Source organism: Sciurus carolinensis, chromosome 8, assembly GCF_902686445.1.
Source record: "Sciurus carolinensis chromosome 8, mSciCar1.2, whole genome shotgun sequence".
Classification (NCBI taxonomy): Eukaryota; Metazoa; Chordata; class Mammalia; order Rodentia; family Sciuridae; genus Sciurus; species Sciurus carolinensis.
This window is the reverse complement of record NC_062220.1, coordinates 25,243,641-25,386,660: the sequence shown is the minus strand read 5'-3', so window position 1 is coordinate 25,386,660 and position 143,020 is coordinate 25,243,641. Positions and strand designations below refer to the sequence as shown.

Genomic DNA, 143,020 nt, shown 5'->3' with positions numbered 1-143,020 from the left:
ATGATACCATAAATCAACACCAAAAACACCCTATAGAACTACATAAAAACTAGAGATTGAACAATACACATTTGAATGGTGAATGGGTGACAGAAGAAATCAGAAGAGAAACTAAAAATTCTTAGAATCAAATGAGACTAGTGATACAACATGCAAAAACCTCTGGGACACTATGAAGGCAGTTCTAAGAGGAAAGTTTATAGTTATTACTACCTACTTAAGGAAATCAGAAGGATCCCAAATAAGCAACCTAATGATGCAGCCCAAGACCCTTGAAAAAGAAGAACAACCCAATTCCAAACCAACAGAGAGAAGGAAATAATTAAGATCAGAGCCAAAATCAATGAAATTGAGAATAAAAAATGCAAAGAATGAATGAAATGAAGAGTTGGTTCTTTGAAAATATAAACAAGATGGTGATAACCCTTAGTCAAACTACTCAAAAGAAAAAGAAAAAAAAGACCCAAATTAATAAAATTAGAGATGAGGAAGGAAAAATCACTACAGACATCACAGAAATCCATAGAAATATTAAGGACCATTTTGAAAACTACAGTCCAATAAATTGAAAAACCTAGAAGAAATGGACACATTTATAGACACAGACAACCTGCCAAAATTGAATCAAGAGGACATAGAAAACTTAAACAGACCAACAGCTAGCCATGAGATAGAAGCAGTAATAAAAAGGCCTTCCACTGGGCGTAGTGGTGCATACCTGTAATACCAGTGGCTAGGGAGGCTGAGACAGGAGGTTCAAAGCCAGCCTCAGCAAAAGTGAGGCACTAAGCAACTCAGTGAGACCCTGTCTCTAAATAAAAATACAAAAAAAAAAAAAAAAAAAAAATAGGACTGGGCATGTGGCTCAGTTGACCGAGTGCCCTAGAGCTCAATCCCTGGTACCAAAAAAAAAAAAAAAAAAAAAAAAAAATCCCAGAACCAGATGAATTCTTAACTGAATTCTACTAGACCTTTAAAAAAGAACTAATACCAATGCTCCCCAAATTGTTTCATGAAATAGAAAAGGATGGAACCCTTCAAAATTCATTCTATGAAGCCAGTATCGCCCTCATACCAAAAGCAGAGAAGAACACATTAAGGAAAGAAAACTATAGATTAATATCCCTGATGAACTTAGATGCAAAAATCCTTAATAAAATATAAGCAAATCATATTCAACAAAATATTAAGATTTACATTATGACCAAGTTGGTTGTATCTCAAGGACACAAGAATGGTTTAACATATGCATATCAATAAATGTAGTCCATTACATAAATAGAATTAAGGACACAAATGACTTAGTCATCTCAATGGATGAAGAGAAAGCCTTTGACAAAATTCAGCACCCATTCATGATAAAAACACTGAAAAATCTAGGGATAAAAGGGACATACCTCAACATCATAAAGACTATATGATAAACCCCAAAGCCAACCTCATAGTGAATGGGGAAAAGCTGAATGCATTTCCTTTAAAATTTGAAAGAAGACAAGGATGTCCACTCTTACCACTCCTATTTAATATAGGCCTAGAAATTCTAGCCTGACTAATTAGGCCAGAGAAGGAGATAAAAGGGATAAAAATAGGAAAGAGAGAAGTTAAATCATCACTGTTTGCAGATGATATCCTACACTTAGAAGATCCAAAAATCTCCCTGCAAAGACTAATGAACAAACTAGAGCTAATGAACAAACTCAACAAAGGAGCAAGTTAAAAAACAAAAGCAATATATAGATTCAGTGCAATCTCCATCCAAATCCCAATGACATTCTTCCCAGAACTAGGGAAAAAAAGTCCAAAAACTCATTTGGAAGAATAAAAGACCCAGGATAGTCAAAGTAATTCTAAGCCACAAAAGCAATACTGAAGGCAAAATAATACCTGACTTCGAATTGTACTACAGAGTTGTAGTAACAAAAAATTGCATGGTACTGGCACAAAAACAAATACATAGACCAATGGTACAGAATAGAAGAGACAGAGACAAAGCCATATATCTTTGACAAATGTGCCAAAAACACATTGAAGAAAGGATAACTTTTTAACAAATGGAGCTAGAAAAACTGGTTATCCATATTTAGAAGAATGAAACTAGACCTTTATCTCTCACCCTGCACAAAAATCAACTCAAAATGGATCAAAGACCCAGGAATTAAAACAAAAACTATGCAACTCCTAGAAGAAAATGTAGGGTCAACACTACAGCATATAAGCACAGGCAACGACTTTCTCAACAGAACCTCTCAAACTCAGGAAATAGTGCCAAGAGTTAATAAATGGGAAGTTATCAAATTAAAAAGCTTCTGCACAGCAAAGAAAACAAGAATGTAAAGACAGAACCTACAGAATGTGAGAAAATCTTTGCTAACTACTTTTCTGACAGAGGAATACTATCCAGAACACATAAAACACTCAAAAAAACTTAACATAAAAAACTCAATTAATAAATGGGCAAATTAATTTAAAAGATACTGCTCAAAAGAAGAAATGCCAATAGCTAACAAATAAATGAAAATGATGTTCAGCATCATTAGCAATTAGGTAAATGGCAAGTCAAAATTACACCGAGACTTCATCTCACTACCAGTAAGAAGGTAGTCATGAAGAATATAAGCAATAATAAATGAACAATAATAAATGCTGGAGAGGATGTGGAGAAAAAGAAACACTTTAACACTGTTGTAAAAGTGGGATTGTAAATTAGTACAACCACTATGGAAACCAGTATAGAGTTTCCTCAAAATACTAGTAATAGAACGTCTACACAACCCATCTATACCACTCTTCTGTATTTATACTAAAGAATTAAAGTCAGCACACTCTAGTAATATATGCATACCCATGTTTATAGCTCCACAATTCACAATAGCCAAACTATGGCCTGCATGTCCATCAATGGATGAATGAATAAAGAATTAGGAAAATGTGATATATATAAATTAAAAAACAATCATACAAAAATCAATAGCTAAGACTGGGGTTGTAGCTCAGTGGGAGAGCACTTGCCTAACACATGTGAGGTCCTGGGTTCAATCCTCAGCACCACATAAAAATAAATAAATAAAATAAAGGTACAAAAGATCAGTAGTTTTCCTATATACCAATAATGAATCTGCTGAGAAAGAAATTAGGAAAAGAAATTGGGCATGGTGGTATATGCTTGTAATGCCAGTGACTTGGGAGGATGAGACAGGAGAATTTGCAAGTTCAAGATCAACCTCAGCATTGTGATGTGTGTGTGTGTGTGTGTGTGTGTGTGTGCACGCACAATGGAGTTTTATTCAATCATAAATAATGAAATTATGTTATTTGCAGGAAAATGGATAGAAATTGAGAACATTATGTCAAGTGAAATAAGTCAAACTCAGAAGGTCAAGGGTCATGTATTTTCTTTCCTATGTGAAAGCTAGAAAAAGGGGGAAAAAAAAGGGTGGGGGATCTCATGAAAATCGAACAGAGATCAGTAGAGAAGAGGGACCAGGGGGAGACAGGAGGGGAAGGAAAGGGGAAATACTGGGGAATGATATTGGTCAAATTATATTGCTGTATTATGTGCTTATACAAATATATAACAACAAATATCATCATTAGGTATAAATATAATGCACCAATTTAAAAAAGGGAGAAAAATTTAAAGTAAAAGTAGAATCTTGACAGCAGAAAAATAAAATAAAACACTCTGAGGGGAAAAATAATATGGTGTAAATATGATTGCAATTTCACAAAAGATGATAGAAACTTTTTTAAAGTTCATAAGTTTTGATGCAGTTATTCCTCTTTTAGATGTTGATTGCATGTCAAAAATCAGCTATGCAGCCAGTCATGGTAGCACATGCCAGCAATCTCAGCAACTTGGGAGGCTGAGACAAAAGATTGCAAGTTTGAGGTCAGTCTCAGCAACTTTGTGAGATCCTCAGCAACTTAGCAAGATCTTGTCTCAAAAGAGTAAATAAATAAAAACATAGGACTGGGGACGTAACTCAGTGATAAAACACCTCTGGGTTCAATCCCCAGTACAAAAAAAAAAAAAAAAAAAACTATGCAGGAAAAATGTATGTATAAGGATATTAATGACAGCATTATCTATAGCAATAGAATCTGGACACTATTGTGGGTCTAACAAAAGGGAAATAACTAAATAAATTATGGTAGATCCCTTATGCAACTGTTACAAGTATAGTATTAAAGATTGTAATGAAATGGGAAAAAAATTGTTGTGTTACATTGTTACTTTTTCAGACCAAGTGGAACTGAAACACCAACCAGAAAGAGAGAGAGAGAAAATGAAAGCAGGACATAAAAGCATTTATGCAATAGCACCACAATTATATTATATTACATACTTATACATATGCCTAAAAATAGGACAAAAAGGAAATACATCAAAATTTTAATGGTAGTTACCTTAGGTTGCTATGACCATGGATGGTTTTTATCTTCTTTACATTTTGTGTTGCTTATTCCTAATTTTCTGACTTGAACATAGATTACTTTTTTTTCCACCATGAAATGCTGTTTGATCCGCATTTGTGCTTTTAATTTACATGAATGTCTTTGGAAAATTGGCTTCATTCAGTTTCTCTCCTTTTTCACTCCCTACTTTAAAAAAATTTAGTAGACTTTGTTTTTACAATAGTTCTGCATTCACTTCAAAACTGAGTGGAAAGTATAGAGATTTCCCATAAGCCTCCTGACCCCACATACACACAGCCACCCCCATTATGAATATCCTCCATGAGAGTGGTCCATTTGTTAGCAATCAATGAAACTACACTGATACATTATCACCCGAAGTTCATTTAAATTAGGGTTCACTCTTGGGGCTGTATAACCTATGGGTTTGGACAAATATATAATGACATTTCCACCATTGAAGTATCGTACAGAGGAGTCTCACTTCCCTAAAAGTCCTCTGTATACTTCTTCATCTTCCTTTCTTCCACAATTTCTTTTTTTTTTTTTTTTTTTTTTTGGGTGCTGGGGATCGAACCCAGGGCCTTGTGCTTACAAAGCAAGCACTCTACCGACTGAGCTATCTCCCCAGCCCCCCACAATTTCTGACAACCACTGATCCTTTTCTTGTTTACAGAGTTTTTCCTTTCCAGAATATCATAAAGTTGAAATCACATAGTTGTAGTATTTTCAGATTGACTTCTTTCATTTCATAATATTCACTTCCATGTCTTTTCACGTCTTGATAGCTCATTTCTTTTGAGCACTGAATAATACTCCATGGTCTAGATGTGCCACGCTTTATCCTCTCACCAATGAGGGACATCTTGTCATTTCCACATTTTGACAATTATGAACAAAGTCACTATTAACATTCATGTGCAAGTGTTTGGACGTGAGTTTTCAAATCATTTTGGTAAATGCTATAGAGTGAAATTGCTGGATTGTGTGGCAATAGTGTGTTTCACTTTATAAGAAACTGCTAAATCGTCTCTCAGAGTGGCCTTACCAGTTTGCATTGCTGCTCTCAACGAAAGTTACTGTGGCTCCACATCCCTGTATGTATTTGGTGCTTGTGGCTTTGCCATTCTAATAGATGTGTATCTCATTGTTTTAATTTGCATTTCCCTAATAACATATGGTGGTGTGCATCTTTCATCTGCTTATCAACTTTGTATATCTTCTTTGTTGAACTGTCCTTTTAAGTCTTTTGCTTTTTTTTTTTTTTTTGTGTACCAGGGATTGAACCCAGAGGTGCTTAACCACTGAGCCACATCCCCAGCCTTTTTGTATATTTTGTTTAGAGAGCAGGGTTTCACTGAGGTCCTCACCAAGTTGCTGAGGCTGGCTTTGAATTCACAATCCTGCTTCAGCCTCCCGAGTCTCTGGGTTTACAGGCATGCGCCAGCATACCAAGTATCTTTTGCCCATTTTTAAATTGGTTTTTCATTCTCTTATTACTGAGTTTTAATAATTCTTTGTATATTTCGGGTAGCAATCCTTTATTAGCTATGTCTTTTGCCATTATTTTCTCAGTTTTGACGTATCCATGGTTTACTTTTTAATCAGGAAAAAAGTGCTATTCAGATTCAATATAAAACAAATCACTCGGTCGTATGTCTCAACAACTTAAACACCTCCATCATCCAAGAATCCTGTGATCTTCCTAGTTCTGAGATGAGGATCCCCTCCCCCGCTACTCCCCATGGCCCTGGTTTACATCTTCCTAAATGTCACTTCCCTGTCTAGCCTTCCTGAGCTCAGCTGTTCTCTTACCCCGGCTCTACCCACCCTCAAGGCTTTCCACCCTTTCCACAGGGCAGAGTGAAGTCTCCTTCCAGGGATGCTCCAGGGCCAAGTGCCCCCTGGGAGAGGACAGTGGTTCAGGAACTGGGTAGGACTCATGCACAGAGTCCCCTGAGAGTGGAGTTTGGCCTGGTCCTGGAAGGCAGAGAAGCGGGTGAGAAGGTAGAAGTGTCACTGGCAGGAATATCAAGAGGCAGGTCTGGACAGGGTTTCCACAGCCCAGCTCTGTGGGGCTGCCTCCCCTAGGCAGTTCGGACCACCTCCACTGCACTTGTGGGCCACCACCCGCAGGTGGCTGCCCATTCTCCACAAAAGAGATGGAGAAAATGGGGGATGGATGAGAAACAAAGTGAGGTTGGGAATGGGATTGAGGGTCTGGGACTAAGGACCCCTATCCCACCCTGGTGCCTCCTCCTTCCCTTCCAGGGAGTTCCTGCTTTGCATCTGTTTAACTTTTGGGGACTTGGGATGGCAAAGGTCAGGAGGCCTGCTATATCCATTACTTTGTAATTTAAAAAACAGAAGTCCCTTAATCTTTTGACAAGGACAGCTGCTCCTAAATACCTGCTTTGGGGGGTTAATATCTCTTGTCTTCAGTCCTTAGATTTAACCTTACTGTTTTTAGTGCATCAGAGGCCCCATTTGCAGGAGACAACAACAGTCCTTCTCTTATAGAATTACTGTGACCATTAATTAGTCAATATGTACAGAGGCCTTTGAACAGTGCTGACACCTGGAAATGTTGTGTGGGTGTCTGTTACTATCACTACTCTAGTGTTAGGACAAAGCCCTTAGCTGGAAGTGAAGCTCAGGGGTACAGAGCATGCTCAGCATCTGTGAGGCCCTGGGTTCAATCTCCAGAACCGAAAAAAAGAAAGAAGGAAAGAACCGAAGAAAGAAAGAAAGAAAGAAAGAAAGAAAGAAAGAAAGAAAGAAAGAAAGAAAGAAAGAAAAAGAAAGAAAGAAAGAAAGAAAGAAAGAAAGAAAGAAAGAAAGAAAGAAAGAAGAAAATGGGGGAGAAGAGGGGAGGGGTGGGAAAATTTGGGCCAGTGAACAGAAGAGAGTGGCAGGGGATGCCAGGAGTGGATGGGGTCAAGTAAGAGATGGACATGGTGGGGGAGGAAGGTTCCTACCAGGGGAAGGGTTATAAGTTTCAGGAGGCACAGAAGCTAGTGGCTGGTAGGAGCTGTGCTTCCATCTGCAACACTGAATTGTTTAGGTTTTGTAGGGCAGAATAGGCCCCAGGGGGAATGGCCCTGGTTCTCGTGTCACTGAAAAAGTAAATGATTTGCCCATGTGAAGCAGAGGTGTCCTACTCCTTCCTACCTTCCCACCCTGCCACAGACCCATGGATCACACAGGCAGAGAATAAGCAGGGATAAGGGAGCTCTGGGGGCTCTACTGTGAGCCCCTCCCTCCCAAGAAGCCCTGGCAGGCCGACAGGGGGAGAAAACCTCACCCAAGCCTTGACACCTGACAGCCTGAAGGCTTTTCACAGGTGCCCAGTCAACTCAGCTGTTTCCCACAGCAGGTGAGTGCAGACGTGCCGCCTGTGACCTCGTCCCCTCCTGGGTATGACCCTCAGGTCCTCAGAAGAACAGAGAGAGGAGGAGTGGAGGAGCTTGCATCCAAGAGAGAAAGAATGAACAACAGCAGAATCATCAGGTCAGCACTCACAGGAGGCCTAGTCAGGGTATCCATGGGTGGGGGATGGTACCCTCCTCTCCCCTGGAGCCATAGACCCCACACCCCCGCCAGCTCACTTCTATAGACCTCCCTCCTCCCTACTGCCCAGAGCTGAGGAAGAGCCTCATGAAAATCTCTGGTCCCTCATCTCAGCCCTCCTTCCTGTTCCCCTTGAGAACTGAGGCCTTCATTATGTAAACAGCAGGGTTCCTAAGCAGCAACATGGATGCCTGACCAACCTGGCTACTTCCCTAGAGGTAGACTGAGGCAGAGGGTGGAGTGGGGTCATGCTCTGTGCCTGGGACCACGGGGGGTGAACATCGGGGCCCTCAGCTCCTCTTCTCTCCCTCTCACCCCCTGACCCTCTCCTGGGTTGTGGGGTGGGGGCAGCTTGCTATCTGCAGTGCAGGCTATGGTACAAACAGCTTGTGTTCTATTTCTTCACTGGCTTCCTACCCCCTCCACAGGTATAGCCCTCCACTGGGTGGCCTGAAGGGTGTGCTGAGGGAGCCCTTTGTAAAACCTAGACTTGAGGATTGGGGAAGAGGTCAAACCAGAAGCAACAGTGTCTCTAGATGGCTCGAAACAGACCTCTGTTATTTTACAAGGTGAAATAAACTGTTCACTACACTCCATCCCAAATTCTGAAATTGGAATCAGCCTTCCCTGGGAACTGGAAGAGCTGTGTTCCAGTCCTGCCTTGGCAATGCCAGGCAAACTACTCCACACTTCTTTCTGGCCAGCCATAGCTGATAGGAGGATGAAGTCACGTCTGGAAGTTCAAGGACAGGAAAAGCTTGCAGGGTGGGGCCACTGTGGAGATTCAGGGCAGGGAGGAGTGTGAGAAGTTACGGAGGTGAGGAAGAGTCTGCTTTTGTCCCCAGGGTCCAGGCTCTGCCAGGAAAGGAGTAGCTGCTGCCACCCAGGCCCTCCCAGCCAGTATCAGAGGGTGAAGGCAGCAGGGGAGGGTGGAGAGCAACATACTGTACTGTGAGAGTGACAGAAATATTGAATCACTGAATGAATGTTGAAAGGCAGGAGAGGACAACGATGGGCCCAGTTCCTCTAGGCCCTTGAATTCCAAGCGTGGTCCTTGGACCAACAGTGTTCTTAGGATCACCCGAATGCTTATTAGAAAAGCACCGCAGGCCCACCCCAATCTGCACCCCAGCAAGTAAGCCCAGTCTGCTGCACAGCTACATGTGAGGGGGCAGAGTGGCACTTCTGGACCCAACTGTGTCTTCTTATAGACATCTAGTTGCCTTGATTATCCCTGGCTTGAGTCAGGCCCAGGAAGCTCCCCTGCTCTGTGGCCAGGCAGGTCTGGTGAATCTTTCCAGAATGCACAACAGGTGGGCAGCAGGAAGCAGCAGGAACAGCCCTCATCCCACCTCTCTCCACCGCCTTCCCTGGCCTTTGCCCCTGCACTGAGCAAACTTGGTAATGGGCTGGTTCAGAGGAGGAAGCCCAGAAGCAGGGGTGGGGCTTTTGGAGAGTTGGAGGTGGAGCTCCTACTGGTGGAAGTTTAATTCGCTATGCCCAGAAAAATGGACAGCCATGTAATATTGCATTTGCAGCAGGGGAAAGGGGGCATAGGCCCTCCAGAGCCCACAAAACCCTATCTCCTTCAAATTTGCTGTTGCCCAAGTGCCACCCCTTTGTGCCCCATACCAGGGCCTCCAGGACTAAGATACCAACTCTGCCTCTGCATGACAGACCGAGATGCAAACCCAAGGGATAAGAAGCCAATGGGGCCTTGGGGGAGTTTCCAGAAGGAAAGATTTATTTCCAATCTGGGGAGGCAGCCTTGGGGGTGGGGCAAGCCCACAGGCTTTGGAGTTGCCAGGCTCTCCATTTGTACAGTGGAGGCCAATGCCCATCTCGTAAGGATGACATGATGTTGATAGTGGCCTATGGTAAGCATGCCATAAACACTCCCTCTAGTTATGGAGGAGGTGAGCATCCTAGGTAGGTGTGGTAAGCTGAATAATGGCCTTTCAAAAATGTCTGTGTCCTGTCCTCTGGAACCTCTAAATATGGTATATATGTAGCATAAAGGCCTTTACAGATGGGATTTTACAGTGGGTTAACCAGTGGGCCCTATGTCATCACAAGAACACTTATAAGGGAGGCAGGAGAGTAAAATCCAAGCACATGTGAACATGGAAGCAGATCAGAAAGACAAGGAGATTTGAAGATACTACACCCTGGTTTTGAAGATAGAGGAAGAGGACATGGGCCAAAGAATTCAGGCAGCCTCTAGAAGATTTCAAAGACAAGGGTATGGATTCTCCTCTGGAGCTTTCAGAAGGAATGCAACCTGGAGGACCCATTCTAGACTTCTGACTTCCAGAACAATAAGATAATAAATTTATGTCATTTTAAGCTATGGGTTTATTTTAATTTGTTATAGCAGCAACAGGAAACTAATACTCTTGGGCTTGCCAAATAGACGCCAGAGTCAGCTGGACCAAAGCTGTGGGGAGAGAGGAGTCAAAAAGGAATTTTGCAGCCAGGCTGGGTAAGGACTGAGACTGTGATGAGAGAGAGGAGGGCTGGGCATGGAGTGCTCAGCCTGTGACCTCACCCTTGGCCAGCCACAGCTGCCCTGGCACCCGGATGCCTGTCAGCCCGTGGTTACATGCCTGACTGGGCCAGAAAGGGATCCCTGTGTAGCCAGTCCTGAGGCAAGGGTGGGGGTGTGGCAAAGCAGGCCTGTGCCAGAGGAGGGAGTTCAATCAGCCCTGAGGCTGCAGAGGACATATGAGCAGAGGGAAGAGACTGGCAGGGGCTGCAGAGGTACCTTGTTGTCCAGGGCCCATTGACAGCTTGGTCCTTCTCCCCCACCCCAATGGACATGAGGCACCCCATGACCCTTGTCTTTTCCTCTTCTCCATCCTAACCTTCCCTGGGAGAACAGGGACTTTGGGGCTAGAGGAGGATGGGATTACACCCTCAACTCAGTGACTGAGCAGATTTGGCAAATTACTTTGCCTTTCTGAGCCTGTTTTCTCCTCTGGAAATGAGAATGGTAATAGTCCCTGCATTACAAACCTGTATTAAATGACATAATGCATGTAAAGTGTCTGGCATACAGTTAACCCTCCAAGTGCAACAGAGGACTGACATGATCTAAGTTACATTTCAGAATAATTACCCTGGCTGTTGCACTGAGAAGACCCTAGAGAGAAGCAGCAGAGAGGGCTGGAGAATCAGGCCCATTGCCATAATGCAGGCCAGAGATGGTGATGGCCTGAGTGACATTGTGACAGAGAGAAGAGGTAGTCAGACAGGCTGTGTTGTGAAGGCAATGCCAACGGGTTTGCTGATGGGTTAAACATCTATGTGAGAGAAAGAAGAGTCAAGGATGTCTCCAAGCTTTTGGTTTCATTTTGTCTTATCTGAGCAACTGGAGGAAAGGAATTGCTATTTTTTGCGATGGAGTAGATTTAAGGAGGACAGGTCTAGGATGGTGGTGGGGGAGTGTGATGGTTAATTACATATGTCACCCTGACTGGGCCACAGGGTGCCCATATATAGGGTGAAAGTATTTCTGGGTGTGTTCGTGAGGGTGTCTCTGGATGAGATTAACATTTGAATTCATTTAGTGAATAAAGGCAGATTGCTCTCAATAGAGTGGGTGGGCCTCATCTGATCCCTCAGAGGCCTGAATGGAACAAAAAAGGCTGAAAGACAATTTTCTCTGCCTGACTTGGACCTGGGACATCATCTTATCCTGACTTTGGACTTTGAATTTACATCATCATCTCCTAGCTCTCAGACTTCAGACTCAAAGTCAGATTGGCTCTGCTGGTTTTCAGATTGCTGACTGCTGATCTTAGGACTTCTAGTCTCCATAATCACATGAGCCAATCCCTAAAATAAGTCTCTGTCTCTACAGATTGATAAATAGAAATATAGATGATAAGTAGATAGGTATATAGGTAGGTAGGTAGATAGGTAGGTAGAGAAATGGATGGATAGATAGATATAAATGATTGATTCTGCTTCTCTAGAGAACCCAGACTAATAATTCAGGGAGTCATAAGTTCAGTACTGGTTACCATCAGTGTGAGATGTGGAGTAGGCAAGGAGATGAGATCTTGAGGGAGTGTATATTAGAAAATTGAACTGAATTTTAATCCTCCAAAATTACCCCTGGGCCCATTTGAGTTTGTTCTTCTCCTCTGCACCATCGCTGAGACTGAAACTTTCTGCCTCTCTTCTCTCTAAAACAGTCATGGCTCCAGTTTTGTGTCCTTCTTGGAGACCTCTCCTGTTTGGGAGAGGTCACATAACCTCTGGAATTCCTATGTCCCTTTCCCTCCACCTCTGTGATCCTTGGATAGAAGGAAGTCCCACTGGAAGGTAGCAGAGACCCTGGCCAGAGGGGCCCCCACCCAGCTGATAAGGAGAGAATTTGGCTGGAAGGGGATGGATACATCTCACCTCTCCTCTCCTTACCCACTGCTTTGCTCCTGGTTTCCCAGCAAACCTCACTGCCAGCTCCCTCATAGGACATTACACACACACCACAAGGCAGAATGGAACAGACAAGAGAACATCTGGGAAGACCCAGGTTCCTACCAGCTGGTGAAGAATGGAATAGACTCAGGAAAGTCACTTTCTGTGAGACTCATCTAACTCCATGATTAATAAAGGAATATGTAGCCAGGTTTAGTGGCACACGCCTGTAACACCAGCTACTTGGGAGGTTGAGGCAGGAGGGTGGCAAGTTTGAAACCAACCTGGGCAACTTAGTGAGATCCCATCTCTAAATAAAAGATAAAAGGATGGGGTATGTAACCCAGTGGTAGAGCAACCTTGAATTCAACCCAGTCCCCGGGGCAAGTGTGGGGAATAGCACCAAGGCTGGGGTGTAGCTCAGTGGCAGAGTGCTTGCCTAGCATGTGCAAGCTCCTGGGTTCAATCCCAGTGCTGAAAAAATAAAGGAAGGGATGATTATGCATTACTTGCTTATAGGGTTGCTGAGGATAAGATGCACCTAGCAGGTTACTGTGCAATGTAATAAATGGCAGCAGAAAACAGGTCTTAAACTCCTCTCTGCACCTTGGTCAGCCTCTTTCTGCGAGATTATTTTACCCCCATGCCCCTCCTGTCCTTCAGAAGGCAAATTTACTTCGGACGCGAGCAACCAGGGAATGGTTGCCACTGGCAGGTCTTTCCGAAACTGCAGCCTGTTGCCTAGGAAACTGCCCCGCTCCGGGTTCCCTGGGGTTCCAGCGGTTGACACATCCGGGCGCCATCTGCTGGATGCAGAGCCACACTGCTTCTGAGCACCCAGAACCAGTAATCCTGGGGCCTGGGAGCAGGGAATACCCCTTTGCCTGCACCCATCTCTCCCAGACATCTCCATAGAAAAGCTGTTTGCTCCTTTGCCACTATATTTTCCCAGAGACTGGAGGCATGAAAAGGACTTGGACACCATAGACAACAGGGAGGGTGGGAGCCATGTCCTTCCCCATAGAAGAAGAGGATGGGGGAGTGGGGTCTGGAGGAAGTCCCTCCCCTTAACTGATTTCCTGAAGTTCAGAATCCATAGGCAGACATGCATTTTGCTTCCCACCAGCCACTCCCACAAGAAGGGAGCAATGGAGATGAAGAGGTTAGAGTTAGGGGTGCAAGAGTGACAAATGGGGTCACAGTAAGGTCCTTACTAATGTCCTCTCCTATTCCCCCTCCTTCCCAGTCACTCAGCTCTTGATGCCCTAGTCCCAACTTCCTTTTTCTGTCTGGGGAGAACCTTCCTTACCCACCATGACAGTTGTCAGATAACCTACTAGGAGCCTCAGATCATCGTGCCCCTGCAGAAGAAAGAGAAGCAGACAGATGACTGCTTGGGAAACCAGGGCTTCTGTGGTGATGCCCGCCTGAGGCAGCCCCTGCCTTGAAGTCGTAGGGGGAAGTGGAATATCTGAGGCATGGGGTCAAGAGACAGAAAGCATGGGGGTGCCTCGGCTGGAAGCAAAGCTGAAGAGGGAGCTAGACATCTTGGCTCTCAGCCCAGAAGGCAATGGGGCCAAGGGCATGGAACAAGAGGCTGGGGACCAAGGTCTCCGGTCCTTGACCCCACTCCTCTTCCCTCCTGAGCTGAGCCAGAAAGAAGGTAATTGAGGAGGAAGCTGGCAGTGGTGACTCATGAGTCCCACACGTGCAGTGAGGGGTGCTGCCCCGAGGACAATGGGTGTGAAGCTGGTGCTGGCTTTCCAGCAGGAGGCAGAAGGACTGCTGTGGACATGAGAAAATGGGTAGAACTGGTCCCCCAACCCCTGTTAAGGGGCATGTGTGTGTGTGAAAGGCTGGGTTTTGGAGTGTGTCCCTTACAAGTCAAAGAGGACCCTGAAACAATAAAAATCTCAGGGTAAGGGCAGAGGGAGGATCTGCCTCTCCATAGCCCCCATTCTCCAATGGCTGGGACCCTCTTCTCTAACAGGGACAGGAATGGGAGAGGCATTGAGGGTAACGGATCAGGCACAACAGAGGTACTGACCCCCTCCTCCCCTCTGGGATGGCTGCCACTCCCTGATTGACAGTAGAGCCACAGAAGTTGAAAGGGGCCTCAGAGGGTTAGTTTAGCCCCTTCTGGACTCTCAGGTCATGCCATCTGAAAGTCCCTGTCCTCAACACTCCTGTGTGGCAGAAAAGGTGGGTCCAGAGGTGAGGACTGCAAACTGCTTCTCCTCCATCTGTCCCCAGCTTGCACCAGAGGGCCCCACTGTTCTTCACTGCAGTGGTGGTGACATAACTCTCACTCCATCTACCTGTACTACACACCAGGCCTCCCGGGGCCCCCTGCCCTGCCCACTGCTCCTGCTCCTGTCCTTGCCCAGGCCAAGTACCTGCAGCTCTACCTGACCTGTCCCTTTCTGTGCCCACACTGGGGCCTGTTCAGTATGCTCAGTTGCTGGTTTTGCTGCAGAGACCTGGTACCCGCTGACTACCCACTGATAATGCACACCCTTCTCCCTGGGTGGTTACACCCTCACACTGATGCTGTTGTCCATGAACTGGACCTGGGATGCCATAGCAGAATGGCGTGGCACTTGGAGTGCCACATCTTCAATGGCCTGGTAGTGAGCAGCCTGGACCATGTGACAATGGGTGGGTATGCAGGGAGAGGGTGAGGGGGCCATACAATCCAGGCTGAATCTCAGGTGGCATGAAGTTGCACTGACCAAGTTCTGTACCAAAAGTGGTTCTGGGCTATTTCAGCATATCTACCTGATGTGGCTTTCCCATCCAGGTTATCTGTCCCTTTGTCCCACCTGGACCTTGCCCACTGTGCCTGAACTTGCAGCCCAGAACATGCTATGTTGCCTGGACTGTCCCCAGTTCATCTGGGGGCATGGAAGGGAAAATAGGGAATAAGACTAATTTGCGGCACCAATAATCTTCTATGGGTTCTCTCATATAATCCTTAGGTAATGACATCATGAGGTAGGTGCTATGCCATCTGAAATTGTTTTTCAGAACACATGCTTGGGAAAGCCCTAAAAATTGTGAAACTGGATGCATGGATTTCCTCTGCAACGTGATTCTCAAACTTTGGTATGTATCAGAATCTTGGGGCCAATTTGTCATTCAGAGGCCTATATTCCAGCTCTCTGCAGAGAACTTTGGGGTTCCTCATTGGCCCTCCAGATTATTCTAATACACACCAAAATGTAAGAAGCATTGTGCTAGAAATTCCTCTAGAAGAATGAAACTAATACTAAGATACCCACAGTAAAGAGGAGGTGCTGACTTACAAGGTAACCCATTCTACTTAGCTCTACTGACCAATCAGGTCTAGATCAAAGAAACCTCTCCCTTTGATTCACTCACATTTGATTCAGAGTGACTTGGCATTTATCTAAAAACCTGAGAACTTTCCCATTTCAATTGCTGGTCACATTGCTTCCTACATTTTTTTTTTTTTTTCTTTTTGGCAGAACTGGGGTTCGAACCAGGGCCTTGCACATGCCAGGAAGCCCTCTACCACGAAGTTATACCCATAGCTCGTTTTATATTGAGACAGGGTCTTGCTAAGGTGGCCAGGCTGGCCTCAAACTTGTGATCTTCCTGCCTCAGCTCCCTGAGTTGCAGGGATTACCACGCCCAGCTCCTGTACAGTTTTTGTAAACCACGGTGTAAGACAGGTCATTTTGGTCCATATCCTGTCCTCCTCCACACAGCCAGCTGGGTCACTTTTCTCAGGTGCTTACCAAGGCCACAGACTTCAGGGCGCGAGGCCTCCAGGGACTCTTGATGACTCATTCCCTTTGTGACTAGTCCTGGAGCAGCTATTAAGCTAGCTCTGAAACCACCCAGTTCTTCCCTTCGCATCACCCCTAGCCAAAAGGCTTTCTGTTAACAGGGGCCTGAGAGAACAGCACGGTGCCAACAGGGTGCTGTGGAGTCTCCCTTAGTCACGGGAGTGTTTCCAGATTGTCATTACAAACAATCCCTACCTTCTGCCACCAGGGCACTCCTGGGCCGACTTCTGTGTTCCGTGCTGTGGTGGGACAGCTTTGCAATCAGAGCTACAGGAAAGCAAAATGAATATCCCAAGACCCCTCACCTCTAGAAGATGACAGCTGCCTGTGGGGCAGTGTGTCTGCCTAGCCGGGGGCTGGGGGAGGTGGTGACTGGGGACAGTCCCTGAGGCGCATGTGACTAGTTGGAATTCACCCATGCTGCCTTGTGCCCATAGGTGTGCCTCAGCTGATGAGACCACAGGCCCTGAGCCACGTGGTCAGGGCCACACCACCCAGTCAGTACTTCCACCTGGGCCCATTCTGCACTGCTCTGCATTACCAGTTTGCAATGGTGTTTGCTGGCAGCAACCCATAAGGCCCAGTGCTGGTCTTCTACAGCTAGGATGACCTTCTCTGCAATACTGCCCAGCTGCCACAGCTGCTGGTCACCTGGCACACGCCTGCCACAAAAACAGCCTTGCCAGTATCCCCTTGAGTACCACAACACCCTCCTCTCCTTCCTGGAGGATCATCATAGACGAGGCTCCAGTTCACCATCAGGACAGGAGCTAGTCACCCAGTGGATAAGGGACAGAGAAAGGATTTCAGAGGCATTAAGACCTGCTTGATTTATTCAGATTATTTAATATATAATTACGCAACTGTGACCCCAAAGTGTGCAAAGTTAAAGCCTTCAACTGCAGCTGAGAGGAGAGGGCAGGAATGGTACACCTGGGGACAGTGGAGAGTCAGGAATGTCCAGCAGGTCTCTTCCCCAGGTTCAGGGAGCGGGGAGTGGCCTGAGGAGCAGGGCCTAGGGTAGCCTCAGGCCAGGGGAAGGGGGCAGAGACCTCCCCCTGGCCTTGGTCAGGAGCCCAGAGTGCCACATGGCTGAGAGGGCAGCAGCCCGGGAAGGGGCCAGAGGCAAGGCCAGGAGAGCACCATTTCTGGGGGGAGGGGGGAGGAGGGAGATGCCCTACAGGAGAAGCCAGGAGGGGCCACCTGCCCCATGGGTGGGAGCCGAGCCAGAGCAGACTGCAGCAAGAGAGACCTGAGGCAGGCACAGGGCCTGAGAGTCCAGACTGGCTGGGCTCAGAGGGCTGAAGAAGGGAAACCAGGGAAGCTCCCAGGGCAGCCTGGTCCAGGGAGCATCCTGACTCTGCGGGGGGTGCCCAGGGAAGGCCACAGTCCCCTCAGGGCCCCCCCACCTCTCTCCCTGGAAAGGAGCTGGGAACCCGTAGTGCAAATCCATGGACCACTCAGTTATGGAGGGAGGCTGTGCCTGAAGGGAGACCCTGGGATGTGCCCCCTCCGCCACCTCGGCCTCCACTGCTGTCCTCAGTACAGCCGCTTCTCGTAACTGTGGGAATAAAGCAAGAGGGGACAAAGAGTGGGTGTGTGGACCCTGTTCCTTTCCTAAAATCCCCTCACCCAGGAAGCCCCAGATTTGGGAAAGGACAGGTTGCTGCAGAGTCCATGCCTCTCAGCCATGAGGGTGGGAGGAGGCAGAAGCCAGCCCTGGGCCTCTGTTCTCCCTAGGCCAGGGCTCCCCAAAGAACTCTGCCAGGTCCAGAGAGAGCCGCGCTCCTTCAAGCCACTGCCACATCTGAGTGACCTGTCCTCAGTGCTTGGGTTGGAGAAGCAGCTCAGCCATCCTTACAGAGTAGGTTCAGGACGGAAGCTGATCTCTGCTTCCTTGTCTGCAACCCCCTCTTGCACACACAGTGGCTCAGGCTCTTTTTAATCACTGGGTCCAGTCTAAGATGCGACTAGATCCAGCAGCCTCAGACCTGGGGTCACAGGTATCTCTCTATACCCCCAAAAGGGATTTGTATTTCTGCTGCTGGATTAGGGGCCATGGCTGGCCTCCTCTACCATGGTGCTGGGGCCAGGGGCCAGGAGGGCCCAATCCCCGAGTCCATGTCCCATGGTTCTATCCCAGCACCACCCTCAGCCCAATGCCCATCCTCCCAGCCCAGGTCCCACCCAGACTGCCCCTGCTCTACTCTACTCTTGGCCCGGGCAGCGCAGTTACTTACACGGCAGAAAGGTATAGCTATGGGAGGGTGGGGCAGAAAGAGACACAGATTAGATGCCCGCCTATGCCTGGGGAGGTGGGCCCTCTTGACCAGGGCGGGCCGCATGCCTGCAACTACTGCTGCCAACCAGCTCTACCTCCACCCGCAGTTGCCCCAGCGCCAGCCCTAGCACCTGTCTCTCTGCCCCTTTGCCCCTGCCTACCTGGGGCCACCACCAGCAAGAGCCCAGCACCACCAGCCCCCTGCCACCAGCCACCAAGCTTCCTGAGCAAGCAAGGGCTGGGGAGCCCAGGTGGGGCTAGCAGCCATACCTCCCGTGCCCTGCTCGGGGAGATGCCCGAGGGGAGGGGAGGGGCCTGGCTGCACAGGGGCTACAGGATAAGGTTCCAGGGTGGGCTGGGTCCTGTAGGACAGGGCGATGGGTCATCCTCAGTATGGGTGGTCCATGGGGCCCCTGGAACCTCAACTTGGTCTTTGAACCCTGGCCCCATGTGCCCAACCCAGAGCCAGCCAGCGAGGGCAAGAAGGCCGCCCACTTACGAGTGCAGGCCGTGCACACCACCCTCGATCTGAGCTGACATGGTCCGCTTCTCGAACTTGAGCTCTCCTGAGTACATCATGGACCTGGCAGGCGGGCAGGTAAGCAGGTCAGGGGTGCCAGGTAAAGAGAAAGAAAGCAACAAGAGGAGGGAAGCCTCCCGGCCTCTAGCTACAATGCTCACCGCAGCACGGACAGGCTCCGGGCCCCGATGTCCTGGCAGCCATGCTGGATCCCTGCTATGAGGTAGGGCACGAACTTCTGGATGGAGCCTTTGTCCTGGATGGAGCCGGAGACGCCCTGTGCGATCTTCACCTTATCCCCCTCACTGCAGGGAGGGTGCAGAGGTTAAGCCCAGCAGGCTGCTGCCCAGAGGACCCCACCCTAACTCTCCAGAGCACAGGCAGAGGGGATGTCACCCAGAAGGGTCCCACAGCACCCCCTCACTGGGCTACAGCAGGGACAAACAAGCCCTCCAGGTTGGGTGGCCCAGGTCCTGCTCCTGCATCTGCCACGTATGCCTGTGTCTCTGTTTTCCAAAACTACAATACAGAGACAGGTGGCATCTGGGGAGGTCAGGGGCATGTGTGGGCCCAAGGACTGCCGGTTGACCTCCATGGCCGGGGCTGGGGGCACATACCTGAAGTATCGTTTCTGGCTGCTGCTGCTCTTCTCCATGGCGTCCAGAGAGCCCATGCCCCGGTACTTCTTGAGCCTCACCCCATCTGAGAAGAAGTACTCGCCGGGGGCCTCAGTGGTGGCAGCCAGCAGAGAGCCCATCATCACTGTGGAAGTGAAAGGATCCGTGCCGCCTGCGCCCACAGCCCTCCTACTGCCCACTCCCAGCCCTACCTGCCCGGTCCCAAGCCTCTTCTCTCACCTGTGGAGGCCCCAAGGGCTAGGGCCTTGACCACATGTCCCACAGTCTGGATGCCACCATCTGCTATGACTGGCACACCAAAGCGCCGGGCATACTCAGCCACCTTGTACACAGCAGTGCCCTGGGGCCGGCCACAGGCCATCACTGGGAAAGGGTGGGTGCACAGGACAGAGAGGAGTCAGCAGCAGCACAGGGCTGGACCAGCCCTTTCTCCTTGTGCCTCCCTCCACTCTGGGGAAAGGGACGGGAGCAGAGGGTATTTCTGAGCATAAGATAGGTGCCAGGAGACAACATCAGGGTGAACGCCACTTCCACCCACCCACAAGAGCACTATAGAGGATTCAGGTGGGGGGATCAGTACTGGTCTTCAGAGTATAAGCACCTCAGACTAGTGGTCCCCAGCATCACCTGCTCTGGAGGCACCAGGTCCCCTCTGAAGCTTTCATTTGCAAAAGCTGTTATTAGAGTTAGATTCTTATGGACAATGGTTCACATTCATTCCTTTACTTGTCTGAGGTCCTTTAGGTTTTAAGTGGGAATTCTAAAGAACCAGCACTTTGCAAGGCATAGGTGAAAGGCTAGATAAACTAGAAAAGGGGACTTACATTTATTTTGTCCCTACTCTACCCCAGGGCTTGGCACAGTGTCTGGCACATAGTAGGTGCTCAATCAATATTTGTCAAGTGAGAAAGGGTTCATGTTTCACCATGGTGGTCAACAAAGGTGAAGGATAAAAACTTAAAAGGAAAAGGCTCTGAAGACCAAAACAGGGAGATATGGCAGGGAAGACAGAGTGGGTCATGCAGTGTTTTGGAGAAATGACCCTCACAAGAGGGGCCAGATTCATTCTCTCTGACCAAGCCAGACCCAACACCTGCAGGTAGCCATCCCACAAGTCAGACACCAGCCTCCAGGCAGGACTCTGTCAACCACAAGGGCAACACATGTCAGGGTCTCCTCTTCCCCGTCCATGTTCTGGAACCTACCCTGCAAAAAGGCTTTTTCCACAAGCGCCTATGGAGCAGAACTCCCCAGCCTGCTACCATCACCGCATGGTTATGTGGTTTATACTATCCCTGTTGTTGAGGGACGTGTTGTCTCCATGCCTCTAAGCATCTACCTTGTCCAGTCTGAACCCTCAGATGGCTTCCAACAAGCACCTTATAAAAGAAGGCACACCAGTTCTGGGTCACAGACTGAGTCTCCTTGACCAGGGTCCAAGTAACAGGTTGGTAGACACTCAAAATTCAAGGTCCCCTCACCTACTTGGTCCTGCATGAATCATCCTAAGCCCACCATCCCAGGAACAGCCTGGCAGGGTGGGCACTCCACAGGAACTTGTGGAGCAAGAACTAGCAAGGCCCTGGCTGTAACTCCTCCCACTATGGACACCCACCTTCTTGGGTGATGCAGATGGAGCCACAGCCCATGCCCACACGTAGCCCATCCACACCAGCATCAATCAGGTTCTTGGCCTGGGCTGCTGTCACCACTGGGAGCGGAGAGGAGACAGACAGAGGAACAGCATGAGGATGGGATGCTCCTGCCCTGCCCAGGGGCTCCCCAGATCCTCAGTCTATCCATCCCCCCAACCTGACCACCTGACCAAAGCCCATCCTGATCCCTGGGGGTGGCAAAGGACAGAGAAGTGTTATAGAGTGAGGGAGGTGGAGCAGGGTGGTGAGAGGGGACCCTGCACTCACCATTCCCCCCAATCACCTGGAGATGGGGGTACTTCTGCTTGACGTAGTGCACCATGGCAATCTGATACACTGAGTTCCCTTGGGATGAGTCCTGTGAAAAAGGGGACAGAAAGCTTGGGCTAGAGAGCTGAGGCTCCTTGCTGGCGAGACTGAGTGGATGAAACCCTGAAATCATAAAAACTGTTTCAACTGTGCTTATTCTAACTTTTTCTCCTGAAAAGTCACTTGAAAACTTTTGGCTGATCCTTAAAGGGACCTGCTTCGCCAGAAGGTTAAACACTGACGTTAGTCTTAAAAGAGTAGACACGGCCTTTTCCTGTGCCCCCCGGCCCCTGTACGAGTCCACGCTCATGGCAAGGAGATACCCTCTGGGCCTGCTGTAGTTGGGATCTTGAATTCCCAAAAGGCCCCTATGTTGAAGCCTTAAACTCCAGTCCACGGCACTATTGGGAGGTGGTAGAACTGTTAAGAGGTGGGGCATAGTGAGGGAAATTAGGCCACCAGGGGCATGCCCTTGAAAGGATATTGACACCTGGCCCATGACCCTTAGAATTCTGACACCAGAGAGTGTGCAGAGAAGCCAAGAGGAAGAACAGTGAGGGAGGGTCAAGGCTAAATGACAGGTGGGGACACATAAGCCTCAACTCTGGGGAGCCACTAGCCTCCTTACTAGTACTATGACATCCGCGCCCGCCTGGGTGAGCAGGTCCAGGCGGTATTTGTCGTCTTCACGGGTGCCCACAGCTGCCCCACACAGCAGCTGCTTGTGGGAGTCTTTAGAGGCCAGAGGATAGTCCCGGTTCTTCTTCAGGTCGGTGCGGGCAATAATGGCCACCAGCTCATCACGATCATTAACAATGGGCAGCTTCCCTGGCAAGGAAGGCAGAGGCAAGTCAAGAAGCAGGCTTTGGAGTGGACAGAGGGACTGGGGTGAAGATAAAAATGGACGGTGCCAAAGACTCTGCTGAAGTACTCAAACCAGCCACTAGGTGACAGCACCCACCCAGGAAGTGGTCCTAAGAACCTGAATTTCTTCCCAAGGAACAGAAAGCAAAGAAAGCTAGACAGGCAGGTTCCTAGGGCTCTTTTCTGTCCTGTGGTCTGACAAGGGTGGAAGGGACAACCCCTAAGCAGTGGTCACAGGCCAGGGCATTAATATGAGGCTGTTTTGGAGGGGGCATGTGCCCTGCTCAATAGAAACTCCAAAGAACTCTCCAGCATGGACCAACTAAAGAATAGCCTATTGGAATCTAGTGAACATTATATAAACAGCTTCAATATCAAATTTAACTGCAGGACTTCTCAGAGCCTTTAATGAGCCAATGTGCAATTCTTTATGCAAGAAGAGGGATATGGAAAGCAGTATTTCTCAGACTTCTGAGGTCACAGAGTCCTTTTCATGTGATGAGCAACTCACAGGACTAGTTTTGAGAAACATACTGTGAAGATGCTGAATTCAGAACAGGTTTCCCTAAGCCAGGAGGATATCAGGTTTCATGTTCCGGCCTGCCTGGGGCTATTCGAAACTTCCCCAAGGCCCAGTGTGGTTGCTGCGAGGTTATAAAGGAACAGGGGATCTAGGGCACAGGCAGGCAGGCTGGGTGTGGAGTTTCCTGCCCACTCCCCAGTACCTTTCTTGCTGCGCTGCAGGATCTCATTTGCCTCTTTCAGTGTCACACCTGCTGGAGCTACCACCAGCTCAATCCGTGGTGTCATCACCTGTGGGGCCAGGAACATTTGCCTGCAGGTTGGCAGGTGAGAGAGAAGGAGCCAGACCTCCCTCTGGTCCCTGGTCACAGGCTCTAGCCTGGGGCCCCGGGGGTGTGGGATCCTGTCTGCACTCCAGCCCCGCCTGCCCTGCCCTGCTGGCACCTCACTGAGCAGGGTGGTGTGGTCCTTCTCAGCCAGGAAGTCAATGTCTCTGGAGGTGACGATGCCCACCAGCTTGCTGCCCATGGTGCCTGTTGCAGTGATGGGGATGCCAGAGAAGCCATGCCGGACCTTGGCCTCCAGCACATCGCCCACAGTGTGTGAGGGGCTCAGTACCACAGGGTCTGTGATGAAGCCCTGCTCAAACTTCTGTGGGCAGAAGGGGAAGGAAAAGGCTGAACAAAATCCAGGAGTGGTGTGCAGCCTAGCCATGGGGGAGTGAGGCAGCCTTGACTGTGCCCAGAGAAGCCATGGCCCTCAATGGGTTGGGGGACTAGTGGCAGAATGAGGACTCGTACCTGTACCCACTGTGAGGAAGGAAAGCCAGGAACCCAAAGTAATCAATCAGGGAATACAGCAGCCTGCAGGGCTGCAAGGGAGGGTGGGAAGGCCTGCAGGGTGGGACCTAGCCAAGTGGCATCTCTCTGGGGAGAGGTCTGGTACTTGCCTTGACCTTCCGCACCTCATTGGCCTGGAACTCTGGGGTACAGTTGTGGTGAATGAAACCAATTCCTCCCATCAGCTGGGATGGAAGAAAAGCGTGGTCAGAGCCAGGGCTAACCCTCCTCAGCCTGCTCATCAGCACCGCCCACCTGTTCAGTCCCCTCTGCCTCGGCATCCCCATTCAGGCATGGGACTCACAGCCATTGCAATGGCCATGTCGGCCTCTGTCACAGTATCCATGGGAGAGGATATCAGTGGAGTCTTCAGTGTGATCTTCCTGGTCAGGGCTGATGTTAAGTCCTGAGGATGGAGGCACAGTCCATTGAAGGGTTTTATCAGCCAATGGACACTCACCAGCACCTACATGTATCCTGTGTCAGGACAGGCGCTGGGGACACTGCAGCGAGCAAAGCAGCTCTCATGGAACTGACATTCTACTTGGAAAGAAAGATAACGGACATGAGACACATGGATGAGAAGACTGCAATCAGGAAGAAGGCTATGAAGAAAAGCAATGGAGCCAAGTGACCATTGGAAGCATGTGGTAAGTAGACTCTAGGTGACAAGGGTTGAGGCAGAGGGAAGCACAGGAGGGTATCTATTAGCATCAGGAAGCGGATGGTTGAGGGTCTAGAGCTCAAGAAAGAAGTCAGGATTGCAAATATCATCGCTGATCCAAATCCCAAATCCTCCAAAATCTAAAACTTTCTGAGCACCAAAATGACACCACGCGCAGAAAATTCCACACCTGACATCATGGATCAAGTCACAGTCAAAATGCAGGCATGGTAAAACATCATATAAAATTACCTTTCAGGCTATAGTGTATGAGGTGTATATGAAACATGAATTTCTGATTTGGATTTGGGCCCACCCCAAGATATCTTGTTACATATATGCAAATATTATAAAAAATTTTTTTAAAAATCTGAAATCTGAAACACTTCCGGTCCCAATCATTTTGGAGGGGACACTCAACTTGTGCAGATTTGGGAATCTGTCTGCCTGTGAAGGATGTTTAAGGCCAGATTATAGACCACTCTGAGATTCAGGTCGACAACTGCCAGTCTCAGCTCCCCAGGCCTCCAGACACAGATAGTCATTTATGAGATTCACAGACCCCTGAAGACCCCATCACAGAACCTGGGCCCACAGCCTAGAAAATGCCACCTTCCCCTTTCCTATCATGCCACAGGAGAAAAGCCACAACCTTCCTGACAAAGGCCAAAGGAAAGGGAGACCCTCGATAGCCAGGCAAGGGGATCTTTTTGGTCTTTCTTTTCCTAACAGCCAGCTCAGTGTCTGCAGTACTGGGGATTGAACCCGGAAGTACTCTATCACTGGGCTACGCCCCCAGTCCTTTTTTTATTTATTTTTAAAATCTGAGACAGAGTCTCCCTAAAAGCCCTGTCCGGCCTTAAACTTAAAATCCTCCTGCTCCAAGTTGCTAGGATTACAGGCACGTACCAGCACACCCAGCAGTAAACTCTGTTGAACTGAACAGCTGGACCAAGAAGGCTTCCTGGTTGCTGTCATAAGGGAAATATCCAAAATAACCCACATGTCCCCCTAATAATCTGTCTGGGTCAGGTCTGGCTACCCACAGGCTTGATATTAGCTTCCCCAACACATAAATGATCTAGGCTCAGGTGCTCTGGCCTTTTATGAGAATCAGACCTGAATAAATAGCAATAATAACATCAATAAAAATGGCTTTTTTATTGGTACCTTATAATTATATATAACACTGGAATTCATTTTGCCATATTCATACATGTATGTGACATAATTTAATCAATCTCATTCCCAGTACCTTCCCTTTCCTGCCCCTCCTCTTCCCCCAGAAATGATTCTTTTAAAAGGTGCATGAGGGCTGGGGTTGTGGCTCAGTGGTAGAGTGCTTGTCTGGCATGCATCAGGTATTGGGTTCCATCCTCAGCACCACATAAAAATGAATAAAATAAAGGTATTATGTCCATCTACAACTAAAAAAAATTTTTAATATATAACAAAAAATAAATTAATTAATTTTTAAAAAGTGCATAAATCCATCATAGAATCATCAAACTTTTTCATGAACTAACTTATAATCATCCTCACTACCCCTCTTGGTGTCTATGAGTTTATCATATACTAATTGTTCATGGTTTTGGCTCATTGCTGATCCCCTTGTGCAAAGCAAGTCACTATATTTCCTCATATTTGCCTCAAATCCCCTTCAAACCCTCTTGGCAGTTCTTGTTCAATGTAGGGTCGGTGAATGATCACTGAACACCATATTCTTAAGTGCCCATAATTTTACTGGCTTCCGCCCTGTCCTTGCTCAGCATTTTAGACAACATGCAGTCCTTATGGTCTATAGAATAAAGCTGCCACACCTAAGCCCTTCCCTCCCAGGGCCTTTTCTGAACCTTTCCCCAAACTCTGTCAGTGATAGAGCATCCTCTGGACCCATGCAAGGCCCCCACTCAGCATTCCCCAGAACCCCCAAGCTGCTTCTGCCCCACCAGGCAAAACACTTTACCCTGTGCCAGTTCCTCTGGCAACAACAAAAGCTATACCCACCACATTCTCAAGAATCGTCTCTCCCACACCTTCCCTTGAGGAAGGAGTCAGCATCCTCCATCACACAGCCAGTCCCTCCCCAACCAAATGAAGAGGGACTCACCACCTCATCAGCTATGAAGTCTATGAATCCTGGGAGGATCAAGAAGTCGCTGCAAAGACAGAAAATGAGTGTTACTGGTGGGCAGGGTACCTGAATGTGGTAGAGCCTGACATGCCAGGGGAGACATTATGGGGATGGAGAAAAGGTCAGAGAAGTTGAGGCTGGAGCCCTCTGATCCTGCTGTCCCACTGCTATAAACCCTCCTTAATCCCCTCACTAGTGTCTTGCTGACTCCAAGAGGTAGAGCCAAAGATGACAGGTCTATGGAGCTGGGTGCCACCAAAATGGATGGCCCCCAATATCCACTGCCTTCCTGAAGGCAGTGTATGTCAAGGAACAGAGAAGTTCCCATATGGCCACACAAAGCAGTTACAGTGCCTGCCCTTGAAAACCTCTCAGTCTTGATGGGGCAGATAATAAGTCAACAAAAGAAAACAACCTAAGAACAATTTTGTAGTGCAACATGACTTGAACATAACCCAGCACAGGACAAGTCACACACCCCAGTGCCAGGGCTGCTGAGTCACACAAGGTTCAAAGCAGCATGGAGGGACCCCAGGGGATTGAGTTCAGGGCATGTTCTAACACAGCAGGTGCTGGACTAGGAGCGACCAACAGACATGATTGTGGTTGGGAAGCGGAGCCATGACTGGAGCAACCAAAGTTGGGAGCTGTCAACTCTAGGGTAGGCCATGGTCACAGAGAAGTCCAGAGGGGGATTGCAGGCTGGCTGGGTATGTCTAGGTGCAGTGCCACAGCCCCAGGTCCCAACAGGCTCAACCTGCCTGAAATCACAGCAGGCCTTGACAGACATATCCAAAAACAAATGTCCCACACTTCAGACTCTGAACCCTGCTAAGCAAAGCAGCAGATGCCCCCACTGCAGGAAGGAAAAGTTCCAGGGCTGATGGGAGTGGGGTGGTTAGTGTGCCCCAAGGCCTAAAGAAACTCCTAGAAGTTCCCCCAGGGAGCTCCCCTAGGAGACTCCAGTGAAAAACATATCAAGGATATACCCCCTCTCCTATCACCAACCACACCACAAAAACAGAATTTTTGCTGCCCCCTGCCCCTTCTTTTGTACAATGAGCCCTTTAAGTGAGAAACAACCTGGGCCTTTTGGCATTATATACATCCTCTCACCTATGGCCAGGCAAGAGGGGACCCTCCCCAGGAGTGACAAGGTATCCTGGTTTTTGGAAAAACTGCCTACCAAGTAGGAATGCTTACAATCCAGGTTAGGGATGGCAGGAGGCAGTCCAAAGATGCTGTTGGGTCACCAGCATCCCCGCTCTGCCCCAGTCCTGGATTCTGATGCTCCTTCCTGGCAGGGACATAATCCTGCAGCCAGGAGACATGGTTAGTGCCAGGCCTGCAGTTGGCAGGACAACTGGCCCAGAGCCACAGAGTAGATCTCCATCCTCCTCCAAAATCCCATGTGTGGTGGGTTTGGGGTGGTAGTCACTGGATACTCATGCAAGGGGACACCAGTGCCAACCTGTGGACAGGCAGGGGCACAAGTGGAAGGAGGGCTGGACTAGATGGTGGAAAAAAGGAATCATCCCCCAGCCCACCGGGGCCTCTGCTGGGGGCAACACTCGAAGCAGCTGCCCAAGCAGGAGAGAGTAGGAGGGAAAGGGCGTCCTGGACCAAGGTCTGGTTGAAGTCTCCCCAAAACTCCCACACCCAGCTTTCCAACACATCCCAAGGCCCTTCCAAGCTGCCACGATACCCAGGAGAGGAGGAAGAGGGCCCGGATTCACCCGCATCTGGCCAGAAACGGGTCAAGGCACAGAGGGCCGTGATGTCGCTGTGCCACGTCCGTCTGCTCTCGGCGCGGGCCTCCTTCCTTCCCAAGCCCAGCCCCCACAGCTGGCACCAAGTCGCTCTTATTGGGTCGGGGCACGCGGGCGTCAGCAAGGGGCAGCCATGCACGTGTGGGGCCGGGGACCACTGTGCTGCGGTGCGTGCTCCCAGGTGGGGCCGAGCCCCGCGCTTACTTGTAGGTGAGGCCATCTGCGTTGGCGAAGAGCTGCTGCGCGGTGAGCCCATCCTCCGGCACGTAGCCGGTGCCGCCGCTGATCAGGTAGTCCGCCATGCTGCCGGGAGACACCGCGACCCGACATAAACACCCGCGCGGGCCGCCCCGCCGCTGCCGCCACCGCCGCTGCCGCCGCTACTGCTGTTACTGCTGACGCGCGCCGCGGCCACGCTGCCGCCGCGAGCCGGGGAGCCGGGGGCGGGGGCTGCGGCTGCGGCGGGCGGCCCGGGGCGCCGCCCTCTCCTCCCGCCCCTCCCTCGGGGACCGCTGCCTCCGCCCCGCGCCGCACAAAGGCCAAGCCCAGTCGGGCCCATCCGCCGCCACCTCCACGCGCACGGCCCGGCCGCCTGCAGTGGTATAGCGATCCTGGCTGCAGAGGCAGGGCCGAGGGATGGCAGAGGGATGTGGGACCAGCCAGGAAAGGGACCGTGGCAGGCCAGGACACGCCCCCTTTGCCGCCCTTTCGTGCTCCTCCCAGGACCCCAGCAGCATGCCGGGCCTGGATCCCCCGGGCCACTGGGCCCTGGCCCGCTTGTCTCCACTTGCCAGCCTCAGGGAAACCTCTAACATGGTTTTCCTTTTCCCTAATACTAATCCCCGCACCCTGATCAAGGCCTGGATTCCTGAGTAACTGTCTGGGCTCACCTCTCCCTAAGGAGGTATTGGTTGGACCACTACCCCAAGCCCTACATCATTCCTAGGGGACAAGCATTTAATGACACACTATGACCTTCGGCGGCCTCAGAGCCCTCTGCAGTCTACAAAGGATTTTTCATAAACCATCACGTTTACTCCATAATCTATTAATTGCCAATTATTAGACCCCCATTTATAGACGCAAACCCTACAGTTTGGAAAGAGGAGAGTGGAAGAGTACAGCTTCTGAATCCTGCTCCAAGGCTTCAGTTTGGCTGTCTTACCTCGGCTCAGGAAATGGTGTATCAACCAGGGCGTTTGGCCCCAGAGAAGACAGTTTGTATTTTGGGGGGAAGGTAGTGTGGTGGGAAGATGGGGGAGGTTCACAGGCCTGTCTTGGACAAGTAAGTATACATACAAATCAGGACAGAGGCTGGGGAACTTTTGAAAACATCCCAGAGCAGAAGTTTGGTGGGCCTGAGTGCCCAGGAAGATAAAGATTTCTACCAGTAAGATTAGGTAGCAAATTGACTAGGGCAGGAGGTGGGGGCAGGTGACCAGAACTGCTAATGCTACTTCCTGACATAGAGCTACTGTCCACTCCACCGTCTCCTCCCTTTGCTCTCCTGTGGTTCCCACACCTCACTTCTGATGAGATGAGAGAATGAGTTAGACTGGACTCAATCCTTTCCCCAGCATGGGAGCTGTCTATGGCATCAGCTCCCTATCTCCTCAGCCCTGGAGACTGGGTTTGTTTACCTCTCAGCTGTGTGGTGGCAGCCAGGCCCAGGGGAGTTTTGACTTCCAAGCCATGAGGCTCCCTGGGTGCCCAGCCTCTGCAGTGATGCCCCCCTCCCAACCCTGCCAGAAAAACAAACTGTTCCATCCATGCACAGAGGGGAGGGGAGGCTTCCTGTGGAATTCAGAGCACTGGAGGAGACTCACAGATGTCCTTTGACTCCTGTGGGGGGTAGGGACACCACAGACCTCAAGTTTCCCTCCCTCACTGGGGCTCCAGATGGGGGCCTCTGGCATTAGAAAGGAGGAAGGGACTGCTGGGGTTCTTGCTGAGTGGGAGCTGGGGCCAGCTTGCCAGAGATGGCTAGAAGACACCTCACTGAGATCTTCACCAGAGATCAACTGGGCGGTGTGTGTGTGTCGGGGGAAGTTTGACCATATAGAGGAGATCTTGTGGGGTCTAGCACTAGGCCTCTCACTGGCTATCTGCGGCAGAAGCAGTGAGACCAGCCAGAGAGAGCACCCTGGCCATTCAGAGCAGTCCTTTCTGGCCACAGAACTGGGCCATCATGCCAACTGTAGTTCAGAGCACAGGGGTCTCTAAGGGACCTGCTGTGGCTCACTGTCCCCTAGGAATAGCTAGGGTACTATTCAGGGTTTGACCAGGGATGGGGTCCAGGAAAGCAGCTGGGTTATGCTATCTCAGGCAACCTTAATGTGACATCTACCCCAGTCTAAGACTCAGGGTCCTGGGGGAGGAGGTTGCCAGGCTGGGTTGTGTGTGTGGGGTCACCTTCCCAGTGATTACAGACTTCATGGACCCTTACCCCTCCTGCTCTGACCTGTGTGAGGGCTCCTCATTACTCTAAGCTGCTGGGCTCAGCCCTGGGTTAGGCTGTCCTTTTCCAGAGACTTAATCCATTGCCCCCCCTCCTTTACTCCTCCCTCTTCCTGATCTTCCCCAGCTGCTTCCTCCATGGGGAGGAGACACCAAGGCAACCAGTGGGCCTCCTTAGCCTGAAGAAGGGCTGCTGGTCCCCTGAGACTTCCCATGTACAGCTTCAAGGTCAAGGGGGCAGATCTGAACCCCTTCCTCAGGGGTAGGGAATTAGTACCCAGCAGGGTACTGAGGTTCAGGCAGGGAGCCCAGAGATCTCTATCTGATTTGGGGCTATTTGAAGGAACAAGATTTCAAAACACTTTTAGGGGAGAAAAGGTGACAACAACATTAGTACTGTTGAGCTGGGACAGGGGGCATGGCTTGCCCAAGTTCCAGCCAGGGAGCAGTAACACTGGATTCAAGCCCAGGACTTCTCACGGAACCCTGACCTCTTCTCACAGCTCCAGGTGGGTGAAGGCAGATGTCGGTCTAAGACACCAGCAGGTTTTGAATCTCATTAAACCACATGGCTGGGGCTCAGGTTTTATATCAGCTCTTCTGAGCCTAAGGGGTGGGGAGGGCAGGCTTGCCCACTCCATGCAGCAGTACAATCCGGAGAAGGGATGCTCCTGAGTGGCTCCAAGCTTGAGCTTTTTTCAATATCTGCTCTAACCAAGATACTGCCTTCATCAAGCCCCCAATCATCCTAGCCTGCTCCCTCCCCAACTGTGGTCCCTCCCTGTCACCCTGAGTCCTGAGCACCAAGCAGCTGGATTTCTAGCATAGGAGGAAGGACAGGGTTTGCCTAAGCCTGAGTCAATTCTAGAGAGGCAGCCGGCAGGGACAGGTGGGATTGGGCTTCACAGCCCCTTAAGCCGTTAAAAGTTCTTACATAAGCGGCCAGCCCCTGGGCAGAGCTACCGGGCTAATTCCCCAGACCACCCCCTCCTCTCCAAACCCAGTTGCCAGGTCACCTCCCCAAGCTGCTGAACACCAGCAGATGGGGCAGAGAAAGAAGTCCAAATCCTCTGGACCGGAAGGACAGTGGGATTGCATTTCAAGCTGCGATACAATCTAGAGATTAGCCGCTGTCTCCTTTCCAGCCAGTTCCACTGGGACCAGGCTCATTGCCCCCCCTCTTCCTCCAGTCACCCTCATTCCCTTCCAGATCCCAGCATGGGGTCCTGAGTCTTAGGAGATGAACTGCACCGGCAGCCTCAAAGGACGTGGCGAGGAGGGGCCAGTGTCTTCATCTAACCCTGGGGAGGCGCTCCATGCGGACACGCACACCTGTCAGTAAGACTACTGAAGAGAGTTCTAGGAACAAACAGCTGAGGTGGAGGAAGCAAAGTTGGACAGGGACTCCAACAAACCACGGTTTGAACCCCAGGAGTTGGAACCACTTGGACCGGTTGTCGTCGGGTGTGTAGTTGAGGTCTGATCCAGGGCTAAGATTTCAGGGAACATTTTTACGACCTGCTCCCTCTCTCCTATTTCTTCGAACAACTCAGCACCGAACCCGTTGCACAGTGCCTTCCTGCATCCCCCAGTCTGAGCCGGGTGCTGCCGAACCGCGTCGCGGGAAGTTAGGGGTGGAGGCGGTGGAGCGAAGGGTGTGTGGGCCTGCCCCTCCCCTCCCCCGCAGCGCGCGGGGTTCCCGGAGCCACCGCGCCCTCCTAGGCCGCCCGCCCCGGATGCGCCCCGCGCGCCCTGCCCTGGGCGTCACCTCTCGGGCTCGTAGCCGGCCTGCAGCAGGCGGGCGCTGTACCGCTGCGCTGCTGTCTCGTGTCCCGGGTGTTGCCGGGCTCCAGGCTCCAGAACAGCGGTGGCTCCGCCTCCCTGCAGCGGCTGAGGGAGCGGCCCCGACTCCGGTGGTAGACCAAGCGGCCCCTCCATGCGGAGGCCACGGCTCAGGGCGGCGGGAGCCTCTCCGCCTGGAGGCTCCCCGGCCCCGGCTGGGCTGTGAGCGCACCAGTCGGGTCCCGGGGAGGGGGCGGGGCCGCCGGGGCGGGGTCTGTGTGCTCGGGGCGGGCCCTGAGCGCCGGGGGCGGGGTTCCGCCCCTCCAGGCGGCTGCTCAAACTCAGCCTGTTTCCCATCACCAAGTAGGTGAGGGTAGATCGGGAGATGGAGGTGGGCGGCTGTCCTCCAAGGGCGGAACTGAAAGGAACCCCGCATTTTCCCGGCGGTCTGGGTCCCTCAGCTTCTCTTGACCCATTCTGAAGGAAATCAGTAGGGGAAAGAAGCGCCTAGGCAGGGGTCCTCAGCAGTCTTTTGCGGGTTCTTTGGCCTTCTAAGGACGATGTTCTCTGGAGCGCCTTCTACCGGCCGGCCGCAGACGTCCCACACTAAGGCAGAAGTAGGGACAATACCCTTTTCCCTTAGCTTACTCAACAGACCCCACCTTAGATGGGAAGAAAAGAGATTTTCCACAAAAGAGGTTTACCACTGCTTGAGGAAGGAACACACAGGCTGCAAACTCCTTAACGGATAAACCTTAATCTTGTGCTCGAGGTACCCCATAATAAGGGAGTGGGGCTGAGAGCATAAGGTGCTCAGATTTGTTCGTCTCCTGAGTGGGATACACACATTTTCCCATTTCTCTTTGTTACCATTGTCAACAATGATTGAGCACCTCTCAGAGAGGTGAAAAGCAAGAAAAGTAAGAGTGTCTGCACTCAAGCAGTTAGAGATAGAATAGATAGAAAATATAGCAGTTGATTTTTTTGTGTGTGCACCAGGAGCACCTAACCACTGAGCTACATCCCCAACCCTTTTATATTTGTATTTTTATTTTTAGATAGGGTCTCGCTAAGCTGCTGAGTCTGGTTTTGAATTTGTGATCCTCCTGCCTCAGCCTCCCTAGCCACTGGGGTTATAGGTGTGCAACTAACTTGACAAGTCTTATACTGTATACTTTCTAAAGATCTGACAATCAGGGAGTGGGGTTGTGGCTCAGTGGTAGAGCACTTGCCTGGCATGCGTGGGGGCACTGGGTTCAGTCCTCAGCACCACATAAATAAACAAAATAAAAGTATTGTGTCCATCTACAACTAAAAAGAAAAGAAAAAAATTTTTAAAAAGATTTGACAATCAGAGAGGAAAGAAATGTTAAACACTGGGGAAATGATAAGATACATTTCAAGAAAGCAGAATTGTGACTCACTTTTCAGCACTTTCACAAAGAAAAGTGAATTTATACAACTATTAAATTTTGGACTTTATCCTTCTTAGTACCTTTTCCTACACATTCACACCCCCCAAATCAGTATTAAAACAGTTTCTGTGATTCACAGTCACATGTGAAATCTTGTCCCCATTTATGCCATTATAGACAAGATTTTGTATAACAAGGTCATTTCCAAGTCCTTGCAGATCTCTCAAGGAGGCAAAGGTGAACTGATTGATCTAAATTGTACAGAATAATAAAGTCATTTTTCTGGTCCCAATTAATGAAACAATCATTCTGTATGCAAAACAAGCCAATACACAGATTCATGACCATACACAGGAGACTACTAAGCAGACTCTGCAGTTAGGTGGATATAGGTTCAAATCTGGACTTCTTACTAAATAAACACCCAAGTCACAAACTCTGAGCTTCAATTTCCCCTTCTTTCAAATTCTGTTAACACTCTCTCATAAGGTTGCTTTGTGATCAGTGGGCTAAGCACATGTAAAGTTACTTGTTGTATAAATGACTCAAAATAAATGGACAATCAGGCAATGATTGTCGTAAATGAAGTAAGCTGTACCTAAATTCTCTCCTTTTGAAGAGAAAGTTTAAATACAATATGTTACCTTTTCTATTATATATTCATTCAACAGTGTGTATTGAGCACCTTGCATATGCCAACTAGAGACTGGGAGTATGATGGTGAACAAGATGGTCATTGTCTCTGCGGTCTTGGCCCTTCAAGTTCAGTGGGGCAGAGATGAAAAGGCAATTAGAATACAATATAGAAAGGGTCTGACAGGAAAGGCAACCCTCCACACAGCCCATGTGCCTGGGCAATGCACAGTACCAGATATTCTGAGAAAGAGATGAATTGACACCACTTCTAAGTCTCCTGCAAGTAGGCAGACTATACTAAATAAATGAATGAATGACATGCACATGAAAAGTGAGCAGGCAGGTGTAGTGGCTAAGACTGGCACTCACTGCAGAATGGCTTTGTCTTATCTCCAGAGCTTGTTGGCTACAAATGAGATTTGCTAGCAAACTATTCATTAAAATAATAGCATTAAATAGAATAGCCTAAGGGCCTCAACATTTCATAGGAAGGAGTTTTACTTACAATAATGTCTAGACAAGTGATTCTTTGCAGGACATTCAGCAATTCTGAAGAAATTTTGGTACTGAGGACTGAACCCAGGATCTCCCACACTGAGCTACACATATGGTCCTATTTATTTGATTTAGACACAGGGTCTCACTAAGTTGTCTTGAACTTGCAATCCTCCTGCCTCAGGCTCCCGAGTAGCTGGGATTACAGATATGTGTCACTGCACCCAGCTCAGCAGTTGCTGTTTGACATTAAAAGTCAAGTGCTTTTTTTCAGTTTGGGGTTATCCTCATTTCCCTTGCTAACCACAAAGTTTTTGTTTGTTTTTGCAGTACTAGGGATCAAATCCAGGGTCCAGTGCCTGCTAGGCATGCACTCTACCACTGAGCTCCATCCCTAGCCTATCTGTTGGCCATGATCAAGAAGGAAGAGGATATGTTATTATCTAGTGGGTAGAGGCCAGGGATGCTGCTAGACATCTACAAGTCTCACAGGGCCCTTCAAAACCAAAAAGTACCAGCCCAAATGTCACCAATGCTGAGGTTGAGAGATCCTGCTCTGGAGGAACTATTGGAAGAAACTAGAATCAAAGCTATACTGCTTAATATTCCTAAAGATGTCTGGACAATTGACTGTTTCAATCTTTCATCCAAGAAAGAGCTATGGAGACCAGGCATGGTGATGCATCCCCATTATCCCAATAACTCAAGAGGCTGAGGCAGGATTGCAAGTTTGAGGCCAGCCTCAGCAATTTAGGGAGATCCTCAGCAACTTAGCAAGACTATCTCAAAATAAAAATAAATAAATAAATAAAAGGAGCTAGTGGGGTAAATCAGTGGCAAAGTGCCCCTGGGTTCAATCCCTAGTGCAAAGAAAGGAAGGAAGGAAAGAAGGAAGGAAGGAAGGAAGAAAGAAAGAACGAGCTATGGTATCTTCACTAAGTCTCAGTTTTCTTATCTGAGAAATTAAAGTATGTGATTAAATGGTATAAAAAGCACTTTCTACCTTGAAAAAAGCATGTGAATCAAATATAGGAATAGGATGTGATTACATAGAATGTAAGATTCAGGAGTGGTGATCGGTCCTGTCTGAATGGGCTCCCTCACCTATCAGACTTCCTGGAGTTGCTGAGTTCATTTTTCAAAAATATGTGGAACACTTTCCTTCTGCTACCACAGGTAAGGAACTGGGCTAGGTGTCCTGGGGGTACCAAGAGGAATTAGATACAATTCTGAGTAGATACAATTAGATACAATTCAAGCAGAATTAGATTCAAAATATCTTGAAGTAACCACAGTGTAGGAGAGCAGAAAAAAAGCCAGAAACGAATGGAAGGGTAAAGACCAACATTAAATTGAGCATTAAATTAAATGTTTCAGACACAAGGATAAGTCCTTCATGTACTTTCATCATTAATCCTTGTTGTCTATATGCCTATTTCTCTGGAAAACAGAGGTTCAGGAAGGTTCAGCAGATCATTCACAGAATGATGAATGGTGGAACCCAGGCAAGTCATGTGACCATTTTATTCCAACTCTAGAGACTTTTCTAACAACTCATGGCTGCTTGGGCATTGCCAAGGCAGGGAGATGAGCAAAGGAGGGAGATAGTCCATTCTGGAGGGCAAGCAAGAGAGGTTTCTGAAGGGAGACACTGATCATTCTTTGAAATGTCTTCCTAGTAACCCCCCTCCTCCCTTCCCTCCTATAGAACCTGACACCATCAGCAGAGGGCCTGATTCAAGTCACAGCCATGGCCTTCAAAACATTATTAAGATTATTTTGTGATTCATTTGATTTTTTTTTTTTTTTTTTTTTTTTTTACACCAGGGATTGAATCTGGAGCACTTAACCACTGAGCCACATCCACAACACTTTTCGTTTTTTATTTTGAAACCAGGTCTCATAAGTTGCTGAGGATGGCTTTGAACTTCTGATCCTCCTTCCTCATCCTCCTGAGCCTCAGCCTCCTGAGCTGCTGGGATTACAGGTGTGCACCACTATGCTGGGCTGTGATTCAGATTTTGATCTGAGTAAATATCCCTTGAATGAGTGATTTTAGAGTTGGGTGTAGATTACATTTATTGTCACAAAATTTCTGTTGTAGACATAGCAAAGTCCCTGACTAACAATTATTGCTCATCATTTAATTGTGGAAAAAGAGAATTGACCTTTTAGGAGCAAATTTGAATATCTCTACTGTATAAATGTGTAACTTAGGCCTAAAGGTAGCTATAATAACTTCTGTCTGCTCTTTTAATGCTTGAAAAGAGTGCATTGATTGTCCAACAGATAATTATGGAGCACATGACATGTATTATAGTGTGCTAGGCACAGGAGGGCACCAAAGGAATTTGCCAGGAAATGAAACACTAAAAGCTAACTAACAAGCTGGTCACAGTGGTGCATGCTTATAATCCTAGTAACTCAGGAAGCTCAGACAGTAAGTTCACAAGTTCAAGACCAGCCTAGGCAATTTAGCAATGCCCTGTCTCAAAATAAAATAAAAAGGGCACACCTGTAATCCCAGAGACTTGGGAGGCAGTGACAGGAGGATTACAAATTTGAGGTTAGCTCAGCAACTTGGTGAGGCCCCAAGCAACTTAGCAAGACCCTGTCTCAAAATGAAAAATAAGAAAGGGTTGGGGGTGTGGCCTATTGGTTAAGCACCTCTGGATTCAATCCCCAGTACCCCACTACCAAAAGAAAAAAGAAAAAAAAAAAAAAAAAAAAAAAAAAGAGCTGGGAGTGTAGTTCGGTGATAGAACATTTGTGTAGCATTCGTTAAGTCCTGGACTCAATCTCCAGGACAAAGAAAAGAAAAGCTGAATAATCATGTCAAGTAGTCATCCTCAACTGGGGGCAACTTTGCCTCCAAGGTTTGTTTGGCCTGAATGAAGACATTTTTGTTGCCACAGCTGCAGGGTGCTGCTGGCATCTAGTGAGCAGAGGTCCAGGACACGGCAGAGCATTCTGAACTGCAGAGGGTAACCCCCCCACACTGCAAAGAATGATCTGGCTCAAGGTGTCACTAGTGCTAGGGTTTGGAAATCCTAATCAAAGAATTACATGTTCCCTGGGTAATGCAAACTTGGGCATTATAGAACCTACGAAAAGGGACCCAACCATGGGCTGGGGTTGTGGCTCAGTGGCACTGCGCTTGCCTAGCACGCGTCAGGCCCTGGGTTCAATCCTCAGCATTACATGAAAACAAAATAAAGGTATTGTGTCCCCCCCAAAACTAAAAAAAAAAAACCGATATTTTTTTTAAAAAATTTAAGAAAGGAGACCTAACACTATCAGTTGGAATAATCAATCTGAGGAGTTTTCATAAAGAAATAAGGACTAGACTGAGTCTTAGAAGGAGAGTTAGGATTCCAAAGAGAGGGGGCCCAGGAGGACTGTGGGGAGCGTGCCATGTGGAGTAATCCAGCAAGTTTCTGGGAGCAATGAGCAGGTCATCCCCGGTGGAGCACTGTGTCTACTCCAAAGCAGGTGGGTTGGGTCAGGAAGTTAGTGTTGTCACCATGTCACAAATGAGGTAACCACAGCACAGAAAGCTTGAGAGAGGATCCTGTGGTCAATCCTGAGCTGAGACTAGAAGCTAGTCTACCTGCTGCCTAGGCCCTGGCCTTGGTCCAATGTCATCTACCTCCCCCCGAGCCATGGCCTTGCCTATGCTGCTGTCACCAATTGCCAAATGAAACCTTCAGGGCCATACCCAAACAAAGCTTCTTTCTGCCCTGAGTGCAGTCATACTCTGGAACATCAGTATCTCTTTATGGGAAGGGAGAATCTGTAGAAACACCGCCTCCCTCACCACAAACACACACACACACACACACACACACACACACACACACACACACACCTCTCAAGTAAGAAATGGAGAGACTGTAGAAAATGGAATGACTTTTCTTTCTTTCTTTCTTTCTTTTTTTTTTTTTTTTTTTTTTTAGGTACTAGAAATTGAACCCAGGGACACTTTATCCCTGAGTCACACCCCTGCACCCCTGGCCCTTTTAATTTTGAGACAGGGTCTCACTAAGTTGCCAGGACAGACCTCTAACTTGTGATCCTCCTGCCTCAGTCTTCCAAGTTACTGGGATTACAGGCATGTAACACCCATGCTCATCTGGAATTGTGTTCTGAAGAGCACAGATGCACAATTAATATGGAACATCAGTTGAGAAGAGAATCTGCTGGGGCAATAGGAACAGAGGAGCTTCTGGCTGGCTGAGCCAGCATGAATGAGGAAACCAGCCAGCATGGGAAGTGGTATTCAGTATTGTAGCAACTGGGGAGGGGGCAAAGGCTGATGCAGATCAGAGAAGCAGGGGGCAGTCGTGGTCCCTGGAGAATCATACACAAGTTCAGTTCATGAAGGTCTGTTTGACTGACTAGTATTACTCTGTTCCATCCTACTCTTAGGGTCCCTGAAGTGAGGCAATATCAGAAAAGAGTGGACTTAAGAAAGAATAACTGGAGGAGTTTGGGCCAGAGGATATGGTGTCAGGATGGAACTGAGGGAAAGAAGCAAATGGATTGCAGGGACTGTCCCCTGACAGCTCAGAGGCCAGATCTGCCTGTGCCAGATTTTTTTTTTTTTTTTTTTCTGTGTTGGGGACTGAACTCAGGACACTTCACCACTAACAACACCCCAGACATTTAAATTTTTTTTTTTTTTATATTTTGAGATAGGGTCTCACTAAGTTGCTGAGGCTGGCTTTGAACTTGTGATCCTTCTGCTTCAGCTTCCCAAGTTGCTGGATTACAGGCATGTGTCACCATGCCCAGCATCTAGTGCCAGATCTGGAGTAGGTGGGAGAAGCCAGGTAAGAAGCAGCAGCAGATCAAGAAGATCTATCTGTACAGGATGCAGAGCCCCACACCTGGGTCTTCCTCTCCCCTCTGCCTGCCACCCATGTCCGAGTGACAGGGTTGATGGGAGTAATGGGAACCCAGGCATTAGGAGCCTGTTTTACTCAGCTTTTCACCAAAAGACCTGACAAGAACAATTTTAGAGGAGGAAAATTTATTTGGGGAATCACAGTTTCAGAGGTCTCAGTCCATTGCTCTGGGCCCAAGATGAGGCCGAACATCATGGCAGAAGGGCGTGACAGAAGAGAGCAGCTCAGAACATGGCAACAGGGAAGCAGGGAGAGCTCTCACTTACCAGGGATAAAATATAAACCCCAAGGTACACCCCCAGTGACATAAACCCCCAGGCAACACCTTCAGTCACATCCTGTGGGCCTCCAGTTACCACCCAGTTAATCCCTACCAGAGAATTAATCCACTGATTAGGTTAAGGCTCTCGAACCCAATCATCTCACATCTAAACTTCCTTGCATTGTCTCACACATGAGCTTTTGGGGGACACCTCATATCTGAACCATAACACAGCCCCATGACTCTTCTCCCTGGCCCCACCTTGTCCCAACCTTCAGTGCTTAAATCATTACAAAGCTCTGCCATGCTTTGCCCAGCTGTGCCTACTTTTCTAGCTCTAGTGATAATGCGGTTGGGATTGTGCAGAGTTGGTGCAATGTCAGGGGCCTCTGGTCCAGGAATCATCTAGGCCAAGACTACAATTGCTTCCACCTCTGGCTACAGCATCCACTGCACTGGATCCCCATGAGGCACCCTTTCCTTTACCCCAAGGGCATAAGGGACCAAGATCCTTTCTTTGAGGACAATCTGCTCAGTCTCCCTTGCTTTTATTTCCAACCATTCCCCAGCCTGACCTCATAAGAAAAATGTAAGCAATGTGCAAACTGCACTTTTCTCTTGCCTGGGAGGCCCTGGCATTATCAGAGCCACAACAAACCCTGGCCTTCACTCCAACCCACTCCTGCCTTTTGCCCAGGGCTTGAAAGCGGAGGGACACAGAGTGCTGGTGCTGTGGTGTGGGCCCTGGACGCCAGGGCAGGCTCCACCCTAGTCACTGCAGGGAAGCCTGGATGTTGCTGCTGTGGCAGTCTCCAGGCCCCAGGGTGCCAGAGGGCAGGAAACGGAAGAGGTTCTGGTCCAGGTTTGGAAGTGCAATTGGGCCCCAAGTTCAAAAAGAGCCGCACCCTTCCTCTGGCCTGCATAAGCTCCTGACTTCCCTGCCTCCTGTCAGGCATTGGGGGCAAGTTGACTGCTGTTTTTGAACAAACCACAGGGACAGAGAGCTAAACTGGGGCTGAGGCCTGGACTTTGGCATGGAGGCAGGGAGGGAAAGAGTAGGTTGCAGTCACAGGAGACCCACCTGGGCCCACTCAAATCCCCAAGCCTCCTTCTAGCTGGGGTATTGCCCTTCCTCATCTCTCTCTCTCTCTCTCTCTCTCTCTCTCTCTCTCTAATATTTTTAGTTATAGATGGACAAAATACCTTTGTATTTATTTGTTTATTTTTATGTGGTGCTGAGGATCTGAACCCAGTGCCTCACATGTGCTAGGCAAGTGCTCTACCACTGAGCCGCAACCCCAGCCCCATGGGGCATTGCCCCTTACTTGCCTGGTCAGTCCAAGGGCACCTCTGGACATCTGGCAGGGGCAACCCCACCCCTGCTGCCAGGCCTTGAGAGCTCCTTGGTTCTTGCTTCTCACAGCTGTTGTACCTTCCTCCTGCCCCATCCACTCACTCCCCAAAGGGGCAACTGGAGAGGAATTACCTGTGCTTTTATTTCCAGCCCTTCCCCCAAGTAGTCTAGCTCAGACCCCAGCTCATCCTCATGGTGAGTATGAGTGGGCACCCAGGGTTTCCTGCCTGGGGATGGGAGGGCCTCAGCTGGTTACCTGCACCCCAGAGCTGTATCCAGGTCAGAGCCTTCCCTGCCTTGGGTGTGGCTGCAGCTCAGTCTAGACCCTCCAGGGAGGACTATGCTATAGCACCAAAGTTCCTAAAACATCAGCCTGGGGATGGGGATTGGCATCCTGAGAAGTGTTTTGTCTTGTTTTTCCTTTTTTCCCATCCCGCGGTGCTGGGGATTGGAACACCGGTCTTTCCGCCTGCGGGTCAAGCGCCCTACACGACGGGCTATATCGTCAGCACTGGGGATGGGGATTGGCAACACTTCTGCTCCCTTGAAAGTATGGTTGGGGGATTGATGACCCCACCTGGAGCCTTTGACAATCCCCCCTTTCCTTCCAGGTAGGCCTAAGAGTGTGTGCGTGGTGAGTGGTGGAATATGCTCCAGGGCTCCCTCTCCCTACCACACTGGAAAAAAGAACTTTGTATCCACAGCGTAGAAATGCTGTGAGATGCTGCCCTGTTTAGTTTCCAGCCAATTAAATCAAGAAGAATTCTCCCAAGACTGAGAGCAAAGTCAGGAAGTAGTTGGGAAAGCTTCCATCACCCCTCACCTGCAATGGGGTGTCCTGTGGTCCTTAGAATCTGGAGCCAGCTAGACCAGGGATCTGGAGTAGGATCTCTGTGATAAACCCACTGAGAACTTGGTGACCTTGCCATGGCCTGTCTGAACACAGGCAAGGGGGCAAGGACCTGACTAGTCCTGACTTAGGGCACAGGGCTCATGAGCAAACAGGGGCTTCTGCAGCATCTGGCTACTCTGGGTCCCTCTGCACAGTTGTGTCAGCTCCATGTCACACCTTGACCTTGTCTCCTTGATAGCTTATCATCTGTTATTCTGAAGACTGATTATCACTGTGATGAAACTTATTAAATGCTAGATGAGACAACAAATGAGGGAAATGATTTGAAAGGGCTATGAAAAATGTCAAGAACTGCATACGTGCAAGTGAGTATTCTCAGGAATTGATGGGAGGGATCTGAGAATTCATCTAACCTGACGCTTCACTTTGCAGGTGAGAAATACAAGGTTTAGTGAGTAAAGGAGTTTCCCAGGGCCTCACAGAGTGTTGAGGCCTGAAATGGAGTCCCGAGAGGCAGTTAGCCAGTCACTGAGCGTCCACTTTAGACACAGTGTTCTGCTTTTCCCATCAATCCATTCCACACAGCAATCCTAGGAAGCAGGAGTATTAATCTTATAAATGAGGAAACTTGACTGAGAAAGGTTTTTAATTAAAAAAAAATTTTTGGCACGGTGCTGGGCATTGAACCCAGCAGGGTCTTGCACATGCTAAGTGTATACTATGCCTCTGAACTATACCTCCAGCCCTAATCCACTTTTTAAATTGAGATAATTCATCTACCACAAAATTCATCATTTTAAAGTGTGCAATTCAGTGGGTTTTAGTATATTCACAAAGTTATATAACTATTACCACTAAGTCTAAAACGTTCTCATCAACCCCAAAGGAACCTCACATCCACCAGCAGTCACTTCTCATTCTTCCCTCCCCCATCCCCTGGCAACCACTAATCTACTTTCTGTCTCTGTGGATTTGTCTATTCTGGATTTTTCATATGCATGGAATCAAATAAAATGTGGCCTTTATGTCTGGCTTTTAATTCACTCCAAATTCTTTATTTACATACAGTAAAATTCACTCCTTTTGATATACAGTTCTGTATTTTAACAGTGTACAGACCAATGTACCCATCAATACAATCTAGATACAGAACACTTTCCATTACTCCATCCTGTCCCCTTGCTGTCCACTGCCCCCCACCCCAACCCTCTACTCACCATCATTAATCCCTAGGTGTAATTTAATTTTTTCCAGGTATTCTTATAAATGTGTAGGTTTTCTCTTTCTTTCTTTCTTTCTTTCTTTCTTTCTTTCTTTCTTTCTTTCTTCCTTTCTTTCTTTCTTTCTACTGGGGATTGAACTCAGGGGCACTTAACCACTTAACCAGCCCTTTTTAAAATATTTTGTTTAGACATAGGTTCTCACTGAGTTGCTTAGGGCCTCACTATGTTGCTGAGGCTGGCTTTGAACACATGATCCTCTTGCCTCAGCCTCCTGAGCTGCTGAGATTACAGGCATGCACCACAATGGCCAGGCCAATGTGCAGGTTTTCAAGCCTTCCTTCGTTCATGTTTTCAGCCAAACTTCTTTCACTTAGCATACTGCACTTTCAATGCACCCATATGGCTTTCCATAGAGCCTCTTTTTCATTACTAAGTAGGGGTCCTTTAGATGAATGTGCACATGTTGTTTAATCCCTTACCCAAGGACATTTGGGGTGATTTCCATTTTGAAGAGTTGTGAATAAAATCACTATAAACATCTATATATTATTTGATGCATACGTGAAAGTGAAATCTTATCTTGGGTAAAACCCACTGGCATTAATGGGACTTATGGTAAGTGTATGCTTAATTTTACAATAAATCAAAATTATTTCCAAAGTAGCCATATCATTTTTCATCCCCAGTACCAGTTGTTCTGCATTTTGGATGGTTAGTTTTCTTTTTTGTTTTTAGCATTCTGATAGTTGTATATGAAGGTTTTAAATATTAATAAAACTCAAACATACAGTAAATGGCAGAACTGATATTTAATTGTAAGTTATCTTTCTCCAAAAACCATTCTCTTTCTACTGGTCCTTAAACACTTCCTTTACTCCATCTTAACTCAGAGCACAGTGCTGGGAGCTGATAAATATATTCTACCAGTTGGATAGCCTGGGTTTTGTTGCCATAAGAACAACAAAAACATCCACCTCTCAGTGGCTTACCATAACAAAGGTTTATTTCTCATTTATTCCACATGTCCGTTGTGGGTCAGACGGGACCACTCCAAAACTCAGGCTGATCAGGCAGTCTCTATCTGGAACATTACCACTTGCTGTGACAGAGGGGATGAGTGCCCTGAAGGTCTCACAAAGGAGAGAAAATGGTATCACTTCCACTTACTTCTCATTAGTCATAACAGTTCATGGTCACACTCCGTCACAAGGGACTGGAAACCAGGGAGAGCAATCCTATCACGGACCAGAAGGCAGAGGGGTGGAAAACTGGTGAATAGTTTAAATGTCTACCATGCACATTATATAAGTTGTCATTGATTATTTAGAAGGTGAAGGGCACTGCTCAGTGAAAAAGTGTTCATGTAAGGATTGCATTATTCCCCAAATTTATCCTGTTTGGGATTTATTTATTTGGAACTGGGGATGGAATGCAGGGGTGTCTAATCACTGAGCAACACCCCTGGCCCTGTTTTATATTTTATTTAGAGGCAGCGTCTACCTGAGTTACTTAAGACCTCACTAAATTGCTGAGGCTGGCTTTGAACTCCAGATTCTCCTGCCTCAGCCTCCTGAACCACTGGGATGACAGGAGGGTGCCACCGTGCCTGCCTCTGTGCAGGATTTTCAACTCCCTCTTGGCAGTCGCCACAGAAAACCTTGGCTGGGTGCAGAGGCCCAGCAACTACCCAGTCAGGCCCTCTAGCTGCCCTTTTTCTTAGATTCTGCAGAGCCCATGTGGCTTGTAAATGTGGTTCTCATTAATCCGGCAATAGTCTGAAAATACAACCTTTCTGCCCCTTGCTCCATTCCTTGGACTCAAGCTCTTATTCCATTCTAATTCTGATTCTGGAAGTAGGTGAAAGGCACAGGCACGCTGTCAACCTCGGGGTCATGAAGCTACAGGCAGATCATGTGGGATGGAGAGGGGCACCACAGGAAAAAGCACTTCTGCACTGGACTAGACCTCAGAGAGTTCCCAAGTCAACAGCTGAGTAGCACAGCAAATGCCCATGAACCTGGGAGGCAGAAACCTGGCTAAAGCCCTTGGTTCCCCACCCCCTGTCAGCTGTGTGACTGTGGGCAGGAATTCTGACTTGTTTCTTCTGGAAAGTGAGGATGATGGCAACCTCTCCAACACGCTGTGAGGGGTGGTGACTTCTAAATGATGCACCTGGCACATAGTAGTTGCTTAATAAGTGGTAGCAATTATCATGACACCTGGAGCTACACAGAAGTTCTGTGCATTTTATATAGACTCTGCAGAGTGAGTTCTGGAGGCCCACTTGATTTTGGTTATGTTCAAAAAGAAAGGCAATGTATTATTGCTAATTGATTAAAACTAGTGCTTGTCTCCTAGCTATTGAAGCAATGACTTAATTGTATTGTTTTCATTACACATATACAACTAATTTGCACGGATGAAATGTAAGCCTATTATGAATATAGATGTAATAATCAAAGTCAAAATGGTGATTAAAAAGAAATCTAGAGAAAAACTTGCTCAGATCTACTGCCAAAATCCTTATGCTAATTAAAAATGACTTTCAACTTTTCACAGTTTTTGTATTGGAGTTCTGGTTTTAATTCCTGTGTTTATAATTACTTTATGCATTATGGTTAATAGACTAATCAAAATAAATTAAATCTGTACACATTCACTTAAACTCTTTCAAAACAAATTTGGGAAGCTTTAGGATAGAGAAGGGCTGGTTAACAGATAAAAAAATACAGTAAGGGGGCTAGGGCTGGGGCTCGGTGGTACAGCACTTGCCTTGCATGTGTGGGGCACTGGGTTCGGTCCTCAGCACCACATTTAAAAAAAAAATAAAGATATTGTATCCATCTACAACTAAAAATATATTTTAAAAAATACAGTTAGATATGATGATTAAGTCCTAGCACAATAGAGTGATAATGGTAAACAATTTATTGTATATTTCACAATAACTAAAAGAGAGGGTTTTGAATTTTTCTAATACAAGGAAATGATAAATGTTCGAGGTGATGAACATGCTAATTACCCTGATTTGGAAATTGTATACCTCTGTCCAAATATTACACTATACCCATGAATATGTGTCAATTAAAATTTTTAATAACATAAATCACAAATGTCAATGGGGTAATCAGTAGTAGAGTGCTGGGTTCAATTCCCAGTACCATATAAAAACGTAAATAGAAAAATAAGTTTTAAAATAAAATTGTCCATGTTTTAGCTTTCAAAAAGAAAACCAGACTGACTTTGATGGTTACAGTTGAACCGGTGCCTGGGACTGAGACAAGGTTGCCCCCTTCTGGGATCGTTCAGTACTACAGGGACTTCAGCCTTCATCTATCCTCTGGAAAGGTGCCCTGGGTGAAGCCAGACCGTCCTCTAATCCCTCTTTACAACTGAGTGAGCCAGTATCTCCATGGCACACAGATTAGCAGAGGGCAGTGGTCCTCAAATGTGCTAGGTTTTTGGAAGCCTTTCCAGATTATTCTTTTTAAAAAAATTTTAATTATAAACACAATACTTTTATTTTTTATTTATGTATTTTTATGTTGTGCTGAGGATTGAACTCATACATGGAGGCAAGAGCTCCACCACTGAGCTACAACCTCAGCCCTTCCAGATGATTCTTTGAGGACAGAGACCACATCTTCTACTTCCCACCAATGCCTCACAACGATACAATGCTATAAGTTTAAAGAATTTTTGTCTAACACAATGACACATGTCTATAATCCCAGCTACTCAAAAGACTGACTTAAGTTCAAACCAGCCTGGCAACTGCTGAGACCCTGTCTCAAAATAAACTGAATAGGGTTGGGGACATAGCTTAGTGGTAGAACACTTGCCTAACATGTACAAGGCCCTGGGCTTCACACTCAGTAGTCACATTCCATGATAATACTATTGAGATAGGGTAGGAGAAAAATATTTTAAAAATAGGTAGAAAGGAGACAAAAGGAAGGACAAAGATATAACTTTAATATGATTTTAATCTGAAAACTTTATGCTAAATGAAGTTCCGCATACCTTTTCTTCCCAAGCCACTTTTCTCTCAGGCACAATCTTAAAGTTACTAGAAATTCACCCACTATGAATTGTTAATGACGTCTTTATTATATGTATTTTTAAAATAAATTAAGCAAAGGAAGATAAGAAACCTACAACATAGGGTACTTTCCCAGAAAGTGTTTCCCAATGAGAGTGTTTCCCAATGTTATCTATTGATCAGATAATGGAAAGACATCGACCTAAAGATACTGAGAATTGCCAAATCACTATAAACCATCTTGTAATCACCAGACTGATGTCATCCTCACATACCTTCCTATGCCCACCCTCACCAAGTTTCCTTTATTTATTTTATTATTATTATTATTGAACCCAGGGCACCTTACCACTGAGCTACAACCCCAGTCCTTTTCATTTTTTATCTGAGACAGGGTCTTGCTAAGCATTGAGGCTGGCCTGACACCAAATTTCCTTTAAAAGAAGAACCTGAGAACCCCACAAGTTCTTGAGGTTGCCCACAAGGAATGTGCATTCCTTCATTTCCTAAATAAATCTCTGTCCCTCAGTATCTGCCACAGGTAGAAATTCTTTTCTATGGCATTTGTCAAGGACCCACCGTCCTGAGTTGAGGTTTTCTTCTCCAGGACCTCCTTGGAACATCCCTTCCCCTGGTGACAATATGAATGAAGCTGGAACACAAATTACTATCCTCATTTTACATGGAAGAATGTAGGTTTAGAGATATTAAAAAATTTGCCCCAAATCACACAGCCAATAAATGGGAAAGAAATTTAGAACCTAGGCCTTCAGATACCTGATTTATTATAGGTATAATAATAATTTTTTTAGAAATATACAGGGACTGGGGACGTAGCTCAGTGGTAGAGACCTGACCAATCAAATGGGAGGACCTGGGTTCAATCCCCAACACAGGAAAAAAAAAATCCTACTTACTATGTGCCAGGTCAGTGATTCTCAACTCTGCACAATAAAATCTCCTAGGATACTTAAAAAGGTAACTTCCTACCTGGGCTCAGCCCCAGCCAATTAGGTCAGAATAGATGGGTGGGGTTCCTACACCAGCCAAGGTGCTTGAGCTGTGTTTTCATCCCCCAACCCTCCACCAGTGATTCTGGTGTTTTATAAGCACCTTTTAAAATAAACCTTGCTGGGAACTGGGGTTGTGGCTCAGTGGTAGAGGGCTTGCCTAGCACGTGTGAGGCACTGGGTCCGATTCTCAGCACCACACATAAAAAAAAATGAGTAAAAAAATAAAGGCCTATCAACATCTAAAAAAATATTTTTAAATAAATTAATAAATAAAATAAAATAAACCTCATCACAATCCTGCCAGCTAGGTATTGTGATCCATGAGTTACAGCTGAGGAAACCAAGGCACAGAAAGGATAAGTGGCCCCTAATATCATGATTTTCAAACTGTTCGCTAAGGTGCTCCAGGCGTCTGCAATGAATTAAAAGGGATTCTGCAGAATATTTGAAAAATTTCAATGAAATGCAGTTAATACTTGGCATCCGTCAGACTTGTGTAATCTAGTTTAGTTCAACATTTGTACAGTAGATGGCGCGACGTTTCTTCCAATGACCGCCTTATCTTTGCAAAACTAGACTTTTCTGCATGAAAAGGAGGATGAGATAGGAAATGAGTGCGGTCGTGTTTCATTTGATCCCCAAACTGGAAAAGTAATACAGTAACCAAAAGGCATAGATATCTCCTTAATAAGTCATTGTGAGCCAGGAGTGGTGGCTCACTCATGTAATCCCAGAAACTCAGGAGGCTGAGGCAGGAGGATCTCAAATTCAAGGTCAGCTTCAGCAACTTAGGGAGGTCTTCAGCAATTTACCGAGACCCTGTCTCAAAGTTAAAAAAATAAAAAGGACTGGGGATGTAGCTCAGTGGCAAAGCACTCTGTTTTAAAAAATATTTATTTTAGATGCTGATAGACCTTTATTTTATTCATTTATTTTTATACGTGGTGCTGAGGATCAAACCCAGTGCCTCACACATGCTAGGCAAGCACTCTACCACTGAACCACAACTCCAGCACTGGCAAAGCACTCTTGGGTTCAATCCCAAGTACAAAATAAATAAATAGATAAGCCACTGTGGTGAGTTAAGAATTAATTAAATTTTTCCAAGTAGACCCAAATCTCCATCACGTTGGCTTAGGACCAGACTTCCTTAACAAGACCCCCACAGCACAAGAAATAAAAGCAATAATCAATAAGTGGGATAGATTCAAACTAAGAAGCTTTTTATCAGCAAAGGAAACAATCAATAATGTGAAAGGAGAATCTACGAGTAGGAGAAAATCTTTTCCACACACACTTCGGTCAAAGCATTAATCTCCAAAGTCTAAAAAGAACTTAAAAAACTTTACACCAAAAATACAAAGAACCCAATCAATAAATGGGCTAAGGAACTGGGCAGACACTTCACAAAAGAAGTTATACAGGTGATCAACAAATATATGAAAAAGTGCTCATCATCCCTAGTAATTAGAGAAATGCAAATTAAAACCACCCTAGGATTTCATCTAACTCCAATTAAATGTGTTTGAAGTTGATAGGGCATAAGACGGTTAGATGGTGTGTGTTTCACAACTCTGTGGACAATGGTGTGTCTTTGGGTGTCTGTCATGGAAGTGAGGAGGAAGAAACCCAAAATAATACTTTGATTTTTATCTCATTTGAGCTCCACAACAGCCCCATAGTGTCGATTTTTGTTTTATGGGCTCAGGGACTTGGCCATGGTAATGGCCTGGTTTTAGAGTTTAAGTCTTAAAGTTCTGTCTTCTGTCTGCTCCATCATTTCCACATCCAGGTTGACCCCTTGTTTGGGATCCAGCAGTAGGACACTGAAGAAAAGCACAGATCAAACCAAGTTCAGAGGGGTGGTTAAGAGTTCAGGCTTCCTTAGGGTCAGACTGATCAACTTTAGATCCTGCCTCTACTCTTTTATGTTTTATTTATTTTTGACGATATTGGGAAATCAAACCCAGGGTCTCACACTTGCTAGGCAAGTGCACTAGTGCTGAGCTATATCCCCAGCCCTACGTCTGCCTTTTTATTGTGTAAACTTGGTATTTGAAAAGTGCCCTTAGTTGGCAATGCCTTTTTTCAAAAATACCATAAACAATTTTATTAAGTAATTAGGTCCAAATAACTTAGTAAATATTTATATACTAACAACCTAGCTGTTTGAAAAAAATGCACATAAAAATGGCCTGGAGATGTAGTTCAGTGGGAAAGTGTCTCTGGGTTCAACCCACAGACGCTCCCACCAAAACAAAGAGGTACTCTGGTTCAACCTGGCAGGTAGTTGAAGCCCAGGTCAGCTACGAAGGAGGAAGTGAAAGAAGAGGCAATGTCCCTAACACATTCATCCCAGAAATATCTAGTGAGCATCTACTATGTGCTAGGCACGGGGGCGTGGGCATGAACAAGAGCTGATCCCTGCACTGGAGGCTCAAATCCTTCATTAACGAAGGACTAAGGAAGGACTCAGGCTAGGAAATGTCAGTTACAAGTCCCATGTGAGGTATGCCAAGGAAGGCTGGGTGTTACGGGAGCACACCGGAGGGACACTGAAGCCAGACTCAGAGGGACAGGAAAGACTTTCTGGAAGAAGTGACATCTAGACTGAAACTTAGAGGAGGAGAGTTAGGCCTGCGAGGAGGTCGACAGCATTCTTTGAAAAAAGGACAGCACAGGAAATGTCCAGGGAGGAAATCACGTGGTAGATGAGTCTTGGATGCCCCTCACATCTGCGAAGGGTCGGGCATGGTCACCATTGCTATTTTCAAGTCCAAGTTTAGTCAATTTTTAAATTTAACAACTATTTACTGAACTCCCCCAATGTGTAAAGATCCTTTGCTGTTATATGGTGGGTGTGCGTAAGGACACCTGCCCTCCAAGACAGCCTAATCTTCTCTGATCTTGACACATCCAGGACACACCTTCGTAACACACTAGTGATCCCAGGCTAGTGTCCTATGTACGTGGAAGCACTGGTTTGAATCCTGGTTGTCAAATATCCTGACTATGGACATGCTTTGGATTCCTGCAGCCCCGATGAGAAAGTTCATGCCTTAGGTGGGGCTTGTATCAGCCCTTCAGCCACCAAGGGCAGTGGGTCAGAGGTGAGGCCACTTAGCAAGGTGGTGTTATTCTGAGTCTGAGAGGCCTGGGGACATCTATATCACTGATCTCATCAGAAATTTAAGCATAGGAAAAGGTGGGAATTGACATTTGCTTTTTAGCAGAGGGTGGGTCACCTGAATTCTGACCACATCAAAAGACATGATGTGGTTTCTTCTATTTAAATCTTTGGAGTCCCCAGATTGTGCAAGACAGGAGGTTGGAGTAGGTGGTGTTAGAAAGCCAATCTCGACATGCTTGCTTATCTAATGTACATGTGGTGGCATAACATCAGGGCATAATGTCCCAGGCCAGTCCTTGCACATACCCCTCTCCCCACCCCAATCCTGGAACCCTGAATTGCCTAATACAAAACAGCAATCTTACCACCTTTTAAAACCTTGATTTAAAGCAAAATTGGTCAAGAGAGAAATTGCCACCAGAGACATAACTTCAGAGAAGCCTTCAGACTGGCTACTCAGTTCCTGATCTGCTTGTGACTAGGGCAAGAACTCTGTCCTTCCCAGCTTTTGGGGAAAGACTCCATCCCCATTGCCTTCCTGCCTAGCCCAGGTTTGCTGACCTCATGGGTGTGGCAAAGGCTGAGCTGGAGGGACCTTTCACCTCCTTCCTGTCCACTCATGTCCTGTTGCTGCCACTCATCCCCGGAGAGAGCAGGTAGGCACATGCACCAGCCGGCAGACGAGACTGGCCGCTAGGCTGACTCAGAGGAATCAAACTGGGCTCTACCACCGTAGGGAGTTTACAATTCTGTTCAGTTTGGGGGCTCCCAGGGATTTCCTGGGGCTTTCAGCAGCAACCACAGATTGCCCGATGTGGCCATTCTCTGGAAGGCAGAGCAGCTGCCTCCCTGAGTTTTCCACACCTAGGACTACATAAACAGGAACTTACAGGCTCTGTCTCTTAAATAAGACCTGAGAAGAGGGCAGGTCTCTAATCCCAGTGATTAAGGAGGCTAAGACAGGAGGATTGAAAGTTTGAGGCCAGTCTCAGGAACTTAGTGGAGACCCTGTCTCAAAAGCAAACAAAAAGTGGCTGGGAGTGTAGCTCAGTTATAGGGCACCCATGGATTCAATTGTCAGTACCACAAAACAAGCAAACAACAAAACAAAACAAAAAACTTGAGAAGAAGCTACCTTCCGAGGTACCTGGGAGACTGTACCTATCTAAGGGATGGGAAAACCAGAGAGACCCAACACCTACAGATACAAGCAAGATTCTGGTTCCTAAAGTGGTCTGCCCTCTCCCTGCCTTGATGTCTCATTTTCCAGATAAAGAGGACAGACCACCTTCACACTATGGGCGGCCCAGTTGGCCCCAGGGAAGAGCCCGACTCTGGGCCCTGGCGTCAGGGAACCCGCAGGTCCGTTTCCTCCCTGGCACTAGACAGCCCCTCGGCAAGAGTGAGTGCAGCCCCAGGAGTCAGGGCACCTGCTTCTATCTCCCTCCTTCCTGGGACATACCTGTGTACAATGTGCCTAAATGCATTCTACTGTCACGTGTAACCAATTAGAACAAAATTTTAAAAAACAAATTTTTTTTAAAAAAAGTATTGCCCCCAGCAGCTCAGGAGGCTGAGGCAGGAGGATGGCGAGTTCAAAGCCTCCCTCAAGCAACTTAGTGAGGCCCTAAGCAACTCAGCGAGACCATTTCTAAATAAAAAATATTTTAAAAGGGCTGGGGATCTCAGTGGTTAAGCACCTCTGGGTTTGGTCTCCAGAAAACAAAACAAAACAAAACAAAAAACAAAACACCAGACTTTCCTAGTTAAGCAATGACTTACCACTTTGAATCCTCTCCAGTGAGGGCTTGCACTCTCAAGAATCCCTGGGAGGACTGGGGCTGGGGCTCAGGGTAGAGCGCTTGCCTAGCTTGCGTGAGGCCCTGGGTTCGAGCCTCAGCACCACATAAAATAAAGATACTGTGTCCATCTTCAACAAAAAGGCTTTAAAAAAAAATCTGCTGGAAAAAAGCGTACACAGAATAAACCAAACTACCGAAGAAAAGAGGAGAAATAAGTAGAGGTTCCAGAACTCTAACTGTGGAGCCCCGATTTTGCCCAATTTTTTGGACTTGTGTTGCCAGAGGCGACTTTTCTCGGAGGCCAGCTTCCTCATGTACAAAATATATAATGATTGTTATTGCACCTGTTTCTCAGAATTACTGTGAAGTAAATGAAACCAAAGAAAGTGCGCTTTGACAGTGCCTGGCATACAGCAAGAGCTCAGGTCCTTGTTTTAAGACATGCTTTTGCAGGCACAGTGGGTCACGCCTGTAATCCTAGCAACTTGGGAGGCTGAGGCAGAAGGATCGCAAGCTTGAGGCTATCCTGGGAAATTAATGAGACCCTGTCTCAAAATAAAAAAATTAAAAGGGCTGCGGGTGTAGTTCAGTGATAAAATACCCTGGGTTTAATCCCCAATAGCGATGGGGTGGGAGGATGTGCCTTTCATGGAACAGCACTTAATTCCAAAGGGTGGGGATGTCACACGAAGAGGAAGATATGTCTGGGCAGGCAGGTTTTACATTGCCACCAAATTGAATAAAGTACGGCACAATTCTGACCCACCATTTCTGCTTCCTTTCTGGATAAAAGCTTCCTAATTAAAGGCAAACTGGCAACTAGGATGCAGATAGTCTTCTGAAAACTCCTCAGTATGAGAACTTTCTGATCCCTCTCCCCCCAGATCCCCCAAAGCCACAGTCCACGAGACCACCCAGATGTCTCCTGTTCCCCCCACACCATCAAGGCCTATGGATTTCTTTAAAATCATAGAACATAGTTTCTTCTCTGCCTCTGTCCTTGTCCTTTTCCAAACTAGAGTCAACTTCTGGAGTCACTAAAAAATCTCAGCAGAGTCTGAAAAGATGAATAAGAGTTTACAAGATAAAGAAAGAAGAATCACTTCAAGTCTCCAGAGAAGTACAAGCAAGGCCGGCACATGGCACAGTGGGACATGCAGCTCTATGTATGGGATGGAGGTCCAAGCTGTGCCCACACTCAAGTTATTTCTCTGTTCCTCAGCGGAATCATAGTGCCCCACCCCTAAGGTTATTGGGAAGATTAAATGAATCAATATATGGAGAAAATTTAAACATTACTGATACACAACAAGTGCCCAGAGGTGTTGGATATTACTCTTCCCAATTCACACGTTAGCTCTGGAACAGCCTCCATCCACGCCCCCCCCCCTTTTTTTTCTTTTTCCTTTCTTTTTTTTTTTTCCTTTAGGTGCTGGGGATTGAACCCAGGGGTGCTTCACCACTGAGAGAAATCCCAGTTCTTTTTATTTTTTATTTTTAGACAGGTCTCACTACGTTGCTGCAAATCTCCCTGAATTGCTGAGGCTCACCTCGTACTTGTGATCCTCCTGTCTCAGCCTCCCAATTAACTGTAATGAAAGACATGGCAAGGGAGCTTTGTTTGATTAATCTGAAATGGCTCTCTGTTCCACATCACCCCAATGTACTCACCTATTTTAACTTTTCTATATCAATGATTTTATGAACTTATTCCTTAATATGTGGACATTTGGGTTGTTTCTACTCTTTCACTATTGTGAAAGGTACTGATATGAATATTGTGTGCAAATTTTTGTGTAGACATGTATTTTCAATTGTCTTGGGAATACGACTAAGTGTTGAATTGATGGGTTATATGGTAAATATGTTTTTTCCCCCAGTTCTGGGAATTGCTGGAGTTCTATCACACCAACATAGAGGGAAGTTTACTATATAAAATCAAGGAGCTGTCTTGTGACACAGTGACTCATTATGCATTCAACATTCACTCAGCAAATGTTTATTGAACACTTACTATGTGACAGGCATCATGTTCCACGGGACTTCCCCATGTAGGAGAATTAGGAAAAGGGAGATTGATTGATTGATCGATTGAAGGTCTCTAATATTTCTCTAACTTATTGAAAAATTAAACACTGATTTCCCATATTTAAAAGACTCTGAAGGATGATACATTCTGCTTGGATCAAGGTTCTAAATTACCCAAAGAAGTTATAATCAGATATCTAGCAGTATAGGAATTCCACAATTCTCATCTTCTGAAGTACATAAAATCATAAAGTGTGTTAGCAGGGCTGTGAACAGTGGAAACAACCTGTGAGTGTGTGTGTGTGTGTGTGTGTGTGTGTGTTTGCAGTTCTGGGGCATGAACCCAGAACCTCATTCATGCTAGGCAAGTACTCTACCACTGAGTCACCTTGAGATGCTTCTTTGTTTTCTATGGGAGTTTCATTTCAGGCAATATAGGATAATCTTCCCAGTACCAAACACCTAAACCGTGCCAAACATTCCTCTAAAAGCACAGCAGAAGCCAGGCCTAGTGACACATGCCTATGGTCCCAGCTACTCAGGAGGCTGAGGCAGGAGGATTGAAGGTTTGAGGTCAACCTGAACAATTTAGTATGACCATGTCTCAAAATAAAAAGTAAAAAGGGCTGGAGATATACAGTTCAGTGGTAGAGCACCCCTGGTTTCAATCTCCAGTACTGCAAAACAGAAAAAATATTAAACACAGCTGCCATATAATCCAGCAATTCAACTCCTAGCTGTACACCCAAGACAACTGAAAATACGTGTCTACACAAAAATATGTCCATGATATTCATATCAATAGTATACATACTAGCCAAAGAGTGGAAACAACCCAAATGTCCATCCGCTGATGAATGAATAAGTAAAATGTGGTATGTCCATATAATGGGATATTATTTCAACATGAAAAGAAATGAAGTCCATATGTTAATAATTCATTCTTGTGGCATTTCTAGAATATTCTTTCCTATGGAAATTAAAAATTGTAAAAAAAAAAAAAAAAGTAACAAGCAAGAGAGACAGACAGGCATGGTGGTACATGCCTGTAATCTCAATAAAATTTTAAGGCTGACGCAGGAGGATTGCAAGTTTAAGGCCAGTCTGGGCAACTAAGCAAGACCCTATCTCAAAAATAAAATCTAAAGCAGGGCTGAGGATGTAACTAAGTGGTAGAGTGCTTGCCTAGCATGTGCAAGGCACTGAGTTTGCTCCCCAATATCACACACACACACACACACACACACACAGAGTACAGAAAAGGGATATGTGCATTAGTTTGAGATGTGAGTATGTTTGTACACCTCTGTTCCCAGGATGCCTCAGAACTGTTAAAAGTGGTTACTCCAGCTAGTAGGGCGTGCAGGTCAGTGGTAGAGCATTTGCCTAGCATGCCCAGGGCCCTGTTCATCCCAGGCACCGAAAAAAAAAAAAAAAAAAAAAAAGAAAGAAAGAAAGAAAGGAAGGAAGAAAGAAAGAAAGAAAGAAAGAAAGAAAGAAAGAAAGAAAGAAAAGAGCAGTTTCCTTTGGGAAGAACTTGCCTAGAACACAAAAATGGCTATTATTAAGCTTCAATTCACAGACAATATAATTTACCCTTTTAATGTATATGATTGCTGGGTCATATGGTCGCTCTGTGTTTAACCTTTTAAGGAACTGGCAAACTTTTTTCCAAAGTAATTGAGTCATTTACATCTCCACCAGCAATTTAGGAAGTTTCCAGTTTCTTAACATCCTGAATAACACTTGTTATCCTGTTTTTAAAATTGCCTCTGGGTCTGAAGATCAATGGGATGTGATATTTACTCTTGCTTTGGTTCTGCTTGCATCTATTGTGATCTGATCTTTGTATGGGGCTCACAGTGTTGGAAAACAAGAGCCACTGCTCTCTTCCTCCTTCAGAATTAGGAAATCAGCCTGTGCAGAATCAAAATATTCCCAGAGCTATTTTCAGTATTCCAAAAAGCCTAATAACCTACATGCTCCCTCTCAATAGGGATTCTAGACTAACCAAAAAGTGAAATAATATATTTTTTTAGATGGGTCTGGCTATGTTACTCAGGTTGGTCTTAAACTCCCAGGCTGAAAAGATCCTGCTGCTTCAGCCTCCTGAGTAGCTAAGGCCACAGATGTGCACTACTGCATCAGGTTTCAGTGATTTAATTTTTAAAAAAAATTTTTTTGAACCTTTATTTATATGTGGTGCTGAGAATTGAACCAGTGCTTCACACATGCCAGGCAAGCACTCTGCCACTGGGTCACAACCCCTGTCCTCAGTGATTTAATTTTGACTGGAGTTATTTAAATTAAGTTTAGGTTGCTTAAGAACAGAAAAGGCATTTTTCAGGTTTTATCACCACCTAGTAGTGCAGACCCAGGATATGGTAAATGCTGAAATGAGTGAATGAACATATACTAGTACTCATTAATCTGAATCTGGGATACCAGAGATTGCCAGAGAAAATTTCAGGCAAGACTATGTGTTGCTGAAAGCTGGGTCCTTGTCCCTGATGCCAATCTGACAATGAGGACACAGTTCTGAGAAAAAGGAAAAAGGAAGGTTTATTGCTTTGCTAGCAAGGAGAAACATAGGGGACTCCTGTCCCAAAGGTTATGATTCTGGGGCTGGGGATATAGCTCAGTTGATAGAGTGCCTGCTTCGGAAGCACAAGGCCCTGGGTTCAATCCCCAGCACCGCAAAAAAAAAAAAAAGAAAAAAAAAAAGTTTCCCAAAGGTTATGATTCTGCCCATCAGCAGGAACAGCGGAGTTTTTAAAGAGGTGATTCAGAGAAAACAAGATTAGGGAGAAGAGATCAGGAAGGAGAGGATCAGGGAAAAGACTATCAGGGAGGAGAAGGTTAGGGAAAAGAAGATCAGGGAGAGGGTCAGGGGGAAGTTTGGGAAAAGAAAAAAACATGTAAATTTCAAAGCCACAGGGATATAGTCAAAGCATCACGTGAACCCCTGTTACAAGAGACTTAATGAAAGTACAGCAATGTTTATTGGAAGGGAAAAAAGAATGGGAAAAAGATTCTCAAGCGATAAAGTGGGTCCTCTCAGAGAGGAGAGTGACAACACACTTCTTTGTGTCCCAGCTTTTTTTGGGGTGGGAGGGGTACTGTTAGAAGTATCCCGTTTTGGCTCTGGTTTGACAGACTACATTAGCTCTTAGGGCAACATGGCCATTTTGGCCCCTACTGCTGGGCCCTAATTGGAACTGGTTTTATGGAATTTGTGGTGGTCTCTGGTCTTGATCAGCCTGCTTTCCTAGGTCTGGGAATCTCTGGGCTGTGTTGTTTGTGCAGGGTCTTGCTTAAGATGTTCTAGCAATTAGGCCCCGCAGAGCTAACATTCTTGCCCTTGGTTCTTGCCCCCTGAATTTATCTATCTTCCTTCTGTTACAAGAGGAATAATTCATAGGGCGGAGATCAGGCAAGGGTCCTGAAATAGCTGTCTTTTCAGACCTTGCAGTGCCACTGTGGCAGGGCTGTCGATGAACTAATTTGCTCTGTATTACGTTTTATTTCTGTTTTTGTTTTTGAGAAAAAGGAAGAAAGAAGTTTTATTGCTTTACTAGCAAAGGAGAAACACAGGGGTTTCCTGTTCCAGAGACTGTGATTCTGCCCATCATCAGAAACAGGGGGCTTTTTAAAGAGATGGTTCCACAAGTTCTCCATTGGAGTTGTAATTCACTTGTTAATTTGGAAGGTGGTCATTTCTTTTTTGGGGGGTGTGGTGCTGGGGGTTGAACCAAGGGGTACTTAACCACTGAGTCACATCCCCAGCCTTTTTTTTTTATATATATATTTTATTAGACACAGGGTCTTGCTGAGTTGCTATGCCTCACTAAATTGCTGAAACTGGCTTTAAACTCACAATCCTCCTGCCTCAGCCTCCAGGAGCCGCTGGGATTACGCCCAGCCAATGTGTAGGTTTTCAAGTCTTCCTTCTTTCACTTTTTGCACCAGACCACTGTTATATTTCCCCACTGTCAATGTCTGCATTCCATTTCTATGGGCGACAACATCTCCAAGCTATTTTCTGCTGAAGTAATCCAAAATCCTTGTTCTCTGTCAGGTGGAACACGGACAGTTAAGGGTATTCAGCATCAGTTCGGAGGTCCACAGTGGCAGATGGCAGGTGACTGGGCAAGGTATACAAAGGGAAGGGATCATGCAGATCATCAAGGGTCTCTGATTTTACTGAGCTCAGTTTCCTTTTTCTCAATGTGGACCAGGATGGAGCGACCTGTACCATTCAGAGAAGGAGGGTGGAAGTTCCCCAGCTTAGGCAGCTGCTGGGATGGGCCCGCAGTCCCTCCCTTTGTACCAGTGGTCCACTTTATGCTTTGAATGTAGCCCTTGCTGCTCTGCCACTGCAACTGATTTTTAAAGTGAACATGTTTCTTTCCCTTCCCCTCTCCCTGCTCCTCCCTAATCTCTCCCCCTCCCTAATCTCAGGAGAAAGAGGATCACCTTCCTCCCTGATCCTAGGCAGAGTTATCAGTCCTTGAGCACTCACCCATCACAAGAATGAAGTAATTCAGATTATGGTGATGGTACCAGAAGACCTCAGAGAGAACTATCTCCCAAATTAACAAGTGAATGACAACTCCAACAGAGAAATTTGGAATGTAGCCTTTGAAACACCTCTTTAAAATCCCCCTCTTCCTACTGATGGGCAGAACCACAGTCTTTGGGACAGGAGTTTCTCCTTTGCTGGCAAAGCAATTAGCCTTCCTTTTTCCTTTTTCTCAGAACTGTGTCCTTGTTATTGGATTGGCATCAGGGACAAGGACCTAGTTTTCAGCAACACTGAGGCCTTGTTCCCCTCCTTACCTTGGTCTGACCCCAGATGGCTTCAGCTCCTAGAAGCCGGAGAACCCCTGCCCAATGACAGTTAATATCATCAGTTTCTCTAACTTACCGGATTGTTGTCCAGGATAAAATGACTATGAACGTGCTTTGATGACAGACATCCTCTACCTAGACATGTAAGGGATTATTATGATTCATTAATCATGTATTACATTATGTATCACATTATATTCTTTAGTGGAACAAGAATTAAAGTTTTGCCCTGAAAGAGTTCATAGTCAGATTTCCATTGATGTCAAATGACTTATGAAAGATAGGGAAAGAAGGGATACAACAATGGCCATGTGTGCAATTGGGACTCTTGGAGTTTGGTGCTGGAAAACTCAGTCTTATTTGATCAAGTGTGGATGTGTGGAGTTAATTGGGTCATTAGAACCCTGGGGGTGGGTAGGGACTCTGGCTGTCTCCTTCACTTTTGTATCCCCAACACCCAGTACAGTCATTGGCACATAACATAAGGATAATAATAATAACAGTGATGATAATAATATTAACAAAATATAATTAACACTTGTTGAAACCTCATGCTAAGTACTGTGCTAAATACCTTGCCAAATAACCTCATTTCATCTTCAAAACCATCTTATGGGGTGACTCTCATCACCCATTCTGAGAGAAAGCTAATGAGAAAGTTGAGCCTCAAGAAAGATGAATATAGTTTGGATTTGGAATGTCCCCCAGAGGCTCATGTGTTGAGGGCTTGATCCCTAATGTGACCATGTTCAGAGGTGGGGCATTTGGGAGGTAATTGGATCATGAGGGTTCATGGTGGATTAATACATTCATTCATAATTCTATGGCATTATTGGGAGATGGTGAATCCTATTTTTGCAGGGTACCAGGAATTGAACTCAGGGGCACTCAACCACTGAGCCACATCCCCAGCCCTAGTTCATATTTTATTAGAGACAAGGTCTCACTGAGTTGTTTAGCGCCTCACTGTTGCTGAAGTTGGCTTTGAACTTGTGATCCTCCTGCCTCAGCCTCCTGAGCTGTTGAGATTATAGACGAGCATCACTGTGCCCAGCTGATGGTGGATTCTTTCTTTTACTGGGGGCATGTCTTGTGCCTGGTCCCTTCCACTCTCTCTCTCCCTCTGCTTCCTGGCCACCATGAGGTGAGCAGCTCGGCTCCTCACCCACTCTCCACCACGACCTTCTGCTTCACCACAGGCCCATAGCAATGTAGCCAGTCAATCATGGACTGAAACCTCTGAAAACACCAGCCAAAGTAAATCTTTCCTCCTTTAAGTTGTTATTCTTAAGTATTTTGTCACAGCAATGAAAAGCTGTGGTAACATACATAACGCAACACAATGAGGTAACTTATCCAAGGTCACCCAGTAAGTATTGACATCAGATCTGCTATTTTGCTATGACCATTATTCTGCCTCCTCCACACCACTTTACAACCCAGATTGTTAGCCCTCCACCTTCCTAGTCAGTCACTGGTCCTTTGTAATTAGCCCATGAAATTCCACTACTTAAGAATAGCTCCACTGCCTCTCTTTCTCCCTCGCTCTCCCTCTCTCACTCGCTGTCTCTCTCCTCCTCCAGTCTCTCTCTTCACTCTTCCCCTCTCTCTCTCTCTCTCTCTCTCTCTCTCTCTCTCTCTCTCTCTCTCTCTCTCTCTCTCTCTCACCCTGAGGAAGCCACTTCTCTTAACTAGTATGCCCTGAAATGCCATTGTGAGAAATTTGGTTCCCTTGATGTCTCTTTTCTTGTGAAAACAGCAGGCTAACTCACATTACATTCTGTCCTCTTTTGGGTCCTTAAGTGGACTTTCTTTTTTTGTTTGTTTTTTACAGTGTTGGGAATCAAACCCAGAGCCTTAGGAGTGTTAGGTAAATGCTCTACACAGAGTCACACTCCCAGGCAAGCTGGATTTTTTGCATTGAGGAAAGAAAATATTCACTAACCAATCAGCACAGGACCTGAAAGTTTTATTTTTCCATATGTCAATTTTATGTGAGTTTTACTAATATTGAGTTATTATAATGACTATATACTATATAATTTATTTTTAAATTTTAATATGAGTCATTTATAAATTTAAATGATGGCTAAGACCAGAGTCTTATCATCTGAGGGTATGACAATACTATCAAGTTTCTTGACCTGTGGGTTAAGTAATTGAGGGGTAGGAGGCATTAATTCAGTCTCCAAAATCTTTGTCCAGTTATAGGAATCCACCTTGACATGACTGCAGCCCTCTTGGTCATAATACCATTCTGATTACCCACTGGCTTTGGCACACATCTCAAATCCTATAAAACAAACCTAGTTGTTAAGATAATCATTCCAGTGTGTTGTGCCAGTCACTGATGCTCGGACTATTTCTTAACTGCTGTTGGACATTTTAGTAGTATGTGAGAAAGGCCAGGAGCATTCCAGTTTAAATTGGGCTAAACTTTGTCTCATTTAGCATGTAAACTCCTTCCTCCTGTGTTGGGGTGTGAGGATCCTCCTGTCTTGCTGCCACCCAAAACACCGTTCTGTCCTTAAGTCCCCATTAAATAGTACTTTATGCAAATGTGGATCTACCTTTTTCTTTGAACCCCAGTACTTTCTGCCTTTGGTGGTCAATTCTCATGCACCAGGACAAGGTTTTTCAAATACCAGCTCTTTCATAGTTAGCATATAATATATAGTTGTTGAATAAATGACTGCCATAAGAAGAAAATAATCACAAACAAAATGAAAAACAATAGGCAAGGAAATGTTTTCATAAATACAATAGGAAAGGGCTGAACTCTTTACTGTATCAAGAACTTGTAAAACTAATAAGAAAAGTCTGATTTATTTAATAAAAATGACAGAGTTAAATAAATGCAGAATGAATGGTTGAAGGGCAACTATTGGAGAGATACCTCTCCTAAGACCTCAGTGCATTGATTTTACACAAGAGCACTGGGGATCATGACAGTGGAACTTGGGTACAGGAAGGGGTACCTAGAAAGTGGAAGAGCTCAGCTTCAGAACTGAGCGAAACCTTTTTCTAGTGAGCAGGAATGCAGGAGAGGGATTGATGCATGGCCTGACAGGGTGACCAGATGTCCCAAATTGGGAAAAGTAAACAGAAAAGTCAAGAAGCACACACAGATGAGCTGACCCCTGCATTGAAAGTAGGATTGTGGCTTCACTGTGAAGGGATTGGAGGGCAAGCCCACCCTCTGGGGAGGAAATCCAACTTTGCAGGTAGACAGCAGTACTGGGGAGAGAGAGGGGAGAGAAGATTAACATCCTCCTCTGGCAGGACCATCTCTCTGCCCTGCTCTGACAGGTCAAAGTGGCTGGCATCAAGAGCAGAGTAAGTGTCAACCTGGGATCTGATGACAGCAGAATTGCTCAATCCTGTGTGGTACATAAAAAATGCCTTTTCCTGCTGGGTGTGGTGGTATATACCTATAATCCCAGCAACAGGAGGGCAAGGTAGGAGGATCACAAGTTTGAGGCCAGCCTCTGCAACTTATGAGGCCCTAAGAAACTTAGACCATATCTCAAAATAAAAAATAAAAAGGGCTAGGGATGTAACTCAGTGATAAAGTGCACTTGGGTTTAATACCTACTATACCCCCCCAACACCCAAATATCTTTTCCTAGCTCATTCTGGGCAACTTAGAGAGATTATTCTCAAAATAAAATAATAAGGGGGGCTTGGGATGTAGCTCAGTAGTATAGTAGCCTAGCAAGTGTGAGGCCCTGGGTTCAATCCCCAGAACCTTGGTCAGCTGGGTGATGTGACTGTAGTGGTTGGCCACTGCAGGACTGGTTATCCCATTTGGTTTCTGACCCTTGATCTCCTCCAGATGTTGGAATGACTTTGATTTTATGCCTTTCCTTCCTCATCAATAAAGCCTCATCAGAAAAAGAGTGATTTTTCAGAGTGCCCTCCCTTTGTGGGAAGGTATGCTGGCCTTTAAGACTGAGGAGAGTGGGGAGTTCCTTCCTCTTCTGACTTAGAAAAAGTAGGGGAGCTCAGGCAGTCCCTGCCACTGTTTCACGGATGACTCACTAAATCCAACCAAAGAATCTGAACTTCCTGCTGGGATGAGGCCACATGTTCTCAGGTACACAAAACCACCAACAATCACATGACTCTTGATACCAAGAGGTTGTGAAGGTCACATTTGCTGACCCAAGCACTTCAGGGTGCCAGGAGTCACCAGAAAGTGAGAACATCAACAACTCAGAGCCACTGACAGATGCAAAGGTTCCTAGCCCACACACCACCGCACACCTGTCCTGATATATATACCCAGAGCCTCCTGGGCTGTACACATTCCATTACACCCTGAGCTCATTATTTTGGGTACAGTCCTCATTTTAAGGAGATCCCAAAGCTGCTTGTTTTCTTTGCCATGTGAGGAGAATCTACACATCCCTCTACTCTCCTTCCTCTTGGCTTCTCTCTGTTTTTCAGAGAAAGAGGAGGCAGGGAACAATGATATTCCAGAAGCCAGAGGAAGGGAGGCTGCAAGGACGCCATAAAAGCACTTAATTATAGAATCTTATCAGTTAGGAAGAATGTTAAAGCCTATGGAGCTCAGTCAACTTATTTTCATGATGGGGTCTTGAGACTAGAGATTTGCCCAGTACCCCAGGCTGGGGTGTGGTTGACATTTGGTGATATAAGTGGGATGGGCAGGTTCACTAGAAGTAAGGGTTTGGTTAGCTTTGGGTGGGTTTACTCATCTTTAGTGTTTGTTAGTGATAAGAGTTTGAGCAACAGAAACTCTGAGTACCTGGTTTTTGCAAAACACAAACTAAAAGGAGATCTTGTGTTTTATTTTATTTCATTTCATTTTCTGTGGTCCTGAGGGGTACTTTACCACTGAGTTACATCCCCATTGCTTTTTATTTTTTATTTTGAGACTGTGTCTCACTAAATTGCCAAGACTGGCCTCAAACTTGTGATCCTCCTGAGACTCCTGAGGACAGAGGTAATGTAGAGTTGGAGATGTACCTCAGTGGTAGAGTGTTTGCCTAGCATGTGTGAGGCCTGGGTTTGATCCCCAGCACTGGAAAAAGAAAATCTTAAACCTTTTGCTGGGGGAGGTGGTACACACCTGTTAATCCCAGCTTCTCAGGAGAATGAGGCAGGTAGATCTCAAGTTCAAGGCTAGCCTGTGCAGTTTAGCAACCTTGTCACGAGCATGCTATGCCATTAACAGAGATCAAACACATTTGTATCTTTCCATAGTGTCAGAATTTATTGAATAACAATAAATTTACAAGTTACATGGTTGCTAGTCACTGAGTTCTTGTGGATCACCTGGTAGTCATGTCAGGCAATCACAGGTTCTTTTATTCCACTCTTTTTTTTTTTTTCAAATTTATTTATTTATATGTGGTGCTGAGGATCAAACCCAGTGCCTCACACATGCTAGGCAAGCACTCAACCACTGAGCTACAACCTCCACCCTCCAGTCTTAATTGCTATCTATAACACTCAAGTCACACATCACACTGATCTATATATTTTACAGGGTTTTTTTTTTTTTTTTTTTTTTTTTGCGGTGCTGGGGAATCGAACCCAGGGCCTCATGCTTGACAGGCAAGCACTCTGCCAACTGAGCTATCTCCCCAGCCCTATTTTACAGATTTTTAAAAGGTTAAGGCCGTCATGGGGGTTCAGGTGGCTGAACTGAACAAAGGCAGAGAGCAGATACCAATGCAAGAGTTACTGCCATGGTCAGATAAGATTCCAACAAGCCAACCATAGAACTTGTTCAGGGCACAGAACTGTCAAAATGAGGAATTTATTCTAGACCAGGGTCCAGACAGACATCAGGCAGTTTTGAAGTGGGCTACGTTAAGTAGGGAGATCAACCTGAACTGAAGCCAGAGGAAAGAGGGTTGAAGATTTGTAACCTGTCTTGTGACTAGATTATCTGAAGGTCTGATGACTCAGGTCAGCGTGTGCTGCTGCAACCAATCTTGGGGTACTCCTGTTTTTGTGGACCTAAGGTGAGGGAATTGTTTCATTTGGTAGTCCTGTGTGTGTTTGATAAGTCCTTGGGTCTGGTTTTTCTGATACAGGGTTGATAAGTTCATGCATCCATGTGCTTCCAATTTAATTCAACAGGTTTACTGGTGGCCATTTTTTATTAGCAAATGAATGTATCAGTTTGTGCCTTATAGTGGTGCTGGGCAGATGGTGGCTGTTTACTTGTACAAACAAGGTGTAGAGTCATTCTAACTTAACACTTATACTCAAAATGAGCAACTTATGGCAAAGTTCTGCTTTATAAAATGGAGTAAATTGGGATAAGGCACAATCTGAAAACTATTGTTCTATTCATCATGGAGTAGCTTGGAGCAGGACATAGCCTACTATCCATAGACAACCTGTCTCAAATAAAATGAATTTCTAAATTGGCTGGGGATGTAGAGCATCCCTGGGTTCAATCCCCACTACCACAAAACCCTACCACCATGGAGGTACATATCTGTAATCCCAGTAGTTTGGTAGGCTGAGGTAGAATAATGGCAAATTCAAGGCCTGCCTCAACAACTTAACAAGACCATGTCTCAAAAATTAAAAAAAAAAAACTGAGGATGTACAACTCAGTGGTCAAGTGTCCCTGCATTCAATCCCCAAACAAAACAATACAACAAACTCCAACCCCGACCAAAAAACTCCAAATAAAAATCCCCAAATCCTCTCTAAGTAAATCTAATGGAGATAAGTGACTAAGATGTTTGTAATTATTATTATTATTATTGTTTTTCACCGTGTTGTGTCCCGACCCGAGGGACATCAACGCGGAACGGCAAACCTAAGAGAGAAGGAATGAAGGGACAAGAGACGCAGGGAGAGGCAGCAAGACAGGAATTCTGATCAAGCTGCAAATTTTTATTGTTCACACAAGGGTATTTATATGCTCAGGGAATGAGGGGTATGATGAGGTGCAGCCTGGTTGGTTGTATTCTTCTGCTGGGTTCCTGATAGGGTGCAAATTCGCGCTGGCGGGAAGGTGAAGTTCGCGCCGGTGGGAAAGTGTAGTCCCGGAAGAGAAGCCGTGGGCGCCATAGGCGCCATACTGTCAGAATTATCAGCCAGGAGGGGGGAGGGGCGCTGCTGCTTATTGTAAAGGTCAGAATGTTCTCAGAATGAGAACTTCTTGGTCCCTGACAGTGTTGGGGATGGGACTCAGGGCCATAAGCACTTTATCACTGAGCTGCACCCTAAACACCCATTAGAATTTTTCAGAGCAAAAAAGAGGTCCATTATTATCAATTGAGAACATGCTTATCAATTGGGAGGCATACACATTGAATGACACCTGCAAGTGATAGCCCAGCATGCAAAAGAACCAGGGATGGGGATGGGTGAGATTTCCAGAACCAAATGGGAGAGTTGGGAGTGTGAGACACCAGGCAGTTTAGGTTACCTTTCAGAATGGTGTTGGGGAAAGTGGTGTGTTTAGGAGGGACAGGCCCATCTTCATTGAGGCTGTCCATTGAGGCCTTCTGGTTCTCTAGTTATAGCCAGGACTAGGAAGAATCAGTCAGGAGAAGGACAAAAGGGTGGGGGTCCCCTCCAAGGCCTGTGTACTTTTTCCCTCTTCATCCTCTTCCAGCAGCAGCATCTGTCCTTGTTGGCTGGAACAAGAGGCAGCAGGACAGCCACCCAGTCTCCGCTAGCCAACTTGGGGAAGAGAGATGGAGTTATCCAGCTGGCAGCAGAAATGTCTAGGCATCTGTCTGGGGGAGAGGTGCCAGCCAGCTAGGAAGAGGGAGGATGTGCCCATGCGCACACATGTGTAAATATAGGGCATGTGTGTGAGGGGGAAGTCAATGTTGTAATGATGGATGAAAACAGCACAGAAACCAGGAGAACCCTGTTGGTTTCCAACACCTGATCCCCAGACTTCCACCCCGCTGTCAGGACAGCAAATCCCTGCCTTCTCTAGCACTTTGGCCACCATTTGTCAAGCACCAGGAAGCTCCAGGGCTGGTCTTGAGGTTGCCCCAGGGCTTCCACATTCAGAACCCAGTGACAACCCAAGAGGAAGGTTCTTTCTAGATTTCATTTTATTTTATGGTACTGGGGATTGAACCCAGGGACACTTTACCACTGAGCTACCTTCCCAGCCCTTTTTATTTTTTGAGATAGAGTCTTTCTAAATTGCCCAGGCTTACCTCGAATTTGTGAGATCACAGGCATGTGCCACAGTGCCTGGCAAATACTACCACATTTATATAACGAACTTGAGCAGATTTTGATATCTACAGTGTTTGTATGTCTGTATGTGTGTGTATAGAGGGGGTCCTGGAACCAATTTCCCACAGATACCAAGGGACAACTGAACATGCTCATATTTGAAAATTTAAAATTTAGGAAACTACGAAACTTCCATAATCCACCCATTCTCACTTTAAAAACTTCCACAGACCATAGGCATACTACTATAGGTTGTTCCCATCACATTAAGAGGCACAAAGCCCACATTAGAAGTTACTGTGCTAAGCCAGGTGTGATGGCGCATACATAATCTCAGCAACTCCGGAGGCTAAGGCAGGAGGATCACAAGTTTGAGTCCTCCCTCAGCAATTTAGCGAGGCCCTCAGCAATTTAGTGAGGCCCTGTCTCAAAAAATAAAAAGGACTGGGGATGTGGCTCAGTGGAAATGCATCTCTGGGTTCAACCCCCAGTACCAAAAAAAAGTTATTCTGTTGAAGTTGGGCACACCTGTACTCTCAGCAACTTGGGAGGCTGAGGCAGGAGGATCGCAAGTTCAAAGCTAGCCTCAGCAAAAGTGAGGCACTAAGCAACTCAGTGAGACCCTATCTCTAAATAAAATATTAAAAAGGGCTGGGAATGTGGCTCAGTAGTGGAGTGCCCCTGAATTCAATCCCTGGTACAAAAAAAAAAAAAAAAAAAAAAAAAAAGTAAATAAATAAACAAATAAATAGGACTGTGCTGTGAATGTAGCTCAGTGATAAAGCATCCCTGGGTTCAACTTCCAGTACCAAAAAAAAAAAAAAAGACTGCACTGAGTTGCAACTGTCTAATTGACATGCATGAAAGTTTGCAGACCACTGATGAACCAACCAGTTGTCTTTGTGTTTGAGTTTGGTGCTGGGAATTGAACCCAGGGTGCCCTCTGCCATCTTCCAGGGCCGACCACTGACCACGGGGCTCTTCCCCTGGTGCTCTACACTGTCATAGCCCTCCCACTTACTCTCACCTCCCATCAGCTGCCCCACTGCTCTTCATTTATTTATTTTGCCATGCTAGGGATTGAACCCAGGGCCTTGGACATGCTAGGCAAGTGCTCAACTGTTGACTGAGCTACACGCCCACCCCTGCTCCAAGCTCTTGACCTAATTTCCCCATCCAATTCACATGATTGTTTGTCCTTCATTGCATACATGTTGCCACAATGTTGCTCAAGTGGTGAATTTACAAAGTGTGAGTAAATTTTAGTTTTTTTTTTTTTTCTCTGATTCTAACAGTAACAGTTGCCCTTGGGAGAAAAATGAATTTATCATAATATAACCCAGAGATGATCAATGTGAACTGCTATTTCACAATAAATACCAATAGTCATTGAGCAGTTGTTCTGTTCTTTTTTTTTTTCCCAAAAACTTGTGAAATAGCTATTCAAAAATGATTGATTCATCAAATAAATATTTGTTGATCACCTACTATATGCCAGGCACTGTTCTGGGTTTACGGATATAGTAATTTCAAAAACTGTCCAATCCTCACTTTCAAGGAGCTATCTTCTAGTGAGGGAAAATAATAAAAAATAAATACAGGATTAGTATTTTGAACTCAAAATGAAGCTTATGAGTAAGGAAGACGGAGGTGTGCAGTATGAGAAGTCCTGAGAAATTACATTTGATCAGAGTCCAGAAGGAAGTGAGTGAGCCATTCATTCATTCATTCATTAAATATTTATCAAACATGTTTCTAGACACTAAGGATACAGCAGTGAACAGGAGACATTCCATTCTAGGTCACAAATCCTTCTCTTCACTGCAGAAACCTTGTTCTGTTTTACCTAATGGTTTGAAGACTAAAATGTTCTGGAAGGGAAAGAAGAAAAAAAACTTACCCTTAATTTTTTATTCTTTGGTGTAGTGCCAGGAATCAAACGCAGGGCCTTATGTGTACTGGGCAAACACTCTACCACTGAGCCCCATTCCCATTCCTACCCTTAACATTCTGATAGACTCGAAGTCTAAAATTAATCAGTATCTATTTTCTCCCCAAATAAAGGGAATTGTTCAACTTTATCTCTGCTTCCAGAGATAAAGTTTGTTTAGAAAGACACGTTTTCCAAAAATATATTCACCATTTCTTCTTACGTCTCATTATTTCTTTTGGGTTTGTTTTTCTACTTTATACTTTTTTCTTAAGTACATACTTCAGAAATTTTCTTAATAAGGGTCTATGATGGCTAACTCTGTTTTTATTTGTCATCTGAAGAAAGTTTTTCTTTTGTTTTGTTTTGGGTTTTTTTGTTTTGTTTTGTTTTGTTTTTTGTTTTTTTGGTACTAAGGATTGAAGTCAGGGGCACTTGGCCACTGGGCCACATCCCCAGCCCCTTTTTTATATTTTATTTAGAGACAGGGCCTCACTAAGTTGCTGAGGCTGCCTTTGAACTCACTGTCCTCCTGCCTCAGCCTCCTGAATCGCTGGGATTACAGGGTGTACCACTGCACCTGGCTTGAAGAGGTTTTTAATTTGCTTTCATTTAAAAACAGTAATGACTTGGCTGATGTGGCTCAGTGGTAGAGTTTTTGCCTAGCACATACATTCAGCACCTGAAAAAAGAAAAAAAAAATGACTTTATGGGCTCAGTGACTCAGTAGTAGAGCGAGTGCCTAGCATGTATGAGGCACTGGTTTCAATCCTCAGCACCACATATAAGTAGATAAAGTAAAGGTTCATTAACAACTAAAAATTTTTTTTAAAAAATGACTTTATTCAGACATAATTTATAGTGTACAAACCCCCCCCCCGCACACACACACACTTTTTGAAATAGGGATTAAAGCCAGGGGTGCTCTGTCACTGAGCAATATTCCTAGGCCTTTTTATCTTTTTATTTTGAGACAGGATCTTGCTAAATTGCCCAGGTTGGCCTCGAACCGTCAATCCCCTGCTTCATTCTCCTGAGTTGGGATTATAGGCGTGCAACACTGTGCCAGGCATCCACACATTTTAAATATGTTCACCAACTTGTACGATTATCACCACTAATTTTATAACATTTCATCACTCCCAAAAGAAACCCCATACCTATTAGCAATCATTTCCCATTCCCCTGACAACTATTAACCTATTTTCTGCCTCTAAATTTGCCTATTCTGATATGTCACATAAATGAAACCAAACAATACGTGCCCTTTTGTGTCTTATTTCTTTCAATTAGCATAATGTTTCAAGGCTCATCCATGTTGCAGCATGTATCAGTACTTCATTTTTTTATGGTTGAACAATACTCCATTGTTCCACCTTTCAAATATCCTTTCCCAAGGTGATAGAATTTTGGGTTGTTTCCACTCATTTGGCTATTGTGAATAATTCTACTATGAACATTTGTGAACATGTTTTTGTGAATCAGTCAATTATTTTGAATATACTTAGTGGAATTGTTGAATCATATGGTAAAACTCTGTTTAACTTTTCCGGGGAATGTCAAGCTGTTTTCAAAAGCAGCTACACCATTTTACACTTCCAACAGCAACACACAAGAAAAACATCTATTTTCTCCACATTCTCACCAACACACTTCCTCTTTCCTGGTTTTGTGATTATTATAGTCATCCTAGTGGGTATGAGAAGGGATCTCACTTCATACAAACAAACATACTATACTTGCACTATATGCTTATCATAACAACATACTGTGGAGATGTCAGTATTTACAGAACTGCTTATTCTTTTTTGCAAAATTTAACCAGTTCCTTATGGATGCTCTTTTTCCCAGTCTTTTGCTATTACTAACAGTTGCTGCAATGACTACCTCTACGTACTCCATTCTCCACATGTAGAAAGTTGTCCATAAGGATAATTCCTAGGAGTGGAATTCTGGGCTAAAGGATACAGACATTCTGATATAATGAAGGACCACAAAATTGCTGTGGGTTGAGGAGGGAAGTTGGTTTTCAAGTGCCTGTCAGCACGTCCGTCTTCATCCCCAACTTTCTCCTTTCCCAGCCTCCCCACCCTCCCTTTCCTCACAGACCATAAACAGTCTGAAAAGTAGGGGAAAGGTTGAGGCAGGAATTTGGCTCCTCCCTTCCCATCAGTTCAGCGCCTTTTGGGCAGAGCCTACCAAGTTGGGGGAGTTCCCCGTCCTCTCTGACCAGCCAGAGCACTTGGTTTGGACACAAAAACTCATTGCATCCTACCTTGAATCTGCCCTGCTCGCGAGCTTTGACCCACTCCTCTCCTCCTCCCCGAGAGGAAGACCCTGAAGCTACCCACAGCCTTCCCTTCCACGGAGTGGATGTTCATTCCAAGTGGCCTCTTCATTCCCAGGGTCTCCCCAGGACTCTTTTTTCTGAGATCTTTGGCGCACTCAGGACAGAACGTCCGTATTGTTTTGATTGAGCCGGTGGTGCCCCCAAATTTGGGCATAAAGTTGAATTGCGACCTCCTTAGCTCTTTAGTTCAAGTTAAAAGCACCCTAAACAATTATCAAGGGGCGGGGGGCTGTGGCTCACGCCTGTAACCCCCGCCAATCGGCTGAAGATTTACATTCGAGGGTAACCTGGGCAATTTGGTGAGACCCTGCCTTAAAATAAAAAAACACGGGTGAGGGCCTGGGGTGGGAGCTCAGTGGTACAGTGCTTGCCTAGCACGTGTGAGGCACTGGGTTCGATCCTCGGCACCGCATTAAAAGTAAATAAAAGATATTGTGTCCATAAAAAGTGTTTAAAAAAAAAACCGGTATTAAAAAAACACTTAGCGGTCAGTACTGTAGATGAGACTGAGGCCCTTAAAGACAAAGCGGCTTGCCCATACGCAGTTAAGGAGCCACATCGGGGACGGGAGTACCTCACAGTCTCTTAAACAACATGGCAAACTTTTATGGAAAGCAAAGTTAACGTGATGCACAGGGCCGCATCATTCCAGAGAGATCCGTGACAAATTAAACCTCATTCTCTGGAATGGGGGCTGGGGGATGGAGTCTCAATCTTGGCTACTCTTCAGTCCCTCAAATGGAGAAAACAAGGGGTGCCATGGGGGTCTGATGCCCTCTGGCGAGTCCTCCTTTGGGGAGGTCTCCGATTAAGAACCCCTCCGCCGCCACCGGGACTTCATCGCTAACGAAGGCCCTCGAGGGGGTCACCTGAGGTGTGCCTTCCCGCCGAGGTGGGTTAATGTGTTTTCTGACTCCCTGCGGCAATGACTCAGAAGCAAGCATATACATTTAAGAAAGGATCTGCCCGTAACATCCCCGCAGCCTCCAACCCCAGACCACTTCTCGCGGGGGCGGGGCCGCGGACGTGCGTGCAGGCGTGTGCGTACGGGCCCCAGTGCGCGTGCGCCGGCTGCCGGGGGCGGGGCCGCGGCTATAAGAGGCGGGGTCCGGGCACGCTGGCTGTTGGTATCGCCGCGGGATGGCCTCTTCCTAGAGTTTAGTGCGTGGAGCGCTCGAGCTGCTGCCGGTTGGCGGACTTGCCTTCGGGTTCCTGCGTGGCCTGCTGCGACAGATTGCGGGGACTCCCGGCTCTTCCCTCTCGAGGTGAGTGGCTTTCCCGGTTCCCCGCCCCCATCCCCCGAGCTGCGTACGGGACTGGCCGCCTCGTGGGCTGAGACTGGGCCGCCAGGAGCTTTGGCTCCTTGTCCCCACCCGTCAGTCACTCCATTCCGTTTTCCTCTAGAATGGACTGGGATTCCCGTGGCCCCCCTCTTGCTCGCAGGTGCTGGGTTGGGCGTCCTTGCCACACCCCCCAAAAGCACCCTCAGTATCTTTTTTTCTTTCATAGCTTGTAGCTTGTTGTGTGGTAAGCGTCCCTTGAGGGCAGGTTTTGAGTCTGTGGGGTTATCTTATGATCCTCGTACCTTCCAGGGTGCGTAACACTAGGCATTCAGGGTATATTTGTTGAGTAAATGAACTAATAGATTTGACTCTCAAAGTTATTTTAACTTTCAAAAAATTATGGTTAACTGGAATTTAACAATAAGATGGGAGAGACTTCTTGGTAAGTTGCTTTGTCTAGCTCATGTTCTTATATTTTCCCTTCTGCAAAAAGGCTCTGCCTCTGCTATAATAACTGCACTATAGCAGAAGGTCTTTGCATTGCCACTGCCAAGAACAGTCTTCAAGAGAGGTAAAAGTTTTAAGCTCTTGAATTAGAGAAGCAAGTGAAGGCTCCACAGTGGTGGAGTTTGCAGTGTAAATGTACTTGGAGATTCTGTTGTGGGAGTACAGCTGGCCATTGACTCCCTGACTGGCCAAGTCTCTCACTTCCTGGGAGGACAGAAGTGTTGGGGCATGATGCATTCATATCCCCAAAGACTGAAGATTAACCTCTTCCTATTTTTCCTCAGGATCCGGAGACCCTCCAGAAGCAGAAGGCAGCGCTGCTACTCTGCACGGGAGAGGAGTGCTTTCAGCCATGAAGTATATGTTGAACCTTTACCTGCTAGGTGTGGTGTTGACCCTGCTCTCCATCTTTGTTAGACTGATGGAGACACTGGGGGCCTTAGTGGAGAGCCCATTGCCTGAGAGCACATGGACCATGAGAGGTCAACTAACCAACACAGAGTCCCCCAAGGGCCTTCCAGACCATCAATCCAGAGTGCAGTAAAACCTTCTGCTGCACCAGCCATACCTTGGAACATGGACCTCAGCAACTCCAGCCAAGTTTCCCATTTACTAGCAGGCAAGCTCACAGCACCAGTGTTTCCAGAGAACTGTTACTAGGCACGAACAGACCTGTTTGACTGGATGCTCCTTGCCCTGAAGGGAACAAAAAAAAAAAAAAAAAAAAAAAACCAGAAAAAAAAAAAGCCTGTTTGATGCACAGATGTGAGTGGGTTGCCTGTGGCTGTGGGATGGAGTGATCTTGCTCTTCTTCCCAGGATCTGCTGTATGCTTTGCTGTTTTTGACAGTGTGAGTCTTGACACCTGAGATGGGGACCTGTCCTGCACTTTTAGCTGTTGGGAGATGGTGGTGTTTTCAACCCAGCATCCTAAACTTCTGCCAAAGGTTCCTTTGGACAGGACTGTCTTATGGTCAGTTTATTTGGTATTTGTATGGGCTGTAAGGAAGGAGATGATAGAATATCCAGTGCCTAATTCTCATTGTCTTATATTTTTAAGTTCTTCCAACATAGTGTGTACGTGTTTGTGTATGTTGGTCTGAAGGGGGCAATGGGATGACAAAGCCTGCTTAGGATGTGGGCGTTCTGACCACTACGTGGTTTAAATGGATTTTTTGATGCAATAAAGTTGAATATTTCCAACAGAATATGTGTTATTCTGACTTCTGACCTTGACTTAGTGATAGGGAAGAGTCTTAATTCCTAGTCCAAGGATTAACATAAAACTGTGAAACAGGAAGTGCTTAAAGCACTTTGTTTAATCATAAACATCTGAATATGGGGGCATGGGCAGTTTACAGTAACCAGTTATTTGAGCCTAGGCCATGATTGTTAGAGTTGATTCTCCGTATTCACAGGTTCTATATTCATGGATTCAGCCAGGTGTGGATTGAGATTTTTTATTTTTTCAGTGCTAGTAATTGAACCCATTCTGTTGAGTTGTATCTCAGCCCCTGAAAATATTTTCAATTAAAATATTGCATCTGAACCAAGCACAGTAGTACGCTCCTGTAATCTTAGTTACTTGGGAAGCTGAGACAGGAGGATTGCAAGTTTGAGGTTAGATGGGGAATGTAGACCCTCTCAAAAAAAGGATGGAGATGTGGCTAGGTGGTAGAACACCCCTGGGTTCATTCCCCAGTACTACCAATAAAAGTCTGTACTGAACACTTAACAGACTTGTCATTCCTAAACAATATGGGATAACTACATCATATATGGCATTGTAAATCACCTAGAGAAAATTTAAAATTACATGGGAGAATGTGCAGAGGTTATATGCAAATACCGTGCCATTAAATAAAACAGACTTAAGCATCTAAATGAAGGGGGGGGGCAGTCCTGGAACCAGTCACCAAAAGATAAAGGACAACCACAGTCCTTTTGTGACTATCCATTTCTTCCTTTTTTTCTTACTGTGCTACTGGAGAATGAACCCAGGGCCTTGGCCATGCTAGGCAAGAACTCTGTTATAAAGTTATATCCTCAACCCATTTTATTTTTTATTTTGAGGCAATGTCTCACTAAGGTACTGAGGCTGGCCTGGAACTTTTGATCCTTCTGCCTCAGTCTCCCAAGTTACTAGGATTATAGGAATGTGCCACCATGCCTAGCCTCTATTTCTAAAACAGAAAAGTGATCCCTTCTTCCAGTCCCTCACCTTTAGTCTCTGCGGGAAAGAGAATTACCAATCCAGAAGGCTTTTTTCTTCTGTGTTCTTCATTGTCTTTTTTTTTTTTTTTGCCCCCCACCCTAGTGCTAGGGATTGAACCCCGGGCCTTGTGCTTGTAAGGCAAGCACCCTACCAACTGAGCTATATCCCCAACCCTTCAATATCTTTTATCAAACAAAGTGACTGCTTTATTCTGATTAGGTCATCTGATAGTGTCCACAGTCTCACAGATGATTGTTTCTGTTCTGTCTCCCAGATCCAAGTGGCTAGACCTTTACTCACAAGTGGAAACTTTTGATTTTTTTGTTGTTGTTTTTGTTTTGTTTTTCCCCCTTGTATCCACCATTGCTCCTCCATAACCTGTCCCATGTATAAGTCTATTCATTCTGCCTGTCGTAATACACCTATTTACACTCCCATCTGGGTGTATGCATCGTTTTATGAATTTAATTTTGCCAAAGAACAGAATGGAACATGATGTCCTCTGTTAAACCAGTTTTTCTTCCTGAGTTTTCTTAAATTTAAATGCCACTACCTGAGACGCCGGTGGTTTAGGCATCAGTTTTATTTATCACACTATGATAGTCAATATGGAACTAGTACACTAGTACCTATGAGGTTGGCTGGGCTTATGTGACATGTATTTTGTTATGTAATACTGTAAAAAAATGTAGTTGGCCTTTTATCTTAATTTCAGGACAGTTTCATGTACTAATACCTACCCTTCTAGAATTGTGTGTGTGTGTGTGTGTGTGTGTGTGTGTGTGAGAGAGAGAGAGAGAGAGAGAGAGAGAGAGAGAGAGATACTGCTAATGGAATCCAGTGGCATTCTACCACTAAGCTACATCCCCAACCCTTTTTATTTATTTATTTTGAGACAAGGTTTCACCAAGTTGCCTAGGCTGACCTTGAACTTGTGATCATCCTGCCTCAGCTTCCCAAGGTGCTGGGTTTACAGGTATGCGCCACCACACCTGGTCTATAGTCTGTTGGTATCTTACATTTGCTGACAAACAGCTCTTCTGTCTAGCAGTTTGTTGTCAATGGCAACAAACAGTAACCAGTATTCATGCTGCTCAAATTCTGTTCTTTCTCTCCTAGATCTACAAACTTGTTAGATAAAGTCACTGCAGCCAACAGTTCTACCACATATTTTATTATTGCAAAACAGAGTTTGCCATCCTTCTAGCCTCCAGTAAGATCTCTGGTGTCCTCTGTGTAAGTTAATGTCATACATATTAGGGTTTTGTTCTTGTTGTTGTTTTGTTTTTTGTTTTTTTTTTTTTTCTGACTCTGGGAGTAGAACCCAGGGCCTCATGCATACTAGGCAAACTCTCTACCACTGAGCTCTGTCCCCTCCCCCTTTTTAATTTTGAGACAAGAGTTTCACTAAGTTACTGAAGTTGCCCTGAACTTGTGATGGTTCTGCCTCAACCTCTTGAGTACCCAGTATTACAGGCATGTGCCACCCCACCTGTTTTATTTTTTAAATATCAATACCCCTCTCTAGATTCCTGTTTCTGTATCAGCCAAGGACACATTAAGTTAGATTATGCTGTAGCAAGAACACTAAAATCTCAATGGCTTAAAACAGAAAAAAATCACCTAAGGGATCCCCTTCTAGGAGGCACAATTGGAGCCTAAGCAAAGCTATTCCCTCCCGCCAAGGGCAAGGGGTGCCACCACATCTGTCTAGTGGGATACCGTCACCACACTGTGGTGCCTCTCATTCTTCCTCTTCCTCCTTAACTGCTTTAGTGTGTCTTTATTCTATTACTGTGCATTAGATGCGGGGGGGGGGGCACATAGCTTGTCTTTTTAGTTTATAAATCTCCACCTCAAGCCACACCTGAAACTGGTAGAGAAACTTTTGTGCATCACCCGGAGATTGTTAAATTTAAATCTAATGTTATAGCTAAACAGACGTCTCAAGTTGTTTTCTTTGGGGGAAGGATAGAAAGTGTATGCCACCTGCAGGAGAGAGAGCGAGCTGCATGATTATCAACAAGAATCCTTAGTGGTAGTCCTTGGTATTCAAATATGTCTATTCCAAGCACGAGGTAGATTGTACTTCCTGACCCTTTTCTGGTTGGATGGGGCCATGTAATTAGTTCCTGACAGTGAGTGGAAGTGACTATGTCAGTTCTAGGTTAGAGCATTTTAAGGGCTGATTCCCAAACTGGCAAGGCCCTCTTCCTTTGCCTCAGTGACCAGAATTGCTCCACCTGGAACTGCTCCATTAGGGTAGGTCCTGGAGTGGGGATGCCACAGAAAAGAACCCTCAGTGGATCCTTGAATAGGATTACTTTTTTTGTGTTAAGTCACCGAGGCTTGGGGGTTTGGTTGCTGCAGTATAACAGTCTCTCTGGGCTGATACACTGCTTACAGAACATAATCAGATGCCAGGCATCAACTAAGATTTCACCTCTATCTTCCTCAGATAATGTACACAAGAGAGTAAGTAAAAGGTGCTGGTGATGTAGCACATGCCTGTCATCTCAGCGTCATGGGGCGGGGGCCGAGGCAGGAGGGTCTTAAGACCAGCCTTGGCAACTTAGTGAAACCCTGTCTCAAAAAATAAAAAGGGCTAGGGATGTAGCTTCGTGGTAGAGTACTTTTCTAGCATGTGTGAGGCCCTGGCTCAATTCCCAGTTAGCCACCCTCCCCCATAAAAAAGGTAGTAGAGGGAAATTCAGGTAAAAAAGCTGATGTGTCATAGTTCTGTGATATATATATATATATGAGTATGACAAAGGGTACAATTAAGTCATTTGCAGGCAGGAGTAGGATGTTAAGGAAGGGCTTCTTCAAGAAGCTGAAAATTTTAAAATGAGTAAGCTTGTGGGCCTGCTGCCCAGGTGAGGAAACAGTTTTCCAGTAGAGGGAATAATGTGAGCAAAGCCAAGCAGAGGAGACTATGCAGAGTACATTTTAGAAAAGTGCAAGTACAGATTTAAAATTTCTCAATTATTAGCTGGAGGTTGGAACTCTAGTGCCACCTAGTGGACACTGAGAAAGAAGGAACTACTTCAAACACATGCTGCAGATGCTTTCTGGATTTGAGAGGCGGTTCCTCTACAGAGTTTGAGGCCAGAATATGAAGGCTGAAAGATATGATCAAGCCCAGTGTCATTCAATTAAAAAATAATGCAAACCACATGGATAATTTAAATTTTTGTAGTGACCACATTAGAAAGCAAAAACAGGAAAAGATGTATTTTTTTTAAGATTTAACCTAATATATTCCACATATTATCATTTCAACATATAGTCAATGTAAAAAATCATTAATGAAATATTTTAAATTATTTTTAGTGTACTAAGCATGTACTGTGTTGATGTGCATTTTATTCCCCCAACATCTCCTTTTGGACTACCCTTATTACAAGTGCTCAGTAGTCACAGATGTGGCTACTGTATTGGACAGTGCAGGACTAACCAATCTTCTCATTTTACTGTTGAGGAAACAACCAGAAGAGATCAGGTGAATCAGATGGTATTACTGAGCTAATTGGTGGTAGATTCTCAGTATGAAGCTCTATTCTCTTCATCATGCTTTGCTTCTTTTTCTAGGACTCTTTAAAATACATTATAGGAAAACATATTAATAATAATGAGGGCTGGGGTTGTGGCTCAGTGGTAGAGTTCTTGCCTAGCATGTGTGAAGCATTGGGTTCAATTCTCAGTAGCACATATAAATAAGTGAATAAAATAAAGGTCTATCAACATCTAAAAATATTTCTTAAATATAATAATGAGCTTTTTCACTCTTGAGGCAATTCTTATGTGAGAATGTGTGGGATTTTTAAAAATAAAATCTAAGCCAGGTGAGGTGGCACACACTGTAATCCCAGCAACTCTGGAAGCTGAGGCAGGAAGATTGCAAGATCAACTTTTTATTTTTTATTTTTATTTTTTTTGAAACTTTGTCTAGTGCCATCTAGTGAATACTGAGGATACTTTGTCTCAAAATAAAAAACTAGGGGCTGGGGTTGTGGCTCAATGGTAAAGCACTTGCCTCATGTGTGAGGCACTGGGTTCAATTCTCAGCACCGCATATAAAGAAATTAACAAAGGTTTATCAACAACTAAAAAAAAAGTTAAGAAATAATTTAAAGGGTTAAGAATGTAGCTCAAAAAAAAAAAAAAAAAAAAAAACCTAAAAAAAAAAAAAAAGAATGTAGCTCTCAGTGGTAAAGCACCCCTGGTTTCAATCCCCAGTACTGCAATCAATCAATCAATCAAATAATTTTATTGTAAATAAATTCAAAATTATAAACAGGTATAACTTAGAATGTTTGTGTGCTGCTTTGCCCATCAACAATCAATAATGCCTGTACACTTGATTAGTTTTGTGTAGTAAAAGCTTGCCAAATTGTAAATCATAACTCATCACTTTGATACTATTTTTTTAATGTTCATATATTGCTGTAGTAGTATGAGTGCAATTTGGACATTTTCCTTTTTTCTTTTATTTAACATTATAAAATGCAGAACTAAATAATTGATTAAAGGTAGTTTATTTTATGTAGTCTGAATCCTAAACTGAAGAGCATTACATTCCTAAAACTTATTAGCAAAATGTAATGTTAAATAAATTAATACCATGTAAAGGTTTTTAGATTTTATGTGCCCAGAGGCAAAGGAGATTAACAATCAGATGGAAGAATGCAGAGAAGACAAGACATTACCTATCAGAAATATGCTAAAAGTGCTTCAGAGGAAAACTAAAATTATTATCCAGTAACCAAGAAGAAGTCAGAGTCTCTCTCCCTTCTTATGTAAAGCTTTTTCTTCTCTTTAGGGCTTTTCTTTTCCTTCTTCTTGTTGGTTGATTCCATTTGTTTCCATTAGTATTTCGGTTTTGTGTTGCCATGTAACAAATTACCCCTAAGCTTAGCAACTTCAAACATTTGTTTCCTTACACAGTTGCAGAGGGTCGGGAATCTGGCTTAGCTGGGTGGTTCTGGCTCAGCATATCTCATGACATTGTAGTAGACTGTTGGTCAGGATGGCTGTCATCTGAAGTCTCATTGGTCCCTAAAAGATTCCTTTCCAAGGCTATTCATGTGGCTCTTGGTAGGCCTTAGGTCCTGGATGGCTATTGCCTGAAGGCCTTAGTTCTTCATTATGTGGGCTTCTCTGTAGGGCTGCTCAAGACATGGCAGATGGTCTCCAAGGTGAATGATGAGAAAGGAGAGAGAAAGTGCGAGAAAACCACCTCATGGAAGCTTCAGTGTCTTTTATTACCTAATCTTGGAAGAAACATCCTACCACTTCTGTCTTAGTGTTTCAGTCACACAGACCAACCCTGTAAGTGGGATCTTGGGGACCACTCAAAAGTTGGGTACCAGGAGGTGACACCATTGAGCCCCTCTGGGAGAATGGCCATCACAGTCGTCTTTTCCTTTTCAGATCACTTACAAAAACTTTGTTACCACAGAAGTAGCTGTGAGGGCTGGGGATGTAGCTCAGTTGGTAGAGTGCTTGCCTCGTAAGCATAAGACCCTGGGTTCAATCCCCAGCACCGCCAAAAAAAAAAAAAAAAAAAAAAGAAGAAGAAGTAGCTGTGGGTATTATCAAAGGGTACATGTTGTACAGGCCTTTATTGTATAAGACTCTGCATTGAAACAATAAATAGATCATTGCCGAGACAGTTATAAAGTGTAGACTTGAGGGAGGGGAAAACTAAACTGTCATATGATAGGACACTCAAAAGTCCACCTGTATACACACATGAATGTGCATTAGGGACAGCAAAGAAGTGACCTGAAAATATTCCTAAAGTAATATTGTCTAGACAGATTGAGAGATCTAACAGCATCCTGAAACAGAGTATTTCTGGGGCCTTAATAGTTAGAACTTGACAAACCAAGTTGGCAAATAAATGAGTCTAAAATTTACCAATTTTTGCAGATTATTTTCAGTATACCAATTATAATTTTAAAAGAAAATGGAGAAAGGATTGATTTTTTTTTTTTACCAACTATATTCCCATTTGGGTTTTTACTTTTTTGAATGGGTATGGTACTATGGGACAAATCTGCAAATGATGAATCAGTAGCTATATTTTTCTGTTATACAGGATATTCGTGTAATATTGTATAGTTAGATTCTACTGAAGCTAAATGTTACTCATTTCCTTTTTACCTTAAATATTTCCATATATAGGTTTTTAATAATAAATGTTATTACTTTTATACCATTTTAAGATATAGATATTATTTTTCTTTGTTTTATTTTGTTCTAGGCATTTAACCCAGGGGCACCCTCCCACTGAGCTACAACCCCATCCCTTTTCATTTTTTATTTTGATACAGGGTCTTGCTAAGGTGCTGAGGTTGGCCTTGAACTTGCAATCTTCCTACCTCAGCCTCCAAAGGCACTGGGATTACAAGGTGTGCACTGCTGGCAAGATACAAATATTCTTAAATCATTTCAGTCATGTTAAATTTTTCTGATTTCAAAAACAAAGACAAAATTGATAATGCATTTGGAAATTGTAGAAATTTGGGAAAGTCCTAATGTTGAAAATGAGGACTCTGATTCAGATCAGTTGCACATAATATTATTAAGACTGTTACCAACTTTGTATCACCTTCACATTTGAGAATTATAGTTAGGTTCTTCTTTTTTTCATAATGGGGATTGAACACAAGTGCACTTCACCACTGAGCTATATACCCATTCCTTTTTATTTTTAATTTTGAAACAGAGTCACACTGAGTTGCTGAGAATTTCGTTAAGTTGCTGAGGCTGGCCTCAAACTTGTGATACTCCTGTCTTAGCCTCACAAGTCTCTGAGATTACAGGCATGCACCACTGTGCCTGACTTTGAGTGCTTCTTTTATGAATCTAGCATTAGTAATTTATTTTATGACCAACTTTCCTTGAGCTGTTATTATGAAGGTCTTTTCTCTGCTGTAAATTTTATCCAGGCAGAGACAATTGCTTGTCATACTGAAATTTTTAAAAACCTGCCAAATATGAAATGCCTTACTATTCAATATTTTTCTTTCAAATTTCATGTGCTAGAAATATCCCATTTAGGGCTGGAGGGGTATAGGGATAGGTCAGCGGCAGAGCACTTATCCAGCATACCAGGGACCTTGAATTCAAACCCCAGCAAAAGAAAGGAGGGAGGGAAGAGGAGAAGGGGGGAATTATTTCCTTCAAACTGACCTGATCAGATTAAGAAATACTATAAATCCTCAATATTTAAGCTATCCTATCAATAGACAGATCAATGGAATATAAAATAAAGTCTGAAATTGGGCCAATAATAGTACTTTTGATTATGACAAAAGTGACATTGTTCTCATAAATCTCAGTGAGATTTAAACCACAATCTGCTCACTCCGTCCTCCACCAACCTTTCTGGTCCCCCTTATCCTCTTTTCATTCCCCAGCCCATCTCCACCCTTTTTTACCAGTTTCATTTCCTACCTTCTAACATACTATGTAATTATTTGTTTTGTTTATTTTTTATTGTCTGAATCTCCTTGCAAAAATATAAACTTTTTGTTTTCTTTTCTTTTGTTCAAGCACTCAGGATGGTGCCTAGCATATAGTAGTTACTCAGTAAACTCAATGAATGAATGAATCTCAAATCAGTGACAAAAATATGTAACTTACTATACAATAAGTGGTGGTGGCCAATTGGCAGCCATTCAGAGAAACAGAAGAAAAATTCATTGGTTATAAATTTCACATGACACAACAGGAAAAGACATACAGAAAGGTAATGAACATAAAAGTAACACAAAAAAGCATGGGGAAATTATTGTATAACCTTGGAGTGGGAAAACTTCTTCGAAATATAATAGCAAAAATGAAAATACTGATACATTTAATTACCAAAATAATTCCACTGGACAAAAACCACTGTAAACTAATTCAAAGACAAATCACAAATTTTAAAAAATGCAATTCAGTTTACACACACAAAAGACTAATATTTCCAATATAAAAAGGATACCTGTAAACAGAGAAGAAAAAGACCAGTACTATAATAGAAAAATTGGCAAATGTCATGAAAAAAAAATTCATGGAAGAAAAAAAAGCAAGTGAAAAGATGCTCAATTAAAATCACACCAAGAAGACATTTCTTTTACCTTTCAGCCTGGTCTGAGTTTGAAAGTTTGATGATCCACAGAGATGACGGATCTGTAAGTATGAACTGTCAAACATTATTGGAGGAAATGTGAATTGGTGTACATGTTATAAACGTTTTCCAAAAGGATGAGCAAGAAAATGACAAGTGTGGCTTTATTTGGGGGAAGGGTAGTGGAACTTAGGTCAAGTACAGGGGTGGGAGGGAGATAGACTCTTTCTATCTTCTCTTTCACGCTGTTGTTGGATGTTTATACCTTGTGAATGTGTTATCTGTTTAAATTTTTATTTTAAAAATAATTATAATCAATCTTTTCCAATTTCTATTTTCTGACATTTTTATTGGGATTTTATTAAATCTATAGATCAACTTAGGGGAGAAATGACATTTTAATATTGAATCTTCCAATTCATGCATAGAGTATATCTCTCTTTTGGTTGTCGGTCAGTAATTACATTCCTGAGTAGTAGTGGTCTGTTGATTTTTTTTCTTGCATTGTATTTATTTGGATTTGGTAATGCTGGGTTCATAAAATAACTGCTACTCCATTTCTTGAGTTTGTGTAAAATTGATATTATTCATTTCTCAAATGTTTGATGGATTCCTACCAGTGGGACCATATGGACCTGGAGTTTCATTTGTGGAGAGATATTAAATTACAAGTATTGTATGAATACACATATTTATTTGATTTTTTTCCTAAGCTAGTTAAAAAATTCAGTTAAATATATATAATTTTGATACTGGAGATTGAACCCAGAGGTGCTTTACCCTTGAGCCACATCCCCAGCCCTTTTATTTTTTGAGACAGGGTTTCCCTAGGTTGCTTAGACCCTCACTAAGTTGCTGAGGCTGGCTTTGAACTTGCCATCCTCTTGCCTCGGCCTCCTGAATTGCTGGAATTATGGGTGTCCACCATTGCACCTGGCTTAGAATGCTTTCCTTAAGTCAGTTTTAATCATTTCTATGTCATGGCATCTGTATAGAAATTCTAAGTAGTCAACTTTTTTTGGCATAAAGTTGCCAGAACTATTTCCTTTTTATACTGTTAAAATTCATAATATCCATAGTGATATTCCCTCTGTCTTTAAAATTGGTAATTTGTATTTTCTCTCTTTTCTAGATCACACTAGCAATAAGTTTTTCAATTTTTTTTTTTTTTTTTGAGAAAAAGGAAAAAGAAAGTTTATTGCTTTGCTAGCAAAGGAGAAACACAGGGAACTCCTGTCCCAAAGGCTGTGATTCTGCCCATCAGGAAGAACAGGGGGCTTTTCATTTTTTTTGGTTTTTGTTTTCTGGTGCTGGGGATTGAACCCAGTGCCTTGTGCTTGTGAGGCAAGCCCTCTACCAACTGAGCTATCTCCCCAACCCTAAGGGGCTTTTAAAGAGGTGATTCAAAGACTACATTCCACATGTTCTCTGTTGGAGTTGTAATTCATATCTATACACTCATATATATATTTAATTTCCCTAGTGATTTCTGATTTCTTCTTTGATGATGGATTATTTAGAATGTGTTATTTTATTTGCAAATATTTTGAAATTTAAAAAAGAACAAAAGTTTTTTTGACATGGGGGTCTTGCTGTGTTGTCTAGGTTGGCCTCAAACTCTGGCTTAAGTGATCCTCCCGCCTCAGCCTCTCATGTGGCTAGGACCACAGGCACTTGCCACTGTACCTAGCTTCCTTCATGACCCGTTTTGAGTTGGCTCCAGCATAACACTGTGCCAAATACTTCTTCCTTTGTCCACTGTTTCTAAATAAATATGCCTCATTGTTAGTAGCCTGGTGATTAAAAAATAATTCTCATTTTATACCATGAGGTGGGGTAGGAAACATGAATTCCATCTCCCACCCTTAGACTCTTCTGGGCAGGTCAGAGCCTGATCTGAAGGGAGCAGTCAGAGTTTTTGTGAGCAGTTTCACTGTGAGGAGAGAGGCTTAAAGCCTGTGGGTTTCCCCAGCACCTTCCTGGCTGTCCTGGCACCTCACTCCTCTCTTGATATAATCTTGGGAGGGTCGTTTTCCTCCTGCTTAGAGTAAGATCAAATGTTGGAAAAGTGGAAGAGGCTCCGTTACTGGTGGTTTGTAGCCAGTAGAGAGAGGGACAGGGGAGTCCTGCACATCCCTTATGCTTCCTGCACTCTTCTTTTTCCCTTTCCTGTTGTTGCCCATCACATTCCCTGATGTCATTCCTGCCATTGTGAGCTGACAGGCCCTCCCAGCCCTGGAGGACAGCCATAAGTAGGGAGGGAGGTAGAGCTGCGGAGGTGGGGGAAGCAGTGGTCACAACGACAACACCTCGGAGTTGGGCTGGGTCTGCAAGGAGCCCCAGAGATGTTCCCCAGCCCATTCTTCCCAAGAACCAATGAGTAAAATTAGGGGCCTCCCTCCTAAGGTCAGGGAACCAGGCCCTGGAGTAGCACTTGGGGTGGAAAATGGCCTTCTTTGTCGACTGATTCGTTCTCCAGAATTCAACTTGTTCTCCAACTCAGTGGTGTTTGAAAGCAACTTTATCCAGGTATCCCCATGCCTGTCAGGGCCACCTGTCTTCCCCTTCCTGAAACTGTTCCTATGGGTTGGTCACAAGATGCTGTGGACTTTGAAAGCCCTGGGGTGGAGAAAGAAACCACCAAAGCCAGAACAAAGCAGAGGATCTGGGTCCCAAGTTCAACTTCAGTTTGTGCCTACAGCATGAGAGAGCTCCCTGCAGGCCATGTGCTTTAAGGAACTAGACTCTCCTTACAAGGAAGCCAGAGCTGTCTTCAGGTAGGACCACAGGTACCTTCTCTGGGCCATTTGTCTGAAGTGGATGGTTTCAGGGACCAAAGGCCACTATTGGAAACCCTGCTCTGAGATGCAATCTTCTCTCTCTAGGATAGTTTAGAAACAACTATTTGAAAGCAAGGCCACTTGGCAGATTGGTCTTGCTCAGATTCTGCCAAGTCCCCACAGAGAGGTGATATGACAATGGAAATGTACATTCATGGCCTAGGGGAGCATGGAGCCACTGGGAGTGTGTGGCGGTTGTCTGAATAGGTATGACTTATCACCAGTCCTTCCTGTCCCCCGCAGACATTGGTCTGACCCTGTGTGTCTGTGCTCCTTTGTAGTATGATATAAGCAATTAGTCAGCCAGGAGGCACATTCTAAATGCCTGGGCAGGAGATGCCCAGAATACCAGGTAGTGTCCTGGGCTGAGTAAGTTTGTAAGTTTGGTCCACCCATTATAAATGCTATCTAATCGAGCTCTGTGTTGAATAGTTTGGAACAACTGACCCCAAGGCATGAGCACAGAGAACACATGCTTAGAACATCCAGAGTACCCCCTTTGGACTTTGACAGTTGGAAATGACTTTCCAGAAAACATTCTTTGAGGTATTGCTGAGTCTTTGGTGATCAAAATAGCAGGAGGGGGATGTATTCGGCAGAGGGACTTAAAAGTACCTGGGTCAAGGCAGGGAGGTTGAATTCAAAGAGGGTCTGCAGGACAAGAACCCATCCAGATGAAGGGCAAGGAGTTGTAGGAGAGAAGGGTGGGGGTAACCACTGGAGGTATATCTGGAGCTTAGTTTGGGGAGCAACAAGCTATTCCCTACTGCAGTCCCAGTGTGGAGGACCTGTGTTCATGGCTCCTGGTGTTCCCCTGGGAACATGTACTTGGGGTCAGCTGGTAAACCTGGGCAGAACTCATTGCTAACCCTCTTGTTGAAGAGGAGTTTTAACAAGGTCTCCAGACTTGGGAGCCGATTTCTAGTCATTTCTCTTTGGATGGGATGTTTTGGCAGCAAATTTGTCCTCAATATTTTCTAGTTGATCTCATATTAAAACCATTTAGAATCTCTGAATGGACACCAGGTGGGCCTAATAGGCAGTAGGAAACTCAGAATGTGCCAGGAAAGGTGGAGCCACAGCACAAGTTGGTTTCTGTGACGTGACTGAGCCTGCGATGAGTCATAACGCAGTGACGCTGCTTCCTCTCTCCCTGCTCTCCGCATGGCCACCTTCACCTCCAAGCAGCTTCAGCCCTAAGCATTTATTGAACACTTACTTTCAATACGTGCTGTCCTCTGTGTTCTGTAGGGGATATAAATTTCATTGTACAGCATAGGCTCCAAGAAATGTCACTATTTCCCCCTAATGTCAAAATTCATTTTTCTAGGAGCACTATCTGGTCAGGCTGTTGGGAAATAAATTCCAGTCATTTCTGGGGCCTTCTCCTTGACCTCAGTTCTACCAGGAGCAGAACAACAGTCCTAATGACTTTATAAAGTCTAGAACACTGGGAGAAGGCATGGTGTCTTGGGAACATAGGGGTCTCTCCTCATTTGTACCTCACCTTGGTCCCTGTGTCTCCTTGGTAGCCACAGCTCTGGTGCCTTTCTGTCTGTGAGCTGAGACACTGGCCCAAGGCCAGGCATCCAGACTCCTTGTCCTGCCACACCCTACAGGTGCTTTAGGAGAACAGGTCATTACGGCACTCGAGACCTAGGAACAAGCTGCTCCTTGTCCCGAGGGATGCTCCTGAACCTCCCTCAGCTTGAGTCGTCTGGGTCTTCCCCCTTAACGGCGTTTCCTGTACTCTCCTCCTCTTCTGGGACTTTCTTCACACTATCTCCCTTTCAAGTCAGTAGAAGCGAGTACTGGCTTCTGCTACCCAAGGAGGAGTGGATAAAATTCAGTGCCACCCAGCTTTTTCTCACATCTTTTTCCAGTTAGGAAATGCCACACAGAGTTCCCATTGCCAGTGAGCTCACATTTGGGGGAGACCAATAAAAAGGATTATAGCAGGTCATGGTCCAACCCAAAATGCTGTACACCTGTCACCAGGCTGAAATGCCCTTTTCTGTATCCTCCCACCCTTCTGCTCCTTCCTGACCCATGTACCTGGGGCTGATTTCCAGGTCACTAAGCCCACAGACTGGATGGATGGCTGGGAAGGATCTACCACCATGATTCTTGGGGTGACATCTTCAGTGCCCTCCTTGCCACTCCCCAACGTCCTCCTGATGGCCAATGTCACCTGGCCCCGAAGTCAGTTCTCTACCTGGAGCACACGTGGTGTCCCAGTCATCACACTGAGCAGGTAAAGGCTGGAGGGAGGGATCACAAGGGGTGGGAGGATACAGTTGTTCTACAGCTGGATTTCAGATCAAAAGAAAGAGCAGTGTTTTTCAGTGTGGAACTCACTCATTCATTCATTTAACTAGTATTTATTTAGTATCTATATATACCAAGTATTGTGTATGGTGCTGGGGTGAAGCAGTCCACAGTCCACAGCTCCTGACTCAAGCCCAGTTGTTGAGGATTTTGGTTTCATTTTGTTTAGTTTAATTTTTTTCAGCATAGATGTAGGGGTTCCCCAAGAAAAGATAGAGATATGAAAGTAAAATATGATTATGATATGTGAAGATAGAAAAAAAAAAAACAACTGTACAGGAGACATACATCCTTGTCCTTACCCCCTCAACACAGATAATCACGATGTAGGGAGAAAGCCTGGAGATGGAGGCAGGAAGACTTTGTTCCAGTTCCCACTTGAGCAAACTGATGAGATTTCCCAAGTCTCAGTTTGAAAATCTGTAAAGTGGAAGTAACAATATCTTTCCTCCATCAAAAATGTTGTTGTGGGAGTTAAATGAGATATTATGCATCAATAGCAGCACTGTTATTGAGGCAGACAGATTGGTTAACAAAAGTCCTGGAAATCGAAGAAGAGTCAATCTTGGTCATTCCCATTCTCAGAACACAAGCTTTCTCCCCTCTGCACTCCCAAGCAGTGGTGGGAGGCACCTACATGGGAATTTCCTGATTATGCCCAGGATTCTCCCCCTGAAGTACGTGGAGCTACAAATCTATGACCGAACCCAACGCATCCTGCGACTTAGAACAGTGACGGAAAAGATCTACTACCTGAGGCTCCATGAAAAACATCCAGAGGCTGTGTTTCAATTTTGGATCCGCTTAGTGAGAATTCTACAGAAAGGTCTATCCATCACCACCAAAGATCCAAGAATCCAATTCACTCACTGCCTGGTGCCCAAGATGCCTAGCCCCTCCACTGAAACAACAGTAAGTAGAGCATCCCTCCAAGGTCCGCACTGAAATAAATATAGATGTGTATGTATACACAAATATATAAGATACACATGTACGGATGCACAGTTGGCCCTCCATATCTGCAGGTTCCAAATCCATGGATTCAACCAACTTTGGATCCGAAATATTTTTAAAAAGATGCTGGACTGTGTTCAACCTGACCCATCGACTGACTTCCTCTTTCCTCTCATTCCATTCCAGCCACACTGGTCCATGGAACTCCTTGAAATTTTCCCCTCAGAACTTTGCTCTTGCCACTTCCCCTGCCTGGAAAGAATTTCCTCTGATTTCCACCCGTCTGTTCTCTCACATCTATTAGATTTTTGTTCCAAGGTCATGTTGGCAGTGAGCCTTCTCTGACAATACTCCTTATTCCTTTCCCCTGCTTTCTTCCACGTGGGTCACATTAACATAGACCACACAAAAAACTTATTTATTACTTTACCGTTTGTCTCTGTAATAGAATGTGAGTTCACAAGGTCAGAGATTTCTTTTTGTTGATTGCAGAGGTTGGGAAACTTTTCCTATAAAGGGTAAGATAGTAAATATTTTAGACTTTGTGAATCATATAGTCTTTGCACAACTATTCATCTCCACTGTTAGCACTGAAGGATATAATGCAAGCAGAAGGGCATGAATGTGCACCAATAAAATTTTATAAAAACAGGTGGTAGAGCAGATTTTGGTCTAGGGCCTAAGAGTTGATGAACCTTGGTCTAATGTGTTCATTGCTCTATCCTCAGTGCCCACAACTATGCCAGGTAAACAACTGGTGCTCAGTATTTTTTCTTTCTTTTGAACTGAGCTAATAACTAAAATGGAATTCAATGTAATTGTTTGAAAAGGCACAGACAACTTAGGAAATTGTACTAATGAGGAAAACACCGTGACTGCATTTAGACACTTTAGACAACTGTCAAATCAAAACCATGAGATTAATTATGTCTTGAGAGTTCTTTAGGATACAGTGATATTTTTGCTGTTATTTTTGTTAATTCTGTAATAGAGTACACACACATAGACAACTTTGTAAGCAATTTGAAATTATTTTGCTCAGAAAAATGAAAGAATGTAGATATGTAAAAAGAATGACAAAGCAAATGATTATTTTTCTGCAACATAGAAATAAAACAGGCAATAATTTGCAATTTTTTTTCAAGTCTTTTTTTTAATGAATAAAATGTTGCAGGTTAAATGGAAATCCTTTTCGAATACCTCTAGTCCTATTTCCCTTTCCTCTCCTTATGGGTAACCTATCATCATGAGTTTGATGTTATCTTTCTGATCCATTATGTTATTCTTCTGCTTTATGTAATCTGAGATGTATATTACATGTATCTCAATGTTAAGTGTAAACACTTGTCCGTGGTGTGTGTATATGTAGTTCGTTATTTTCAATTACTGTTAATGCTAAATTTAGATAACATTTCCAAGTGAAAATATTTCCAAGTACAAAAATATAGAAATACAAAAATTGCAAAAACATTTATTATATTATTGGGCAGTCTTAATTATTTTTTGAGATTGTGTATACTGAAATCCAGTGTTGCTCAAGTCTTTTACCCAATAAAAGAATTAAAAACAAACAAAAAGAAATATTTGGGAAAAAAATTGCATCTGGTCAGGTTTTGTGGTGCAGGTCTTTAATCCCAGCAACTTGGGAGGTTGAGGCAAGAGGATCTCAAGTTTGAGGCCAACTTGGGCAACTTAGCAAGACCCTGTCTCAAAATAAAAAAGGCTGGGAATGTAGCTCAATCCCTAGTACTGTGGGGAAAAAGAAGAAAGGGAGGAAGGAAGAAGAAATAAATTGTGTCTGTAGTGAATATATCAGACATTTTTTTGTCATTATTCCCAAACAATATAGTTTATTTACATAGCAGTTACATTGTATTAAGTATCATAAGTAACCTATTGATGATTTAAAGTAGGAGATTGTGCATAGGTGACACGCAGTACTGTGTCATTTTATGTAAGGGACTTGAGCATCTGTGGATTTCAGTTTTGGGGTCCTGGGACAAATCTCCATGCATACTGAGGGACAACTGTTTATACTGGTGAATGCTATTTTTTTCACTTTATATAATAGGAACTCTTCCATTTCATATAGGTACGGTATCCTTATCACAATTGAGTAATAATAAGTTTTAACAAATTTTCTCATATGATGGGTAAGAACGTGGCATCTCTTTGTCTTTCAATGAGTCTGAACATTGTTAATATGTATATTTGTGTATTTTACTCCTTTTGGAATTAACTGTTGAGTTCCTATTTATGTATTTAGCGGTGCTGAGAATCAAACCCAGGGTCTTGCTCATGCCAGGCAAGCACTCTACCACCGAGCTACACCCTAGACCTTAGGGTGATTTTTTTGACACCTGCATGGCCTTTCTAGGACCTGCCTAGTGTAGAAGCACAAGAAAGAAAGCTTGATAGACTGGATTGCCCCAGACCTTGATATTTCAGAACCTAAATACTTGGCTCCTCTCATTAAGTGGTATACTTTAGGTGAGTTATCACAGAATTTGAGAGTCAGCCATTTCACTGCCAAGATCTTGTGTTCTGGACCAAGTGACCTCTGAAGCCCATCAGAGAGAGTGTACAATCCTGCCAGGCATCCTGTTTTTGGTCTGATGATTCTGGGGTTTAATGCTGAAGGAACAGGTTTCCAGGATTAGGCTGTAAAACTCAAGTATAAGCCCACAAATTCCTTCAAGGTTATGCCGAGGGAGTCCAGGGATTCTCAGGGAGCAACCTGGCCATCTAACACACATTTCTCCACACAGTCTGAAGGCAGCCTCTCGACATCCTCCCAGACCAGCGAGACCCTCCGGCTGCTGGCAGCTGAGCGGAACAGTGGCAGCTGCTTGGGACTCTCCACAAGGGCCCAGCTCACACCAAACAGGTGGGTCCAGTTTGGTCAGCTCCAACAACCCTTCCCTGCAGTATGGAGTCACAGAGTCACTGACACCTTCTACCAACCTTCCTTTTATTCTAGATAGTCATGCCCACGACTCCACTTTGTTGTAAGCCCATCCTTGAAAATAGGGTTTATGGTATTCAGGTCTCTTTGATCTGAATGTTCATTCCTTAGGCAAACCCCAGTGTTTCCATATGGCAGGTGCTTATTAATAAAAGGGATGAAGGATGAGTAAATTAAGCTCAAGAAGTATACTTAATAACTCAGGTTCATGGAGTTACCTATTGATGATCTCCACCTCAGTTTACAAGGGTTATTTGAGAAAATACTACTTCTCTGCCTCACCTTTGTCTTCTGTCAGATGGACAGAATAGACAGTAACCCAGAGGGGAAGTGATCTCTAGCTCCAGTCTTTTATTAATTTACTAATTGTATTACATTCTTTCTGTAACACACAAAAGAAATCCAAAGCAAGTGCAACCAATATGTCGAATGAGTACAGCTTGAAGTCTGGCACAGTGGGCCACACCTGTAATCCCAGCTACTTGGGAGACTGAGGCAGGAGGATGGCAAGTTTGAGGCCAGCCTGGGCAGCTTAGCAAGACCCTGTCTCAAAGTTAAAAATAAAAGGGCTGGGGATGTGGCTCAGGGGTATAGTGCCCCTGGGTTCAATCCCCAGTCCCACAAAACAAATAAAACAAAGTACAATTTGTAGGATATTATCAAGATGCAAACTTATTTTTTTATCTTAATTTTTTTCAGCAGGAGAAGTTTTCCTTTTGCTCCAGGATAAAGGCTGCTTTTCTTGGTAGTCCCCATGACATATGGCTCCCTCTTAGTGTGTATGTGTGTGTGTGTGTGTGTGTGTGTGTGTGTACATGGTCCCTTTAAATTGCAAAAGTGGCCTCAATTCTGAAATTGAAATGTCCAATGCCTGAAGATTTCAAAACACTGAATTTATCACTCCTCTTCCTCTTCACTACCCTCTACTTGGCCCTTTGTCAAGATCTTCTTTCCTAGTGGCGGACTGACAGACTGAGTTGTCACACTTCCTAATGCTTTAAGGTGACTGTCTCTTAAGAGCTTTTTTCTTTCTTTTTCTTCCTTTCTTTTTTCTTTCTTTTTCTCTTTTTCTCTCCTTTCTTTCTTCTCTTTCTTTTCCCCAGTACTGGGGAATCAAACCCAGGGCCTTGAGCATGCTAGGCAAGTGCTCTACCACTGAGCCATATCCCCAACCCTTTTTGAAAATTTTTCATTTTAGAAACAGGGTCTGGCTAAGTTGTCGTAACTGGCCTTGAACTTATGTTTCTCCTGTCAGCCTTCCTAGTAACTGGGATTATAGGTGTGAGACACCACCTACAACTTTTGGGTTCTTTGAAGTCCCATCCCTTTAATTGCAACTCTGGAAATGTTGTAGTATCTCCCTTGTAACTGGCCACCCTTTGCCCTCAGGATCTGGCTCTGCAGTGGTCCTTGCCTCCAGGCAGTAGTTGTCAGGCTGCCCTCTTGGGTAGGACTTCCAATTGCTTCATGCTGGTATACCATCTGTCTGTCTGTGTGTCTCTGGCTGGCCCTGCTCACATCTAGTCCTCAGGAAGGTGTCCTCTTGTACTTTGACCAGTCACTTGGAAGAGGACCCTGCTTCCTGAATAGCAGCAACTTGTCACTGCACCAACAAAGAAGCCCCTGTTTCATCTCTCCTGCCCTCCCTTTGCCTGGGCAGGAATGTGCCCCACCTACTGGGTACTCCAGATCTTAGGACCATAGCTCCAACTTTGGGGTGGCTTCAGGAAGGCCCTCCCTCTGCTCAGTCACTCTTTGTAACGGGCATGGGTCAAACCCTTGATTCCCAAAGTTAGAGAGTCCCCCTGTCAGCCCCAGCTCATCCTCCATTCTCTGGGGATTTGGGGTTCCTGGGATTATTCAATTTGTAAACCCAATAATGCACTTAAAAATTATATTTCTTGGGGGCTGGGGAGATAGCTCAGTCAGTAGAGTGCTTGCCTTGCAAGCACAAGGCCATGGGTTGGATCCCCAGCAACAAAAAAAAAAAAAAAAAAAAAAAAGATTACATTTCTTATCTTTAATCCAGCATATCAAAGCATTCTGTAGCAAAGAGGCCTCTAGATTTTTTAGCCATATTGCCAGTCTTTAGCTTTTAACTAAACTCTAGAATTTTCTTCACTTAAAAGAACTCATTGCATTTATTTCTGAATAGTTACAGTGTGAGCAACTTTCACTTTCTTTTTAGTGTTCTTTTATAGTTTATATTTTTTCTCTTAATCATTTATATCACCACTAAGCCAACATTCATAGCTTTTTTTTTTTTTTTTTTTTTTTTTTTTTTTTTTTTTTGAGACAAGCTCTCCCTTAAGTTGCTGAGGGCATTGCTAAATTGCTGAGGCTAAATTTGAACCTGGAATCCTCCTGCCTCAATCTCTCAAGTCACTGGGATTACAAGTATATGCCACAGTGCCTGGCACCCCCAACTCTTTTTATTTTTTATTTCTGAGGCAGGGCCTTGCTAAATTGCCTAGGGTGGTCTTGAACTTCCAATACTCCTGATTGAGCCTCCTAAGCCATCAGGATTACAACCCCAGCATAAAATGGTTTTTAAAGTAGATTTTAACAATGTTTTCTTTTCTTCTACTGCTTTCACTGACCCTGACATTTCTGGTTTCCCACAGAAACACCCATACTGCCATTGAAGTAGGCAGTTGCCACAGCTACAAGAAACCCTTGCTGGTGACATCTCCACTCAACTTGAATATACCCATGAGAGCCACCTTGAACCACAGCCTCTGGGAACAAGAAGATCCAGACGAGCACTTCCTACAGGTTCCTGTAGCCAGTTCCCTAGGAGAGAACTTTCTGGGGCCCTGACATCTAGCTAAAATGGGATGATCATTCCTGGTGTCTGTGCAGCCACTAAGGCTGTTTACCACGATGCCAAGTGACATGGGTGGGTAAGATGGAGTTTATAACAACGTGCTGCTGTACTTCCAACAAACAATAAACCTCCATGTGAGTCCCTCACTGTTTGTAGGTTGTTCCATGGGGAGGCTCTGGGCCAAGGAACAGGAGCTTGCTCCTTGGGAAAATAAGTGGGAAGAAAGTTACTATCTGCCCAGCTGAAACCCCAAATCATCTGAACAAAACCAGGAAAGCCAGTGCAGAGGAAAGGGTCTTTGGAAAGAAACCAACTTCCTTCCTCAAAGGAATAAGTAGATACAGGAAGGGCTTGGCTACAAGCTCAAAATTAAAGAAATCCTGAGGGTGATGGTGACCAACTGGGAGATACCTCTGTGTGACCCTAGTTATCTCAAGTCAAAAATTGAGTTTTCATCTCCCCTGTCTCTATGTTAATATAAAAGCTGTAAAGGATCATCCTGGGCCATACAGACTTAGATTGCTAATGAAGACATGGCTTCTGGGAAGGAAGATGATGACTACATATCACTGAAAGTCCCAATCAATTTGACTACCATATTTCTATCCAGGACCTAATGAAACAGACTGGATGATATTGTGTCTTTGCATATTGGGGTTAAGGCAGAAGTTTTGGCCACCCTCTGCACAAGTAAGAAATATTTTCTCAGAAAATGCCAGCACACTGGGGATCAGAAAGTACAAAAAATTAGCATTTTTCTCCTAATTTGAGCAATTGAAATGCCCAGCTTTAGTATCTAAGACAACTTATTACATACCATGCCAGATTATAAAATACTTATTTTTAAAATGAAATCTATACATTTACTTTCTTTTTATTTTTTTAGTTGTAAGTGGACATAATACCTTTATTTTACTTATTTTTATGTGGTGCTGAGGATTGAACCCAGGGTCTCACACATGCTAGGTGAGTGCTCTGCCACTGAGCCACAACCCCAACCCTATATTGACTTTCTTATCAATCATCTTTTTGTGCAATCAAAATTAGAGTTCTTTGGTTTGGAAACAACACTTAGTGAATCTTCAGATAACTTTTAAAAACTTATTTAACTTTGTGCGTGGTAAGCGGGAGGTTGATATTTTGTAAAAGTTTTGGGTCCTATTTTAATGGTCTTTGTATGGCAGTATGTATAGAGTGTGTTAAGTTTTTTAATAATCTCTCCTTTAAAACTTTGAGGATAATACTTTTGTGCAACTGTGTTTTTGAATAAAGCTGTGACAGTGTTAAAACAAAACATCAACAACAGAGAAAATGCCAGCACACTATTCAGTAAGTATTTATCAAGCTCCTGTCGGTGACAGACACTGCATCTGATGCTGAATGTGTTACATCAGAGAGAACAAGACAGATGGACAAGCCACCTGTCTTCAGGAAAGGTATGGGAGAAATACTGAGCTCTGTTTCGGAGACAGAGCAAGGCCATTAAGGTTGACGTGATGTTTGAGACAATCTACAAATAAAGGCTGGAGGATCTGCCTTCCTGTAGTTCACATCCTGAGTGATGCAAAGAGAAATAACTTGATTTCCCTCCCTCTTGTGCTCGCTTATTTGGGTTGAGTGGTAAATCCAGGCTAGACGGAATCAGAAAAGATAACTGAGAGGATGCCTAATGTTTGTGGGTTTCTTCCTGCCTCTGTTAAAAATACAAACAAAACAAATTTCCTTGGGACATATTATAATCAAATAACTGAGCATTGTTGGTGCTGGTGAGAGACGTCTAGAAGCTGAACCTAGAAGGGACTAATGTGGAGGGTGGCCATAATTCCCAATTCATGCCTGTTGTCCTAGAAGCACTATTACTATATACCTATTTATCTCCTAATTGTTCCTGTATGGATAAATTGTATGACCACCCTACTAATATGGTGTGTTTATGAACATTTAAGGGGTCTCCATCCCCATTTCTGTGGCTTGAGTTTAAGCCTCCGTCGACTCTCAGCTAGACTATAGTGATTATCCTAATTGATTTCCCAGGCTCCATCATCACCATAACAGGAATTGCTAACATTATTAGAAACTTGCTGTGTGCCTAACGCCATGGTAACATTGTACAGTGATCACTCTGTACACACCACAACCCACTGGGACGTAGCTATTCATTACATTCTATAGATGTTGAATGTGGGTCACAGAGAGACTCAGGAATTTTCTTGAGGTTACTTATAGGTAGTAAGTAGCAAAGGCAGGTCTTGATTCCAGTTTTCAAAACCCACATTGCTCTAGTCTTTTCCCAATCCATTCCTTGTCCATGCCTGTAACAGAGCAACCTTTCTGAAACATATATAGAACCAGATCTTCCCCCTTAATAAAACTGAACTCTTTGATATGAAATGACCAGGACCCTGCCAATATTTCAGCCTCTCCACTGGCCACTGTTTCCTTTGAACTTTATGCTCCCATGGAACCAAATTTCTTGTGATTTCCTAAGTGAACCATGTTTCTGGATACTGCAAGGATGTTACACCTACTTCCATTCTACCCAAGACACTTCGTCTTGCTTTTTCTGTCTATTGCTCTCAAAATACTTGTCCTTATTGACAGAATTTTTCCATACTACTTATGTGTTTTGTGTATTCTTTTTTTTTTTTCCAGTGCTGGGGATTGAACCCAGGGCCTTGTGCTTGTGAGGCAAGCACTCTACCAACTATCCCCAGCCCACTTAATGTGCAGTGTGTGCCTTGTATTATAGCATTTCTCACTTTATTGTAGTTCTTTGTTTACATGCCTGTCTCCTTGGTGAAACTACAACTCTTTGAGAACAGATATCATTTGATATCAGGATGCTTTAGTTGCCAGTAAATGAAACTGACTGTAACTTAAACCCAATGGATTTCACTGGAAGGACGTAGGTTGACTCACAAAACCAAAGGGACAACTGAAGAGCTGGTCTTAGAATGTAATGACACCAGAACAGCTCTGAGAATCAGGGAGAGGTGACTAATTGACCATCACATCAAATGCTGCAGCCGGCTGGGTGTTTTCCTCAAAAATTGTTATAAGACAACAAACAGGAATGGATGTCTGGTAGCTGATAATAACAAGGGTCCACTGCACTCTCTTTATTCTCTGTTATTAAAGACTACCATGATCTTGTGTACATCTCTACACATCCTTGCTGAGTATGCTGAATTCTAAGGCCTAACTGAGCTATTTTTTAGCTAGTCATATAGGCAATTAAAGAGGTGGAAGTGGCCACAACAGGGTTACCTGCTGACTTCTTGCTCTTCCAGGGAGGGATCTGGTTTGACTACTGTTTGCTTAGCCCTGGGCTCTCAGCTGCACTGCTACATTGCTGGCATAGCCCTGGCCTGGGCCCACCATGTTGCTTGGATCAGGACAACTGGGACTGCCTTGTGGATGCTCCTACTGTTTGCAGAGCTGGTAATAATAAATTATCTGGCTTTGACCATTGCATCCTCTCATCTACCTTAGGGAACCAGACAATTAAGGTAAGTCAAACTGCTTGCTTGGTTAGCCACTTTTTTAGAGTATTGTTACTCTTTGCCATCCACTGTGAGACCTAGCTTCTTCCCTGGCAGTATCCCCCAAATTCACAAATACTCTCATTCAATCATTTTATTCACTAGTAAGATAATCTTCAACTGAAATAATGCCTCTGTTTCTCTCTCTCTCTCTCTCTCTCTCTCTCTCTCTCTCTCTCTCTCTCTGTCTTTCTCTGTGTGTGTGTGTGGTATTTTTAAAATTCTGAGACAGAGACTCACTAATTTGACCAGGGTGCCCTCGAACTCGTGGTCCTCCTCCTCAGCCTCCCGAGTAGCTGGCATTACAGCCTGCACCACCATGCTTCGCTTCAGTTTTGAAGAAAACACTTCTCTTTATAAAGGCCACACAAAGCAAGCTTCTGTCTCAAGTCTGTTTGGGTTACTATAACAAGAATATCAAACTGGGTGGCTTATAAATAACAAACATTTGTCATAGTTCTGGAGGCTGGGAAATCCAGAACAAGGTGCGGGCAGATTTGGTGTCTGATGAGGACACATTCCTCATAGATGGCACCTTCTTGCTGTGTCCTCAGTAGGCTGTTTATTGTGCTAGAAACAGACCCTCTCATGGACCTCTACTATGAGGGCTTTAATCTCATTCATGAGGGTCCTACCCTCATCATCTAATCTACTCTCAAAGGCTCCCACCTCTTAGCACTGTCACCTTGGGGAATAGGTTTCAAAATCCTAAAATTTCAAAATTTAAGTTTTCAAAATCCTGATGCCCTGACCCATCAGAATCCTGGGGGACACAAATATTCAACCCGTAGCAACTCTCTGAGTTACTGTAATCCTTCCTTGACTCTAGATCCACTGGGTAATGTCCCATCTTCCTCTGGTTTGTTTCTGTCTTACCTTTGTGTTCCAAAACTTCTAGATCCAATGGTAAATTTAAATGCCATAAACACATCCTGTGTACAATAATGAGAGGAGGAATAATTTAAGTAATATATGTCACTGCAAAGAAAGAAATACAGGTAGGAGTTTTAGTTCTTGTTCCTGTATCTTAGCTCCAAAGTAGTAATAGTTGGTAATTATGATTTTTCTTTTTTACTACCCATCTCATGTATTTCTTGCTTTGCCCTACTAGTACTGATTGGAGTTCTTTTCTCTGGTAGGGAAACCACATACTTTCCCTCCTGAAGACCCAAGCCCTTGATGGTTTTGCTCAAGCAGTGTTTGTGAAGTCCTGTTGGCTGAGCAGGGGTGCCGTGAAGATGCATCTCAGTTCCATCTGGGTGCCATCCCTTCTCCTCCCTGCACCCACTTTGTAGAAGTCACTCTTTTTGCCTCCAAATGCATTCCATTCCAAACAACTCCAGAATCCCCCATATATATATAATCATTGTTTTCACCTACAGGCAAGGTAAGCCCAAAATGGCAACATTTGCCTCAGTTTTCAATCATTAGAATTATTTTTGTGCCTCTTAGGTATTAAAGTCTCCTACCTCTAGGTATTAAAATCTCCCAACTTCAAATGGCAGATAATAGGCGCCAGTCAGTGAGCAATCTGTACTCAAAAAGTAATCGATATGCTAGCAGACTACAGGTGATCACAGTGGACAAATGGGGTAAACAGCAGGGGATTGAAAAGCAGCAAAGACTGCCTCACAGAGAAACAGATATCCTCTGCTTCAAACCCGAGTTACAGAGCTACAAGGATCACAGGCTCCCTCTAGTCTGCCATCTTGGATCCGGAAATCTCCCAACTTCAGACATGTACATTTTAAAATTTTTTCAAACAACTTGTGTTTTTGAAGAAAACTTCAGTTTTCTGTTACTGTGGCAACTTACTGTTACTGAGATACTAAACTTGAAAAGAAGAAAGGTTTATTTTGGCTTACAGTTTTGGAGATTTTAGTCTATGGCCTATTGGTCCTGTTGCTTTTGGGCCTGTGGCAAGGCAGCATAACATGCTGGGAGCATTCGGTGGAAGAAGCCCCTTCATCACATGATGGGGAAAGAAAGGAGGAAGAAGGAACTGTGGTCCCAATATCCCCTTCAAAGTCATACTTTCAATGACTAGAAGATTTCCCACTAAGACCTTATCTCTTAAAGTTTCCACAGTCTCCCAATAGAGCCTAGCTGGGGAATTTGGGGGACATTCCAGATCTAAACTATAGCCCAACTCTTTGGGGAAACTCCTGGAGGATGAATTCCATTAAAACAAAGTCAAGGGCTGGGGCTGTAGCTCAGTGGCAGAGCACTTGCCTACCATGTGTAAGGCACTGGGTTCAATCCTTAGCATCACATAAAAATAAATAAATGAAATAAAGGCATTTTGTCCATCTATAACTACAAAAAAAAATTAGAAACATAAAACAAAACAAAACAAAAACAAAAAAACAAAGTCAACCCAGAAAGAGGGAAGCATAGGCCCAGGAAAGGGGTAGGTTCCATCAAGGAAAGAAGTGAAGGGAATATCCAGGATGACCTTTAAGGGAGAGCCCAGAAGGACAGCGGGGTGGCAGGCAGCTATTGTTGACCAGGAGGGAAGACCCTGCTAAATGTGCCCACGATCAAGTTGGTGGAATGCCTGACGGGGTTAAGTGCACTGAGAGGAGACTTGCAGCTGTGGCAGAGTTAAGGGCATGTAAGGAGTGGAGAAATTAAGCCAATCAAACAAAAAACGTGAAATAATTATTAACCCCAAGAAGGAAATGTTGTACAAAAAAGAAATACGATTTAAGTATGTACTAACTCAGCAACTCCTAATACTGTAAAAATTGAAGAAACATTTACTCAAAGGTGATGAGAACTGTTTGGAGGACGGGTGAAGGGCAGGGGTGTTGGCAGGGAGGGAAGAAAGGTGAAGATAAATTCCATCCTCCATAACCGGAAGTTCTGTGCCCCAGAGCTCCTTTGGTTCCTGCCTATTCCCTCAGTGGATCTGTGCAAATGAGATCAAACGGGCTCATCGCCTCTGGTTTCCTGTGGGTTTGGCCAGTGGGAAGTCCAAGTAGAGACCAGAGAGAGGAGGAGTGAGTCAGGACAACTCTTCCCTCTCTCATGGTCACATAAGGCTGGCTCTGTCCTTGAACAGGGGAAACTGTCCCTGTATGGGACCTCCTCTAGGAGAACCTCCTTTCCTGGCCCAGCAACTGTTCTCTTCCCTGTCCTTCAGGTTCATGACATAGACTTGGCTAACTGAATGCTCCCCTCCTGAGTTTTATGTGGACAGGGATGGAATTCATCTTCACGTAGGTGTGGCAGTGGGGACAGCATCCTAACCAGAGGCTTCTCTTCTCTCCAGTTTCCTGCTTCTCTTTTGGTTCTAGCCTATTTTTGATATCTGGAGCTCTTAGTCTTCAGTTGATGTCAAGAACCCCCAACTGCCTTCCAACAAATCCCCCTTGTCTTAAGTTGGCCTGTCCCTTTCTACGGACATAACCATGAGGTCTGATTGATGTGCTTTCCCAAGAAAGGGGATGCTGTGCAGGCATCCATATACCAGTCACATGTGGCTTATTGGTTTATGTATCCTCCAGTGCCTGGTCCCTGCCAGACACCCAATTAAAGGTTGTTAGATAATCCATTTCTGCCATCACCAGTACTAGCTGCCCCACGCTGTTCTTCCCCCAAACAAGGAAGAGACTACAGCCCTTGCTGAGTGGGCTTCTTAGGGAAATTAATTTTGCAGAGACTGTTTCTTAGGTAAAAATAACATCACTCAAGGGATTAGTAAAGCTATTAATAGCTGATAAGCATACCACTGAAAAGAGAGAAGAAACAAAGCATTGTAATCCAGAGTCAATTAAAACCCACCAGGACATGACATTTGCAAAAGCAATCCCCAAAACTATGAAAAACATGCATCTTCAGGTTTCTGAGATGGAATTTAGAGAAAATGCCCTCAAGGAATAATAACAAGGTAGACCCACTTAAAATATGTGGTGGGAATGAGATAAGAACTTCACAACTGCCCTTGGAAATCTTGAGAAAAATAGTAAATGGAGGGTCAATGATGACTCTACTGGTGCTGATGTGACAGCAGGAGGATAGGGTCTGGGAACGCTGAGCACATAGAAACGAGCAGCTCTGACCTGCACTCGGGTACCACGGAATTCACCCCAACCCTCAGAACCGTAGGCTGTTCACTTGGAGAAAAAAAAAAAAAAACCCAAGGGGTCAATCTTGAGAAATCCAAGACTATTGTTCAAAAAGGCAAATCACTGTGAATGATAAAGTTTCAGAATTTGAAGTGAACATATAGTTTTATGAAAGCCAGGGCCAGTTACAGAAGCTATAAGTTGAGTGAAGGTACCAGAAATATAGAAATCTAAAGGTATGCTCATAGAACGCTACTCTATTTTTCACTCTGATTCCTACCTGACTTAAAGTGTATTTCTCTACTATAGATATGGATAATTTTTTATTAAAATATAACTAAAAATTTTGAATTATGTCCAAACAAAATACTGTTTGAGGGACATTTTTGTTGCAGTAGTAAGCAGAAGCACATGACGTATTCCATGACATGCAAAGAAATATTCACAGATGGTTTTTCCTAAGTTGGTTTTTATAACCCCCTAAAGTCTCCAATTAAGCACATTGCCCTGGACAAAGAAGGAAAGGAATTTTCTTCACATCCATCCCTCTCCTTGCTACCATTCAAGGACCAGATCTAGAGCAAGAAGAATGTGGCACCTAGTGATATGGGATTCTCACACTCTCAGACTCAGGGCATTGCATTTGGAAATGCTTGGCATTTTTTAAAGTGTCTCCACATCCATGGTCTAATGAGATTCTCATAATGGTGTAAGATAGCTGTTATTAATTATACTTCACAAGTGAGAAAAGCAAAGTCTGGACCAGCTTAACCGATTAATAAGCCTATTGTGAGTCTCAAGGTGGGTGATGGCCTCTGGCTGATGATCCCAAGGGAAGGGAGGAACCATGGACGCTCAGCATTCAGCAGGCACAGTCTGAGATGAGCCAAGGTCCTGTGGTGAGTATATGGATGTTTTGATCGTCCCGACCCCTCACCCAGTGGGCTCAGTTTCCTCCAGGACTCAAGACCTTCTGTGAACCCAGCACTTGCAACTGAGGGCCTGATACTAGTGCCCCAACTAACTCTCCAGGGCCCTCCATGGAAAGCAGGACCTGTTTCCCACATGGTACCAACAAACATCCAGTGTTCAAATTTCTCCAACTGTCTAATTTGTGTGTTTTGTTTGTTTTTACAGCAAGCCACTAAATCTTATCAGTTGAGCATTTCTTATTTATTTTTTATTTTTGGTACTGGGGATTGGACTGGAGGGTACCTTACCACAGAGATACACCCCAATCCATTTTATTTTTTAATTTTGAAACAGGCTTTAGCCAGGTTGCTGAGGCCAACCTTGATCATCTTGCCCCAGCCTCCCATGTTGTGAGGATTCCAGACATATACCACCAAGCTTGGCTACACTTGAGCATTTTTTAAAAGATAACAGTTAACCTTTTCCTTGGACACTTTCTGAGAATGTCACACTTCCTTCCTGCAGCTTCACAGGAACTCTCTGGGCCTAATTAGAAGTCCTCCTTATACCCCTAATTGAATCCTCCGGAGCCAGGAAAACAGCTGAGTGTTTCTTAACATCTATTGTAATCCAAATGCAGCTGGGCCTCTTGCCCCTCAGAGGGGCAGGTATACACTTCCCATCTACTCCCTAACTTTGTCCTCCAGTGCCAAATGTCTTCACTGTCTTTTGTGTTTTTTTCTTCTTCCTGGTACTAGGGATGAACCTAGGAGTTCTCTACCACTGAGAGCCCAATACTAGTCCAATACTTTTTAAAGGTAAAAAGGAGGACTAGTTATTTTTGCCTATTTCTCAGGAATAAGTAAGCTAAGGATGAGGAAATGGTGAATGGACTTTTGTGCATTATACTATATAATCCATGAGAATATAAATAAACTTAGTTAAAACAATTCTCTGAGGGATACTGGTCACAGGTATTTTTCCTTTCTGAGTGTAAGAACCCAGTTCATCCACTTCATACATTTTTATATATCAGTACACATTAGGGCTCTTTTCTTTGGGAGGTTATGAGCACAGAAAATGGGTTGGTTGAGAATGACCACATTCACACCCTGAAATAAAGGCTAATTTTGCAATGCAGATGCTTTAAGCATAAACATGCTCACCCAATTATGAATATTCTGCTTGGACTTCTGAAGGCTGCACTTTCAGCCTTCTGCTCTGCTCAGGTCTTATTTGGACGCCTTTGTCCCTGGATCTGTTGGTCTTCTTTGTATGATCCATGCTGTCTGCACCAGAAGTTGCTTCCTGCTTTAGGCTCTGCTAGTTACTCTCAGGTTCAGCTGTAAACAAGGAGAACCCATTCAACAACAGTCCAGTAACACTTCACTCTCCTGAGCCTGTGAATGAGAAGGCCATGAGTTCACTGCTTCTAACCTTCAAAGTAAACATGTTACCATGTGTTCAGGCCAAACCAAGTCCTTTGATGTTCTGCTGGATATCTGTGTGTTCCCCATTGTCCAGGCCAGGCCAGATCGCATTCCACCACCCTCCATCCTTTCTGACAACTTTGCACATCTCTATGGGCTGATCACTGAGGCCTACACCTCCTCTGGTTTTGAATGGTCTTAGTCAATGGGGAGGCAGGAAGGACCAGACGGGAAGAGTCTCAGGCTGCAGCTTGAGGTCTTAGGTGAGAAACCCTCAAACCAGTTCCTCATTAGAGGCGTCTGTGTCCCCCAGCCCATTGTGTTCAATGGCTGGTGGGAGCAGCTGTGGTTACCTGAGTCTCAGTGGTCCCAATGCAGTGGGGAGTCCAGAGAGGCAGCCAGTAAGGTCCCCAATAGCTAAGCAGAGCATTTTCATGGTCCCATACGGTACTGCCTAAACCTACTTGATCTGAGAGTGCTTTTTCCCTCTTGAAACTACTATTAACACCCCTTAGAACGGTATTCTGAAAAATGCAGTTGGAAGAATAACATATATCTTTCTTGAGCATTTTTATTTTCTTTTTATATTGCATTATTTTTATTGCCTTTATCTTTCCCACTAGAACAAATCCCACACACATACTACCTGTTGTATAAAGTAGTATTATGTTTCACAACATTACTTTTCAAGTTTGTTTTGTTTGCAGTACTGGGGATTGAACCCAGGGATGCTCTATTACTGAACTACACCCCCAGCCCTTTTTATTTATTTATTTTTATTTCTGAGACAGGGTCTTCCTAATTTACCTCTGCTGTTCTCAATCTTGCAATCCTCCTGCTTCAGCCTCCTGAGTAGCTGGGATTACAAACATGCACCACCACACCCAGCCCTTTTGAGATATTAAGATGTGTCCCCAAGAATGTATGAATGCCTGTGGGGAATTTCTACACATCCCTTTTTCCCTTTGTGTTTTGAAACTGCTTCTCTCCCTCTCTTGTTGTTCTATTTGTCCTACAGTCCCCTGAGTCCCCTTGGCTACTTCAGATGCATCTGTATCAACTTTGTCTAGTCTCTCTCTCAACTCACATTTCTGTCAGTAGACTGAGATGTTTGACCAGGTTATTAATGTTTTCCAAGTCTGATCCTAAGTCAATGAGTTTTAGTGGGGCATAACTCTGCCATTGGAGGTGATTGGAATTTTTTAATTGGTGAGGAGTGTTTGGGGAGTCACCATGGTTGCAGGCCACTAAAACCTCGAGTAGGCCAAGACCATGGTGCTAGAAGTCCTGCAGAGAACAAGTTGACCAGCACCCTGCGTGATTTTCTTAAGCCCCTGGGAGCATTCAGGTAGGTGTAAAACTTGTTTACAACTACTTGAGTCTAGAGGGTAACTCTGGAGTAAGCCAGAGATTCCCCCGGCCAACCCTCACTCCCAGTTTTAATATATACTGAATTTTTCCAGAAATGTAACCACCATGTACATTGAAGGAAAATGGTACTTTGTTTTCTTTGGCGCTTGACCACGTTTGTTCACAGTTGAGAAAATCATAACAAAGTTGTCTTTAGTACAGTCTAATCTATCTAATAAGCAAATTTGGATCCCCAACCCCCATCTTAGTTGGGATTCGCCAAGCAGGTCTTGGAGAGAAAGGCGAAACCTACCAGGGAAGGAGGGCAGTCAGTCTTGCAGGTGGAGGGCCTCTCCTCTTCTATGGATCCAGTATTCTTCCCACCCACATCCCCAGATCAGGCCAAGGAAATGGGCGCCAAACAACAGGAGACTACTGGAATTGGTACCTCTTCCTGGAGATCCTTGCTGGCCTCAGATTCTGACTTTTTCACAAGGTCACATAAGCAAAATGAAAGTTGCCACTAGGTGGCGCCACATACAGCTGGGTCCCCGTGTGGATGGGATCTGACCCTCCCAACTGCCCCTCCCAGCCCCCAGTAGAACAGGCCAACCCAGGCATTTTATTAACTTCACAATAATGCTACCCCATCTCGACGATTTTAAAGCCCACTATCAATCTGCAGTGAAGCCTAACTGCTTTTGAATAACCAGTTCAATATACCTTTACAAGTCCATTTTGTTCCACCTGCATTTTGGATATAGGCTCCTGATTATATTTCATGATCTCTAATGGAGTCACAACTAATTATTTACATGTTGGCATCTATGTTGTTTTATGCCTTTTCCTTTTACACTACAGTTTCTAGTTTTGGAAAACTTAGTATGTGTAGGTAGGTTATAATCACTGTGAATTTTATTTGAGGAAGGTGAAAGGGTGTAACAAAATATTTGTCATAAAAAGACTTGGGTTGGATGCAGTGGTGCACACCTGTTAATCCCAGCTATTTGGGGAGCTGAGCCAGGAGGATTTCAAGTTTGAAGCCAGTCTGTGCAATTTAGTGAGACCTTGTTTCAAAATTGAAAAAAGGGCTGGGGATATTGAGCATCCCTCGGTTCATTCCCCAGGGCTATAAAAGAAGAAGATGACAACTTGGGTCAGACAGAGTTTGAACCACTTTACTGGGGCGCTGACCCCCTCCTCACTATTCTGTAAACTATGGTGAGACTTAGCTCCTTCACCATCTCCACAGCCTCCTACTCCCACCTCACACTGGGGCTGCCCCTCAGGGTCCCTTTGCGAGGTTCCCTCCAGACCCTCCCCCTGCTCTCAGGGCAGCAAGTGTCCGTTAGCCTTACCTACACCCAGGTGCCCTCCCTGCCATGGCACAGGCCCCTCCTCAGAGGTGCCCTCCTTCAACTAGGTTCTGCCTTTCCCAACTCATGCCAGTTGGATCCCCATCTCCGTTCTCTTCTGGGCTGTCCATGAGGTGAGGGGCCCCATCTGCACTCCTCTCCTATGATGGGTCCAAAGCTCCCTCATTATCCAGCCCAGTCCTGCCATGTCTATAGTCAGCTGGCTTGGCAGACATTCTCTATCATCAATATCTTCCCCTGTGGGCTCTTCTCCTGAAGACTTAATTTCTGCCTTTATCACCACAAAACCCCAGGACAACCAGGTTCAAGTCCTCCTAGTCATCTCTGCCTCTCATATTTCATTGAGCACCAATGTATTAAATTCAGTGAACATTTTAATGTTTTGCTTCTTATAAAATTTAAAAATATGTATTACAAAACTAATGTGCATAGAGTCCAATTAAGAAATAGAGTCAAAAAGAAATAGAGTCATTTCTCTGCCTATCTGTCCATCCCTCCAAAAAACACTTTGATGAACTTTGAAAGTCCTTTAAGCAGAAGAAATGTGGTATGAGACTGAAACCTAGATCAACACCAAGAAATGGAGACTACTGGAAATGAAATAAAGGGAGGCAAGATGGAATTTATTTTTTAAGATTTTAAATTTTCTAAAAGACAACTGATTGCCTAAAGCAAAAATAGTAGCAATCTATGTGGGTTTATAGTATATATAAAAAGAAAATGTGTGATAGCAATAGCAGAAAAATCAGGAGGGGAAAATTGGGAGGAGCTTTTATAAGGTTGTCACACTGCACAGGAAGCAGTATATTATCTGCAGGTAAAGTCTGGTTAATTTAAGAGGCAAACTGTAAATATTAAGACAATCTAAAATTTCTTGACATTCTAATACATTTCTAAATATGCAAAATATTCCTCCTTATGGTTTAGATGTAGTGTCTTCCAAAAGCTCATGTGTGAGACAATGCAAGAAGGTTTGGAGGAGAAATGAGTGGGTTAAAGCTTTAACATAATCAGTTAATTAATCCCTAATGGGATTAACTCATAACTGGAGGCAGGTGGGGTGTAGTTGGAGGAAGTGGTTCACTGGGGGCGTGGCTTTGGGTATACATTTGTATCTGGCAAGTGGAGTTTCTCTCTCTCTGCTTCTGATCATTCTGTGAGCTGCTTCCCTCTCCCACACTTTTCCATCATGATGTTCTTTCTGCCTCACCTCGAGCCCCTGAGGAGTGAAACTGGCCTTCTATGGACTAAGACCTTGGAAACCTCTGGTTGGGTCCTTTAGTTACAGCAGTGAAAAAGCTGACTAAAACATTCAAAATATAATAGTGGTGATAAAATGAAATCATAAAAATGAGCAATAAAAAGAGAAAGGACAAATGGAACACACAGTACTTGGGATCAACATGGTATGCATTGATCCAACCTGCAGAAATAATCATGTTACATGTGGACAATTCCTCTAAATGCACCAGTTGAAAGTTAGAAATTGTCAGACTGAACTGAAAGAACAGAACCAACTATTTTCTCTCTATAAGTACTCTGCTTTAAAATAAAAAGACAAGGAGAAGTTAAGAACAAACACATGGAGAAATCACACAGACACTAGCCAAAAGAAAGCTAGAGTGACTATTTTAATGTCAACATAGATTTCAGAACAAGGAATATTATCAAAAATAAAGGGGGTGGTAACAGAGATAAATTCTCCAAAAAGATAAAACAGTTCTAAATGTGTATGAATGTAACAAAAGAACTTAAAAATACATAAGGCAAAAACTAATAGAGCTGAAAAAGAAGAAATATAGACAAGTTCACTGTTATAGGTAAATATTTCAACATTTTTCTCCCAGTGAATTGATAAAAATAGAAAGTCAGTGAGTATATAAAAAATCCTGGCCATGTGCGGTGTACATGTAATTCCAGTGGCTCAGGAGGCTGAGGCAGGAAGATGGTGAGTTCAAAGCCAGCCTCAGCAATTTAGTGAGGCCCTAAGCAACTTAGCAAGATCCTGTCTACAAATAAAAATATGAAAAAAGGGCTAGGAATGTGATTCACTGGTTAAGCACCCCTGGGATCAATCCCCAGTACCAAAAAAAAAAAAAAAAAAAAAGAAAAAAAAAAATCCTGAACAATGCTGTCCACCAACTAGGCCAAACTAACATTTACAGGACACTCCAACCAATAACATTATAAGGCACTTTCTTTTCAAGTACACACAGAACATCTGTTAATTAAGATAGATTACTCTTTGGGTCTAAAACAAACCTCAACAATTTTAAAAGGAATCATAAGCATGTAATCAGACCACAACAGAATAAATTCGAAATCAGTAACAGAAAGATTTCTAGGAAATTCCCAAGTATTTGGAAATCAAACAACACATTTCTTAAATAACCTATGGGTCAAAGAGGACTCAAGGGAAATTTTTAAATAACTTAAACTACACTAAATGAAAATAAAAGTACAGTATATCAAAAATGCTGTCATAGCAGTGCTTAGTAGGATAGTGAAGAGTTCAGTGGAGCCAGGCATGGTGGCACATGCCTATCATCCCAGTGACTTCGGAGCCTAAGGCAGGAGGATCACAAATTCAAAGCCAGCCTCAGCAACTTAGGGAGGCCCTAAGCAAATCAGTGAGACCCTGTCTCTAAAAATAAAAAAAAGGGCCGGAGATGTGGCTCAGTGGTTAAGCATCCCTGGGTTCAATCCCTGGCACATTCCCTGCCAGATAAAAAAGTTCAGTGGCACTAAGTGGAGGCTGGAGGAAGGTTTGACTACAAAGGAGCAAAAGGCAATTCTTGGGGTGGCCCCAGCTTGGTGGATTCATACCTGTGCATTTGTGAAAACCCATAGAACATATATCACTAAAGTGAGTTTCACCATATGCAAAGGGGGAAAAATCAGTCAGAATGTCAGGGGGACCCAGGGTAGAATGCAGACTATGACAAATGAATGGCACAGCTAACCGGAAGGGAGTGCAGAAGAAGGAATCCAGGGGAGTAACTTGGGGAAACAGTTGCTAATTGAAGACCAGAAGAACCGTCTAGAAACATAGCACTCAAGTTAGCAAATTTGTTTCTCACGGGATATGGGTTAGCAATTCTGAAACTACATTGCACAAATGAGAAAATATTTATAATGAGAGCAAACTTTCCCTGTCAGAGAAAGAGTTTTAAAACATATCAGACAGTATGTAGCATTCTGTTTTCTTGTGCTTAGCCTTGTGGTTGCATGAATCAATAATAGCTGACTCTTTTTGTTGTCTAAAGGGATTCCATTGTGTGGCTGAAGGGGTTTGTTTATCCAGTCAACCTGCCCATTGTTTCCAGTTAGAGTGATAAAGCTGCTACAAACATTTAACATGCATGGAATTTAGTTTTCAAGTCTTTTTGGTAACCTTTCCCCACCCCCAATCTGGAAATTTCTTGGCCTTTCCTTGTCTTTCCAGTTCTCAACAGTTGTAGATAGTACAGATTTTGCATTTCCCCTGGGTCTTTGGGACTTTCCTCACAATCAGTCTTGGGTCATGTTCTCTTGGCAGGAATCCCTGGGGAATGGTGCTGTGCTATTCTAAGCTGGACGTGAGGGGGCATGATTTTATTGTCTGCCAGATTTTTGCTCTGTAACATCACTATTTCTCCCTTCCAGTAGGATGTTCAGTTGGATTTTCTGGGATGATAGTCCAGCATTACGTCCATACTTGGTTCCTCATGAAATCTCTTCTAGTCACCAGCTTTAGCCTCAAGTGAAAACTCCTGCCCGGATCAACCACAATACAGATGGTGCCAAATTCTATTTCTATTATCCCTTCTACAATTAGTAGTCAGCATTCTACTGGAAGGAAAAGTTTTGTCTTTTTATCTATCTGTCCATCTATTACCTATCAATCATCTATCTATTAGTATGATTCATGTGTTCCAATTTTATTCAATTCAAAGGTTTATAATTCACTACTATCATTATTTGCTTTGCTACTCAAACTGTCTCAGATCTGGCCAGTAGCAAGCCCTCCATGCAAGCTTCTGAGCTCTTTCTGACTTGTCCCTATCCTCTGAGTATTTCCTTCCTTTCTAACTAACAAGATGTTCCAGTCTTATCTTATACTTTTCCTGTCCAAAAAGGACACAGTCATTTCTCCAAGGAAAAAAAAATATTTCCTTATAGGGAAAGATGGTATTTAGAAAACCAATCTGGGGCACTTAGTGTGATCTTTGCTACTATGGTGTCACTTCTTCCAGGTCCTTTGATGGACAGAGTTACACACACACACACACACACACACACACACACACACACATTCATAGACACACATACTCAAGCATCTGTTAGGTATAAAGCAACCTTTCTCCAGAGCTAACTCAGCCTCCCAACCCACCTGTCAATCTGCCATTAAGCCCGCCTTTCCCGTTACAGGAATTTCCGGCTTACATCGCCATAACCTTTCTGCCCCCCTACATTACGTTCCAATATGTCATTGGTCCATCAGTCAGTCTGTAATAATTCTCCTCCGTGATTCGTTCCTCCCAGCCCCCGAAATTCCAATACAAGGAACCCTGCGCCATCTTCTTCTCTCTTGCCCTTTCCCCTTTCCCCCGAGCGGACACGTTTTGTCCGCTTGGAATAAAAGTTCCTCGTGTGAGACCTGTATCTGTGGAGCGTCTTTTCTGGGAGTTATCGACGAACCAAAACTGCCCCCTTTACATCTAACTAACAGCATCTATAACTATTTACTTTTTTCTGACACTGGGGATTGAACCCAGGGCCTTGCGCGTGCTAAGCACACAGTCTACCACTGAACTAGCCCCTTTAACTATTGATTCTCCCCATGTATGTATTTTTAAAACGGGATTCATATTGATTTCTCCAATTTTAGCCCAATGCCTAACTCCAGTTATTTCTAGCCCTCCCAAACTGCCCATGTTTACAATACCTTCTCCAAAAATGATGGCAGGAGCTGGAGCTCAGTGATGAAGGCCATGTGTTGAGAATGACAGAGACACTGTACCAGCTCAGGACTGCCCGCCTGAAAACCTTTTAAACACCATCTTCTCTGGTTGAGGACGGACCCCATTATCAAGGGCTGTATCCCACTCCATCAATTGAACCTGAAAGTCTGAAAACCGATGAGCCCAGCAGAGCATTCTTGCCTCTGCTGAGAGCGGCTATGATCATAGGGGCTTCTACACTTGAAGATTTGTCTTGAATTGTTTTCCCTGAGCTCATCACTCACTTCCTCAGACTCTCCATTTTGTGTGGGAGTGGGGAAGGTAATTTGTGAGAACACACACAATTATATGAACTAGACTTCTTTCTCTATTATGAGACCATGCCCAGATTTTATGTTCTCTGTATGTGTTAGCCACCCACCTTAACCTCCTTTCTTGTTAGGCTGTCACTAGTTCATCTCTTGCTATTAAAAAACATTATGACTGGGCACGGTGGCGCATACCTGTAATCTCAGCAGCCCCGGAGGCTGAGGCAGGAGGATCTCAAGTTCAAAGCCAGCCTCAGCAACTTAGTGAGGCCCTAAGCAACTCAGAAAAACCCTGTCTCTCAATAAAATATTTTTAAAAGGGCTGGGGGTGTGGTTTAGTGACTAAGCATCCCTGGGTTCAATCTCAGGTACAAAACAAACAAACAAACAAACAAAAAACACCAAAAAACCCATTATGAACTTAATGTGTATATCAGAGGGAGTAGTTCTGTGACATGGCTTCTTCACAGAGGCTGCTAATTGTCCACAGATATCCTTCATCTTTAAAGAATAAATAATAAAATCCCCATTCCTAGGTAGGCTGATGGCCACCCAGCTAAAAGCTACATTTCCCAGCTTCCCTTGTACCTGGGTGTGGTCATGTGTCTGAGTTCCAACCAATGGGGTGTGAGCAGAAGTGATTATGTCATTTCTAGGTCATGCCTTTAAAAGGAATATGTGTGAGCTCCCCTTTCCTTTCCCTTTTCTCACTGACCAGGATGGAAACACTATGGCAGGAGCTGGAGCAGCCACCTTGGGTTTCAGAGATGAAGGCCACGTGTTAAGAATGGCAGAGATAGTGTACCAGCTCTGGACTGCCCGCTTCTGAACTTCTGTGTAAGAGAAAAATACAAGTTCTATTTTGTTTAATCACTACATTTGGGGGCCTTTGATTATATCCTAAGTAATATAACTTTATGCTACTACCCTTACCCAGAAACCTGTACTTCCTCTTTATATGTACTTTCTTTTTTAGGGGGTGGGGGTGGGGGTAGGTACCAGGGATTGAACTCAGGGGCACTCGATCACTGAGCCCTATTTTGTATTTTATTTAGAGATAGGGCCTCACTGAGTTGCTTAGGGCCTCGCTGTTGCTGAGACTGGCTTTGAACTCACGATCCTCCTGCCTCAGCCTCTCAAGTCACTGGGATTATAGGCATGCGCCACTGCACCTGGCCTTGAACAATTTTTTAAATTCAAAATTTTTATTATATGCCCATGCTTTAAAATTAAACTACTAGCTAGCGATTCAGCTATTTATTTTTCAAAGAGTCAGTTTGTGGTTTTACTTATTTTAATATTTTTAGTGCTTTAAGATTCCTTTTGCTTTAAGATTACCTTTACACTTGAATGAATTTTAAGCCATTTATAGAATCATGGAGTCACATCCTTTTCCTCTCAACATTCTTTCTACATTGTTCCATTGTCCTTTACTGTCTAAAATTGCTGAAAAGTCTGAGGCCAGTCTCAGTTTACTCTGCTGGATAGATTGTCTGCTTCTTCTACCTGGACATCTACAGTAGGATTTTTTTTTAACGCCAAGATTTATGAACTTCATAAATGCCATTTTTGTCTCAATCGTGTCTTTACTCAGTTTACTTGGAATATAGTACATCCTGTCCTTTTGCCAATTTAAGTCTTTTTTTGTTTGTTTTGGAAATAACTCTTTTGCTGTTATGTTCTTGACTAATTGTTTCAATGCTATTAGTTTCCTCTTCATCAGGGATTCTTTCTATATGTTGGATCAACATAAATGTCTCTCCTAGCTATTATTTCTTTCCAGTTACTGTCTCTCTTTTCCCTTCTCTGTTTTGTTCTATGGGATATCTTCCAACTGGTCACCCGTGTCACTAATTCACATTTCTGTCATGTCAGTTCTGCTACTTGTGGCTTCTGATGTGACTTGCAGAATTTAGGGGAGTTTTTCTTCTGTTTTTTTTTTTTTTTTTCCTTATCTTTTTCAGCCTCCCTTTCATTTTATTTTTAGTACTTCTAATTTCTCATTTCATCAGGTCCTTAAAAGTATAGAGAAGATTATTATCACGTATTTCCTCTTGTTTCCTGAATCATTTCTCTTCTGATAAGGAGTAATTCTATGTATTTTCTTTGTGACATTGTGTGGGAGAAGACAGTAGTATCTTACATAGATCTCATGGTAGATCTTTAATAAGAAATAGGGACTTAAAAAAATTTTTTTTTAAAAATGTTTACCTTGAATCCAGAAACCCTTTAGATATAAGTTCTAGTTCATGGGAAATTAGTGGCTAGAGAACCAAGCTAAGTATCATCACAAAGAAACAACCTGACAATCCAGAAAGGTGAGACATTGTGTATGTAGGAAAACTCACTCAACTTCTTTCACAAGTACGTGTCCTAAGACAGAGACTACACTAGATTAAAAGAAAGTAACGGAAAATGTGTAGTCCTGGATTTAGATAAGTCAGCTCTAGCAGTAATTTTAGTTAACTGGAGAAATTGTAATATGGCATGGAAATTAGGTAAGAAGAAAATACTCTGAAACACAAAGGCAGAGAGTATTGACTAAATGAAACAGATGATTAAAAGGTTATAAAGTAGTATTTTAAGTATGATCTTATTTTGGTTTTACTCACACGTACATCCATACTCACAGTGATTACAATGGTGTTCTCCAAGAAATAGGAATATCCTGTTTTTTTAGGCAACATGTCTGAATTTTCTAATGTTCTACAGAGTGTATTACTACTTGCATAATAAAAAGGTGTTTTAAATAGTGATGTTGATTTAAATGGGATTTACACAAAGAGAATAAGCTTAAGCTTCAGGATCCCTTATACACACGAGCCTTCCAAGGCCGTAGGAAGACTTCTAATTTTTTTTTTAAAGTTTTTAAAACACACACACACACACACACACACACACACACACAGATATATTTGCTGTGCTGGGGGTTGAACCCAGGGTGCTCTACCAATGGACTACTATGTCCCTCATCTGATGCAATTTTGTATCTTACTTTTGTGGGGTTTTAAATTTATTTTTTAAGTTCAGGCATCTATTTGTAATTTTAAAACACATAACATAAAATGTACCATTTTAACTACTTTTTTCAGTGGATAGTGCAGAGGCATAAGTTCTTCCATACTATTGTGCAAATCACCACCATCCACTGCCAGACTTTTTCGTTTTTCCAAACTGAAATGCTATGTCCATTAAATGATGATTTGCTATTTCCCCTCTACACAGTCTTCTTATCTTTGAGGGTCTCCAAGACTGTATATATAGATTTTTTTTTTTTTTTTTGGTGATACTGGGGATTGAACCTGGGGTACTCTGCCATTGAGTCTTTTTTTCTTTTGTCATTTTGAGACAGGGTCTTGCTAAGTTTCCCAGGCTGGTCTCAAACTTGTGTTCCTCTTGCCTCAGCCTCCTGAGCCGCTGGGATTACAGGTGTATGCCACCATGCCTGGACCTAATTGCATAAGCTTTAATTCCGTGAAACCCAGATGACAACCAGATATCCTGGTTACCCCTGTGCAAGTTATACAACAACTTGCACTTGGCTTTATTGGGCTGGGGTTGTGGCTCAGTGTAGAGCACTTGCCTGGTGTTTGTGAGGCCCTGGGTTCGCTCCTCAGCACCACATATAAATAAATCAATTAAATAAACATTCATCAACAAATAATAAAAATATTTTTTAAAGTAGTTTTAGCCTTAAACCAAAGGACAGTCAATATAGTTGAGATGGTCACCAAAATTCTCATCACCAAATATGCAAAAAATGGTGATTATGATGACATCAATATTACTGAATACACAAGGAGGACAAGAGCAATGTTTTCTCAAATTATTGGAATATATATTTATATAATTTTCCCCAGAAGTTATAAGTTTGTCATTCTATGGTTCTAATTTTCTGTAAATCAACCCTATTTTCCTTGTTGCTTATAATTATTGGTAATTAGTACTATAATTTTGTAAACAGCAGAAATTTGAGACCAGCTGGGCAACAGAGTGAGACCCCCATCCCTCTCTTACACACACACACACACACACACACACACACAGCCTAGAAATACACAATTCAGGAATGTTACAGTGGTTTGATGATCATCAAAGAACCAAAGCCCTTTTATCTTGCAATTCTACTGTTCTTAGCATGTCACTTCATACCCAATAGGGATGCTCGGGCTCCAGACATCAGGTTTTATTCTTTTTATTTTTTGGTACTGAGGCGTGAACCTAGGGGTGCTTAACCACTGAGCCACAACCCCTGCTCTGTTTTGTATTTTATTTAGAGACAAGGTCTCATTGAGTTACTTAGGGCCTCGCTAAGCTGTTGAGGCTAGATCCTCTTGCCTCAGCCTCCTAAGCCACTAGGCATGCGCCACCGCACCAGCCATCACGTCTTATTCTGGTCAGAGGGAAAAACAAGGAGTGAAAAGAAAGCACTCCTGCTTTCTGCAGTGATTCCACACAGAAATTGCACTGAATACTTGAGCTTACATTTCTTTTGCCAGAATAGTCATGTGACTTTATCTAGCAGCAAGGGAAGCGAGGCAGGCAATGTACTTTTTTTATTCCAGAAGACCTTGTGCCCAACTAAATGTCACTTATTCTATACTAAAGAGATGGAAAGAATGGCTGCTGGGATTCACAAATAAGCATCTGTCATATGGTTTTTAAAAGACTCAGTGTTTTAGTATTGGAGGTTCAGGAGAGCCAGGAGGAAGGGGTAGATGTTTTTTGTTATTGTTGTTTGTTCATTTTTATTTTTGTTTTTGTTTTGGTACTGGGGAGGTAAACCCAGGGGTGTTTCACCCCTGAATCTTATCTTCAGCCCTTTTTAAATTTTTTTTCATTAAAGAAAAGTCCTCACTTGCTATATTCTTAAGGCTGGCCTCAATCTTGCGATCCTCCTGCCTCAGCCTCCCAAGTCCCTGGGATTACAGGCATGTGCCACCATGCCTGGCTAGACATCTTAAAGCCTCAGTAGACATCTTAAAGTACTATTCATACAATTACTTAGCATCTTGTTTAGATTCACAAACTCACTTCCTCACTTAGCTTTCTAGATGATGTGCTGAAGCCTTCTTCCACTAAAGCTTGAGGAACTTCATAGGAGTGGACATTGCACACCTGTAAGGAAAAGAGCAAAGGTCATCTTTCTTGTCAACTTTGGGATGTCTCAGTGGCCAAATATATCAACCCATATCTCTAAATTAGTAAGCTTTATCCTAGTGGGTAAGTTTCAACCACAAAAAGCAACGTATCAACTTTTTTTTTCTTATTGAAACTTTTTTCTTATTTGAGGTTTTTTTCAGATCCTGAATTTCTTCTAAACCTACAATGACCCAACCACAGGATTGGGAACATTGCTTCTGAGAAAGACCCATTTGCTGATGAGAAAGTTCAGTTCCAACTGGGGAAATTTACCTGAGTCCCAGCCTTTTCAGCTTAACATTATGCCTATCATCTAGAGAAACAAACCCAAGTACCCATCTGGGTAGAAGAAAGAGAGTTACTGATGATTTTATAAAAAATTGAAATATGTAATGTAAAATTCCAAAAAAGGCAGATGATGCTACATAGGACATTTTTAATTCTTTTTCTTAAGAGAAACTTCTCATTCTTTTTCCTTCCACTCCTTTATGTCCAAAGTTGAAGGCAGATGATACTTTAGGGTCCATCACATCTTAACTAAAAAAACCACTCATGCTACTTTTCTTCCAACCGTGGTCACATGGAAAACTAAGGCTTATGTGCTATCTGACCCCACAAAACAGGGTGAATAAAACTGGACTAAGCAGCCTGTCATCCTAGGGAAGTGAATAGGGTTCCATCACTGGACTCAAACTGTGTTGTTTGCTTTTACCATTCTTTCCACTAAATGTAAGCTTGCATTCACCAGGTTAGCTGCTGCATAATCTGGTTCCTCCATAGGAGAATGAAAACATTTAAAAATAGCAAATGTCCCAAAACCTTTGAAAAAGTCAACAACAGTTTCTTTCTCCAGAATTAAAACCCCTCCTCTTATTAAAGATGTGGATATACATGGGTAAAAATGTGTATTTGTACATAAGCTCTGAAAGTTTATTCAGATATGAAATCAATCTTGATATCTTGTCTTTATGCTTCTTTATCATGTCAAAGGGTTAACTGCAAAAGTGGAACTTTTTTTCTGTCCAGTAAATCTATATCACAAGACGAACGAGAATCTAGAGCCGGGCTCAGTGGCATATGCCAGTAATTCCAGCAGCTCTGGAGGCTGAGGCAAGAGGAACCTGAATTCAAAGCAGCCTCAGCAACTTAGCAAGGCCCTAAGCAACTTAGTGAAACCCGTATTTAAATAAAATATATATATTTTTAAAGTGGGGGCTGGGGACATGGCTCAGTGGTTAAGCATCCCTGGGGTCAATCCCTAGTATAAAAAAAAATTGGAGATATATGTAACTTTTTAACATCTCTTCCTTTCAAATTATAACAAATATTTGGAAGTTACTGCTGCATCTCAAGTGTGCTTATTACAATAGTGACAAGACTGGAAGACATTTTTTAAAAATCCTGAAGTCATCTATACTGGCCATTTATTTCGTCTTCTTTTTGGAACAAAAGGCAAAGAATTCACAAATACTACATCTTAAGCACCTGTTTCAAATTAAACATCAGCTTTCATCTGGCAAAATAATTTCTTGATAATTAAGCAAATTGCAGCTAAAGACCCATCTTCCTTGATTTTTTTTTTCTTCCTGGAGAATTCAGCAGGATGACTGTATACTAAGGGCTTCTTTCTGTGTGGAATCCGAAAGGTGGAACAAAAGAAAAGAAGTCTTTTCCATTCCAAACCCTGGAGGTCATGTGGAGAAAGGTATCCATATTTTGATAGGAAAGTGGCTGGATATAAGAAGCAGGGCTCCCCGCTCTAGACGACAGCACAGAAATACGTGCCACATCCTGAATTTTGTTTTGAGATGAATATAAAAGTACCTAAATGTCAGGAAAATGTTCTTCCTGTGTGATAAGGATCTTCACATGGTCCAGCAGATGCAGTTAGTCTCCCCAGCCTCCCCCCCCCCCAAGGCCCAGAGGCCAGCCAGCCAGCCAGATGGACAGACAGCCAGAGGGTCAGACACGCCCCATTCCCTCATCTTCACTTCTTCCAACATATCAGCTTACTAGTGACCATTGCCATGGTATCATAAGTTCTGTTTCCAGGGAAGAGTAAACCACAGGATATGGTCTCTGACCCTCCTTAGAGAATATTACCATGGAGGATATTTTTCCCACATAGTAAACAGAAGAAAATGAGAATCATGATCTTGGAAATTGTATCACTGACCAGGGAGCTTGAACAGGCTCAGGCAGGGTGTAACCTAGTTGGCCAGGGGAGACAGCTGGCGGCATTGGGTGGGGGAACCTCAGCCCTCTCCCTGATTTTACAATGAAATACACAGATAAATCTCCAGGCTTTGTCCTTCGCATATGTTTGTTGTCAAACTGGTTTTCTACACTTAGCACATTTGACCTTGATGGTGATACATTATAAGTTCTGGAATTTTGTCCCCAATTAGCATATGATTTCTCCTTGAAATGGCTTTGATCGGTGGTCCGCCTGCTTGGTTCTTTGCCCTTGATCTAGCCGCCCCAGGATTTGGGCTCTTCCTCTGGCTCAGTGGAGGTGGGTAGGAACTGTCACTCTCAGAAAAGTAGGATCTGCTTGTTGATCAGAAGAGCAGCTCATGGGGGTGCCATTCCTCCCGCGTGGCCCTCTTCCAAATCCCGCCTCCGGGTAAGAAACTAATTACTTCTGTTCCTTCGGTTTGGCCTCCTAAGGGAATAAACCCTGCAGCAGTAACCAGCCAGCCGTAGCAGAGCACAGAACAGGTGTCAGCAGCCCTGCAACCCCTAGAAGCAGAAAAGGCAGAAAAGGCCCTTCAACCTGGGGAGTGAGGGACCTACATCATGCAGAGCTCGGGAAGATGAGCAGCCCTTAACATTATTGGGATATGTTACACTAAGACTAAGGGAGAGTTGGAACCAGGTGCAGTGGCGCATGCCTGAGCAACTTAGCAAGGCCCTAAGCAACTTAGTGACACTCTGTTTCTAAATAAAATATTTTTTAAAAGGGATGGGGATGTGGCTCAGTGGTTAAGCACCCCTGCGTTCAATCCCTGGTACTGAAAAAATCAAATTCCCTGGTACCAAAAAATTAAAAATATATATAAACAATAAAGCATAATCCAAAGGGAGGGTTGGGTTGGGTTGGGTGTGTGGCTTATTGGTAGAGTGCTTGTCTAGCATGTATGACATCCTGGGATGGATCCCAGGAAAAAAACTGAAAAGCAAAGTAAGGGAGGGTTGAAAAGCAAGGTCATTTCCTGTTGGCAGCAGTAGGAGTTTCCCAACAGCCTTTGCTTCCTGCCTGGTTCACTCCTTTCTCAGCAAGTTCTGGGAGAGCCACGTCCTAGGGTCCAGGGAAGGGCTGGGGCTTGGTAGGGCATAAAGTCCCAACAGCAGTCTGGAGGAAAAGGGAGGTTCCTCTGCATTTCCCTTTCCTGCAGGCCTGCTGGTTTTTCATGATGTCATCCATTCATCATTGTGAGCTGATTGGCCATCCCAGAGTTTGGCTAGCTGCCCAAGGCCAGAAGGGAAGAGCGAGATCCCAGGACAAATGTGCAGCCGGCCCCTGAGCATGTGCAGAAATGTTGACATCAGTTCCACATAGAAAGACTTGGTGGAAATCAAAGAAGACAGTACAAGTCACAAGATCTTTTCCAACCTTCCCTTCCCTGAATGCCTGGGAAGAATTCAGGGGCCTCTTGCCTGTGGATGGGGAACCGAACCCTGGAGTAGGCCTGGGTGTGGAGGAGGGACTGCTCTGCCAGATGGTTCATTCTCCAGAGTTCAACCTGTTTCCTGACTCAGTGGTGTTCGAGAGCAACTTTGTCCAGGTATTCTCGGGTGGCCCAGAATAGTGCTCCTTGATGTTTTTTCAAACCTGGTGCCAAGATGTGAATAGGACAGTCATCCCTGGAACTAGAGTAGAGTGAGAACTGAGGCAAGGGCTTCTCCTGTAGGCGTGGTCACCTGGGAAGAGTGGAGGACTTGAGATGTGAAACCCCAATTTACTTCATCCTTCAGGCTTTGGCCCAAAGTCAGATGAACATGGAGGCAGGAAAAGGAGATGCTCTTTGAGGGTTCAGGACAGAAGTGATGCTGGATGAAAGACTGGGAGCTGGGGACCCAGGAAGACTGGGCTCAGATTCCAATCCTCTGCTTTCCCATGGGGAGTTGTCACTGGACACCAATCCTGCACATCCTTATTGCATTTATTCTAACCTAAGAAGGTTGGGGTGACCTGAGGATTAAATGCAGATGCAGCAGGCAAGGGACTTGATGTAACAGGCACCCAAGGCACTTTTGTCTCCTTGCCTGGGCTCCCCTTGGCCAGACAGAACCTTAGGAAAATAGGCTGTGGCGTTGGAAGAGACCTTCCCCGTCAACAAAGTTTCAGGAGATGATAGGGCCCCTCTAAGGAGGGCCAGGAGGATGAGTTTCTCAGAGGAAAGCCAGGAAACAGACCAAGCAGGAGTCACAGAAATGTGATAGATGCCTAGGTTATAGTTCTTGTGGACAGTTGTTAATAGTGGCACATTTAAACACTAGTATTTAAACACTAGGTTTGTGGGGTTTTGTTGTTGTTTGTTTTTTAGCTAATATAGGGAAAACATTTGTTCTCAACAAGCCACGATTTTGTGCCCCTCTGCCAGGGGACATTTGGCAATGTCTGGAGACATTTTTGGTTCTCACAATTTGAGTGAGTGGTTGCTAGAAGCATCTAGGGGGCAGAAGTCAAGAATGCTGATAAATAACCTACAATGCACCATACAGCCTCTCTCTCGAACAAAGAATCGTCTTAACAGTGCCAAGTTGAGAAACCCTGGGCTAAAACATACTGCTACTTCTGCCAAATACTCAGGCTGTGCCTGGGGGCTGCATTGCAGGTCAAAAGGGGCAGAAACTGGATAGACATCAACAAAGCCCCCAACACCGTGGCCCTCGGGGTGACCTCCTCTGTGCCCTGCCTGCCCCTTCCCAATGTCCTCCTCATGGCCAGAGTCAAATGGCATCCGGGGCAGAGCCAGACATGGAACAGACCATCTAAAGCCCCAAAGATAATCCTGAGGAGGTAAGCAGCGCAGGCGGGAATGAGGGGCGACAACAGGGCAGGGGAACCCAAGGTGGAGGCTGCTCGTTGGCTAAAGGTGGGGAGACAGCAGAGACACCGGTGATGTTACCTTTTTTAGACAGCAATAACCCCAGAGAGGTGGCAAAAGGGAAGGCCACGTGGGGTAAGGAGGGGTGGCGTGGACAGGGGTCAGGGGCTGGTCTACAAGCCCACTCCCTCCTTGCTGCACTCACCCCTGACTGCAGAGGTGCCCTGAAGTCAGGCCGTGGCCAAGGAGCAAGGAGGCAGTGAGGTCTGACAGATGCAGTGCCGGCGGGGAGAGGCCTGTTGTTTCCAGTCCTTGGTATACAACTAGCTAGACTTAAAACTATTTTTGCATCACAAGTCACTTGCTGCATCTCAGTTTTCCTATCTATAAAATGCCTGGAATTGGGCCCATTCAGAATTTAACATGGGCACATCATGTTTGTCTGGAATAAACCAGACCTCCTCCTCCTCTTTTTTTTCTTTTTTAAGTGAACAGACTTCATTTTATTTATTTTATTTTTACATGTATATAGGGTAATAATGTCTGTCTCACAATCTACCATCCTTCCCCTCCCCACACCCCCTCCCCTTGCTCCCTTCTGTACAATCCAAAGTTCCTACATTCTTCCCGACCCACCCCCAACTATGAATCAGCATCGACTTATCAGAGAAAATATTCGGCCTTTGGTTTTTTGGGGGATTGGCTTATTTCACATAGCATGATACTCTCCAGTTCCAACCATTTACCTGCAAATGCCATAATTTCATTCTTCTTTAAGGCTGAGTAATAGTCCCTTGTGTATACATACCACATTTTCTTTATCCATTCATCAATTGAAGGGCATCTCAGTTGATTCCACAATCTAGCCATTGTGAATTGAGCTGCTATGAACATTGATGTGGCTGTGTCACTGTAGTATGATGATTTTAAGTCCTTTGGGTATAGGCCGAGGAGTGGGATAGCTGGGTCAAATGGTGGTTCCATTCCAAGTTTTCTGAGGAATTGCCACACTGCTTTCCAGAGTGGTTTCACTAATCTGCATGTCCCACCAGCAATGTATGAGTGTAGCTTTTCCCCCACATCCTTGTATTATTGCTTGTATTCTTGATAATTGCCATTCTGACTGGAGTGAGATGAAATCTTGATTTGCATTTCTCTAATTGCAAGAGATAATGAACATTTTTCATGTTTGTTCATCAATTGTATTTCTTCTTCTGTGAAGTGTCTGTTCAGTTCCTTCGCCCATTTATTGATTGAAACCAGACCTTCTTGATGTTTAAGCCTCTTGAGACAGTTTGTAGTCTGCCTCATGAATCTCTAGATAGTCCCAGAATTCCAAGAAAGCCCTTCATTTCTCCATGCTACCTCATGACAGACTCTCTGTTATATTATTGGTGTACTTATAGCAAGTACAAACCAGATTCAGTTAACTAACCTTAGTTCCAAGGTCAACACCTTGAACTTCAGCTCCTTTGGGAAGACTTATGGAGGCACTAAGGTCAATGGATGGACAAATTGGACATGTGGACTTCTTGCTGTCAAGAAGAAATTTGCAAAACCCCAAGCCCTGGTCATCCTACTCCTAGGCTGCACCTCTCAAGCTGGATCTAAGGAATACCAGCATGAGCATCGTGGCAGGGAGAGTGGAGATTAAAATGCAGATTCCAGGGCTGCAGTCCAGACCTACTGAATCTGAATCTTTGGTGATATCTTCAGGCACCTGTTTTTTTTGTTTTTTTTTTTTTTTTGTTGTTGTTGTTTTAATGGACATCTGTGTTTTATGTTAGCTCCCCTATGTGGCTGGTCTCAAGTTTGAGCAGCACTATGCTAAGTGTTCTCTCTCCTACCCCTAAACCCCCTCCATCCACAAGGAGATACCCCTTGTTTTAATGAAGACAGGGTCATATGAGAAGCAATGGGGTTGTCAGTGTCTTCCCCTGTACCTTCAGGATCCTCCCATTGAAGTTTGTGGAGCTCCAGGTCTGTGACCGCCTTCAACGCATCCTGCGGTTGAGGACAGTCACTGAGAAGATTTACTACCTAAAACTCCACCCTGACCATCCAAAGACTGTCTTCCACTTCTGGATCCGACTGGTTCAAATTCTGCAGACAGGCCTGTCCATCACCACCAAAGACCCTAGGATTCTTGTCACTCACTGCCTGGTACCCAAGAATTGCTACAGCCCATCTGGAAACTCTAAGGTAAGGGATGGGAGCACCATCAGCAGACTGCAGAGGTAGAGCTTAGACTAGCTGTTGGTGAGCATTCTGGGAAGACAATCCCAGCTTGAGGTCTTTTGCAGGGAGTTTTATTCAGTTACTATTTATCACCTAAAATCCACCCATTGTAAGTGTACTATATACTTTTTTAAAATCCTGTTTTCTTCAATACTTTGGGTAAATGTATAGTTTCGCAATGTTAACTACCACCATGATTCAGTTTTAGAATTTCTGTCACCTTAAAAAAAATCCCTCTTGCCCATTCGCATCATTCCCTATTCCCACTCCAAGCTCCAGGGAACCGTCGATCTGTTTTCAATCTCTATAAATTCATCTTTCTTAGGAACTCATATACATGGAATCCTACAATCTATAGTTGCTTGTGTCTGGTTTTCATTTAGCACAGTGTTTTTCAGGTTCATTCATATGACAGCATGGAACCAGCTCTAGGGCAGAGTCACTGACTATCAGTAGCTCATTTTTTTTCATTGCTGAGTAATATTCCATTTTGTTCATCCATTCATGAGTTAATGGACATTTAGGTTGTTTCAGTTTGGGACTTTAATGAATAATGCTGCTTTGAACCTTTATGTACAGACTGTTGTATAGTTGTGTTTTCATTTGTCTTGAATAGATTCCAAGGAATAACATTGCTGAGTTATATGGAAAGTTTATGTTTAACTTTTAAAGACAACAGAAAACTATTTTGCTAAAGTGACCATTTTACATTCCCACCGACAATATGTGATGTTTTCAGTGTCTCCACATTCTTACTAACACTGGCATTGTTTATCCTTTTGATATAGTCAACCTGGCAGATAAGTGTTGGTTATAATTTGTATTTCCCTAATGATTAAGGATGTTGAGCAATTTTTCATAGGCTTTTTAGTTATTCATACATCATCTTTGATGAAATGTCTATTCAAATATTTTGCCATTTTTAAAGTGAGTTTCATCTTCTTACTGAGTGTGAGGATTCTTCAAATATTCTAGATGCAAATCTTTCATCAGATATGTAATCTGCAAATATTTTCTCCCAGTCTATGACTTGTCTTCATTTTCTTTTCTTTTTTCACTGTCCCCTTCCTTCCTTCCTTCCTTCCCTCCTTTCTTCCTTCCTACCCTCCTTCCTTCCTTCCTTTCTTCCTTCTTTTTTTTCCTTCAGTGCTAGGGATTGAACCCAGGGTCTTGCACTTGATAGGCATGCACTCTGCCACTGAGTCCCAGCCCTCGTTCCATGCTCTTAATGCTCTTTTGAAGAGCAAAAATGTTTGATTTCGATGAAGTGCAGTTTGTCAACTTTTTGTGGGTCAGGTTTTGGTTCAGTATCTACCTCTTTGTTTAACCTAAATCCACAAATCTTTTATCCTGTTTTCTTCCAGAAGTAGTGTAGATTCCGCTCTGACACTTAGGTCTGTGATCCATTTTGTGTGTGGCATGAGGTAAGAGACTAAATTCTTTCTTCTTTGCGTTTTTTTTTTTTTTTGTCTGTTTTTGCATGGGGATATGCAACTGTGCCAGCACCATTTGTTGAAAAGATTCGTCCTTTCCCCTGAATTGCCTTGGCATCGTTGTAAAAAATCAATTGATCCCAATACAAAATGGTAAAGGAAAATCAATTGACCATAAAACTTAAGGATTCTCACTGTTTCATACAAATCTACACACACTATTTATTTATTTATACTCGGGATTGAACCCAGGGGGTACTTAAGCACTGAGCCACATCCCCAGACCTCTGTTTATATTTTATTTAGAGTCAGGGTCTCACTGAGTTGCTTAGGGCCTCACTAAGTTGCTGAGGCTGACTTTGCACTCAAGATCCTCCTGCCTCAGCCTCCCAGAGCTGCTGGGATTAACAAGCGTGCGCCACCATGCCTGACTCTACACAAGTCATTTATGTTACCCAAATATTACTATTTAACCTGTAAAATACACACACTGATGTTATTTGCAAAGGAGACAGTTTTGTTTCTCTATTTCCAATCTGGATTTATTTGTTTATTTTTGGCCTTATTACAGCAGCTAGAACATTCAGTAAGATGTTCAATAGAAGAAGAAAAGCAAGTGTCCTTGCTGTGTTCCCAATCTTAGGGGAAATGCAGTTAGTCATTTGCCATTAATTATGATGCTAGTTCTGGGATTTTTATAAATGTAAATGTTCTTTATCAAGTTGAGGATGTTAATTTCTAGTTTATTGAGAGTTTTTTTTTTTAATCACAAATGGGTATTGTTTTTTGTTAAAATGCTTCTCTGCATCTATGAAGACAATCATGTGGTTTGTCCTTTATTCTGTCAATATATGCTATTACATTAGTTGATTTTTTGATGTTAAACCAACCGTATATTTCTGCACTAAATTCCACGTGTTCGTGTTGTATATAATCCTTTTTATGTATTACTAGATTTGGTTTTCTATCATTCTGCTAAGGATTTAGATACCTATGTTCCTGGGAGATGCTGAGTTATGGTTTTCTTGTGATATCTTTATGATACATTGGCTTTGGGATCAAATTAATTCTAGCCTCATTGAGTGAGCTAAGAAGTGTTCCCTCCTCCTCTACTTTCTGGAAGATTCTGTGAAAATTTTTTACCTCTGAAAATATTTGATAGACTTCGCCAGTAAAGCCCCTGGGCCCTATTTGCCCCAGGTCGTTTTTGAGTATAAAGAATGTAAGCCTGACTTAAGCTACAACATAAATCCCATGAAGACAGATTTTTATCTGTTATATCCTTATCACCTGCACGTTGTTAATTTTCAATAGTGAATCGATTAATTAATATGGGCAACATGTGCAGCTGAAGTACCTTTGGAATATCACAGGCAACAGGAAAGAAATTAATTTTAGACAGTTGCATAGAAGCAACTTCATGTAGGATTTTCTTAGAGAAATTATTTTTTAATTCATTAAATTCTTATAATAAATATATCATCTACATTTCATTATAAAACCAAGTAGCATAAATTTTATTAAAGTCTAGATTGCTAGGCTATTCAGTAAATTATGTTAAGGTATATTAATGGGAATAGGTTGTCTACTAAGTTGTTATCAAGTATTCAATGAAGATATTAACTTTAGAGGCACCAAAGGATATTTTACCAATACACCACAAGAAACAAACAGACATGGCCTCAGAATTGCCTCTATACTTACAAGTTGTCCAATGAGAGAGCTTGCATTCCGACTCTTTAAGTTTGGACCATGATACTAAGAAAATACAGAAGTCCTAAGGCCTTAACCACCATTTTGTTTGTTTTTCATGTAGTTAGTACAGAAGAAACCCCAAGCCTCCCACCCCAGTGAGAGCCTCCTACAGCTGATGGCCAAGGGGGAGAGTGAGGCCCTCTCTCAGATCTTTGCCGACTTGCACCAACAGAACCAGTTCAGGTACATGACTTAAATCAAGCAGTCTGTGACCTCCCTTCCTGCAGCCCAGGTGATCTGGGCTGTGAGATCCAGAAACCAAGTCCCTGGGTTAATGAGCCCATGGAGGCTCATAAAGTACTATCATGCAGCACCTGGTCTTTATTCTTGGCTCAGCCTTTACTGGGTGCCCCCTTAGTCCCCTTCTCAACAGAGCAAGCATGGTAGGCTTGACTTCAAGGAGGAGTTGTATACCAAACGAAAACTAATCCTTCCAATGAGAATGAAGAAGAAATGCAGGTGGCAAAATTAAACCTAATTTCTGATCCGATTCCTGGTCCTATACAGAAATATCCAAAATACTGTTAAAAACACTGTCAACCTATTGGGTTCATTCACCATTCACTTGACTTCTGCTTGGATAACGTGGAGTTTCTCTGACTTTTCTAAATGCATAGCCTGTTCTTGTTAGCACAAAATGACCGAGCTGGGTACAAACTTCATGGATCAGCACAGCCTTTATTCAGCGATGAAATCACACCTCTGATGGACCCACTTTCCTGGTGGAAAATGAAGCACTGGTCAACGGGGGAGTCTATGCTTATATAGGGTACACTCAGAGGTGACTTAATTATTGACAGAGCATGTCAATTTGGGCACTCAGAAAAGAAATTTGTTTTTCTGAGCAATATTGTGAGAATTTGAGATTTGAGATTTGTTTTTACTGGACAATATTTTGACTTGAAGAAGAATGGAGGGTCTGGGGTCAGCATTCAGTATTTATCTCTTTCCCTTCAGGATCCCATTATACTATCACTGGGAAAGGATTTATTTTGGGAAGCATCAATGTTTTTGGTTTCCTCCTAGACTGCCATTCTAGGCTTGATGGATATCTCCTCCCCAGGGACTGTCTTGCCACTGGGTGATGTTTGTTTCCTTTCTAAGAATTGTCTTGTCACTGGGAAAGAATGTATTGGGAAAGGATCAATATTATCAACGTGCTGCCTCCTTCTTCACTCCCTCTTCCCAGGCAACACTATTTTGGGGTTTGTCATTTTTCCATATCTTACAGTTCTGAAAAGGTCTATGGTACAGGCCTATCTTCTTGGCTTAAGGAAATGTCCCTTTAGGTACAGATGACTTCGGGTTGAATCTTATGTATTAAGAAAGACAGGAGCTCAGCCTATAATCCCAGGGGCTGGGGAGGCTGAGACAGGAGGATCTCAAGTTGAAAGCCAGTCTCAGCAATAATGAGGTGCTAAGCAACTCAGTGAGAGCCTGTCTCTAACAAAATACTAAATAGGGCTGGGGATGTGGCTCAGTGGTCGAGTGCCACCTCATTGTGGCTTTAAAGAAGAACAGATATAGATTACTCAATATCACCAGGAGAGAAAAATGAGATGCCACAGAGAAGAGATTTTTGGCACAACAGGAGCCAATTAGACCAGAAGCTCAGAGGCAAAGCAAACCACCATTTTTTTTTCTTTTTTTTTTTCTGAGTGTTGGTAGCAAACTAAAAACCTGTCCAGCTCAATGAAGCCATCTCTTACAGTGGTGAAGAGCTCATACAGATCTGGGCCCAAGTCCCTGCTCCAAGTATACCTGTGAACATACTGCTTAACTCTTCTGGGCCTCAGTTTTCAAATCTGTAAAATGAAAATAATGCAAACTACATCCAGATATTATCAGGATTAAATGAGTTTATACTGCGTCAAGTGCTTAGCATGCTTCTGGGAAGGCTTAGAGGTGGATATAAGTAAGTTCTCAGTAATTATTAACATGTATTATGAGCTCTAACTTGGGTTGGAGATAGAAAAGTATTAAAACAAGAGAAAGTCTTAACAGTTGTCCAGTGCTAAAGAATATATACCGGGTGGGAGGGGGGCAAAAATGGAGGAAGGAGGGACTGTATAGAGGGAAAAGAGGGGTGGGAGGGGTGGGGGGAAGGAAAAAACAACAGAATGAATCAAACATCATTACCCTATGTAAATGTACAATTACGTAAATGGTATGCCGTTACTCTATGTACAAACAGAAACAACATGTATCCCATTTGTTTACAATAAAAATAAATTAAAATTTAAAAAAAGAATATATATCAGGGATCATTACTGTATGTATCATACAGAGATCTGTAATTAAGAAATTTATGGATGTCACATTGCTGAGCTAAAGAGTGCTAGATGCTAATAGAACAAGGTATTTCAAAAGGATAATTTTGACTGATTTTTAAAATGACAACTTAAGGGAGATTTTCTGCTCATATCTCATTGGCCACAACTGAGTCCCTATGGCTACACCCAGCTGCAAGGGAGTTTGGGAAATGCATTCTCCTCTAGCTGCATACCTGAACAAAATTAGGTGCTTTGCCCTGGAGGGAGAGGGGGAAAGAATTACTGGGAGCCTACTGGCAATCTCTGACCTACACAGTTTTTGATGTTTCTGGAAGGTCACAGGAGGCTAAATCCTGAAGAGAAACAACCAGTAGCAAGAGAAAGGGCGGAAGTGGGTGTGGTGGCGCAGGTCTGTAATCCCAGCAGCTCAGGAGGCTAAGGCGGCAGGAGGATAGCGAGTTCAAAGCCAGCCTCAGCAACTTAGTGAGGCCCAGCAACACAGCGGGCTGGGGATGTGGCCCAGTGGCTAAGCGCCACAGAGTTCAATCCCCAGTACCCACCCAGAGAGAGAAAAGAGTGGAAAGGGAACAAATGGGTGCAAGGGAACAAAAGAGGAAGAAGCTTGGTCAGCTTAGGGAAAGGACAGGAAGTGGGGGGCAGGGGGTGCCCAAGTAGGTGACAGTGAAAGAGAATAAGCAAAAGTGGGCAGGGGCCCAGCTAGGCAGGGCCTGGAAAGGAATTTAGACTTTAAGTGTAGTGGGAGGGAGCCTTAGCAGCATTTTAAATAGTCAAATGACGTGATCCAATTTACATTTTGAAAAGGTCATGCTAGCTGCTGCTGTGACAGTTGATTTGAAGGGAGGGAGAAGAGACTTGGAAAGACCAGCTAGAAAGCTATGGCAACCTAGTCTGGCCTGGCACACACACAGTGGGTCAGAGGGGTGCAAGAAAATGGGAGATGGGGTGGGTTTTGCTTCACCGTTATCTCAGTTCTTACTTTGTAAGGACATTTGGTTCCTTCAGTTTACCAGAAGAAACCCCTGAGTGGTGATTTTTCTCCTCATTCAGGCAGATTCCAGTCTGGTAGCAATTATTATCAGTTTTCGCACACTGGTGACAGCATGCAGTGTCACAGTAAATAAAATAAATGGCTGAGTCACAGTCCCTTCTCCTCAGTAGAATCAGCAGCATGGGCTCTGCTCCCCTCTCCCCCATCTCTGGAAATTTCTGGAAATTTAATATGCATTACACCCACCCAAAATAGCCACAGCTGGTCTTTTTCATATTTACATGTATCTCTAAAGCTTCTGCATCAGGAAAACTCTAACTAAGAATAAGTTTGAAATACGAGTTTGATGTTCTATTCTTTTACTTTCAACCTTCATTTCCTTGATCCTGAAATGACTGGAGTTCCAGGAGCTGCAAAAAGATGAAGATCCACAAGGTCTGCTCAGGTAAGAGAGGGCCAGGAGACTGTGCCTGGGAGAACTGTCCCCACTGCAGGCAGAGGAGTCCGATCCTCTGATGCTCCCACTCCTGGCCTTCCTGCTGCCATGAGGCCACCATCTTTCCCTGCCACAGTACAATTCCTCTGGGCAATTTGGCCACTGTAGTCAATTTGGTACCAAGTCCTAACGATTGTTTGAAATATTTCTTAAAGTCTTTACTTCGTTTCCATGACCACAGACCTTGCCCTCACCCAGCCCTTCTCCTCAAGCCTGCAGTAATCTCCCACTAGTTCATTAATGCATTTAGTCATTCAAAAGCATGTACTGAGTGCTTTTTAAGTGCCACTCACTGTTGATAGGCTTTGGGGTCACTGTGCAGAAAGACACAGTGGCCTCTTCAAGGAATTTATACTGGAGTGGAGTCAGATGGGTAAATACCAAAATTACAAATAACCTCTCCTGCCAAAGGAGCACAAAGAAGGTTTTTTACGCCTCCCAGGACACTGGCCCAGGAGGCTCCGGGTCTGAACCGAGTCATAGGGGACGTTGAATTCCTGTGAGCTGGCTGAGCAGACGAGGGAGGGCATTCCAGGAAGAAGAGGCCATCTGTGTGGGCGATCTTGACACATTCTGGAAGCAGCAGTTGATTCTCTATTTCCCGGTTTCATTTGCCCCCAATCCATTTGCAGCCCTGCATAAACTTCCCCCATCCTGTCTCTCTCCTCCTCTGCCTCCTCATCAGCTCTAGTCCACAACTCCTGCAGCCAAACCTCAGCTATTCTTACCCCCAGATCACTTGTCCCCTCAAGGCTCCCTTTTAAATCCTACCTGTCCTTCTAAATGCTACCCACATACCATCTTCCTGCCCAGCCTTTCTTAACATTATTCTCTAGTTGTTTTGTAGGCTTATTTCTTCAACAAATACTAAACTGTATTCATGTCTCTGAGTTATGCACAGCAACAAGCACAGGCTGGGGATACAAGAGGAGTTCAATAAATACCCATATGCCACACTACTAACAAATTAGTTCTCCATATTGGCTCAGGAGACAAAACATTGTGTTCTAGTTAGGAATTTAGAGGAGGTTGCATTTAGGAGCTGTAAATTAGGGCCTATACACGGGTGGTATAAATGGGTAAAAGTCTGGGGACATAGAAGAAGTAGTTGACTTTTCTCTAAACTCTTATAATCAAAACAACCGTTGGCAGCAGAACTTGAGTTTCGACATGGAAGAGACAATAGGGAGTGATGGGGATAGTGGCAACAAGACCAAAAAAAAAAAAAAAAAAAGGGAAGTTTTCAATTAAACCTTCAAGTAATTGCTGATGTTCTAGAACACAGGCCCGCTAATGCCACATAGTTTAATTTTTTGAGAGAAATCAAAATACAAACTTTTTTTTTTAAAAAAAACATGGCATGTCCTTACTCCATAAAAAATTAAATCACAGTATAGGGTAACATCTAGTGGGCAAACATAACATAACCACAGACCACATTCAGCCTGGAGGCTGCTGGCTCATAGCCCCTGTCCTGAACGGTGAGCAGAGCTGCTGCTGACCCCATTTCCTCCTGGTCTATGACTGCTTTCTCATGTTCTGTGACATTCTATTTTTACACATACATTCAAACACAAACATACACGTACATACATACTTAAACATAACCCACAAAGTTAGGTCAGAAAAAACATAAATAGAGAATGTCTCTCACTTGTTTCTGGGACTAAAGAGAACAGCTAGAACTTCAAGGTCACAGAATATCTGGTGTCATGGGGGCCCGATGTTCGAAGATGCTCCTAGACTAATTTCAATGAACCATCCTGAAATGTCCTCTGGACTTCTTTTGTCACTGGACCAGGAGGTGGACAGACATTTTGGAATGACAGTTACACTCCAACCTCTTGGAACTTTTGGATAGAGAGAGAGAGAGAGAAACCAGAGGCCTAAAGTTCATCTGCAAGGCTAAACTTTCGGCTCCCCATCATGGGTGGCATGACTTGGGACTGCAGTATTTCCCAAAATTTAAAGCACAAACAGACCATGTGAGTCTTGTTGAAGTGCAGACTTTAATGCATTAGGTTGCGAGGTGGGCGGGTGACTGGAGACAGTACATTTCTAACATGCTCCCAGGTAACGCCAAGATTTCAGTCACACTTCGAGTAACCAGGGCTAAGAGGACCAAGAACAGGTTCTGGCTTTGATCTGGGTTCAAGGCCATCGCCAGTTCAGTTAGCTGATCTTCTGGGGGAAATGTACTCAGTTAATCTGTCCCAACCACACTGGTTTTCTTCTTTCAATGGGACTGTCTTGCTCACATGGCGTGGGGGTAAAAATGTGGGCTCTGGAGCCAGGTTACCTGGCTTTGAATTCTGACTCTGCCACCTCATAATATGATCACTGGTAAATTATTTAACCTCTCTGGGCCTTAGATTCTCCTCCATAAAATTGGGATTATGGCAGCACTGCCCTCACCAAGTTGTCATGAGGCTAAAAGGAGCAAGAATGTGTGTAATTGTCTGGAAGAGTGCCTGGCGCATAAGTAGTCCACCCCACCCCGACTACTGGCCGTTTGCTGCGAGAGTGTTCTGTGAGCCAGAGTGCAAACGCTTTCCTTTTCTTAACCTAGGGAAAGATTCTGCCCGGGAAGACAGCATCCCTTGTACCCGTGACCTCAGTTGGAGGGAATCGTTCACTTGTGGGGAGTGGGAAAGAGAGAACCCCTCTGGTCCGCAGCCCCTCTCGCTCCTCAGCACTCTGGCGGCTTCCACCTGGCCACAGCTGGCCCCATCCATAGGTAAGGTGATGGGGTTGGTCCGGGGGTCTTCATGGGACAGCCCTGGAGCCCAGCCTCAGGTCTGGGTCGGGTGCTGAGGGGGATTTCAGAAACACAGTGGGGTGGGAGTGAGGGGTATGGTTGCAGTGACCCCAGCCCTCTTTCTGCCATGTACTTCCCTGCCTCCAATGGGACTGAGCAAAACCTGCAGCGTGGCACCTCCAGCGCACCCGGAGTTCTCAGAGTGACTGAAGGGACAGGCATGAGTACAATGGTGCTGTGAGCTCCGTCTCCTTTTTGTGTGGGGAGGCGTGAGGGCTTCCTCTGCGGAGCCATTAACCACCCTTCCCTTCATCCAGACTCTTGCCCTACAGCTCTTGGCACTGTCTGGTTTTTGTTTTCTTTTTCTTTTTCCCAGTACTGGGGTTTCTACTGAGGGCCTCGCATATGCTAGGCAAGTGCTCTTCCTCTGAGCAACGCCCCCAACCCTTTCAAAAATTTGAGACATGGTCTTGCTAAGTTGCTGAAGCTGGCCTTAAACTTGCAACCCTCCTGCTTCAGCCTCCTGAGTAGCTAGGATTACAGCCCTGTTCCACCACACCTTGCTTTGATAGTCTCTATACTGCCAGGTTTGGGGTACAGAGAGGGAGGCCTGGGTCAGGCAAACTTCCATGAGATCCCAACCCTTCCTCTCTTCTTGCTCCAGGAGTCCCCCATCCATCCTTCATTCATTTAATAAGCATCTGTGAAGTATCTCCTACAGAGTATCTCTGACAGAAATAGAGTGGAGAGAAGGTGGGGTGATTTGCTTTCTAAAGCAAAAATCAATAATTCACCCCCTCTCTGACTAGGGCTTGAACCCCCCAGGGACACTCTACCATGTAGCTATATCTCCAGTCCTTTTCTTTTTTCTTCATTTTTTTTTTTTTTTTTTTTTTTTTTGGTACTGGTCATTGAACCCAGGGGCACTTAACCACTGAACCATATCCTCCCCAGCCCTTTTGTATATTTTATTTGGAATCAGCATCTCTCTAAGTTGCTGAGGCTGGCTATGAACTTGCTATCCTCCTGCCTCAGCCTCCCGAGCTGCTGGAATTACAGGTGTGCATCACTGCGACCTGCTCATATTTTGTTTTGAGACAATATCTCACTGAATTGCTGAGACTGGCCTCTAACTTGCTCTCCTCCTGCCTCGATCTCCCAAGTAGATGGGATGGCAGATTCGTGCTATAATGCCTGGTGTGAACCACTAATGCTTACAAAAGACCATTATTAATAGTTGAGAATTTCAAAAATTAACCTAAGTATAGTAGTTCCCTCTCCCTTATCCAAAGTTTTGCTTTCTGAGGTTTCAGTTACCCAGTCAACTTCAATCCAAAAATATTAAATGGAAAATTCCATATTTTGAGAGAGCGAGCCAACAATCACATTTGCATTTATTATTATAACTGTCCTCTTTATTATTTATTGTTATTAATTTCTTACCATGCCTAACCTGTAAATTAAGCTTTATCATAGATATGTACCTAAAGGTAAAATCGAGTATCTGCAGGGTTTGGTATTATCTGCCATTTCAGTCATTCTTAGAGGGTCTTGGAACAAAACCTTGCAGATATAAGGGGAAACTACTGTCTCTATGTGCCCACAAAAGCTTTCTGGTGATTTATATGCTATCAAACACTTTTCTCTCCTTCACTCACAGGAAATTCTGTTTGACTCACATTGGGGCAAGTCTATGAAACCCTGGCCAACATTGCTGGCAGCATTCAGCTCCAGGGGACTCTATCTGGACAGAGGGGAAGAGAAAACAGCAACCAAGAGAAAACTAGAGTCATCATCACATGGTGACAGCAGAGCCTTTCCTCATTCCAGCTGTGCTTACCTCTGCATCCTCACTACCACACGCAAGCACAGCCCAACCCCATCCCACAGGCTGTGAGTGGGCTGGAGCCAAGGAGAAGCAACGTGAGGAGCAGAAGCAGAGGGGAGGCTGAAGAGAGTCAGTGGAGATGAAGAGAAAGGTGGCAGGAGGGAGTTAAAGAGAAGAGATACAAAGAGAAGAGGTAACAAAAGGAAGCAGAAGAGACTTGGGAGAAGAGATGAAGAGGACAAGAGAAGAAATACATCATTGAGAGATACCTCACCAAGCTTCTATTTATCTAATTTAAAACTTGAAAGTAAAGCCATAAACCAAAAAAAAAAAAAAAAAAAAAAAGTGTGTTTCCTTCTCTGCTCAGACCACTCTGGACAGGGTGAGAGGACTCTCTTTCAATTTCCCCTTTCACAAGTTTTGCTTGATGGTCCTCCTCTTCTGACTCAAACTGGATGCCTGCTTCCTTAGCCTGTTCTCTAACCCGCCCTTGCTAGCACAGCCCTGGTGTGTCAGACTTGGGTTTGAGGTTGAGGAATGTTTCCTGCAGGAGGTTGGAAGATGTGTTTAAAGCAGAGGGAATTGCTCTTTTGTTTTCAAACTTCCTGGGTTTGCTATTGTGTCAGTCCTACAAACACTGGCTAATTTCTGTTGTGTATGATGTTCCTTTGAAATGCTGACATACTGTGCTAGTGCTTCTTAAATTAATGATTTCAGAGAGAGAGAGACAATGCAGGCTCACAGAACAGGTTCATAAGTTACAGAGCAGGAGGGCTTCTAAGAAGTGTGTGTCCAATGGTCCAGATTGGACTATTTTTTTAATCTGTGCAATATTTTGCATTCAATAAAATCCAGACTATGAGTATTTCAGAACAGTCAACTAACTTCCAATTGGAAGGTTTCTTGGATGTTTTGCTCTCCTTCAAGATAACCTAGAAGGGTCTTTGTCTTCACTAAATGGGGTTTGAGATTGAAATGGTTGGAGGACTAAAAACAGAAACTCTTGAATCACCGTTGTTCCAAGAATGAGTTGCATCCTAACCCTTGATGAGTTCAATGTCCACATAGATGACCACACTTTGCTTGCTGTTCCTTGAGCTCCTATCCTTCACCCTCCTCAGCCACTGACTCCTCTGATTTCAACTAGATCTTTTCATTAAAAACTGCATCCTGCCCCATTATTCTCACTCTCCGGCTCTGCCACCTCCTATCTTTTCCTCTGAGTCCGATTCTCCTTCAACCCCACCAGTCCTACAACCTGTTGCTCCACCAAACATCTCCACAAGTCCAAACTAATCTTTCAATGTTATCACACAAACTTGCTCTCCCCAAAGTTTTCTCCATCCTAGTAAATGGCAGCTTCATTTTTCTAATTGCTCAAAACATTTCAGCTATCCTTGACTTCTTTCCACCCCCCATTTCCAACCCATCAGGAAATCCTTTCAAAATATATTCAGACTCTGACCCTTCTCACTACTTTCACTGAATCACCAGGACCAAACCACCATCACCTGCACTGTCAAATACCTCAATGCCCTCCTTGTGTCTCACCTTAGACTTTCCAGTCTAATGTAATTCTTTTAACATCTTAGATCATGTCCCTTCTCTGCTCAAAACCTTTCAATGTATCCCATCTATATTAATGGAATACTGGCTCCATAAGAGATAAAAACCCCATACATAAATGGCATAAAACAATTTTTTTTATCAAAAAGAATGTCTTATTATTTTCTATTATGACAGGTTAATTCCCCAATATCTTTATTTAATTTAATTGTATTATTTACACTTTTACTTATAAATTTAACCAACTCATTGTTAATGTATATAATTTAATAGAATTAACAAATATAATGTGAATTTATTTACAAATATATATGGGCATAAAACAATTTCTAAGTTTTATTTCTTACCTATAAAATGTCCAAAATGGTTGGCCTGGTCAGTGAGTGGCTCTTTAACAGGAACTTGGATCCCTTCCATCCTGTGGTTTATAAGGTCGTCACAGAAAGAGGACTTGGAGAACTGTACATGGCTTTCTGATGGCCAGTAGTGGAAGATAGTGTACCATCAGTTCTGTCCTCCTTCCTTGTTCAGTGATCAGTCATTTAACCACCAGGGAAGGGAGGCTGGGAAATGTGGTCAAGTCGGATTCACAGAATGACAAGAGGAGAGTTTGGTAAATAGCCAGGATCTGCCACACCATCGCAGAGTAAAAGCTGAAGTCCTTGCAATGGCCTCACGGCCCCACATGTGGCTCTCTCCCCTTCCCCCCATCCCTGCTACCTGGTTGACCTCATACCCTCTCCTCCTACTGCACTCTAGCCACATGGCTTCCAGCAGTTCCTCAAACATTCCAAACATGCTCCCAGCTCCAGGCCTTTGCCCTTGCTGTTTGCTTTTCTCAGAATGTTCTTTACCACTGTCAGATGTTCACTCAGGTGTTAGCCCCTCGTGAGTCCTCCCTGGCTGTCCTTTCTAAGATGGCAACACCACTCCCAATAGTCCCAAAGCTCTGCACTCTCCTCCTCTGCCTTATTTACTCCTTAGCACTTATCATCACCTCTTATCCTATATATTTTTCTTTTTAAATATTTTTAAGGTACTGGGGATTAAACAAGTGGTGCTCTACTACTGAGGTACATCAACAGCCCTTTAGATTTTATTTATTTATTTATTTTTTGAGGCAGAGTCTTCTTAAGTTGCCCAGGCTGGCCTCAAACTTGCAATTCTCTTGCCTTAGCCTCGCAGTAGCTGGGATTACAGGTATGTGCCACCACTCACGAATTCTTTTTAAATCTTGTTCAGTATCTGTTTCACCTGCCCCTACAGACCAGAATATAAGCACCGTGACAAGAGTTTAATCCCTTTTGTTCACTGCTGTATCGCTAGTGCCTGGAACAGTGTCTGGCACACAGGAAACACTTAATACATCCATTTGAGGAGTGCAGGTTCAGTAGCAGCAAGCAGAGCTGGGTGGCTTGCAGGGAACATCAGCCTCTGTAATCAATGTCATCAAGCCTTCCACAGCAGTCCTTCAATGCTGCTCTCAGGGAGTCCAGGGCTACAGGAGGACAGATGAATAAGCAGCATTATATAGCAAAATGTGGCAGTGCAGCTAATGGAGACATTTCTTATGTGTGTCACCTCTCTGGTCCTTTTCCTCTGCTACCTACTTTCTAACTCTGGGGCTCCCATGAGGCCTAATCTACTTCTTTCTCCTCCAAATGCTCATCTATTCTTTTGGCTACATCAGCTGCCTCCTGGCCCAGTACCCCTCTCTTAACTTATCTCTTCCAGCCTATGGGGTCTTTCTTGCCTGCCTGCCTTCCTGCCTTCCTTTCTCCCTCCCTTCCTTCCTTCCTTCCTTTTTTTTTTTTTTTTTTTTAACATCAGATGGGTAATATGACAAAGTAGTAACAAGGTTTAGAGGAAGGCACATCTCAAACAATAGTGTTCACATGAGTGTGATGCTCATGAACCAAAGGATCAAGTTCTTTCTTTTTAGATGTTCTTCCACAGCCTAGACTTACCATGTCTAGGACTTCACTCAATTCCCTCATTCTCCATGCATCTAGCTCACTCTCCCAGTCTCCTGTGATTAAAACTTTTAAATTTTGAGTGCTTTCTTCATTTCTTTCATCCAAGTGGTCACTAAATCCAGGACTTACTTTCATCTTTAACATTTTATTTTTTTTGTTGTTAACTGACAAATACAAGTTGTTTTCCACTTTTAAAATCTCTCTTGCATAAAGGGTTCATTTCTATTTCCCTTCCCTTGCTAGGCCAGGTCCCTATCCACAGGGAATGTCAGGATTTGAGAGCTCTACCTCTAGCAGAATCTCACTACCTGTGTGGTTTTCACTATGACACTTCCAGAATAGTGGTTCTCCGACTAGGCTGCAGTTCCTGAAGGATG

General features: G+C 44.1%; 4 protein-coding genes, 1 long non-coding RNA gene and 2 other non-coding genes across 9 annotated transcripts; 4 read left to right on the top strand and 3 right to left on the bottom strand.

Moving 5' to 3' along the window:
* Positions 1 to 17,042: 17,042 nt before the first annotated feature.
* Positions 17,043 to 32,885, bottom strand: Impdh1 (inosine monophosphate dehydrogenase 1). The gene is made up of 15 exons (XM_047561083.1): positions 32,644 to 32,885; positions 28,623 to 28,721; positions 26,626 to 26,674; positions 24,156 to 24,257; positions 23,962 to 24,036; positions 23,457 to 23,663; positions 23,216 to 23,303; positions 22,255 to 22,454; positions 21,585 to 21,675; positions 21,278 to 21,373; positions 19,882 to 20,025; positions 19,642 to 19,786; positions 19,186 to 19,329; positions 19,004 to 19,087; positions 17,043 to 17,784 (listed from the first exon to the last, which is right to left on the bottom strand). The coding sequence occupies exons 1-15, from the start codon at positions 32,811 to 32,813 to the stop codon at positions 17,763 to 17,765; spliced, it is 1,716 nt and encodes a 571-aa protein (XP_047417039.1). The 5' UTR covers positions 32,814 to 32,885; the 3' UTR covers positions 17,043 to 17,762.
* Positions 32,886 to 74,237: 41,352 nt separating this feature from the next.
* Positions 74,238 to 76,151, top strand: Hilpda (hypoxia inducible lipid droplet associated). The gene is made up of 2 exons (XM_047562070.1): positions 74,238 to 74,409; positions 75,219 to 76,151. The coding sequence occupies exon 2, from the start codon at positions 75,287 to 75,289 to the stop codon at positions 75,476 to 75,478; it is 192 nt and encodes a 63-aa protein (XP_047418026.1). The 5' UTR covers positions 74,238 to 74,409; positions 75,219 to 75,286; the 3' UTR covers positions 75,479 to 76,151.
* A 6,475-nt stretch (positions 76,152 to 82,626) lies between these two features.
* Positions 82,627 to 82,699, top strand: Trnat-cgu (transfer RNA threonine (anticodon CGU)). Its single transcript has one exon. It is a non-coding gene; the product is annotated as a tRNA-Thr (tRNA).
* A 4,947-nt stretch (positions 82,700 to 87,646) lies between these two features.
* Garin1a (golgi associated RAB2 interactor 1A) lies at positions 87,647 to 97,177 on the top strand. Of its 2 annotated transcripts, none has more exons than XM_047562515.1 (5): positions 87,647 to 87,799; positions 90,183 to 90,364; positions 91,101 to 91,350; positions 94,161 to 94,279; positions 96,982 to 97,177. In XM_047562515.1, exons 1-5 carry the CDS (start codon positions 87,647 to 87,649, stop codon positions 97,175 to 97,177), a joined length of 900 nt encoding a protein of 299 aa, XP_047418471.1. The 2 variants fall into 2 exon arrangements, with proteins under 2 accessions (XP_047418471.1, XP_047418470.1); XM_047562514.1 differs by having other exon boundaries at positions 87,647 to 87,801; positions 90,158 to 90,364.
* Positions 90,746 to 106,985, bottom strand: LOC124991751 (uncharacterized). The gene is made up of 3 exons (XR_007109938.1): positions 106,875 to 106,985; positions 91,823 to 91,901; positions 90,746 to 90,858 (listed from the first exon to the last, which is right to left on the bottom strand). It is a non-coding gene; the product is annotated as an uncharacterized LOC124991751 (long non-coding RNA).
* A 16,732-nt stretch (positions 106,986 to 123,717) lies between these two features.
* Garin1b (golgi associated RAB2 interactor 1B) lies at positions 123,718 to 139,977 on the top strand. Of its 2 annotated transcripts, none has more exons than XM_047562512.1 (7): positions 123,718 to 124,045; positions 125,099 to 125,283; positions 127,261 to 127,513; positions 130,799 to 130,920; positions 134,421 to 134,464; positions 137,085 to 137,252; positions 138,934 to 139,977. In XM_047562512.1, exons 1-7 carry the CDS (start codon positions 123,797 to 123,799, stop codon positions 138,945 to 138,947), a joined length of 1,035 nt encoding a protein of 344 aa, XP_047418468.1. In that variant the 5' UTR covers positions 123,718 to 123,796; the 3' UTR covers positions 138,948 to 139,977. The 2 variants fall into 2 exon arrangements, with proteins under 2 accessions (XP_047418468.1, XP_047418469.1); XM_047562513.1 differs by having other exon boundaries at positions 123,719 to 124,045; positions 134,427 to 134,464.
* A 2,514-nt stretch (positions 139,978 to 142,491) lies between these two features.
* On the bottom strand, positions 142,492 to 142,591 carry LOC124992050 (small nucleolar RNA U13). The gene has a single exon (XR_007110051.1). It is a non-coding gene; the product is annotated as a small nucleolar RNA U13 (small nucleolar RNA).
* Between the last annotated feature and the right edge of the window lie 429 nt (positions 142,592 to 143,020).

What these genes read in the sequence shown, in the direction of transcription:
- Hilpda (XM_047562070.1), top strand. Translation starts at nt 75,287, where the DNA reads ATGAAGTATATGTTGAACCTTTACCTGCTAGGTGTGGTGTTGACCCTG.
- Garin1b (XM_047562512.1), top strand. Translation starts at nt 123,797, where the DNA reads ATGTTGACATCAGTTCCACATAGAAAGACTTGGTGGAAATCAAAGAAG. An exon ending in TCGAGAGCAACTTTGTCCAG is followed by an intron (nt 124,046 to 125,098) that starts GTATTCTCGGGT and finishes GCTGCATTGCAG; the next exon opens with GTCAAAAGGGGCAGAAACTG. An exon ending in GATCCACAAGGTCTGCTCAG is followed by an intron (nt 134,465 to 137,084) that starts GTAAGAGAGGGC and finishes TTCTTAACCTAG; the next exon opens with GGAAAGATTCTGCCCGGGAA.
- Impdh1 (XM_047561083.1), bottom strand. Translation starts at nt 32,813, where the DNA reads ATGGAGGGGCCGCTTGGTCTACCACCGGAGTCGGGGCCGCTCCCTCAG. An exon ending in GCCGGCTACGAGCCCGAGAG is followed by an intron (nt 28,722 to 32,643) that starts GTGACGCCCAGG and finishes GTCTCCCGGCAG; the next exon opens with CATGGCGGACTACCTGATCA. An exon ending in CCTGCAGCGCAGCAAGAAAG is followed by an intron (nt 22,455 to 23,215) that starts GTACTGGGGAGT and finishes CTTCCTTGCCAG; the next exon opens with GGAAGCTGCCCATTGTTAAT.
- Garin1a (XM_047562514.1), top strand. Translation starts at nt 87,647, where the DNA reads ATGAGTAAAATTAGGGGCCTCCCTCCTAAGGTCAGGGAACCAGGCCCT. An exon ending in GAAAGCAACTTTATCCAGGT is followed by an intron (nt 87,802 to 90,157) that starts ATCCCCATGCCT and finishes CTCCTTCCTGAC; the next exon opens with CCATGTACCTGGGGCTGATT. An exon ending in CCAGTCATCACACTGAGCAG is followed by an intron (nt 90,365 to 91,100) that starts GTAAAGGCTGGA and finishes GATTATGCCCAG; the next exon opens with GATTCTCCCCCTGAAGTACG.